This window comes from Pseudonaja textilis, chromosome 2 (assembly GCF_049901715.1).
Source record: "Pseudonaja textilis isolate UNSWEBS1 chromosome 2, rPseTex1.2, whole genome shotgun sequence".
Taxonomy (NCBI): Eukaryota; Metazoa; Chordata; class Lepidosauria; order Squamata; family Elapidae; genus Pseudonaja; species Pseudonaja textilis.
The window spans coordinates 13,207,797-13,317,818 of NC_141991.1; the positions used below are offsets into that span (position 1 = coordinate 13,207,797).

The following is a 110,022-nucleotide window of genomic DNA, read 5'->3' on the forward strand; positions in this document are numbered from 1 at the left end:
GGATTTCTTTAAAGTACCTGCAGATGCCTGGGGACCGCGCATGTGTGTGTACGTGTGTGTTCCAGAATTTCATTTATAAAACATTAAAGTTTATCTTCTTCTTTTTTAAAACTTTCTTCGCTGAGACGAATCAATCTCTGAATGCAAAACTTTATTGAGTCCATCGTTTCGGCACTGATTAGGGCAAAACCAGCTAATTCCCACGCAAACCCACATAATTAAAGTATAGGATTCTTCCCCCAGTGTTGCAGGTTATATTGTCCAATTGAGTTTCATTGTATTGTCATGAGAAAAAGTCATTGGCTTTGGCAAATACCTGCTGAAGTGTCCTTGGCTCTGACACTCCTCTTCATGATATCTGGAACTACATTGCATCTCCCCCTTCCTTCCCCCCTGGTTCGTTGGCAAGGCAAGAAGCGATAATGGTTGCAACAGCAAAAGCACGCTTCGAATCTTGGCACCAATGCTGGAGTGGTATCTATTACTGGGGGGAATGGGGGAAGCCAATGACATATGTGCACTGCACTGTCCTAATACCAATCCTGTAATTTAGAGACATGTGTCAGAGAAAGAAACTTAGGAAGGACCCGTCCTAATGGATCAAACAGTTAAAAAGTGACGACAGGAGATTTATACCTTCAGAATTGCAAGGTTCCATTCATATAGCCTTACAATAAAGTAGAATAACAGAGTCGTAGCAGATGCTATCGTATTTCTCCTCAGACCTTTTCTTCTTTGGGTTAAGCATGTCAGAATAACAAAACAACAGAGTTGGAAGGGACCTTGTAGGTCATCTAGTCCAACCCCCTGCTCAAGAAGGAGACCCTATACCATTTCTGACAAGTGGCTGGTCAGTTTCTTCTTAAAAGGCTCCAGTGATGAAACACCCACAACTTCTGAAGGCAAGCTGTTCCACTGGTTGATTGTTCTCACTGTCAGCTAATTTCTCCTTATTTCTAGGTTAAATCTCTCCATGATCAGTTTCCATCCATTGTTCCTTGTCTGGCCTTCGGGTACTTTGGAAAATGGTTTGACCCCCACTCCTCTCTGTGACAGCCCCTCAAATACTGGAACACTGATATCAAGTCATCCCTGGCCCTTCTCTTTACTAGAGTAGTCGTGCCCAATTCCTGCAACCATTCTTTGTATGTTTTAGCCTCCAGCCCCCTAATCATCGTGGTTACTCTTCTCTGCACTCTTCGTAGAGTCTCAACATCTTTTTTACAGTGTGGGAACCAAAATTGGATGTAGTAATGTAGGTGAGATATAGCTCAACTAATTGTATTGCCTGTCCAGTTTAATTAGATGGACTGACCTTTTTCCTTAAATTATGGACACCTTTTTTTAAAACTATCATACACGCAGCAAAGAATTGCAGAATGCTTAGTGGAAAAAAAGCTGCCCAGCATTTGTAAGATATAGCAGTATTTGAGATACCCAATTGAACATAAAATTACATTTTTATTTTTACCCAAGAAAAGATCTCCCTATTCTCCACCCTACCCCACCCCAAAATTGGAAAGACAAAGTCTTCAGCACTACAGCATGCCATTTAAATTGCTACCAGGACTGGTGGAAATATACATTTGACTCTCTTTTGGGAAATAATCAATAAAGTGCCCAGCTATGAGAAGAAAAACAAAGGAGATACCTTGATCCTGAAAACATTTATTTATTTATTTATTCATTCAGGTTCTATAGCCACCCATTTCAGTCAATGACACTGGGTGGCTTACAGTTGAAAAAAACGTGTTACAATCCAAATATTAAAACCTTTTAGTACTGAGCATTTAATACGTTTGTATATAAAATCATATTCCTCCTTAGTTTCTACGAGATTCATTCTTTCTGATAATGTGCTATTCTAGAAAACATGAGCTGAATCCTTATGCTTTATTTGTGGACTTCCTTGATATCATCTGTCATGGAAGAAAAGTTAGTAAGTAAGAAAGTAAGAAAAGTTGATTAAAAAAAACAAAGTTTAGGTGGGCATGAGGCAGAACGCCCAAATGAAATCACCCCCTCCTCATTTTGTCCGCACACAAACTAAATGGAGAAATTGTCATTCTAAAAGAAGCCAGAGAAGTAACGATAGGTGGTCCTTAACGTACAACCCCAATTGAGCCCAAAGTTTCTATTGCTAAGTGAGTTAAGTGAGTTTTACAACCTTTCAAGCCACAGTTGTTAAGTGAATCACTGCAGTTGTTAAGCTACTAATATGGTTGACTGCCCCATTGATTTTGGTCATCAGAAGGTCGCAAAAGGTAACCATGTGATCCCAGAACACTGCAACCATCATAAATATTAGCTAGTTGCCAAGCATCCAAGTTTTAATCAAGTGACCAAGGGAATGCTGCCATGGTCATAATGGCAAAAACTATCGTAAGTCACTGTTTCCCGTGTCATTGAAACTTTGAACAGTCACCAAATGAATGGTTTTGGACTCAATTATGGTCGTAAATTGAGGAGTACATGTAACTAAAAAACATTTGGGCCAATGGCAGTTCATGCTTTACCTGTACTGCAGGGGGCAGTGTACTTGGCTGTTGCAAATTCACCTGAAACACAAAAAAGGAAAGTTTGTCAGGGCTGAGGTGTCTCTCTCCTAGACTTTGATCTCCATCATATGGTTCATGGTACAGATTTTGCTCCAGGAGTACAAAGGGGTTGTCCTCTAATTTTACATGCAAATGTTGTGCGAGAGATAATTTTATCTCTCATTAAAAATCCTGAACTCTCCCCAAGAATCTGATGGATTTTCCCCACCAAGCAGTGCTTTAAGGTAGCAGTTCCCAACCTTTGCAGTGAGGGACGGGGGAACCAGGCCACGTAAGCAGTGGCTTGGCGCGCGCACACACAGGCAGGTAGCTCAACTTATGTGAGTTAAGACGCGTGCATGTGCGCTCATGCACCAATCCACCACTCACTTGAGCTACATGTGCATGCGTGCCAGCCTGCTTCTCACAGAACTCAGTTCTGAATAGCCCATTGGTTGGTACAGGGCCATGGCCAAGGGGTTGCGGATCCCTGCTGTAAGGGCCAAACACATGCCCACTTTCGGCAAAGCCGAAAGCCGTTAATTTTTCCCCTTTTTGAGCCCTAAACCTCCCAATGCAAAAGGAAGAAAAAAATTCCGAACAACCTCATGTTGAAAAATAATTAATTAAACAAGCTGATTGGAACTACCACCATTCAGTCCCTTCTCACCAGTTTCATAATAATCATAGACTTTGACGAAGGCAGGCTTCAGACCCTGGATGGGTGTCTCCTGCTCCACTGTAAAGGAGAAAGTCTGGCTTGTGTTGCGTACCTGCAGAGAAAAATGAGATTGTGAACAAGACGGAGAGGTTTCTGCAGGCAACACATTGTAGAGCCCTTTTTGTTCTCTGAGCTTGGTTGTTTCCGTTATACCTGACTCAGTATCATCATCAGTGCTGGTGAAGTTGAATTTGTTACCTGTTTATACCCAGTAGCTTGCTCTGCCTGTGTTGGTGGGATTTTTTCTCCTCGATAGTTTTTTACTTGATTGTTTTCTGCTTGATTGTTTATCTGGTATTAGCCTCTGCTTATCTAGGTGAAGGCTACTGGAGAGGATGTCTTCTGGTCATTTTGTTTCTTTTTTAGCTTTTTATTGTCTTTTCTGAATGGTGTGTCCTTCATTTCTGTGTCCGTTGAAGGCTGATTTATCTGAATGCTAAGCTTCCAGGAATCCCATAGCGCTTTTGGATTTAGCTTGGTCTGAGCTACATATGGTAGCTTGTCACGAGCTACATACATCTTTAAAACGTTGAACTATGTATATTCCCTTTTATTGGAGACCTCATGCTAGCAGAGATCCTAAAAAACCCTGGATGTATTTTGACATGGCTCCCATAGGGGTGAGAAATCAAGCACTACTACAGGATATTGTTCCGGGGTGGGGTGGGGGTGGGACCAGACCTAATAAAAGAGAAAGTGAAGTTGTGCTACATATATGAAATAGTTACGTCTCTCCAGAAATGCAGTGGAAGTCTCTATGTCCCTGGGAAGACCGCCAATCTCTTTCAACATTCTTGAGCTGAAAGGAAAAGGCCTAAAATATACTGTAAGTGGGACATTGTAAAATCCAATCTATCTGGAGCTTTCAAGCTTCCTTTTTCTTTGTGTCCTAAAACTGTTGGATCTCTTTTTCTCCCTAAATAGATTAAAGGCAAAACAATCCTGAAGCTAGAAGAGAGCTTTGAAGTCACCCAGCCCATCACCAGCTTACTACAGGAACCCAAATGAAAGTCATTGGAACATCCTTTGGCTAAGAAGATACTACTATTTAATATTGGGAGAATTCCAGTAGAAATATTCTCATGTTGTAGTGCAGGGGTGTCAAACTCGATTTCATTGAGGGCAGCACCAGGGTTGTGTTTGACCTCAGGGGGTAGGGTGGGTGTGGCCAGGGTTGGCATGGCCAGTTCGACATCACTCATGTTGGGAGCATCTGTGGTGGCCTGAGTGTTCTGCCAGTGAAAACGGGCATCCAAACTCCCTTTTTGGCTGTGACAGCCTCCTGCAACCCTCTGCCAACAAAAATGGAGCTTGGGAGGGATGTGTGCAGCCCTCCTGAGCTCTTGTTTTCGCAGGCAGAGGCACCATGGGTTGGTCCTTTGCTTTTTCCAGGGCGGCCCCGCAGGCCAGATCTAAGTACCCCGTGAGCTATATCTGAGCCTTGAGTTTGACCCCCTGTTATAGTGAACTAAACACCATCATGACGCATGAGAGAGATGCCGTAGGTTCACATAAAACAGAGTTTGTCAACCTTACTGGCTGAGAAATTGTGGGGTTTGAAGTCCATACAACTTGAAATCACCAAGGTTGACGAACATTGACTTAGGAAAATATACCTGCCCCAGAGCATACATCTTTGTGTAGAGACTAGACATTGTCATTGGCCAGAAGTAAGAAGAGTGGCACATTGTGTTGGCTACTTGAAAAAAACTCAGCCCCTAAATAAGCTTGTAACTCCTTGCTTCCAAGAAAAATAAGGACAAGGAGAAAAGAAGGGGTCCTGCCCTGGGTTTTATCCCCTTGATTGAATGATCATGTCCCCCGTTTGGGCTCCTTTCCTTATCCTTACTCACCTCATTCAAGTATAGCAGGACATGATTGATGTTCACTTCACTCTTCTGGATCTGACCTAGCCTTTCCAGCTTCAGGGTGAAAACATTTGAAAAATGGAAAGAGCTTTAGTAGCATTCATAGTCATACTGTTGAACTAGGTGGCCATAGAAACAGAGTTAGAAGTGATCTTGTAAGTCACCCAAGTTAAACCTCCCACTCAGTAAAGAATCCACCACAAAGTTGTGGCTAACTTTGGGTTGCATGTATAGGTGCAATATTTCATATCGGGACAAAGAATGGCAACTGCTATTTTCATTGGAGAAAATATCAATATTCATCACATCTGTTTTAGCATTATTAATCTCCATTTCTTATTACAGGTAGTTCTCAATGTACAATCAGTTGCTTAGGAACCATTCAACATTTTGACAGATCTCCTCAGGACACTCTACCTGATTGCCCTCCACCTATGGTCATGTGATTACATTTTAGGTGTTTCGCAACCACCTGCCTTTCTGGTTCTTTGAAGTATCCCACAGTTATGTGACCACGATTTTCAATGTTTTTTACCAGAAACCATCATTTACTTCCAATTTCCACCAAAACTCAAATTGCAGACAATAATGCACTAAATGCTCATCAGAAAAAAAAAGGTTGTTGAAAGATACATATTTATACATATACTGTACATATATACGCACATATATGTAAAAGGGGATAATTTACTTCTTTTTCTTCAGTGCCCAGCTAAAGTGGATCCTACATGTTAAATGTTAAATTTATTTGATCACTTTTTCATCTTTTTTTGTACACTATTTTGTTATTAGTGTTGAATGTGTGCTTCTGTTTTGGTTTGTTTACTTTTCTGTTTTGTATTTTATCTTTTTATGATAAAACAATAAATAATGTATATAAAAAAGAAAGAAAAATGGTTGTAAAATTAGATGCAGTCAAATGTTGTCCTGTTTAGTGACCAGCACAACTTGCGACCATAATTCCAAGGTTGATTGCAGTCATAGGTCGAGAATTACCTCCATAAAGAAATACAGCACTGAAGCTTTAGTGGAAAAGGCAACCTGGGCTAAAAAAATACCTTTTTTACACTGGATTTCACCGGGACGTATCCGGACAGCATCTTAATCTGGACAATTACCATATTGGAAACTAGACGTTGGCCAGTGTAACTGAGAAACCAAGAAAGGAGAGAAGACATGTGACTCTTTTTGAAGTAAGAAATACACAGCTTGAAGCAAAATGCTGCATGCAGGTTCATAAAAACTTGGCCGTGCCCTCAGGGCCTCCATCCAATGTTGCCATTAAATGGAGCTTCTGGAATGTGGAACCATGGCCTTTCAGAAAGTGGGGGAGCTGAGTAGCAGCCTTTGGGCCCTCATACAATGGTCCATCCCTGAAGGAGAAGGGCCTGTATCTGTTCAAGAAAGCAAGGCTCAACATCCATCCAAGAAAGAGATTACCTGACATTCATGGCAATGTCAAAAGTGACATGAGCTTGGTTTCCTGTGCAAGTCTCAGGAACGGTGTGCACATCCAGCCTAAATGGTGCATCTTCTTGCTCCAAAGGGACATTGTATTTCAAGGCAGTCTGGAATGGAAAGGCCATCATTTGGGAATGTTCAACACTCCCGTGACAGAGGAATTTGGAGATTTAAAACAAGTGGGATATGTAAAAGAGTGAGAAAAATCTGGATTCAAACAGACACACTGATCTAGAGGATTTAAAGATTAAAATACAATTGAGACCAGAGGCTTTTCTTTGAGGATTCGATGAACAAACAGTTGGGAAAAAAAGTCATGGAACTTTGTTGTTGTACATGGTAACTGCAGTGAGATTAATGTGTTATGTCCCACCTTCCAAAATAAACAGATAAGGCTGAAAGCAGCAGTCCTCGCAAATAAAGGCAGCAACCAGGAATCTTCACTGATAACAGCCGCAGCCAGCCTCCACAAGATAGTCCAAGTTAACAGTTCCAATAAATCCAAGTCCCAACAAGATATTTCAGATTTAAATCCTCCAAGCCAAAGTCTTCGGTTCTCCTTGCAAACAATTTGTTCCGGACAGAGTGCAGAGTCATCCCTCTTCCTTTTATAGAGCAGCAGCTAATTAGTCTAATTACTGATCTGCCCTCCTCCTGTGCTCCCGTTGGTTTCTTCTCGTAAGGAGACGCCTGCTTCTGACATCCACCCAGCGATTATCTAAATTATTACTTTCACCTGAAGACTCCATAAGTTCCTCATTATCAGCCGTTCCCGGCTGATAACCTGATTGAGAAGCCGAGGAGGTTGAAGGTTCAGGCGTCCTGCAAATCAAATGTGACCTCCCAGTAACATTCTCATTCAAAACTGCAAGCAAAACTGTTAGGACTCCTTTTGAAATTCAAACAGTCATTTCACAATCAAATCAAACTAAAGGGATAACGTTCTCATTCAAAACTTCAAGCAAAACTGTTAGGACTCCCTTTTGAAATTCAACAGTCATTTCACAATCAAATCAAACTAAAGGGAGTAACGTTCCCTGGTTCTGACGTCAATCCACGATCTAACAGTCATCAGATTCAAAGTTCCTAACAGGATTGGACCTTCCAATCACAACACTATCCCCCACCTCAGGGCCCGTCCCCCGAGTCTTACGTTCAGGATGTGGTTTTGAAGGGAATTCTGCATGATATCTCCGAACAAGGTCTGGGGCATGTACCTTGGCCACATCCTGCCAATAACGAATCTCCGTTTCATTTTCTACTCTTCCCACAAAGTACTGGAATCGTCCCTTTTCCATCGTGAATCATAAATTCCAACCACTGTAGTATCTGTAACAGGTTCAGTGCGGGGCCTAGATGTGAAGCGTACCAGACCTAAGGCCTCCTTAAGGTCAGGTCTACCCTGTTTTCCTGCGAGCCAAGAGTGGTTTCAGGTACGGGTCTGCGGTTCCCTCTCCGATTGCAGGAATTAACAAAATGTCCCAGACCCCCGCAATAAAGGCACAAGCCTTCCTGGAACCGTCTCGAACGTTCCCCGCTGTTAAGCGAGGCGGAGTGCTCCCAACTCCAACGGCTCCTCTGTCATAACTATGGGTTGGAAAACTCTCGGTGGCGTGGGTTGTGCACAGCGAAAAAGATGGTTCCATACTGAGCCGCTTTCGTCCACGTTGCTGTAAACGAGCTTCAATTGTAAGCACTGAACTATCAATGCATCCAAAGTTAAAGCCCTCTCTGCATGGACCAGCTCATCTTTGATGGCATCAGACAGGCCTTCCTGGAATGCAGCCATATGAGCCAGGTTCATTCCAGTTGGAGTCCAAACACAGCACTCCGAAATTCTGCAACGTATTCCTGAAGGGAACGCCTCTGAGTAATGTCCCGTGAATCACTATCCACAGTTTGTATCTTAATTGGGTTCTCAAACATAACCCTTTATTTGTTGTAAAAACCCTGAAAGTTATCCAATAATGGGCTATCTTGAATTAACAAGGGGGAGAGCCCATTTAGCAGCCTGCCCAGACAAAAGGCTGAGAATGAATCTTATCCTGGCCCGATCATTTGGAAAGTCTTCAGGCCTCAAGGACATAACACCTGACACTGCCCCAGAAATGCCGGAAACATGTCCATTTGCCCAGAAAATTCTCCGGCATGGATACTGGGCTTTTCCTCACAGGAGGGGCAGGGGGAACAGCAACAGGGCTTGGTAAGCTGGAAACATAATTCAGCAATTGTGTTACCTGATTCTGAAGCGTCACATTGCTTTGCAGGAGCTGATTTATTTGCTGTTGCTGCTGCTCGATCAAGTTCTGCAGCTTTTTTGTATCCATCTTGGTTTGATGATAGTTTGTTTTTAGGCTTGAAAACAAAAAATGTAATGTCTCACTTATAAGCTCAGATGAGCAGACGAAGTTTCAAAACTCAAAATATTCAAACGTACACAACACCGAATTCAAAGGAATAAATTAACACAGATGTCCCGTCTTTTGGCAGACTTCCCGGACTCTTATCAGGCAACAATTTTTTTTTTTTTCTGGTCTCACAAAGACGCTGCAAACATTTTCCTCTTCACCGGTCACACACCAGAGTTGATTTATAAGTCCATCTTACCTGAAAGATGGTTTGTTTTGGGTCCGGAACAATAATGTTATGTCCCACCTTCCAAAATAAACAGATAAGGCTGAAAGCAGCAGTCCACGCATAAATAAAGGCAGCAACCAGGAATCTTCACTGATAACAGCCGCAGCCAGCCTCCACAAGATAGTCCAAGTTAACAGTTCCAATAAATCCAAGTCCCAACAAGATATTTCAGATTTAAATCCTCCAAGCCAAAGTCTTCGGTTCTCCTTGCAAACAATTTGTTCCGGACAGAGTGCAGAGTCATCCCTCTTCCTTTTATAGAGCAGCAGCTAATTAGTCTAATTACTGATCTGCCCTCCTCCTGTGCTCCCGTTGGTTTCTTCTCGTAAGAGACGCCTGCTTCTGACATCCACCCAGCGATTATCTAAATTATTACTTTCACCTGAAGACTCCATAAGTTCCTCATTATCAGCCGTTCCCGGCTGATAACCTGATTGAGAAGCCGAGGAGGTTGAAGGTTCAGGCCGGTCCTGCAAATCAAATGTGACCTCCCCAGTAACATTCTCATTCAAAACTGCAAGCAAAACTGTTAGGACTCCCTTTTGAAATTCAAACAGTCATTTCACAATCAAATCAAACTAAAGGGAGTAACGTTCTCATTCAAAACTTCAAGCAAAACTGTTAGGACTCCCTTTTGAAATTCAACAGTCATTTCACAATCAAATCAAACTAAAGGGAGTAACGTTCCCTGGTTCTGACGTCAATCCACGATCTAACAGTCATCAGATTCAAAGTTCCTAACAGGATTGGACCTTCCAATCACAACATTAATGTATGCACAAAAATGGAAAGATTCAGCACCCCCACAATAGAGGAACAGTTGGTGAAAAAGAGGGAATTCACTGAGATGACCAAATTGACTTATCTGACAGAGAAAAGACAAATATCTATGTTTATTGCTGACCGGAAACTCCTAATGGACTCCTATTTATTTCTTTTATTATTTTATTTTATTTGTAAAGGTAAAGGTTTCCCCTTTCCAGTCGTGTTCAACTCTTGTGAGGGGGTGCTTATCTCCTTTTCCTAGCTAAGGGACTCAGAATTGTCCAGACACTTCGGTGGTCATGTGGCCAGCATGACTATACACAGAACACTGTTACATTCCCACCGAAATGGTACCTATTTATCTACTTGCATCTGCATGCTTTTGAACTTCTAGGTGGGCAGAAGCTGAGGCAAGAATGGGAACTCACCCCATCACGTTGCACTCAGTTCTTGAACCCAGGCCATCAGCTTTCCAGCTGACAAGCTCAACATCTTTAACCACTGAGCCATCATGCTCCTTTATTTGTATCCCCCCTTTATTATTTTACAAATAGGAGAAAAGGAACATAATTTATAGTGTTTTGATGTTTAGACACGATAGATGATAAAAAGGAGTTATGTTGTAACCATGGAGTAAGAGGTATATTTATGATTTTACTTTTAACTGCTGTAAAGAAGTTCACAAGCTACTACTTTCTATTTTTCTTCTATTTTTCTGTTACTTCTTTTTTCTTGCACTTTTAGCTTTCTCTTTGATTTATTTTCCTTTTTCTTCTTATTTTGTGTTACACTATTTTGTATAAATTATGTATTTAAATATTTCTATAATTGCCCATCTTCCATCAAACTACAAGCAGCTCCCAACCAACAATTAAAATGACAATGTAAAACAATATAATACACATACCTATTAAAACCATAAACATTACAAACCTAGCACCAGAGCTAAATTTCCAGTCAATTATTAATCCTTTTGTTTACCTCATTCTCTCCCAATGTTTTGGAGAAAACCCAGGTCTTCAGTGCTTTTCAGAAGGGTACAAGGGTAGAGGCCTGCCAATTTTCTGGGAGAAGAATGCTCCATTGGACAGAAACTGCCACAGAACAGACACACTTCCTAGACCCCATAAATTGGCAAAGTCTAAGAAAAGGGACTAGAAGCATGTTCATCTTATCTGACCTGGCAGGACAAGTAGATGTCCTTAGGGAGGTGAAGTCCCACAAGTGCCACGTAGAGATTTAAAGATAATAATCCTTTTCATCTTTTGAAATGTTTATAATGTTTTTCTATGATTTAAAATTTTTTATCCTAAATTATTCTGATGTTAATGTTTAATTTTATTGATTAAATTGTACTGAGGAGTATTCCTTGCTGCTCTCTGAGCTTGGTTTTTTTCTTGCAGACATTTCATTCCCCAAGCTAAATAAATCATCAGTGCTAGTAAGCAGTGGGGGTTTCTCTCAGTTTCTATTCACCCTGTCAGAGTGGAGTTGGGAGTTCTTTGGTTGGGCTGTTCACCGTTAACTTTTTTGGCAGTTCCTTGATTGGGATATTTACTTCTTGACTGTTGGGCTGATATTAATCTTGGGGTTCATTTATGCTCATCTGGGTGCTGTTTGCTTTTTGTTCCCTTTCTGGGAACAAAATTAAATTGCACATTGCCCAGAGCCTTCTCTGAGGAGAGGGGCAGTTAACTAATATCAAATATAAACAAACAAACAAACAGCACCTTAAATTCCACCCGGAAGGAGTGGAGAGTGAGTGAAGCTTCACAACAGAGATATTAAATGGGAAAATCTAAGAGCACCCATCACTGCATACACTGCGGCATTCTGGATAGTTGTAGCTTCCAAATGGTCCTCAAGGGCAGCCCCATGTAGAGCGTATTGCAGTACTCCAAATAGAAAAAGGAAATCTGGAACGAGTGCTTCATTTACAATTTAGTTGCTAGCAACTCCTCAAGGACCCTGGGTTCGGGGGTCTTGCTTGGCTAGTGTAAACCATTCCAACCTCGTCAGAAGATGGCGTCTCTAAAACACTCGTCTCTCACCATTTTTCTTCCCCAGTGCTTTCCTCCCTCCCTCCCTTCCTTATCAGGTCTCTTTATCTTGCATAAATGACCTATGGAATTCATTCCTTCATGAACTGAATGGCTTCTAAAGCAGGATTGGATGCATCCACAGAATACAGGTCTCTCAAGGTTCCATGTCCTTACTGAAATCAGGACAGCAGGTCCCTGTGTGTCAAGTTGTGGGAGAATTATGGGCTCTGCCTCCTGCTTCTCATGGCCGGCCACCATGAGAAGCAAAATGCTGGACTTAAATGGCCTAATCTGGTCTGGCTGCTCTTATGTTCTCAAAGACATTCTCCATCCCTTATTTAGCTGGCTGACTCTCTTGATGTCTTTTCTTCTCAACTTGCATTCCCATAAGGCCATTGGGAACCCAAAAGAGATCATCACTAGGCAGTGACACTGGTCTCTTCTCTCACTAGAGTGCTCACCTGCAAAAAAATGCAACCGGTCACCTCAGCCTTGTAGTTCCCTGGCACATGGGGCAGATCCTGGCACTGGAGCAGCAGAGAGTTTTTGCTCTCCACATGGAATTTTGTCAGGACAGCATCTCCTGAACTCAAGGTCACTGTGGCATAGATGCCATCCTTGGAATAAGTAAGTGTCTCGTATTGGGAGAGGGCCTGGAGAGCCACCACCGTAGCCTGCAAGAGAAAGCAAAAGAATGGAATGGATTGAATGAGATGAGATGAGATGCTGGAAGGGACCTTGGAGGTCTTTTAGTCCAGCCCCTGCTCAAGCAGGAGAACCTATATCATTTCGGAAAAGGGGCTGTCCAGTCTCTTCTTAAAAACCTCCAGTGAGGGAGCACCCACTGTTCCGTATTAGCAGGTTTGAAACCCTGCATTTCCATTGGTCCATTTGAACTGCTACCTGATTGGTCAGCCTGGATGGTTGTGATTGGCTCGCTAAGAATCTGCCGCGATTGGTTAAATCCAAGTGCGGGAGGCTCAAAGCAGCGTCATTGGCTGCCTAGCCTCAGCAAAGCTCTATAAAAGAGCCACTGGTGCTGCTATCTTGCTCAGTCTGATTTATCCTACTAATAAAGAGCTGTTGTTACTGAACCCAAGTCTCTCGTCTCTGAACGCCGTCCTCCCGAACTTAACACTGGCGACGAGGATGGGATTGTGAGACAACGAGACATCTAGCACGTGGCAAACAGCGCGAAAACGACCAGCAAGATGGCCAGCAATACCATGCCACCCGCACCCTTTAACCCAGCCACCAAAGACTGGGAGTCCTATATCGACTGATTTCAGATGTTTTTAGAATGCAGCAACCTGAAAGACGTGAACGGCAATTGGAAGCGGGCCGTGTTTCTAACACACTGCAGACCCGCCGTATTTAAAATGGCCAAGGCTTTAGTAAAACTGGCGGATGTTAAAGCAATGGACTGGGATGACCTCACACCCATCCTCCATAGCCACTACGCTCCAGCTGTGCCTACCCTCATTCACCGGCACGATTTTTACCGACGAGACCAGCACGAGGGCGAGAGCATCAGTGACTTCGTGGCTGACTTGAGGGACCTGGGAGGTCTGTGTGGATTCATGGACCTAGATGAGGCCATGCGAGATCGGTTCAACCTCGGCTTAAAGGACCCCGCACTACAAAGTAAGCTGATGACCAAGGGCAATATCTCCCTCGCTGACGCCATAGCAGAAGCAATGGCAGCCGAAGCCACCTGCAAATCAGTGGCCAGAATGCACCGATCAAATGGTACTGACCGCTATCCTGTCAATGAGGCAACTCCGACATAAGAAAAACACACCACCACCCATCACGGTAACATTGAATCCCTCTCTGATAGCGACTACGAGGAGGAAGAAATTCACCGACTCCAATCAGATTGCAAGTGGTGAGACCGGCAGGGTCGTAAGTCAAGTTTCCATTGTGCCGGTTGCGGAGGCGACCACCCCCATTCTGAATGCCGATTCCTTGATGCCATTTGTCGGCATTGTGAGAAACGGGGGCATATTGCAAAAGTATGCCGAAATAAACGTAACCAGAGTCCCCACCGCCGAGCAGGCAGCCCCAGAAGACGAGATGGCATGCCCCCCAAGCATCAGGAATGCCAGACTGACAGCTGTTGGAACTGAGACGGCCGAACCAAATGATTCAGTGAGCCAGCACAAAGAGAAGAGACACATCAAACAGTTGTCATCGGCCATTCTTCAACCATAGAAGCCTGAAAGATATGCATAGTTGTAAACATCGAAGACCAACCCTGCACCATGGAAGTAGACTCCGGCTCCTTCCTCTCCATGGTCTCCTGGCACACCATCAAGCACCTAATACCCAGCATACGCCGACACGAATTAAGTGACCAAAAGCTGATCCTCAGAGACTACTGGGGGAATCGCATTCCCGTAGCCGGCATCAGGCACTTCAAAATCACGTTCAAAGGCTGTACCAACATATTGCCACTCACCATTGTGGACAAAGACTGCCCCAGCTTGCTCGGGCTACAATGGTTCGAGCTGCTAGGAATAGAAATGGCTGGCATCCACCACACGAACGAGGAAGATTGGGAAGTGACACTTGCATGGGACTTCCAAGAGGTCTTCGACAACACCTTAGGCAAGTACAAGAGGTCCCCAATCTCGTTCAATCTTAGCCCAGATGTCGCCCCCATCCGCCTCAAACTGCGGCAAGTGCCATTTGCACTCAAGCCTAAAATAGACGAGCAACTAAATAAGCTCATCGCCCAAGGGGTATTGGAGCCCATTGACCACACCCATTGGGAAATGCCTATAGTCACCCCCATTAAACCGGATGGCTCCATAAGAATCTGTGGTGACTATAAGGCCACCCTCAACCATGGCCTGCAGCAAAGCGCCTACCCCGTGCCAGTAGTCCAGCACCTCCTGCACTCACTGGGGGGAGGCCGGGTATTTGCAAAACTAGACCTGGCACAAGCCTATCAACAGCTGCCAGTCAATGCAGAAACCGCCAAGGTTCAAACAATTGTAACACACCAAGGGGCATTTAAATGCAACCGCCTCAAATTCGGCGTCAGTGTAGCACCCGGGATCTTTCAAAGCCTCATGGAAAGGCTATTGCATGGAATTAAGGGAGTAGTGCTGTACTTTGATGATGTATTAGTGGCAGCGGCTAACAAAAACAACTAGAAAAACGCCTAAGGGCAGTACTCCAGAAATTTAAAGACTCTGGCCTGAAGGTTAAAAAGGAAAAATGCCAATTATGCACTGAGAGGGTCGAATTCTTGGGGTACCTTCTAGACAAACACGGAATTCACCCTACCGACAAAAAACTCAAAGCCATCAAGGAAGCCCCCAGACCAAAAAACAAGGTGGAACTTCAGGCGTTTTTAGGACTCATTAACTTTTATAATGTTTTCCTACCCCAAAAGGTGACCGTGGCAGAACCATTGCATAGCCTCTTGGACAAAACCACCTCCTAGATTTGGGGAAAATGAGAGGAAAACGACTTTCAACAAATATAAAACCTCTTAACCTCCGACGCAGTCCTCATCCAATATAGTGAAACGCTACCATTAACAATTACATGCGACGCATCACCTTATGGAGTGGGAACAATCCTCAGTCATACCTGACCGGATGGAAAAGAGGCACCCGTTGCTTTCTTTTCAAGAACCCTGTCCAAGCTGGAAAGAAACTACAGCCAGCTGGACAAGGAAGCCCTGGCAATCGTCTCCGGAGTGAAAAGGTTCCACGAATATATCTACGGTAGGACCTTTTCTATCATTACTGACCACAAACCCCTGCTAGGCATATTGGTGGGCAACAAGGCCTCCCCAAATATTCTGTCACCTCGCATGACTAGATGGTCCGAATTTTTGGCCGCCTACAATTACTGGCTCACACACCACCCCAGTAAGAACATTCCACACGCCGATGCCTTAAGCCGTTCGCCCCTCCCAGACGTGCATGACGACCCAGCACCCACCATACAAGTCCTTCAAGTCGAAACCTTACCCAGCCCACCCCTCACCACGCCAGACATTGCCTGCGAAACAAAAAAGGACAGGCAACTGGCGCGAGTATTGAGCTGGGTATAACGGGGGTGGTCAGAAAATGATAAGGACGAACATTTTAAACCCTTCAGAAACAGGTGAACTGAACTTTTTTCCCCAAAAAGGGTGCATACTTTGGGGAGATCGGGTGGTGATACGAGAAACTTTACAAAAAACTGTACTAGACATGCTGCGTGAAGGGCAGCCTGGCATCGTCCGAATGAAAGCCCTGGCATGAAGTTACGCTTGGTGGCCAGGCATGGACAAACAGATTGAAACTTGGGTTGCCGCATGCAACAGTTGTCAACAAACGTGATCCACCCCCCCTGCTGCACCACCCCTAGAATGGGAAACACTGAGAGGCCCCTGGTCACGAATCCATCTTGATTTTGCTGGCCCTACTCATGGACATACATTTCTGATTACCGTCAACGCATATTCAAATTGGTTGGAAGTTTGCACCATGAAAAAAACAACCACCGAAGCCGGCATAATGAAGCTTAACAAACTCTTTGCCACCCACGGTTTGCCAGATGTGATAGTGTCCGACAATGGGCCACAGTTCACGGCACTGGCATTCGAACAATACTTAGCTGCCCGTGGCATCAGACACGCTTTAACTTCACCCGCTCACCTGGCAGCGAATGGGCGGGCGGAGCGAATGGTTCAATTTACTAAAAAAACTATACAAAAAATCAAAGACGGCAACATCCAGGAAAAAATCAATAAAATGCTGCTGATACAACATATCATGCCTAACACTACCACTAACAAATGCCCAGCGGAACTACTTATGGACAGAAGACTCCGTTCACCACTAGACCGCTTACACCCCACCTATAACCCGGAGAAGCCCCCAGGCTCCACCAGCCGACATCGCACATTCAACATCGGCGACACCATCTTTGCCAAAAGCTTCACCGGGGACCCCCTTTGGGTACCTGCACAGATAACCCAAATAACCGGTCCCGGTCGTACCGCCTACAAACAACCGATGGGAGAAGCTGGAAGCGCCACATCGACCAGCTACGGTCAAGACTACCCAGCACAGACTTTAACAAAGAAACCGGTGGGGGGGGGGGAACTGCAAGCAGAACACCTCCCAAGCAGAAGCCAAATAAGTAACCAACCATACTCACCTGAAAACACAGAACCAGGGCAGATGGGTGCTTCACCTGGAAGGAGCAGCCGGACTAGCTCAACCAGCCCAGAGAGCCCAGGTGGGAGCAGCAGAGTGAATGACTCGACCAACCCGGGCGAACCAGGCGGGAGTCGCAGCTATAGGCCCGGCTCACCCTTCCAGGCGCTTCCATCGGGAAGCTTGAGAGCAACGCAAAGCCCATCCGAACCGGCCGACAACCAGAGACTGAATGAAGCACGCAGGTCAAGTAGGCAGGTGCGGAGACACACCTACTTACATGACTACGTCACCCCGTCCCTTGGACGATACCAAGAGGGGAGAGGTGTTCCGTATTAGGAGGCTTGAAACCCTGCATTCCCATTGGTCCATTTGAACTGCTACCTGATTGGTCAGCCTGGACGGTTGTGATTGGCTCGCTAAGAGTCTGCCGCGATTGGTTAAATCCAAGCGCGGGAGACTCAAAGCAGCGTCATTGGCTGCCTAGCCTTGGCAAAGCTCTATAAAAGAGCTGCCGGTGCTGCTATCTTGCTCAGTCTGATTTAGCCTACTAATAAAGAGCTGTTGTTACCGAACCCAAGTCTCTCGTCTCTGAACGCCGTCCTCCCGAACTTAACACCCACAACTTCTGAAGAGAAGCTGTTCCACTGCTTCAATGTCCTCACTGTTAGGAAATTATTTGTATTGAATGACACACCTCAGCTGGTCATCCTAGGAGCTGAGATTCAGCACATCTGGAGGCCATACCAAGGCATATCATATCACATCAGGTTTGTTTCCAATTGCTTCTTCCTACATCCTTTTGAGAATTTGTGAGGAGCAAACATACCTGTGTAGAAAAGTATCTTCCATTGGAATTCTGTTGTTTGGTCAACCATTTGACGATGGCAACTGCTGTCTTGAATTCTTCCGGGGACAGGGACGTGTTTTTGGTCAGCAAAGCAAGGAGCACGTAGGAAGTCAGCTCTACCTCAACAGAGGTACCACGCAAAGAATGTGGAAAATCAGACCTCTGCTTTCGCTTCCGGGACCTCTCCCAGTGGATGGAGCCATCCTCTTCAAAGAGACAAGGAAAAGTTAACTTTGGATTGCACACACAATCCATGCACCATCAGAGATATATCAAGTTTCAACCGGTATCTGTACAAAAACATTTGGCCTCCCTGGTATCAAGCCCTATGCAGCTGGGCAACAAGAGAAGCACATTCCAGGTGGACCTCAGTGCACAACTGGTTACTTGTTCAAAGTTATGATGGATCTCCCCAGAGCTAGTTATGACCTATTTTGGGAGTTACAATAGTCAACGTACGACCACAATTGAGCCCAAAATTTATGTTGCTAAGTGAGAAATTTGCTCAGTCAGTTTTGTCTCATTTTATCACTTTCCTTGCCACAATTGTTCACTGTATTACTGCAGCTGTTACATTAGTAACAGGGTTGTTAAGTGAATCTGGTTTCCCCATTGATTTTGCTGGTCAGAAGGTCGCAAAAGGGGATCCCATGACCCCAGGTCACTGCAACCATCATAAGCGTGAGTCAGCTGACCAGCATCCAAATGTAACTCACGTGCCCATGGGGATGTTGCAATGGTCATAAGTGTGAAAAATGTCCATAAGTCACTCTTTCCAGTGCTGTTGTAACTTCCAGTGGTCACCGAAAGCTAAAACATATAAAGAACGGTTGCTGGAATTGGGTATGTCCAGTTTAATGAAAAGAAGGACTAGGGGTGACATGATAGCAGTGTTCTAATATCTCAGGGGCTGCCCCAAAGTAGAGGAAGAGTCAAGCTATTCTCCAAAGCACCTGAGGGCAAGACAAGAAGCAAAGGATAGAAACTAATCAAGGAGAGAAGCAACCTAGAACTACGGAGAAGTGTCCTGACCATGAGAACAATTAATCAGTGGAACAACTTGCCTCCAGAAGTTGTGGCTTCCCCAACACTGGAAATTTTTAAAAAGAGATAGGACCACCATTTGTCTGAAATGGGGTAGGGTTTCCTGCCTAAGGAGGGGGTTGGACTAGACCCTTCCAATTTTGTTATTCTATTGTAGATACTAAGCAAACTGTTATAAGTCGAGGGCTACCTATTCCCCACTCACACCTCCATGGTCACCTGATCACATTTTGGGTGCTTGGCAACCGACTCATCTTTATGACAGTTTGCAGCATCCTGCAGTCATTTGAGAGCATGATTCATTATGGCTTTGGTTAGTTACTAGCATTTTTACTTCCAGTTGCTAGCAAAAACTGAAAAATTGATTCTCTTAACAACCGCCATGTTGACTGTCATAACAAAATGATCATAACTTTGAATCCAGTCACCTGATGCCTCAATGTGTGACTGCAATGACTTATAATCATGACTCTGGGCTCAATTGCAGTCATACATTGAGGCTACCTGTAAACAGATTTCAATGACCCTCAGGCCAATAAGCCACCCCATTACCATCATGATAAAGGGTTAGAAGATGCTGAATGTTAATACGATGATAATGTGATCGACAAATTTGTTCCATGATGGCCAGAAGGCATATCTTCTCTGGCTCACCTGCCCACTTATTTCTTTCCAGTGATCATTAATAAATTATTCATGGAATTATGCTTCCATCCTCATATAATGAGATGGGCAGCAAATATATTTAATCAATAAAATATAATCCTGTATGAAAAAAAACTTGGGGTTATAGGCAGGACTGGGGAGACCAGTGAACATTTTTCTTCGCATGCCAATAAAGTTTGTTGCACATTTCCAATTTCTTCGGTGGGTACCCGCTTTTCATAACAAAGAGCTCATTTCTCACCGTCCTCCACAGCTACTTTTAGAAGGGAGTCCAACAATTCTTGCCTCTTGTCCTCTTTCCCCGCCAAAGCAAAAGCATATGCTAACAGAGCCCGGAGATAAATGTGGATCTCTTTGGCTTCAGTCACCTTCTCCAGGCAAACTAAAGCATTTCGCACCACAGGATGCTGCAGAGGAGAAAACGTTTAATGGAAGTCAATATAGCAGTATAGAAAGCATATTTATCTCCACCCTATATTAACCAGGGTCCTGGTCATTTGTCATAAAGCATAAGCGAAAGTTAATCATCACGGAAATTAAACCTTTGAAGAAAGTGATCAGAAGGGATACAATTTAAAAAATGAGATCGCAAGAGAAAGAAATGGAATCGATCCAATGTTAAACTATATGCAAAAATAGCAAGTTAAGTGATCATTTAGAGAGAATGTCTTGAGATTCTATCTAAACCATAGAAGCATATACAAAAAGAGAAAGCCAAAGAATATGAGGCAGACTCTGAAGAAGATGGACAGCAACATCGAAGTCACACAACAATAGCATCAAATAACAGTGATTTAGGCCACCAAAAATGCAAGAACCAGAACTTTGTATCTCCTTTGACACTTGAAATGATGGAGGAGGAAGAGGAGGAGGAAGGTTCCTGAAGAGGAGATTGTGAAGAAGCTCAGGATCTTGGAAAAGCCCTCTGATCAAATTGGCTTTATTATTCATTTAAGTTGTTCAACAGTCTTCACAACAATACACCAACAAGCAAGCTGATGGTCTAACAGATGCAAGCCAGTTGTTATTTTCTTCCTCCAAGGAAAAGAAAGGACTCAGGAGCTCAGGATAAACGAAGAGCACAGAAATGTCAGCTCTTGGTCTTGGTATTTCTGCTGCCTGAGCCACTATCAGCTACTTGCTCTTCCTACATGCTCCTGTGTTTTTGGAACAAGGCTTAGCAATTCCTCCCTAGGTGAGGTCCAAGATGGGAATGCTGGTGGGTCAATTATGAGAGGAAGAGAAGCAGGGCAAATCAAGATTGACAATGGTGCTTCTGTTATTTGCAAAAAGAAGCTTCTTTCCAGTTCACATAAAAGTCCTTAGAAAGCAAGTCAAAAAGTCTTCACCTTAATTTGTTGAAAGACAACATGGTCCTAAAGTGAAAGCTGTTGATGTTGTCAACACCCTTTCCCTCTCCTTTCAATAAGTTTTGCTAAAGAAGACTGTGAACACCTTGCTTGGAAGAATTACTTTGGTGGAGTCAGCTGCCAAGAGTCAGAGAGCTGGCCATTAGAAGCCAAATCTGAAGAAACAAGTTAGGGGAGAATTGATTGTCTTATTGGCATTGTTACAGTAGCCAGGAGACCACAATATTATTGCAGAGTAGTAGTTTGACTTGCCAAGGTACAGCCCTGTTATAGGACACACTTGCGTGCTTCCCAAGGTGCACCACAGGAGGGTGAGCTGACTTCGCACCAAAGAGAAAGGTGAGTGGTTCTTCCTGCAGCATCACCCAAGGCCCCCTTCCTTCCCGGAGCTGCCTCGCAAATTGGCACCAAAACTGAAAAGGTTTAGAGCTATCAGGAATCTGATTGCCTGCACAGAGCACCAGTTTGCCTCCTCACCAAAGTAGTACCTATCTATTTACTTGTATAAAACATGCTTTTGAATTGTTAGGTGACAGAAGCTAAAGCAAGTGACAGGAGCTCATCCTGCCACATAGTGCCTCAGTTCAAACCACCGGAACTGAGACCATCTCTGACATTAAGCCACTGAGCCACTGTGCCTCTTAATTGATTGGAGAGAGAGAAAAGGACAGAATTGATTAGAGAAGAGGAGGGATAAGGAAGAGGTAATTCAGCTTGTACAATTACATTTTGGGTTCACCAGACTATGACTTTGCATGTGCCACGAAGCTGGTCAGATGTGGTCTATTTCATTAGACTAATGATTGTGAACTCCATGACCAAGTGGGAACTTGAACATGGGTTTCCTCACTGCTCGTTTACTGCAATCATGGTTGCACTTTGCACACTTACAGTGGGAGGTAGCGGCACTTCCAGCAAAGCAATGGTGATGTAAGTTGAAAGAATGGTCTTGTCATCAGCTCCCCGCTGCAGGAGAGAGAGATATATCAGCAGCACAATTATACAAAGAACTTCCACTATCTTCTATCATCCATCCACTCTTTTCAAATTTGTATTATATCTCCCTCACAAGAAAACATGGAGTTGTGGGAACTGAGCAATACAGTGGTGCTTTTTCAGAAGGCAACTAGACTTTCCTGTCTTTTCTTTTGAAGATGTTTCGCTTCTCATCCAAGAAGCTTCCTTGGCTCTGACTGGATGGTGGGGAATGGAAGGATTTATAGACAGCTGGTCATTTGAATTCTTTTAGTGAGTCCGGGGGTGGGCTGCTACTGATTCGCACGGGTTCAGGCAAACTGGTTGTTAATTTTATGGCCAGTTTGATGAACCGGCATATGCCACACCTGGTGGGCCCTACCTACTCCGCCCCTCCCTTCCCAGGAGTCCCCATGTGGTTCATTTTTAGATTGTACCGTGTTTCTCACAAAATAAGGCCAGCCCTTTTTTTTTTTTTTGAGCCCCGAAAAAACGGCTAGGACATATTTTGGGGGGTGAATTAATTTCTTCCACCCCCCACGCACCAGCGCTGTCTCCAACAACAGTATCTGAGTCAGTCCCCCATTCCCCCTTGTCCCGTAACAACAGGAAAAAAAACATTTTGAGGTACCTGGGAGCGCCGCGTGCTGCATTTTGGTTTAATCCTGAGCAGCTGGGTGAGCATGAGAAGAGACGAGTGAGCATCTCTGCTGCTGCTACCTTTGGTGCTCCAGCTTCGGGCTCTGCAAGTTTGCAAAAGTCCCGGTGCGCAGCCCGTTCCTGCATTCCAAGCGCCCAGGCCGAGCTGCAGCTGTCCCTCTCCTGCCACCGCCATCTCCAATAACAGTAGCAGCAGCGGCGGGAACCATGGAAGCGTTTCAGCCGCTTCTCAGGTGGGGGAGCTGCCTCTGTAATTTCCATGGTTCCCACTGCTGCTGCCACTGTTATTGGAGATGGCGCTGGCGAGAGAGGGACTGCTGCAGCTCGGCCTAGGCGCTTGGAATGCAGGAATGGGCTGCGCACTGGGACTTTTGCAAACTTGCAGAGCCTGAGGCTGGAGCACCAAGGGTAGCAGCAGCAGAGACGCTCGCTCGGCTCTTCTCATGCCCACCCAGCTGCTCGGGATTAAACCAAAATGCAGCGCACAGTGCTTCCAGGTACCTCAAAATCTTTTTTATTTTTCCTGTTGTTATGGGGACGGGGGAAAAGCGGAGGTGACTCAGATGCTATTGTTGGAGACAGTGCTGGCGAGAGAGGCGCCAGCACTGGTGGGAACTGTGGAAGCTATGGAGGACTGAGAAGCGGCTGAAACGCTGCTGGACATCCATGCTGATGCCGCCTGTTTGCTGACCCGGGTAAGGGAGGGGTAAGGGAGCCCTCCGTGCTCCACCATGATTGGCTGTTAGGAGCAGCTGATGGTGAGGTGTAGCTGCCCGCGGGGCACTCCTAATGGCAAGTTCCCCCCCCCCCCTCCTTCCCCTCCCAATTTCGCATGTTTTAAACTAGGCCTAAATGTGGGGGGAGGGGCTTAATTTCATTTTATGCCTAGAAAACATGCTGGGTCTTCCTATTGGGGGAGTGTATTGTTGGAGAAACATGGTAGTTAAGTGCAGGGACCATGTGGAGGCTCAGGGAGAGCAAAAAACGAACCTCGGAAGCCCGAGGAGGCCATTTTCGCCCTCCTGGAGGCTCGAGGAAAGCCTCCTGAGCCCGGGAAGGGTGGAAAAATGGGCCTCCTGGAACTTCCAGAAGGCCAGAAACAGGCCTCCAGAGCCCGTGGAGGGTGAAAATGCCCACCCCCATGGTCCGTTTTTGCTCTCAGATGTCAGTGTTCCAATGAAACTCCTTATTTCATAAGAATTTATTGAAGAAGTAAATATGGCTAAGTAAATATCTAAGTAAAATATGGCTTCCAAGGCAGACACCATGGTGGACATGCCCACCATGGACATGCCCACTCAGCAACTGGGCAGAGAAGCGGTTGTTAAATTAATGGAAGCCCATCCCTGAGTGAGTCATCGAGGCCACTAGGAGGTTTATCTGTGTCATCAGGGTCACCTGAATAGTACAAATGTGTATGGAGCTTTCTTAGCTGCAGGATGTTGTTTGCCCTGTGTTTCTTTTCTGCTGAAGGCAGGTGCAGGCTATTGAGGATGAGTCTGTGCTGTCTGCATCTCAAATTGAAGCACAAATGGTTCCTGTATTCTGCAATTTTTCTGGAAATCCGTTCATACTCCCACACTATTCGAAGGGTGTTCATCCCAAAATGCATAGCTAAATGTCTTTGTCTTCAAACAAAAAGAAGAAAGTTCAGTTGCCTCCTGAGAAAGCACCCTTGGGCACTTCTGAAGATACTGTGTCAGTTTTTCATGTAAAACGTTAAATCCTGACTGCTGAATATTCATGAGTCTTTCTGTTTTGTCAATGTTGTCCTTGTTCATTAACAGAAAGACAACACATATTTTCTTCCGGATTAGAAGTCCAGAGTAATTCCCAATCATTCTCTATGTGGCCAAACCAACTCAATCTGCCTGTATCTTCAATTCACATTCCTTCTTGAGCTCAATTTGTTTCATGACAGTCCAAAGTTACAACAGGCTTGGAATAAACCAGCTTTCAATACATCCTCAAAAGTATGACTCTCACACCACTCATGAACACAATTTGGGCACTTGGCAACTGGCTTGCATTTACGACAGTTGCATAGTCCTGTTGTGATCATAATCTGCAACCTTCCTGGCCAGTTTTGGACAAAAAAAGTGAATTGGGGAAACCAGATTCACTTAACAACCATGGTGATTCATTTAACAAGTGCCATAAAAACAGTCATAAAATCAGGTTGGCCACGTGATGACTTGCATAGCAACTATATCATTTACAGTCCCAAATTGTGACCCCAATTTTCATAAATCGAGGACTACCTATAATCCCAATATACCCTACTCTCATTTCCAAAGACACGTCTCCGTTTTCTTTCACCCCTCCTCTTGTACCTTGAGGTTATTGTTAAAAAGAGACCCAGTGCTCCGAAAGCATCCATCCTCCTCCTGCTGCCGTATCAGTGTGTTCTGAGCGTCGTTGATGTGCTTGTCTTCCACAAAGATTATGGATCTTGCCCGAGCAAAAGATTTCAGCACAAAAGCTGTCAGCCTATAAGACAGCACAGAGCACAGGAGAACTTCATTTTTCTTTTTCTAGTTCCCAAGTTCCTACGATCTCCAGCCATCTTGGGATTGAAGAACCCATCGAAAGAAGGTATCAACAAAGGAGGACAGCTATAACTGGGCAGTCAAAGCCCCCCTTTTCACCAGCAATGTGGTGGTTGCACAGGTATAGGCAATTATCTTCACCTTTTAAAAAACCATTCCCGAATATTTTCCCCCGCTTGATATGCTTATACCGTGTTTCTCTTCAATCCTGCACATGTGCTGGACCCTTGGTAAGGAGGAATAGTCCATTTCCCTGCTGTATAAATTGCATCCTCCCCTTTTTAAAAACATCCCTCAATAAATTGGGGAAGTGTCTCTTGGGGATCACATGAATATGCCTGTGTGATGTTCTTGGCAGCAATCTGGCACTGTCTTCCCATTTTCTTCTTCTGGGATGCTGTTTCAACATCCAAGTTTAGCCTAAAGCCATGGGATTTCCTAGTGGCTTCCCATCCAAACACTAAAGGGAACCAACCTTATACTTTGGTGACTTGTGGGTGTGGGTGGTCTTAAGAGATTCTTTGGTTGGGCTGTTTACTTATGGTTCTTTGACAGTTTATTGTCTGGGGTATTGTTTACTTGATTGTTGGTATGAGGTTGACTTTGGAGTTAATCTATGCTGATCTGAGTGCTGATTACTGGTGGAGAGTTGCTACCAAGCTTTGGGGCTGGTTGATTGTCTCTTTTGCATAATCTATAGATGTTGCTAATGTCTATGTGTCTGTTAATGGCTCATTTGTCAGAGTGCCAGGCTTCTAGAAATTCCCTGGTATTTTTGGACTTGGCCAAGTAAACAGCTCAACCAAAGAATCTCTAGGACCATCCCCACCCACACAGACAGGCAAGACACCAGAATATAAACGGACAGCAAACTGCACTCCTTACTAACACTGATGATATGACCTAGTTAGGGTAATGAAATGTCCGCAAGAAAACAGCCAAGCTCAGAGAGCACCAAGGACCCCTCATTTCAATCCCCAGCTACAAATGTTCTCCTTTATGGCTCCTGAATTGTTTGAATGTTGATTTGGTTAGTCCATCATTGTAGAAAGTTTGAGAAACGTGACCTTAAGAACAAAGAAATCTTACCAAGTGTTCTCTTCCTTACAGTAAGATTCTCCAAAAGTGCTGTAAGAACCATCACGATGCTTGTACTTCAGTTGCTCTTGATAGCCTGAAGTGGAAGAGTAAATTTAGAGGCGAGCTGAGCAGCAGGTGCATTTCCAAACCCAACTGAAATATTTACTTCAAGTTTGTGATTCAAGATACAGAAGGATCATGACAGACTTGGAACAGTGGGCGCTATCTAACAAAATGAAATTCAGTGGTGAAAAAAGTAAGGTTCTTCATTTAGGCAAGAAAAACAAAATGTACAGGTACAGTATACACAGTTCTAGGCTACATAAACAGGGATAGAATCAAGATCAAGGGTTAATATCATTTTATAATGCCTTGGTAAAGCCACACTTGGAATACTGCATTCAGTTTTGGTTGCCACAATATAAAAAATATGTTGAGACTCTAGAAAGCATGCAGAGAAGAGTAACAAAGATGATTAGGGGACTAGAGGCTAAAACATAGAAAGAATGATGGCTGAAACTTGGTATGTCTAGTTTAATGAAAAAAAGGACTAGGGTTGACATGATAGCAGTGTTTCGATATCTCAGGGGCTGCCACAAAGAAGAGGCAGTCAACCTATTCTCCAAAGCACCAAAAGGCAGGACAAGAAGCAATGGATGGAAATTAATCAAGGAGAGAAGCAACCTCGAACTAAAGAGAAATTTCCTGACATTTAGAATAATTAATCAGTGGAACAACTTGCCTCCAGAAGTTGTGAATTCTCCAACACTGGAAGTTTTTGAGAAGAGATTGGATGATGATTTGTCTGAAATGGTATAGGATTTCCTGCCTAAGCCGGGGGTTGGACTAGAAGACCTCCAAGTTCCCTCCAAGGACCACTATATTGCTACAGAAATGCATGAAACCAAAGATGAAAACCTCCTAGAATGCATATGGTCAATATAAAAGAAAAAAAGAATGACATGGCCATAGGTGTATGTTGTGGCTCCGGGCTTGGATTCAGCTCCTGTGACTGATATGAGTTCAAGTGAGGAGGTCATGGCAGAAAAATATGAGCCGGCATGGCTTAGTGATTGGACTGATAACCAGGATTAGGAGATGGACATGACAAAGGATGACAGACCTGATGTATTAGAATTGTCAGGACCTTTGACCTCCTCTGGTTCCTTATCTGATCAACAGCCAGGAATGGCTTACAGGGAAGTTTTGAGAGAGTCTTCTAGTGGAGATGAGAACTTGGAAAATTTGTGGTTAAATGTAAAAAATAGAAGACGGTTGAGAAGGTAAAATCAGCTGGAGCAAATGAGGAGAGTGAGTCAGTAAATTAGCACGTTGCCTCAATGAGTATAAAAGGACACAGCTGGACTGGTACATTTTGCCAGGAACAAAATGACTATTTGAGTGAGGACGTTACAGCAAGAAGCTCTGAGACTGGAGATTTATTGCCAGGACTGGTTTGCCGAACAGAGTAAAGATTTATGCTGTGGTTTCTGCCAGCTGTTATCTTTTAAGACTTCTTTCCGTTTGATTTAATTGTGAAACGGTTGCTTTCTGTTTTGTTCGTTTGAATTTTGAAGGGGAGTCATAACAGGTGTATATTATAGGCCACCCAATCAAGCAGAAAATATAAACGTCCTTTTTGCCAGCCAACTAACAAATATATGCAGGAAACACACAACAATAGTAATGGGAGACTTCAATTATCCTCATATCAATTGGAAAACTAATTCCTCAGCAAGTGAGAAATCAAATAAGTTCCTAACCAACCTAGCTGACAACTTTGTGGTCCAAAAGGTAGAGGGTGAAACTAGAGGGACAGCCATATTGGACTTAATTCTTACAAACAGAGAAGAAGTGATAGAGGGAGTTGAAACTGCAGGAACCTTGGGTGAGAGTGACCATGTCATACTAGAATTCAACATAACACAAACACAAGCAACAGAACATAATGACACCAGAGTCTTGGATTTTAAAAGAGCTGATTTCAATAAATCAGAGAGAACTTGGGAAAGATTCCATGGATGAAAATCCTAAAGGGGAAAACCACTCAAGAATCTTGGGAAACTCTAAAAAGTATGATCATAGGAGCCCAGACCAGCACAATACCACTGAGAAAGAAAAACAGGAAATCCAAGAAGAAACCAGTATGGCTACACAAAGATCTCTCTGGCAAATTGAAAGAAAAAAAGGACAAGTACAAAAAACGGAAAGAAGGACATACAACTAAGGCAGAATATCAGCAGATAGCCAGACTTTGCAAAGACGAAGTCAGGATAGCAAAGGCTCAGAACGAAGAAAGACTTGCAACAAAAGTCAAAGATAATAAAAAAAGTTTCTAACAAGAAAAAAATCAAGGAAACAGTCGGTCCACTAAAGAGAGAAGATGGCAAGGAAGTAACAGGCAACAGAGAGAAAGCAGAACTGCTTAACTCATTCTTTGCATCCGTCTTCACGCAAAAAGAAACTATAACTCAACCCACCAAAAACATAACTGTAAAAGACAGACCAGAAATAAAAGTTAAAATAAGAAAAAAAAAACAGTAAGAGAACACCTGTCTGATCTTGATGAAAATGAATCACCGGGGCCTGATGGATTACATCCTAGAGTTTTAAAGGAGCTGGCAGAGGTCATCTCAGAACCACTGCACCATATCTTTCAAAAATCCTGCAGCACCAGGGAACTAGCAGAGGACTGGAAAAGAGCTGATGTGGTTCCCATCTTCAAAAAAGGGAAAAAAAACAGACCCAGGAAACTATAGACCAATCAGCCTAATATTAATACCCGGGAAGATACTGGAAAAGATAATAAAAAAACAGATCTGCTAACATCTAGAAACAAGTAAAGTAATAACTAGCAGTCAGCATGGGTTTGTTAAAAACAGATCATGCCAAACCAATCTTATTTCATTCTTCAACACGGTGACTAAATTGGTAGACCAGCAAAATACTGTGGACATGATATATTTAGATTTCAGCAAGGCATTCGACAAAGTAGACCACAACCTACTTCTTAGTAAGCTAGAAAAAAGTGGAATAGATAGCACCACTACTAGATGGACTTGCAACTGACTGGCAAACTGTACTCAATGAGTAATCCTTAATGGATTTAAGTCTACATGGAGGGAAGTAAGCAATGGGGTGCCACAAGGTTCCATCTTAGGCCCAGTATTCCTCAATATCTTAATTAACAACTTAGATGAGGAAATAGAAGGGGAACTTACCAAATTTGCAGATTATATTAAGCTGGCAGGATAGTTAACACCCAAGAAGATAGACTCAAGATCCAGATGGATCTTGACAGACTAGAACACTGGGCCATATCTAACAAAATGAAATTCAATGTAGAGAAAAGTAAAGTCCTACACTTAGGCAAGAAAAACCAAAAGTACACATATAGACTGGGTGAAACCAGGCTCAATAGCAGTAACTGTGAGAGGGATCTTGGAGTCTTAGTGGACAACCAGCTAAATATGAGCCAGCAGTGTGCAGCAGCAGCCAAAAAACCTAATGCAATCCTAAATTGTATTAACAGAGGGATACAATCAAGATCAAGGGAAGTACTAATACCACTCTATAAAGCCTTAGTAAGACCACACCTAGAGTACTGCATCCAGTTTTGCTCACCACACTATAAAAAAGATGTTGAGACTCTAGAAAGAGTGCAGAGAAGAGCAACCAGGATGATTAGGGGACTGGAGGCTAAAACATTACAATGAATGGTTGCAGGAACTGGGCTTGGCTAGTCTAGTAAAGTGAAGGACCGGGGAGACATGATAGCGGCCTTCCAATATTTGAGGGGCTGCCTCAGAGTGGAAGGGGTCAAGCTATTTTCTAAAGCGCCTGTAGGCCAGACAAGGAATAATGGATGAAAACTAACCAAGAAGAGATTTAACCTGGAAATTAGGAGAAACTTTCCAACAGTGAGAACAATCAACCAATGGAACAGCTTGCCCTCAGAAGTTGTGGGAGCGCCATCACTTGAGACTTTCAAGAAAAGATTGGACTGCCATTGTCAGAAATGGTGTAGGGTCTCCTGCTTGGGAAAGGGGTTGGACTAGATGATCTACAAGTTCCCTTCCAACTCTGCTTATCTGTTAAACCTTCCAATTCTGTTATTCTATTCTATTCTCTGCTATTGCAGGCTAACTGGATTGTCCAGAACAGCAAGCCATTGAGCAACATTTTATTTTATTTATTAGATTGTAATCCCTCATTTGCTACCTTTTCATAAGAAATTCAAAAGGGAGAATGTGCATGCTATTCCTTCGTTTTATCTTCCCCAGAACACTTTTCTATTTTCCCCAACTAATCTTTTGAAGTGAGTTGAGTCAAGGTAGAGTGACTAATCCAAAACCACTCAGTCATTTTTTCATACTCAGGCAGTACTAGAACTTACAGTCTCCTCGTTTCTAGGTCAGTGTACACCAAACTGTTTCTCTATATTACTTAACATCTGGAAAGGTCCCAGGAATCTTAGTCAATCTTATCTGTTTAATTTACAACCTCCTCTATCAATACCAGTAACCAATCTGTTGATGGAGCCTTTGAAAGTTTCCCAACTGCAGTAGGGAAAGAATGAGAGGAGAATTCCTGTGGGGTGCTTCTCACCAGTCTCTAAGTATCCGATGGCCTTGGCTTTGATCTCCTGTGTCAGTTGTCCAGTCTTATTGAGATAGTCCAGGATGTAGATATTGGGGGCAAAGAGGTCCATGTTTGGCTCCCCATGGCCGTAGGGCGTTTTGAGAAGCCGATTGAGGTTCTTTATCGCTCCTCCTAAAATGTTTCCTGAGAAAGGGAAAGAAAAGGACATATGACAGACAGGATCTTGCCAACTTTGATTCCTCCCCCTCAAAAGATGCCACTGTTTGAATTTCCAGAGAAATCTACCCAATTTTCTCCCACCCTTAGTGTCAGGTCCCTGCCAGAATGCTGCCAATCCAAGGGGGAGGGAGTTGCCATCTGGGACAAGATACTTTGCATGCTTTCACTTTTGCTGTAACCATGTGAGATTTAGGGAGGAGGACCAAGTCAACATGATGGACTCCTTCCAGCCAGCTCTATCTAGCCTGTTACCAAAGTCACGGCATTCTGAGGATGAACCATTATTAACCTAACGCCTCGGAGTTCTCAAAACATCTTTGCTATGCTGTATTAGCTATTTTGGAATGAGGGCCATTGGGGTGGGGTTTGAATGGGAAGAATAAGATAAACTTTGTGTGGGAACTTCAGATTCTGCCTGTTCTCTCTGCAATCCCTTTCTCTCTGTAAAAGTTCCTTTTGAAATGCCAATAATGGTTCAAGAGTCATGCATTCTTGAAAAGGTAGCTGAGGCAGGTCCTTACATTTAACCCAATGCCCCAAAACTGCCAACTGCAGCGATTATCCAACATGCTTGAATACAAGTAATTTTATATAATTCAACCCAATGTTTCTGTTGCTGAGCAAGATAATTAAGTGACTTTCCTCCCATTTTATTACCTTACTTGCCACAATAGTTCAGTGAATCAGTGCCAGGGATTGACTTAGAAAGCACCCAGCCCAGGCTTAATGGAAAACCATCAACCATGGACCATACAGATAATCCTCAGCTTATGACCACAATTGAGCCCAAAATTTCCATTGCTATGGTGAGATAGTTGCTTGCCACAATTGTTAAGTTAATCACTGCAGTTGTTAAGTTAGTAACCAAGTTGTTAAGTGAATCTGGCTTCCCCATTGATTTTGCTGTCAGAAGGTCGCAAAAGATGACCACATGACCCCCGGAACACTGCAACCGTCATAAATATGAGTCAGTTGCCAAACATTTGAATTTTGATTATGTGACCACAGGGATGCTGTAACGGTAGTACAGTAAGTGTGAAAGGTGGTCATAACTCACTTTTTTCAGGGCCGTTGTAACTTCAAATGTCACTAAACAAACTGTGGCAAGTTAAGGACAACTTGTACATGGAATTGGAGTGGCTTCCAGATTGACCCAAGGACCTTATGTGGGAGTGTCCAAGAACAGAATTAATTTCTATAATGATTAAGACGGTATTTCACTTACCCAGCACACAAAATGAAGCCCTGGCTGAGCCTTCTACAACATTCTCCGGTAATGTCAGAGGAAAAGATTCGGACAAGGGTTCTGCTATAAAAGAGATGCAAAACTTTGATCATGGTGCAGGTGGCACTGCTGTTCTAACTGGTCTCTTGGTGCAAGTTCTGCTTAGAAGGCTGAGCTGCAGTAGTGATTTCAGCAGGAATCAAATTGTTCAAGAGACCATATCCAATGTTTATATCCTTTCTCCCCACTCTTTCCTCTCCTCTAGGCTTTCATGAATACCTGGGTGTGGGGGGTGGGTGATCTTCTTTGGAAGGAGGCACTTCAAAAAAGAGCTTTTAGAGTAAGTTAAGAACTGTGTCTACAGGGGCAACGTACCAGATGCACAGAGAGGAGAGTTGAACACCATTTCTTTCTCAATCCCTTCAGGCTTCACCGGAACAGAAAGGGAAGGAAAAAGGGAGAGGTGAACAGGAGTGTTAAGAGTCATGTAGTAAAATCGCTGTAGACATAATATGTGAGTTAAGTAGACGAGCACCAAGAAGAAATGTGGTTGTACCCAGAAGATTGTGGTTGGTGATTGAACTGCCCTTTGTCAGAAATGGTGTAGGGTCTCCTGCTTAGGCAGGGGGGTTTGGACTAGATGACCTACAAGGTCCCTTCCAACTCTGATTATCTGTTATCTGTTAGAATTCACATCACTGGATAGATCAACACAGAACTGCTTTGTGTTGTTTCCTAACAAGGTAATTTTTGAGTGTGAAGGTTCATTCTCCGAGCTTGTGGGTTGGTTTCCGAACTTTTCATTATTAGGCTAGGTAACGTCTTCAACAGAGTATGGGGATGTCAGTGTCATAACCCTTTTTATGTAAAACAAAAAACACACACACAAAAAAAACCCTTTTTATGTAAAGTCTTGACTAATCCCTTTTTCTATCATTTGCTGGCTTTCTAAAAAGATCCCCCTTTTGTTGTAGTAATTCATGCCTTATAGTAGCCATGTTTTGTATTATAAAATGTGTAATCCAAAGGAGAAGAAAGCGAAAATGGGGGAAAAAAAGATAACCGGGTCCACTAACAAGATCCCTTCAGATCTTGCCAGACTTCTCCCAAGGAACACTCCAAAGCTCAGATAGATGATCTCACAGCATTTTTCTTGACCTGGTAAACTCTACTAACTGGGATAAATTGCTGGCTGTTGGCATTTTCCTCAGAGTCATCTCTGACATTTAACACAAAATATCCACCATCGCTTTACTCAGACATCTGCGTCCTCTCCTTACCCAGCCTGGGTTTAAAGCACCCCACATACCTCAACTAATAACGACTTGATCACGACATCTTTGTTTCCAGTGGTGGGCACCTCCACGACTTCATTCCCACAGAGCTGATTTGAAGTCACGGCCTCTGCACTGGCTGTAAGGTTGATCTTCCCTGGAACAGAAATGGTTCACCTCATTACAATATGTCCCTTTACGTAGTAACGGTATGTGAGTAAGTGCAGTGGCCTGGAGGTAGAGCTCTCACCTCACAATCAGGAGGCGGTGAGTTTGAACCTAGGTAGAGGCAAATATTTCTCTCTCTAGGCACAGTGAGAATATATCTGCTGAAAAGAACTCTGCATTGGCAACAGGAAGGACATCCATCCAGTAAACACTTAGCTCCATTCAATTGCCCAGATTCCACCCCGCAAGCGATGATTGAAATCATTAAAAGATGAGGCCAATGTGGATTCAGCCTTCCATCCTTCCGAGATGGGTAAAATGAGGACCCCAAATTATTGGGGGCAACATGCTTACTCTGTAAAACACTTAGAGAGGGCTGTAAAGCACTATTGCTATGATGGTGATGATACAGTAATGAGATGTAGAAAGGACCAAGAAAAGGTTGGGCAAAGAGAACCTGCCAAGGGACATGGTCGGATAAGGGACAATAGACCCTGTGGCTGGATAGTGGGGAGATGCAAGAGGATCAGAAGATACTCTCTATAGCAGTAGTGGTCAACCTTTTCGGAACCAAGTGCCAAAACGGGAACACGTGCAAGCTGAAAATGGACCAAGTGCCAGCATACAGCCACACACATGTATGGGCGTGGGAAACTGGAAGCTCAGCTTCCTGGTGTGCACATGAGTGCTGGCCCCCTGGTCTTTCAGTTAGTAACACGCATGTGCACATGATAAGCTGCCGGCATTGTGTATGCATGCTACGGAGCTGCTCTTCCGGTTTCTGGCACTCCTGCACACAGGAAGATCAGCTGCCTGGCATACATGCATGTGCCAGAAGATCTTTCTTACATACATTACAGTCTTAGGAGGAAATGAAAACTCTGCTCCTTGATTTGCTTTACACATGGAGGGAAAAGGTCATCTTCTAAATAATGGCTCCACTATTAGAGTTATACACTTACCTAGAATTTTAGGGGTCATCATCCATGACACTGTTTTCCTTCCGTTTGCACAGATACAATAGGAATCTTCCTTCTCCTCCATAGGAGATGCCTCAAAGTCAGCAGAAGGCGTCAGAGATATTCTGACCTGTCCATTTGGAAAAAAAAAATAGTTCAAAGGGAAAGTTATACATCCCCACTGCAGTGCAGAGAAAAACTCACAATCATCATTTCCTATGAGGCTGAGCCTTTCAAAAGGCTCTCCAAAGATGGTGTCTACATCAACATTGGTGAACCCATGGGGAGCTTGCACAATGGTCATACTATGATTAGGTGAATGTTCCTCTCCCCCAATTTTGCTTTTATTGGTTGGTCAAGTTTTTAGCACCTGTGGTAGTGTTTGAATATTTGTTTGTTTATTGGATTGTTATGCCTCCATCTTCCCTATACACACACACACACACACTCACATATGAATGAATGAATGAATGAATGAATGAATGAATGAATGAATGAAAAGGATAATATACAGTCTGTTCAAAACTCTTTTATTCTCCTAGAAACTAGGCAATATGCTTTGAAAGGTTCCATCTTTACCTATATCTATATCTTTGTCAGGCTAAGCTCAAGAAAAATTCAGCCAGAGTTCAGATCTTTCTCTGCTTATGCACAATAGACAGAATCTTGCAAGCTCATTTGCAGTCTAGCAGGTATATCCTGGCAGATTCTAGGGAGTGGCTATCCAAAATCTCTGTCTCCTATCCCGCTCCAAGCTGTGGTGCCTCATCCCCCCCCTCACTTTCTAGAATGTGCCCCTCCTTCCTGGGAAACTGCTACTTCACTATAACTCACCTCCCTAACTCTCCCTCCGTATGCACCATCTCTCATAGTCTTTTCGAATAAATTATCCTTTGGAGCTGGTTGAATTAAAAGTTAATCATACTTCCATATTGTAGGCATGAATGTACGAGGAAGAAAATAGCCAGGCTGGTCCAAGTATTTTGTTGCAAAAGATAAAGAATGTAGCATTATGTCCCAAGTCTTGACATCATAGTAGATACAGAGCACAGTTATTCTAGTGCTTGAAGTAAGAATCCAATAAGCTTCTCTTTGCTATTCTTGGTAAAAATGAGCAATTAAAGAACACAAAAAGTGGGATCAACCCCATTCTTGCTAATGGTAAAACCAACCACAATCTTTTGGGTACAACCTACACTCCCTCTGTTAGTTCTAGTTCATTTCCCCCATACACTCATTACTTTCATGGATGCATTATTCAATAGAGAAGCATCTGCTAGAGTTGTGTTTTCAAACTCAGCAACTTTAAATTGAATGGACTTCAGTTTGCTGGCTGGGGAATTCTGGAAGTTGAAGTCCAAACCTCTTAAAATCACCAAGCTTGAAATAATGTACTGTAGGAAAAAAAGGTATTGAAAGCCAGTTCTCTAGCAAAAATGGGAGCGCAGGTATTGGGGTTTTTTGTTTGCAAATTGGGGCAGGATAATTTCAGGCAGTTTTGAGACCTTGAATGCAAACAATGAGCAGTTAAGAATTAAGTACCTGAAAGCAGAACAAGAAGTAATGGATGGAAACTTAAGGAGGGAAGCAATGCCTGAGAATGAGAACAATCAGTGGAATAGGCTGCCTCCAGAAATTGTGGGTGCTTCATCACTGGAGATTTTAAAGAAAAGATTGGATAGCCATTTGTCCAAAACGGGTGTCAAACTTCAGGCCCGCGGGTCGGATATGTCAGGTGCTGGCCCTGCCCCCATCTGGTTTAGTGAAGGAGAAAAATGTCCCAATACATCACGTGATGATGCTGTGATGACACGAGCTTGACACCCCTGGTCCAGAATGATATAGGTTCCTGCTAGAAGAGGGGGTGTAATGCCCCAGCATATAACTTTTATATACTATTGTTGCTCTTTAGCCCCATCTAGTGTCCAGAGAGACAATTACCAATTATATTGCTTGAAGCTGATCTAACCTCTTTACCCATCAGCCTGCACTCTTAAGGGCACACTATAAAGCCAGACTCCATTTCCTTTAGCATTTGGAGAAGGCAGAAGCACAAAGAAGAATCCATCTTAATCTGTGGCACATGGTCATCCAAGGACAAACCCACATCCCACACACCGAGCATTGTTGGTGAGATTTAAATTTATTGTTATTTTCAGCAGTAATTCAATATTCTCTATCTTGTATTTGGTTCTCATTGTATGTATTCCTATTTTCCCCGAGTTTCACCATATCCTGGTCTTTGAATAAAGCATTCAGATCTACGCACATGGTCTGTTTTATTGGCGGATAGGTGGGTTTAGCTGCATGTCTAGCTGCGTACAGACTAATGTGTATTGAGGACAGAACGGGGTGGGTGGGCCTAGAATACCACCAAGATCTCTTCCAGCTCTGTTATTTTGTTATTCTGAGTTGGAGCAAATGGACTCAGGCAGAGAAAGAGGACCAAGCAATTCCAAGAATACAGAGGGAAGGTCCCATAGTCAGCAGTAAAGTGCTTCTTACCCGGATGCAATAAGTCAGGTAGGAGAAGACGGTAGCCTTGAGTGGGAAGGCTTCTCCTCGCACCACGGAGTATGGCAAGGTGAGTTCAACGAAGAACGGCTGGAAGGCCGTCACAGAAGTGGGCTGGGCCAGGCCAAAGCCTGCGTCTGCTGAAAGACAGAAAGCTCCAGCTTTCCATTTGGTGATGGTGTCCGGGATGGTCATAGGAAGAGCAATCTCTTTGGATTCTTCAGATATATCACTCTTTCTACTGGAACTATGGAGTTGAGAATGGCTATTTCCTTGAGAACCACTGAAGGACACAAGAGAATAGAAAGTGAGTGAAGCAATCCACTACAGGTGTGTTGATTTCTGGCAGTTAGTTCTGGTCTCCAGCAAGCAAGCCCCATTGGGGAAAAAAGGATTTGCTTAACAACCATGGTATTTGTTTAATGACCATGGCAAAAAAAAAAAAATCAGGGCCAGGTCACCGTGCCTCAATTTACAACTGCAATGACTTATGCCCATAATTCCAGGCTCAACTAGGAATATAAATTTAGCACTAACCATACATTTTGAGGGGTGGGGGGAACAGCATAAAAGATAGCTTAGTCCCGGAGCAGTTGTGCAAAACACCCCAATGAATCAGATGTCTACACAATAATACAGGTGGTCCTCAACTTACAACAGTTCCCATAGTGACCGTTCAAAGTTACAAAGGCATGGAAAAAACCTGGCTTATGACCATTTCTCAAAGTTACAACCTTTGCAGCTTCCTCATTGTCATGTGGATGAAAATTCAGATGCAGCTTCCTTCTCCTGGTGCCTTCCAGATATGTTGGATTACGACTGCCTTCGTGCTCAGCCAAGCCAGCTCAAACTTGCCGTTGGGGATGGTGGGAGGGGGGAGCTATAGCCGTCCATACCTGGAAGCTCCCCTAGGTTGTAGTAATTGGTCTCCAGGGAAATCTCTAGGGCTGTGCTATCCACTTACTTTATAATAACCAGGTCCCATATCCACGTTTCAGGAAACAAGCGCCGAGGTGTCCTTTTAGGAGCAGCCTCAACCTGAGGTGTGGGAAGCCCCGGAAGAGAAGCATCAACACTAAAGGAACCTCCAGGGATTGGCACAGAGCCAATTCTTGGGGAACGGAAATGCTCAACAGCAACAGGGCGTCCAGGTTCTGGTAAACCTTCAGATTTCAATGCCATCACTGTAACACAGAGAGAAAGCCATTTGATGAGTTATACTCAAAGGATACTAATCTCTCCCCTCCCACATCCAGTTTTGATCTTTCTCCGCATAAATTCATAGTGGGTGACTGGAGGCTTCCAGACAGTTGGACAACAGGGGAACGATGTCTTAATTTCACCACTGGAAGCCTCCACCTTTCCACTTTCTTTGCTTCATGGATCTCTGTTCCAGAATCCAAACATCACCTGTTAGATTCCCCCATAAACTCCACCCTCTTTGTGATGGTTACTATCAACCCTTCAATTAAAACAGTGTTGTGCGAGGTCTAAGTATATTCACTCGTGTTGTATGGCTGTGGTATTATTATTAACCTTTTCATCTTTTCTACTGCCCGCTCTTATTGGCATCATATTGAGATTATTATGTAAATAAAGACTCAATTACCCAGGGCAAAAATATGTAAAAAGGTTAAATCATGGCAAACTGGACCAAAGTCCTACTCAATTACTCTTTGACTCTATGTGTAACCCAAAAGTTTTCTTTTGACAGAAGGGGTTAAACTTGAATGAGTAATGAAACATCTCAGTTTAGTAAACTTTGGTCCAGTTGCCCTAATTTAACCTTTTTACATATTATGATTAGTGTTGCTCTTGCTTTGCATGCACATTGAGAGCTTTTATACCGGAGACAAATTCCTTGTGTGTCTAATCATGCTTGGCCAAATGAAGTGTTCTGTTCTGTTCTGTTCTGTTCTGTTCTAGTCCATCCCATTCCATTTAATATCAACCCCTCAATTCCTTCCCCCACTTAACCTCAACATCTCATGTGATGCGAGGGGTGGTGGGAGGAACTAAGTTTCTTACAAGATGGTGGCTCCAATTGGTTGATCAAAGTCACGCCTCTTTATATTGACAGGCATAAAAAAGGGACAGGCTTCACACACACAGGTCTGGCTGTCATCCTGACTTTAAAAAAAAAGAAACTTTTCCTCAAATATCTTTTTACTGGAGGGGACGGTGTTTTAACATTAACCGTGTGAATTATGCTTTGCTTAGGGGTGGGCTTTTGTAGCCTATTGATGCTTCAATGGGAGGAGAATCTACTGCTTCATGGTTTGGTTTCTGTCGCTTGTACATGTCTCTGTACAAGTCAGGATTTGAGTCCTCAACAAGTCAGGAATAGCAATAGCACTTACTTATATACCCCTTTACAGTGCTTTACAGTCCTCTCTAAGCAGTTTACAGAGTCAGCGTATCGCCCCCATCAATCTGGGTCCTCATTTTACCAACCTTGGAAGGATGGAAGGCTGAGTCAACCTTGAGCCTGGTGACATTCGAACTGCTGGCAGTCGGCAAGACTGCATTCTAACCACTGCACCACCACGGCTCTTCTCAATTGCTTAAGAGAGTTCAGGTCAAGGATTTTGGGGGCATTGCCCACGTGGTGACCTTATTTGTAACAATGACATGGTGCAGATCATATGGATTCTAGGGTACAGAACAATGAAACAACAGAGCTGGAAGAGACCTTGGAGGTCTTCTACCGGCTGTTTGAGCAGAATATCCTATACCATTTGAGACAAGTGGTTGGCCAATCTCTTCTTAAAAGTCTCCAGTGATGGAGAACCCACAACTTCAGAAGGCAAGCGGTTCCACTGGTGAGTTGTTCTAACTGTTGGGCAAGGGCTCCTTATTTATAGGTTGGTCCTCTCTTTGATTAGGTTTCAACCATTGATTCTTGTCCTGGCCTCAAATGCTTTGGAGAATAGGATGACCCCTCCGCCCTTTTCTTTGGCCACCCTTCAAATATTGAAAGACTGCTATCATGTCGACCCGAGTTCTTCTTTTCATTAAACTAGACATACCCAATTTCTGCAGCAAAGGAACTCCCTCAGCCACTGTGGAACACAGGAATTTGGGATCAAATCTCAGCTATCAGGGTCTCCATCCATGAAAGAGTTCCAGCACTCAATCCTGGAAGTAGCTCGATTATAAAAGATACTTTTCCTTACCACTTTTTCCACATTCCAGTTCTTACCGTTATCAGAGCAGTGACGTGGGATGTATAGCTTGGTATTGGTAAAAATGTTCACGCCGAAGTCCTACCAGATAAAGCAAAGAGCTTTAAAAGGAACAGGCCTTTCTGCTCATAAAAACTAATGATCAATGTTTATTCTCAGTACGTGCTAATATACCCAACCATAAGGAATGTATTATTGAAGACACTATCTCCAGTAAAAATAAATAAATCATAATGCTGTATCCTTTGTACATATCGCAGCCCATTTGGGTGGCACTTAAAGGGACAGAGAAGCAACAGATGGAAATTGGCATCTTCTATATCCATCTTCATTTATTTGATTTATTTGATTTGTCAATCGCTTACAAGATAATAGGTATAAGTATAAACATGAGTAAGAATACAGGAAATAGGTACAAATAAATGAGGACAATAGGACAGGGACAGGAGGCACAATGGTGCACTTATGCACGCTCCTTAGATATAGCCAGAAAGCCAATCCCTTGATGGGTCTATGGCAGAGAAGCAGTGGGAGAGAAGTCTTTGTTCACGGGTGTCAAACTCAATTGTGTCACGTGGCATCTCGAAATGTATCGCAATGTTATTTTTCCTTTGCAGAGCTGGGGTAGGCATGGCCTGTGTGTGATGCATCCGGCCTGCAGGCCCTCAGTTTGACAGGTCTTTCTTAGCAGATGGCCGCTCTTGGCTGATAGCAATAGTACTTATATACTGCTTCACCGTGCTTTACAGCCTTCTCTGAGAGGTTTACAGAGTCAGCCTTTTGCTCCCAACAATCTGGATCCTCATTTTACCGATCTCAGAAGGATTTGGAAACTGAGTCAACCTTGAGCTGCTCAGAATTGAACTCCTGGAGTAAACAGTGAGTTAGCCTGCATTACTGCATTCTAACCACTGTGCCACTAGGACTTTTAACTCTTGGTGCAATGATCCACTCAACAACTGTGGCAAGAAAAGTCATAAAATGGGGCAAAGCTCACTTAACAAATGTCTCACTTAGCAACAGAATTTGGGGGCTCAATTATGGTCATAAATTGAGGACCAGCTGTAAGGTTAGATTAAATCCCAGGGCAGATGGTTAGAAAAGACAAACCATTAAGAAAATAAGGAAAGCATATCATGAATTAAGGCAAATATATGTGTCCCAGGATAATGTTCCAGGACCAATCTCAGTCAGTCACAGGGACAAGGGATTTTGTCTTCCGAGTTTTGGGATCACGCTAGAGCTCATCTTCAGGGAACATCTCTCTACCAGAATGCGTGCTAGTTTCCTGAGGATGGGCTCCAGCATGAGACTGAAAACGTGGAAGACAAAACCTCTGGTCTCGGTGACTGACTCAGATTGGATCCTGCAAGGAAACTATATCTCTATGGATCTGCCCAGGAAGATACCAGAAGTCTACTTCAGCTCAGCAGAGAACCAACTATGCGCTTCTCCTTGCCTAATGAGAGCATCTCCCCTGTGGGGAATCAGAGCTTTGATGCTTACCCTGAATATGCGGTAAGAATCCCCATCTTCAGGAATAAAATGCACTGGGGAGCCAATTCTTTGACCCCTGGATGGTTTTGTTGCAGGACAGGGATAAATATTGAATGAATCCTTAAAGAGGTCAACAGAGAAGATGTGATCCTTCTTGGGAAGGAAGTTGTAAACCTGAAACCAGAAAGGATGCAACTGAGGATGGAGATTTCAGCTAGAGGAACTTCCTGCCCATCAAGTTGCCAATGAAATGCCAATGAAACAGACTGTGAAATAGCAATAGCACTTAGGATTATATACCACTTCCTAGCATTTTACAGTCCTCTCTAAGTGTTTTACAGAGTCAGCCTACTGCCCCCAATAATCTAGGTCCTCATTTTACCGACCTCGGAAGGATGGAAGGCTGAGCCAACCTTGAGCCAGTCAGAATTGAACACCTGCAGTGAGCAATGAGTTAGCCTGCAGCACCTCTACTCTAACCACTGCGCCGCCACGGCTCTTGATAGAATGGGAGAATGACCTTGGGAGATGAGAAAAGGGAGAGAGATCAGATAAAAGAGGGACAAACCTAAAGCTGAGTAATGGACAGGTAAAAAGAGACAGCAGGTGAATTGTACTTTCAAACCTGCAAGATTAGTATCAGCCTCTCACGTACAGTAGACCAAACAATCAACACAATAAGATTAGTTGATTGTAAGGCCGCATTAATAGTCTTGCAATCTGAAAGCACAGTTATCCTGCCACATCTGTTCAGCAGTTGATCAATTAGGGCAGATCCCTTCCACATTTCTTTCTCTGCTCATTACTTCATTTTGGGCTCCTTAGGCGCCATCTCTTCTGTCTGTCTTCCAAGGTCATTCTCACGTTCCATTATAGGCCACCACATGAAATGGTGAGTTCTCTTTTACTGGAAATCTCAAAGGAGAGGCCACCTTGGTCTTCTGGCCAAGATGATCCAGATGATTCTACATTGAGACACCTCTGAGACAGGCTGGGTTAAGAATTCAGGAGTGATCCAAGCAAGCATCTATGTTTGATGGAGAACCAGAATTTGGCTTCTTGGTCTGTGACCTTCCCCAGTACTCCACACTGGCTCTAGGACTCTGTGTCAACTTCAAAGGGAGATTTTGCTGATTGCAGCCATTGCCACTCTTCAGCTGCCACAGAGTCAGTGGGGGAGGGATGTCATTTCCAGAGAGCAACAAGAAATCGTCCCAAGGGAACCAAGGTTGTCTAACCAGATGTTCTACTAAGACTTGGACAGTTTTCCATAACAATACCTGGACATTTAATTGGACAATGTGGCCTGCACTTATGAGAAGGGAGGGAGATTCTATTCTTTAATTATGTGAAAACTGTGGGAACTAGTTAGAGTTGGTTTTGCTTCAATCGGTGCCGACATGATGTACTCAATAAAGTTTAGCATAAAGAGATTGGATCGCCTCAAGCTTGCTTGCTTGCTTGGGTTTGTCAGTTGGAACCTTGACACTCTGAGAATGGGACTGACTCAAAGTTCCTCAGGAATTTTATTCCTAATCCATTACTTTCACCACTATAACACACTACTTTGCATTATGGCAAAATCTCTGGACTGTGATAGTGGGCTGCCCTCAGTCTACATGCTTTGTCCTTCTATTTTTCCTACATTTTCTTCCCCTAAAATTAATTTATGGACAATTTTCTTTACTTCTCCTTCTCTGCAATCCTCCCCTAACTTCTTAAATTTAGTTGTGACCACTATCTTCTGGTGTAAATTGTAAATAAATGGCTGCAAGCGATCGTATTTGAAGTACATCTCAATGGACAAGTAAATCTTGGGATGAAACCAGCATCAGCCAGGACATATCTAGACCCCAAATGAAATGCATTCGGAACTTACCTTCTCAGAGGAGAGCTCGGCTTCAGGTTTGAAGAGAAAGACACTCTGGTCAACGGCATGGATGGCACAGAGAGAACCGGGGAAGGCTGAAAGATGGAGTTGGGCTTTCTGGCCAGGCAGACCTTCTTGATCCGAGAACCACAGTTTGGCCTGTAAACATAAACTGGGTCTTTGAAAAGGACACTTCCACTTGGTGTGGAATGAATGGAAGGAGAATGAATGGAATGAAGTCATCCTTGTTGTCATGCATATTGTAACATTGAGTTGCCCTCTGTGACTAACCTGAAGCCACAGCTTGATAGGCTCAATGGAACTACTGGCTGATCCCCCACCCCAAATAGGCTTAAGTTGACTTCCGGTTTGGCATCATTGTGACACAATTGTAGGAACTGGGGCTCAGCCAACCTAGGCTGAACTCTCTTCGTTGGGGGACCCTTAAAGGGCTAAAGTCACCTTGGAGAGGTGACGAAGAAAGGAGGGACGCCTCATAGATCGCAGAGAGTCACAACTCTCCTGCTTGATCTGAGGCTTATCCTCCTTTCCAGCAACGAAGAAGGGATATTTATGATATTGTTTTAATTGAAATATTAAAATGGAGAAGAGAGGAAGGCTAGAAATAGAGTATCTACCAATATAAGGTATGTGATATTAAGATATAGAATAGAGGTAGAAATTAGAAAGGCGGGGGAGATAATTATGCATATTTCTATACAATATGTTACAATTAGTGGGTAAATGAAAGGACCAGAAGTTGAAAGATGGGTGTATTATGTACAATGTTATTATAATAATGTGAGTAGGATTAATGTAATTAAGGCTATCAAAATTGTTAAAAAGAAAAAAGGCTTAAGTTTAGCTGATGTTTCGGGTTTTCTTTCCATTGCCATTTGGTTATGACCCACTGAGATACCGGCATTCAAGGGAACAGGTCTGGCCAGGATATAACTGATTCAGTGGTGGGATTCAAAAATTTTTATTACCAGTTCTGTGGGTGTGACTTGGTGGGCATGGCAGGGGAAGGATACTGTAAAATCTCCAGTCAGAGGTAGTATTTGCCAGTTCTCCGAACTACTAAAAATTGTCCACTACCGGTTCTCCAGAACTGGTCAGAACCTGCTGAATACCCACCTCTGAACTGATTACATCAGCCTGGACAAGCAGATAGCAAAAGGGTAACTCAAGAGCTATTTCTGAAAGGATCAGAAGCAAACAAGGCTTTGTGGATATTAGCGCCAGTAGAGTTGAGGAGCAGCAGCTTAGAGAAGACCTGTTCTGGATCATTAAGATTCTGCCTTTCTTTAACAGCACAACACAAAATGTACAACTTTACCTTGTGGGAGAAGCACGGTTCTACGGTGAAGTCTCTCAAGCCAGCAACGAGTTCTCCACTGGGCAAAATGGTGTAGAGGAGCAAGTGGATCTTGGGAGCAGTGTCGACATCCACCAAGAGATTCAAAAGGAAGTCCCCTTTGGTTTCTAAAGGATGAAAATCCCAGGTGGAGGAAAGAGAGAGATCAAAAGAGACATATAAATTTTGATAGATGGATGGATGGATGGAATAAGTTCCAGTTGGAATACATCAGACTTCACCAGGGTGATCCCAACAGGCTGGGAAATGTGAGTCAAAAATGGATCATTGAAGAATCAGGAGCAGAAGGACTTTAGCTGCTGTTTTCTTTTCAGATGTGAGGGTTTGCCTTCTCCTCCACAAGAACTTTTAGGTTTGTGGTCGGAATGATCAAATTAGTGGTCTCTCTTGTTTCAGGGATCCATGAAACAGCAGGTGAGCCTACCTGCAGTAACCTCTCCCACTGCACAGGAGAGCAATGGACATAAAACAGGCCCTGTGGCACACACCAGAGTCCTTCAACCCTTTGCCATCCTAAAAAACCCAAACGCTGCCTCAGACCCAGGAGTCAGTGCTGTTAGTAGTGCCTTCCCATGGCTCTCCAAGGTTTCTGGAAACCCTGGATTGATCTTGGGGTCTTCTGTGTACCAGGTGATTGGGAACTCAATCCCATTCTCTATCCTTCATTCTTCCATTTTGCATGTTTTTTTTTTAATCCCTGAAAACAAAGTCACACCCAACATGCCATCCTGCTGACTACAAGAGACTGAGCCCCTAATCCTCTGTGGGACTCTAAGAAGGGCCTGTCCCAGAGGAAAAAGCATAGGCATCTGGGCAGCCTTCTACTGTAGTTGCAAAGAGACATCACTGGGATGCCCAGCAAAAAACTCAGGATGAAGGAAGTGACTGCAGAGATTTGGGAGAAATGGCCTGTTCCTACCGCTTGAGTGCATCCCTTTCCTCTGCCCAATGGCATGGCTGGCTGTGGGTGTGCCCAGCTTCCATGCCCTGCCAGTGTGAAATCAGATATAGTGAACCCAGCTGTGAATGGGAAAAGGTTTTGGTGAATGGGAGAGGTTTTTCAGACATACAAGGGGTACTCAGCATTCGGCAAGAGAGAACTAGATCCCCATAGATGGAGACACCCCTGGAACATCTGGGAAGCTTTTTGCCAAGCAGGAAGGGGGGAGTGTAATTTGCAGGGAGAACATTTACCTGTTCCCTGTTCCACTGGCTGCCTGTGTGTCCCTGTTCGGATGATGTCCCCCTTAGCCTTGACCTGCAGGGAAAGAAGAAATTCCTGCTAGATGTGCTAGGGCTTGGAGAAATCGATTCATTAATTGATTGATTGATTGATTGATTGATTGATTTGCAACTCTGAGCACTGGCTGTCATGTTAGATATATGGACCCCTAGAATTGTGAATTGTCTAGTTTGACCTTTAGATTGAAACAATAATAATAATTCACCCATGGCGTTAATCAGGAATCTGGTGAATTTGATGATTGTCTGAAGGGAACATATTTTGAGATGGCAAGGCTAAAATTCAGGCCCAATGGAGGCCTTCGTGGCCTTGGAAAATCCCAAAGGAAAAGACTAACTAGCCTGTGGATTAAGCATGTGACCCAAACCACAGAAGGCGTGCTTGACTATTTTTATTATTTCTATATCTTTTCTATTGTATGCAAGCTTCCCCTTATGTAACCAAGCAAAAGCAAAGAAATGTATAAATATCTGCCTCACACTGTGTTTGGGATTCCTCCACCGTTAGGGAGCACCATCTTTATTTAGCTGAATAAACATGTTTGCCTTATCAAGACTAATCCGGATTCTGTCTTTTATTTTTTACCGAGTCACACCTGCAATCCTGCATAACAATGGAATTGCAGTATGTTAGTTAGCAGGTACAAGATGTGGCTAAAGCAATTGTTCTGAAGTATGCAACTCGGGACAGTGCCAAAGGAATTGAGAAGCTGAAATGTTACATCTAGACAACGTTGAAAAACCACCATACAATCTAAAACCATCTCCATCAATTGGACCGGACGGAATATGTGTCTCCTTCTTAAAAAAACCTATCCACTGCCATAGCCGAACCTCTAAGCATAATCTTTGAAACATCTTTCAGGACCAGCTACTTGCCAAAACTATGGTCTCAAGCCACGGTCATCCCACCTTCAAAAAGTGAGACCTAGCTTAGTTGATATTTACAGACAAATCTCTTTATGCTGCTTCACCTTTAAAGTCATGGAATCAGTTATTAACCAATCCATTATCCTCCACTTAGAGACAAACAACCTACTCTCTAATGAACAATTTGATTTCAGAAAAGACTATCCTGCAATCTGCAACTCTTACACTGCAGAAATATATGGACTACACAACTCGATCAGGGCAAAGCAATAGATGCAATCTACATGGACTTCTGTAAAGCCTTTGATTCAGTGGTACACGACAAACTACTCCTAAAACTAAAATCTTATGGTATCTCTGGACACCTGCATAACTGGATAAAAGGATTCCTTCAAACAGACAACAAATGGTTAAAATTGGGAGCGTCTTATCAAATTCTGCACCTGTCAACAGTGGTGTCCCTCAAGGCAGTGTTCTAGGACCAACTCTCTTCATACTCTACATAAATGACCTCTGTAATCATATTAAGAGCAACTGCGTTCTCTTCGCTGATGATGTAAAGCTATTCAACACCACAGATAATACTGCTACTCTTCAAAAAGACCTCGACTATGTATCAGAATGGTCAAACAAATGGCAACTTCAAATCTCAACAAATAAATGCTCTGTCTTACATATTGGCAAAAAAAAAATCCGAAAATAAAATACGAGCTAAATAGTCAAGACCTTGTTGATGATCCAAACTCTGTCAGGACCTTGGAGTTCTGATCTCTAATGATCTAAGTGCTAGAGCCCATGTAACTACATAGCCAAAAAGGCATTAAGCGTTGTTAACCTAATCCTATGTAGCTTTTTCTCTGGTAATATCACACTACTAACTAGAGCATACAAAACATTTGCTAGACCAATACTTCAATACAGCTCATCAGTCTGGAACCCTCATTACGTATCTGATATTAACACAGTTGAGAGAGTCCAGAAAAATTTCACAAGAAGAGTTCTCCTCTACTTGTTGCAGAATACCTTATGCCACCAAACTTGAAATTCTAGACCTAGAAAACCTAGAATTACGACCCCTTCAGTACAATCTAAGTATAGTACATAAAATTATACATTGCAATGTCCTACCTGTCAATGAATACTTCAGCTTCAACCATAACAACACAAAAGCACACAATAGATACAAACTCAAGGTAAACCACACCAAACTTGATTGCAGGAAATACGACTTCAGCAACAGAGTGGTCAATGTCTGGAATACTCTACCTGACTCTGTGGTTTCTTCCCCAAACCCCCAAAACTTTAACCTTAGACTGTCTACTATTGACCTCACTCACCCCTTTCCTAAGAGGTCTCTAGGGAGCGTGCATAAGCGCACCAATGTGCCTACCGTCTCTGTCCTATTGTTTCTTTTTTGTTTCTTTTTATTTTTTTATATGTATCCATTTCATGTATCCATAACTATGTTTATACTTATTATACCTGTTATCTTATAATTGCTTGACAAAATAAATAAATAAATAAATAAATAAATAAATAAATAAATAAATAAATAAATCTCGTAGTATAAGGGGCTTGTTAACACAAGTTCCCCATTTCTGGGAAAAGGACTCCATCTTAGAAAAACTCTGGCTTTACCAATGCCCTGAAAATTCCCACCAGATGCTGCCGTAGCATTCCAGATACTTCATTATGTTTGTGCAAGATAAACTATAAGCAGGGGGTTCCCAGATTACACGTAGTCCTCAATTTATGACTACAATTGAGCCCAAAATTTCTGTAGCTTAAGTAAAACAATTGTGATGTGAGATTTCCGCATTTTACAACTTTTCTTGCTATGATTGTTAAGTGAATCACTGCAGTTGTTAAGTTAGTAACACGGTTGTTAAGTACATATGGCTCCCCCATTGACTTTGCATGTCAGAAGTTCACAAAGATCCCCAGGACATTGCAACTGTCATAAATATGAATCGGTTGCAAGGATCTGAATTTTAATCACGTGAACTTAACTGCAATGGTCAGAAGAAAAATGGTAATGTCACTTTTTTCAGTGCAGCTATAATTTCGAATGGCCACTTTAAAAATTGTTTTAATTCAGGGATTATCTGTACAATATATACTTCAATTAGCAAATGAATCGGTTTTCTGGAATTGAATATTACAGAAATTATCCATATCTTAGCATGGGGGTTCCTAACCCCGGACGGCAGCCCACTATTATTGGGCCTTGAACTATTCGGAACCAGGCCATGGAAATGGCAGGTGAGCACGTGCATGCCTGCCTCCACACTCACATGGAAATATCCCCTCTACCCCCTCCCACCAGTCCACAAAGCCAGAAAATTTGGAGAAGCCTGTCTTAGTATCGTAAGACATACACACACATATGCATTAATCCTGATTAGTATTTTCTGTGAATACAGCTTTTGGATCTCTGGGCCTTTCCTAAGTAGAAATGCATGCACGCCATTCTTGAGTTTTCTGAAAACTAACTTGGTGTGAATCTGCTCTTCTCAGTGGGCATCCTGTCTCTGTGGCTTTTATTTCAGCTCATTACAATCACCTTCCAAAATCATGGAAAACCCGACTTCCGGTTTGAGTTCCTTTGGTGACAGACAGAAATCTGCAATCGTGCACGGTTTCGGTCTAAGCTCGCCACTGGAGTGCCCCGAGCTGGCTGGTTTCGGGGTTAAGCCACCCCGTAGAATTTCTTCTAACAACCAGTTCTCCAAACTGTTTAGAATGTTAACAACCGGTTTTAGCAAATAGGTGTGAACTGGTAGACTCCCACCCCTGGGTATAGGATCTGCTGTTTGAACAGGGGGTTAGACTAGAAGTCCTCCAAAGTCCCTTCCATTGATTAATGGCTGTTTAACAAAGCGAAGCAAACATGCTGACACATGTGACACTTGTGAATGCAGCCTTCGCCTGAAGACTCACCATGTAATAGAAGATAATCTCGTCCTCCTTCTCATCACCTTGGTTAAGGATGTAATGCACCCGAACCGGCTCACGGTGGCCACAGCTTAAAGTCTTTGACACAGGCTCAACATGTACATAACTTTTGCTTGGAGAATAAAACATGTACGCCGTGTGAAATGCATTACCATGGCGGGGTGTAATCCAGTGGTCGCTATTACACCAAGGTTTGTTTTGATACATAGCCTGAAAGGAAAAGCATAGATTTAGAGAAATTAGGTGGGAGGCTGGCTGAGAACATTTTGCTGGCAAGGGCGAGAGAGATGGGCAGCTCAAAAATGTGACAGATCGATAGATGATAGCTAGATATTGATATACAGGAGATATTCAGTAGATATACAAATAGATAATGGATGGGTGGGTGGGTGGAAGAAACAGAAAGATGAGAGAGAAGATATATATATATAGATAATGGATGGGTGGATAGAGAGAAGGAGAGGTGATATATAGATATATAGTAGATATAGATAGATAATGGATGTGTGTGTACATCCATACGTACATCCATCCATCCATCCATAAATACATACATACGAGAGGCAACCAAAAGTCAAGAGGGGGGCTGTGACTGTGCTCTGGAAGCCACACTCCATTTGTTTTACCATCTCTCTCTCTCTCTCTCTCTCTCTCTCTCTCACACACACACACACACACACACACACACACAGAGAGAGAGAGAGAGAGAGAGAGAGAAAGAAAAAAAGGGAGGAGCCCTAAGTCCTTTTAACTAACTAACTAGGATAACTTCTAACTTTATTGTGACTTTAAATCTACATAATCAGCATACATTAAAATGAAATTTCAGTGCACAAAGCTCTTAAAGGGTCACCATCTCCAAAATACACTACACAAACATGACAAAGATATAAGTAAATAAAAAAAAAAAAATGTGCATATACCCTCATATATGGCACAGAGAAACAGCACAGTCTACTTTGGAATGTACATGGCGAGAAAAACGAATCTTGCGAGTTTCCCAGACAGATGGCATAGGGAACAAAGCTGTTACAAAATCTGCTAGTCCTGCGAGAAATACTTCGAAACCTCCTCCCAGAAGGAAGCAACAGAAACAAACCATCAAGTGGGAATGTCATAAAATACAGCCATTGCACATTGAGAAGACTAACCGTAAAAGACAAAACGTCACTTCTGATATTACTGGTTTCTATGGAGAATTCAGCTCTCCCCTCAGCATCCGTCACTTGATAGAGCTGCTGGTGAGTTGCCATCAACAAAATCTCCACTGTTCCATTGCTGATCGGAACCTCGTTGCTGTCTACCAGCTTCACCTGTGCACGAAAAAAACACCACACTGATCCAACTGGTTGCAGCCAAATATTTCAGCATTTACCAATGCAGTTTCTATTCTGCCTTTCCTTCAGGGATGCCAAGCTTTCCTGTCAAGCCATCCTAGTTTTTTTCCCCATCACTACAACTCTGTGGAAAAGGGGAGACTAGCAGCAGGGACTTGAGCCTCGAAATAGGTTTGGGGGCTGTAGCTGAGGAAGAAAGGGGACAATTTCTAAGCCCAAGCAAGGAGCTGTTGAGAGAGGATGTTACAGTTGGTTTGATAAATGGACTCTTCATGAAGGAAAAAGGGCTTTGGGAGCTTCAAAGCAGAGCGTCCACAGGGGATGATAGGATTAGCAATAGCACTTCTATACTGTCCCATAGTGCTTTACATACCCTCTGGACAGTTTACAATGTCGGCATTTTTGCCCCCAATCATCTGGGTCCTCAGCTGCAGGCTAACTCACTGCTCACTACCAGCAGTTCGATGTCCTTAGTGCCTCGACATTGACTCAGCCTTCCATCTTTCCAAAGTCAGTAAAATGAGGACCAGATGATTGGGGGCAATAGGCCAACTCTGTAAACCACTTAGAGAGAGCTGCAAAAGCACCATGAAGCAGTATACAAGGCATGATTGGGACTTTGTGGTGGCTGCCATCTTGATTTTTGAGGGCTACCACCATCATTTCCATGGATACCCCTGCTTAATAATCCTACTAATGAACAAAGGCTGAAAAGTTCCTATTGTAGACTCCAGCTTGCTTGCTTGCTTGCTTCTTCCTTTCCCCGTATCTCTCTCTCCCTCTCTCTCTCTCTCTCTCTCTCTCTCTCTCTCTCTCTCTCTATCTATCTATCTATCTATCATAATCTATCATATCTCCCTCCCTCCCTCTCTGTTTCATTCTGGGACTATTAACAAAAGCGGGGGCTGCTTTCCAGGAGCATGTTTCTCCTTTATGGAAATATAATATTCTGCCTTTTTAATATTTCCTAGAATATGTCATTCTTCTAGGAGATGAGTGGGTGCTAACTTTCTACGCATCTATCTATCATTTGTCTACCTACTTCCTCCGTCCATCCGTCCGTCTGTCCCTCCCTCCTTTGATTGAAATAGTATAAGATCTGCTTGAGCAGGGGATTGAACTAGAACAGCGGCCCCCAACCAGGGCTGGGATTCTACCAGTTTGCACATATTCACTAGAACCGGTTGTTAACATTCTAAGCAGTTCGGAGAACTGGTTGTTAGAAGAAATTATTGGCCTAATCCTGTAAGGAAGGCAGGAGGGAAACATTCTGGTGTTGCTTACAGAAACTGCCTCTCCATTAATACTTATTAGATTCTTGACAGGACTAGACTTCCTTTCGCTGGAACCTCTCTGGAGTTTTTTTTCCTCCTTTGCTGGTACTTTGCTTGTGTGGAGTGACCATTCAAAGTTTCAATGGCACTGAAAAAAGTGACTTATGACCCTTTTTCATGCTTACGACTGTTGCAGCATCCCCACAGTCATGAGAGGCCAGGCGAGGAGATGCATGCCTCAATGTGAGTGATATTGAGTTGGCCACACCCAGCCAATAACATGACCACCAAGCCACATCCACCCAGTCACATGACCACCAAGCCACACCCACCAACTAAGCCACACCCACCGAACCAGTTGTTAAAAAATTTGAATCCCACCCCTGCCCCCAACCTTTTGGGCATCAGAGACCCATTCCAAGGAGAGAGGTTTTTCCACGGATTAGAGAGGGTGTGATTTCACATGCTGCCTGCATCCTACAAATAGGGCTTTGCTTGTTTGTGCAGCGCTTTTTCTGGTATGCCCCTGCCCGCTACTGGGCCATGGACCAGGGGGTGGGGATCCCTGAACTACAAGACCTCCAAGGTCTCTTCCAAGTTGTGATTCTGTATTTCTTAATGCTTTTACACTGCTTTTGATCATTCTAGCTCAGAGCAGCTGGACAGCAGCTGTTAGGGTAAAGAAATGGCATTGGAACAGACTGGAGGCATCGGCTGGGCTGATATGGCTTAAATCTAGCTTTGCAGAGAAACCACAGCTCCCATCTTACCTGCACGACATAAGGCATGCCGGGTTTATAGTAAAGGTCTACGTGTTCAAAGATAATTTCGCTCAATGTAGACGTGACCTCAATGGATTCTGTGGCAGTCACCTCCACGCCTGTTGAAGAAAAGTGTCATCTGCAAAAGGCTGGACAAGGGGTTGGAATAGATGATCTCTAGGGCCCTCCCATGTGCAAATTTCTCTGATATGTCTATGAAGATTCTCAGTCATCCAAGTCATGGTTGTCCCAAAGGTGCTTTTTCAAGATGGAACTGGACATTCTGGTTTTTCTCTGAAGATTCGCTTTACAATCCAAGAAAGTCCTTCAAAGAACTGAAGAAGCTTCTTGGATGAGAAGTGAAATATCTTCAAATAAAAACAAGGAAGTCCAGTTGCCTCTTGAAAAGCACATTTGGGATTACTCTGACATACTAATTCCCTCTGTTAGTTTGAATTTGCCACTCAGTAGCCCTTTAAACATTTCCCCTGTCCAGTTGAGACTGGCTCAAAGGGGTAATGTGCATCTCCAATTCTCAGCCTGGGGAATTTCTTGTCTGAGAGACACTTACATCATCAGGTGGCCAGCACAAAAGTATGGAGCGTGGTAACCTTTCCTGCTGAAGAGATATCTATTTTTCTACCTACATTTGCATGCTTTCAAACTGCTAGGTTGGCAGGAGCTGGGGCGAGAATGGGAACTCACCCAATCCTGCAATGCTTGGGATTCGAACCTGAGCTGTCAGCTTTCTTAACCACTTAGCCACCATGTTTTTCATGGGATATCAAATTTGATTAGTATGTCTCAGACTGCTTGGAACCAGCTGATTTCCCACCCCCCCCCACACACAAAATCTCATCACTTCACATTCTGGGAAATGTTGGAGGAGAGAATAGTTTTCTCAATTATAACTCAGATGCCCTACTCTCTTAGACTTAGACACAGGGTGTGTTTTTCTATCAAGGTTAACTCAGCCTTCCATCTTTCTGAGATGGGTAAAAAGACGACTCAAATTGTTGGAGACAATAGGCTGACTCTGTAAACCACTTAGAGAGGGCTGAAATAGCAATAGCCCTTAGACTTATATACCACTTCACAGTGCTTTACAGCCAGAGGTGGTATTTAGCCGGTTAGGACCAGTTTGAGTGAACTGGTATCAGAAATTTTCCTGTTCTAAATTCCCTTGTTTTTTAGCTCAGCTGATTCACACAGCAAAGTGGATTGCTGCATCTCAGCTGAGCTAAAAAAACAGCTCACTTCACCAGTGCTGATACCGAGGGCGGCCTTTGAGAGCTGTGCTGCACAAAGCGCGCTCTCGTAGAACCAATCGCACCACTGTCTGGTCCTGCCCATCCCACCCACTCCGCCCCACCTTGTCCTATATATCTTGCCTTTGTCACACGGCCCAGCTAATCTCTGCGCCTCGCCTGCTCTGCTCACCAAAGGTAAGCATGCCACCTGCTTGCCCTTCACCTCGGCCAGGTCAGGGAACACACCATTCCTTGGCTCTGGAGAGAAATAGCAATAGGCTGCTGAGAGAAACAGCAATAGGCTGCTGCTTCTCTTTGCTGCAGCGCTTTCCAGATCGGACTTAGAGGACCCAAAGCGGCGGCTCACAGCTGCTCTCATTCTCCAAGCAAGAGCAACAGTGGAGAGAAGCAGGCGCTGCCCTGGACAGCAAAGATGGAGGGCAACAGGCTCCAAAAGGCTGTACGGTCGACCTTCACACCATGGCTTTTGCACATACACAGAAGCCATGTGCCGTGCTCATACGCGGAAGCCCTGCACATGCACTCACATTTTCCGCAAACCAGTGGTGGGATCATTTGAATCTCACCACTGTTTACAACCCCCTCTAAGTGGTTTACACAGTCAGCCTATTGCCCCCAACAATCTGGGTTTTCATTTTACCCGCATTGGAAGGATGAAGGCTGAGGCAACCTTGAGCCTGGTGAGATTTGAACTGCCAAATTGCAGTCAGCAGGCATTCAGCAGAAGTAGCCTGCAGTACTGCATTCTAACCACTATGCCACCAAGAACTGTGAAATTGTATATAAGTCTAAGTGCTATTGCTATTGTTATCTCCCAAACTTTCCTAGTAGGAAACAGGAGCTTTAGGTCTGATTCTGGGCCATTCTGTCAGCCCGTTGGTGCTCTTTTGTTTCTTGAAGGTTACCTGTTCCTTCCTCTGTGATTTTGCCTTCTACGGTGATGGCCATCGAAAAGCCTCGCCACCTCAGGTGGAACTCCTCCATGTTCACCCCCTTGGAGAAGCAGCCATCTCCATCTGCCTGCATGCCACAACAACCAAGAAACAGCAGCCTGTGATCGCTTTGTAAATACCTTGCGTTCGTTATTTTCCAGCAACAGAACCTTTTCAACCTGATACCTTCTAGGTGGGTTGGAAGCAACAGCAGAGCCAAGCCAAAGAGATGGAACCCTTGTAGGAAAGTGATTCAGCAGAACTTCCCTTCTGAAAACCTGTCTAAACTTACTCCTTAGCTCTTGCCCGCTTTTTAAGTGACAATTTAAATAGAGTCTGAAACTCGATTTGTTCTTTACGTCGTCATTACTTTTACTCCAGTAGTCCTCGACTTTTGACCATAATTTAGCCCAATATCTCTGTTGCTTAGTGAGACATTTGTTAAATGGTTTTTCCCTATTTTACAACTTTTTTTTGTCACCATTGGTAAATGGATCACTGCAATTGTTAAGTTAATAACATGGTTGCTAAGTGGATCTGGTTTCCCCATTGACTTTGCTTGTCAAAATGTCACAAAAGGTGGTCCCATGACCTCTGGAACACCGCAACCATCATAAATATGAGTCAGTTGCCAAGGGTCGAAATTTTGATCCCATGGCCATGAGGATGGCGCAGTGGTCATGCGTGTGAAAAACCCATTTTCGTTGTTGTACCATCCTTTGTCGAGAAGGTATGAGGCCCCATGATCATGATACACCTCCCTCCCTTGTAGGTAAATATTCTCGGCTGTGCAAATCTTCCTTGTGAAACATTGTGAGAACTTTAGCCACCCAGCACCTTTATCACCTGTTTTCTCATTCATCTAATCAAAATGTGTAAGAATTAATACATTTTATCTCGGAGGTCAATAATTTCCCAAAATTTGTAGACCACTGTTAATTGATTATGTGCCATCTAGCCAATTTTGACTCCAAGTTACCACATAGATAGATTTGCCCTATGAGAATATCTATCTACAACTTGTTCTTTTGACGGTGCCCCCATCACTGTAACCAAGACCCTCCACCTTCCTGCTGGACATCCTCTTCTTCTCTTTCTGTATACCTTTCCCAACATTAGAGCTTCTTTATTTCTTTTTCATTAGACCTTCTGAATGCTTTTCTGAATATCATGCTCACCTTGATATAGCAGTCCTTGACTTATAACCACAATTGGGACAGGAACTTCCATCTCTAAGCAAGGTTGTTGTTAAATGGGGCCTTGGGCTCTCTGAACTTGGTTGTTTTCTTGCAGATGTTTCATTACCCAGCTAGGTAATACCAACAATGCTAGTAAGGGAGTGGGGTTTTCTCTCAGTATATATTCTAGTGTAGGGGTCTTCAAACTTGACAGTTTTGAGACTTGTAGACTTCCTCCTCCAGTCATGTTAGCTCAAGAATTCTGGGAATTGAAGTCTACAAGTCTTAAACTTGCCAAGTTTGAAGATCCTTGTTCTAGTGGCTTGCGTGTCAGTGCTGATGGGAGTGGTCTTGTTGGTTCTTTGGTTGTGTTAGGGTTAGGGTTGGGCTATTTACTATTAGCTTCTTTGGCAGTTCCTTGATTGGGGTATTGTTTACTTCTAGATTGTTGATCTGATGTTAATCTTTATGTTAATTTATGCTCATCCGGGTGATTTGAACTTGTGACTGTGGGAATCTTGTGACAGTCATAAGTGCAAAGATATGAATCACATTGTTATCCCCATCATATTTTTGAATGATTGCCAAACGAATGGTTGTAAGTCAAGGACTATCTCTGCTTACCTCTTCACTGCATGACCTTTCTTCAAATAATATTGGCCCACAACAACCTTCAGCCAGAAATGGAGATCTCTTCTATTTGAAGATGTCCCTTCTCGCCAAATGGTGTTTGTGCTAATATTGTTGGATGGTTTAAATCCCGTATGAAAAAAAATATTTCAGAGGAAATAGTAAACCGGAATAAGGGAAGAAGATGAGGAAGCTGCACAAAGAGATGACAAGGAAGAATTACAGAATTCCGCAGAAGTGCACAGAGTTACACTGAAGTGGAAGAGGCTGTGGATGAAAATAAACTTTAAAAAATGCTTGGTGGAAACCATGAGGAATCCGATCATTAGCCATCCTCACGGCATACCCAAGCCAGGGTAAACGTCACTGTTTCAATAGTATATACATACTAGAAATTCTAGCATGTTCAAAGACTGCGCTACTTGGAACTTTGTCATGCCAGGTGATGCCAAGAATAAGTTGGAGACAGCGCATATGAAAGGTGTTCAACTTTCTCTCCTCCCATGCATAAAGGGTCCAAGACTCGCTGCAGTATAAGAGTGTGCCCAAGATACAGGTTCTATAGACCTGAATCTTTGTATGTTCCATTAGCTTCTTATTAAGACATACTCTCTTTGTAAGTCTGGAAAATGTGGTGGACACTTTACCAATATGTTTATTCAGCTCAGTGTCTAAAGAGAGAATGTCGAAGATAGTTGAGCCAAAGTACACAAAGTCATGGATGATGTGAGGTTCTTGTGCAGAGATTGTAATTCAGGGAGGTGAATCCACATCCTGACCCATGACTTGTGTTTTTTTCAGGCTGATTTTTAATCCAAAATCTTGGCAGGCCTTGCTAAAATGATCCAGAACTTGTTGACAGTCTTCAGCAGTGAGCAGTAACTGCAGCATTGTCAGCGAAGAGAAAATCCTGCAAGTATGTCATTTGGTCTTTGCTCTTTGCTCTCAATCTAGAGAAATTACAGAGTTTCCCATCTGATCTGGTCCAGAGATAAATACCATCTGCTGCAATTCCAAAAGCATGTTTCAGCATGTCAGCAAAAAAGATCCCAAATAGAGCTGGCATAAGGACACAGCCCTGCTTCACTCCACTTTGAATATCAAAGGAATCTGATGTTAAGCCATCAAAAACTACTCTGCCCTTCATTTCCTCATGAAAGAACCTGCGGATGTTGAGGAGCTGAGGTGGACATTCAATCTTGGGGAGGATTTTATAAAGGCCATCCCTACTAACCAAGTCAAAAGCCTTTCATAAGATCTATGAAGGCTACAAAATGTGGCTGTCTTTGTTCCCTGCACTTCTGCAACTGTCTAAGGGAAAATACCGTATCAGTAATGGACCTGTTGACTCAGAATCCGCACTGTGATTCTGGATAGACTCTCTCTGCAAGCACCTGGAGCCTCTTCAGTATGACACTGGCAAGCAGCTTCCCTACAACACTAAGAAAGATGCTGCTGTAATTGCTACTGTTAAGTTTGGGAAAAGAGAGGCTGAACCAGAGCATGAGTGCAACAATACTTTATTATAGCAATAAAGGGCTGACCGTGCTTGCCAAGCCTGGAACTGGCTCGCAGCAATCAGCGACTGGTTGGACCCCGCAGCCTCCTTTTATAGCTGGCTGCTGGGGAGAACCAACCAATGAGTGAAGGGGAAGAATGCCCCCGCAAAGTGAATGGACCTGAGTGAGAACTCCTAGGGTTCTCAGGACATAACAACCCTTCCCCCCAGATGCGAACACGCATAGTCTTTGAGGTAGGCAGGAGGTTTATGTTGGCGCCTGAACGGCGCAGCTCTGGAACGCTGTCTGTCCGTTCAGGGTCTGTCTGGGAAGGCAGAGCCGGTAAAGTGTCACCAACGTGCCCCTCGGTTCGGGCAGGCCCGGGACTCGTAGGGTTGGTCACTGGGGACGTGCTCCCGTAGACTGGATCGGACTGGTCAGCCGTCTGGGCGCTGCTGTCTGTGTTCGGGCTTTCTGGAATGGCTGCTGGTGTAAACTGGTCGCCGGGAAGGATGTGGATGTGGGGTTGATGCTGAGGCCTCCCTTCGTTTTGTAATTCTGGGTCCCTGCTAGCGAGGGTGCTGAGACACCTACGCAGCTGGTCCAGGTGCCTTCTCCAGACACGGCCGTCCTCCAGTCTGACTCTATACGACCTGGGTCCGGTGATGGCCACGATCTCGCCCGGGATCCACAGGGGGTCTCCAGCGAAGTTCCTCACGAATACTGGCTCCTGTAAGATAAAATGTCTAACCCCGATGTGGAAGCGAGGGAGAGTCAGGGCAGTATTGTGGGTGCAGTCTGTCCAATACAGTCCTCAGGCGCCTGCCCATCAGGAGCTCAGCTGGGGACTTATTGGTGACTGAACATGGAGTTGAGTGCTGGCTCATCAGGAAACGCGCGAGTTTGTGGTGCCAATCATCCTTGCTGAACCTCACCAGGGCTTCTTTAGTGGTCCTGACGGCCCTTTCAGCCAATCCGTTACTGGCAGGATGAAATGGGGCTGTAAAAATGTGGCGGATACCCAGGTTGGCAGTGAAACGGCTGAACTCAGTTGATGCGACCTGTGGGCCATTGTCGGAGACAATGGAGTCGGGTAGCCCGTGTGTTACAAACAGGCGAGTTAATACTTTGGTAATTGCTTGTGTGGTGGTCGTGGATAGCTGTGCTACGTCAATCCATTTAGAATAGGAGTCCACGACCACTAGGAACATTTTCCCATGCACAGGGCCGGCCAGGTCGATGTGAATTCTGGACCACGGAGCGCTGGCGCTCTCCCATTTAGTAGGGGTGGCAATAGGAGGAGCTGGACGGGATTCCTGGCAGGGGTTGCAGGAGCTTACCCATCTCGCGATGTCCTCGCCGAGGCCCGGCCACCATACGTAGCTGCGTGCTAATGCCTTCATTCTAACGATGCCCGGTGTCCCTCGGTGCAACGCTCCAGAACTCGGGTACGCAGTGAGGTCGGGATGACCACTCGAGTGCCCCACAGTAGACAGCCCTGCAAACTGGATAATTCCTGCATGCGGGTCTTGAAAGGTGTGAATTTGTTTTCAACATTACCACCCGGCCACCCCCTCCTCACCCAGTCCAGCACCTGGGCGAGCGTTTTGTCTGCCTTGGTTTTAGCAGCAATGTCAAGGGCAGTGATGGGGAGGTCCAATTGGGTGACCTCAAAAATAGCGTGGACAGGAGCAGGGTCTTCAGCTGGAGCCGGCAATGGACAGCGGCTGAGAGCGTCAGCGTGGGACAATGTTTTACCTGGGCGGTGTATGAGTCTGTAGGAGTAGGCTGCTAGGAAGAGGGTCCATCTGGCCATTCTAGGAGAAAGGACTTGAGGGGTCTGTTTGTCCCCAGCTAGTAGGCCCAGGAGGGGCTTGTGGTCCGTGACCAGCTCGAAAAAATGGCCAAAGAGAAACTCGTGAAATTTTTCACTGCTGCAACAGCTGCTAGAGCTTCCTTATCGATCTGGCTGTAATTGCGCTCTGTTGCAGAGAGCGTCCTGGAGAAAAAGCAATGGGAGCCTCGGCGCCATTGGGAAGCCTGTGACTTAATACTGCCCTGATTCCAAAGGGAGATGCGTCTGCTGCCAGCACTAATGGAAGGTTGGGGTCGAATTGAATAAGTACCGCTCTGACGTGAGTAGTGATTTGACGGCGTGAAAAGCAGCGTCTTCTTTGTGTCCCCAGTGCCAAGGTGATTTTTTATCCAGTAATCTGTGTAGGGTTCAGCTACTGATGCTTTATGGGGCAAGAAGGACACGTAAAGTTCAATAGCCCCAAGAAGGCCTGTAGTTCAGTTTTGGAGGTTGGAGTGGGTGCCTCGTGAATTGCCTTAACCTTGGACTCCAGGGGGTGAATGCCTGAGGCGTCAATTTTATAACCCAGAAAGTCCACCTGTCTAGTGGCAATGGCGCATTTTTTCTTTTTTTCAATTTGAGGCCATGCTGTCTGAACCTCTCTAACACTGCTCGAACTCTCTGGAAGAGTTGGGGTCTGTCCCTGGCCAAGACTAAGATGTCGTCAAAGTAGGGTACTACACCAGGAGGCCCTGCAAAATCCAGCTCCATGAGGGATTGAAAAATACCTGGGGCAACACTTACGCATAAATTGGAGACGCTTGCATCGGAAAGCACCCCTGTGAGTGACAATGGTCTGGAGTTCCGCTGTTTGGTTGTCAACAGGAACTGTTGATACGCTTGAGACATGTCCAATTTGGCAAAAATGCTGCCGGGTTCAAAAGTGTGTAATAAATGCTGAATGACGGGCACTGGGTAAGCGCTAACTTGTAGAAACTTATTGATTGTGGTCTTGTAGTCCGAGCAAATTCTCAGGCTACTGTCTTTTTTGAGGGTGTGACAATGGGCGTCTCCCATTTGGCGAAATCTGTTGGCTCAATGACCCTTGTTTTAACAGTTTATCCAATTCCGCATCTAGTTTTGGCCGAATAGCGAATGGGACCCTACGCGGTTTTAGCCTGATTGGGACTGCCTGGGGTCGACTGAGAATGAGATAGGGGTACCGTTATAACACCCCAGCTCATCGCTGAATACATCTGAGTAATCAGCGAATAAGGAGTCAGTGTCAGAGGTTGAGACAGCATGGACTCCTGTTAGCCCTAGGCCGAGATGGGGAAACCAATCGAGCCCCAATAAAGTAGGAGATTGCCGTTAACTACCACTAGAGGTAGGTGACCTTTAAAAGCTCTAAAATTGACAAGGAATTTGCCTCTGCCGATTACAGGAATGGACTTCCCCTGGTAGTCCTTCAGGCTAAACTGGCACTTCTGGAGCCGGCTAGTTGATAGGCTGGGCTGGAGCCTCTTGAGGGTGTTCCACGAGATAATTGAGAGCGCTGACCCTGTGTCAAACCTCCATGCGGCACGGTTTACCTTCTAAGGAAACGGAGAGAGAGATTTTACTAACAGTGTGGCAAGTGTGCTTGGCATGGTGGTGAGTGCGACAGTTCAATACTTGCCTCTGCGGTCCCGAGTGTGAGAAGGGGGTACCTTTGTGCTGAGTTTTGAGGGGCTTGGCAGACTCTCGCGATGTGCCCCCTTTTATGGCAGTTATTGCAGGTGGCTCCTTTGAACTTGCAGGTGGCCCTCAGATGAGATCCACCACAGGCTAGGCACAGGGTGATGTGCTTGGGCAGACCGATGTTTTCTTGTTTGGCTCCTACCTGAGGCCGACTGGCATTGGAGAGGCAGTGGACGTCGTTTTCATCACAAAGGGCTTCCTCTGCTACCACCTCCTCGGAGTGGACTGGAGCTGTCGTTAGCTTGGCAGTCGGGCCATGGATCTCGGTGGCTGAGTGTGCTGCCAGTTCTGCTGCCAAGGCCTCCTTGACGGCTTGTGCTAGGTTGAGGTCCTTCTTAGCGAGAAGGCGCCTCTGAAGGTGGAGGTCCTTGACCCTGCAGACTAGTTGATCGAGGAGCATGTCCTCCAGGTAGGTTCCAAACCCACAATGCAGTGCTGCTGTTCTGAGGGTGGCCATGTACTGATTGATGGTCTCCTTGTCTGATTGCTTCCTCATACGGAAGGTGAATCTCCTGGCAATCTGTGAGGGCCTGGGAGAATAGTGGTTAGTGAGGATTTCAAGTAGTTCAGACCAAGGAACGTTTTTCAACTCACGTGGAGCCACGAGGGCTGTGGCAGTATCGAAAACGATGGCTCCACAGTAGATCAGGAAATACGATTTTTTCCGATGCTCCCCAGCATCAGCCAGCCCAATTGCATCGATATAATGGTTAAAGCGGTTCTTGTATGATTCCCACTTCTCCTCATCCGGTTTGAACGCTGGGAAGACTGGATTGGAATTCATGGTGATGGGACCGGTAGAACAACCTGTGGACAAAATCTCTCTGGGGCAGCAGCAAAGGTTCTAGTGCCTGTGGCAGGCAAGTGATTTCAGCTCTGGAGAGGCTTTTCGCAATCCCTCTCTCTCTCTCTGGGTTAGCAGACGGTTTGGCTGTCAGCCGTTGGCAGCGTTTGAATTCGCGCCTGTGTGGGCGTCAGTGACTTGACTACAGCACCGTGCTGTACCTTTTAGGTTTGAAATTCAAATGACAGCCGTTTGAATTTCGCGCCTAAACATCGAGCGGCTGCGGCTCGCAGCGCTTCACTTTTCCTGTAGCTGGGCTAACAAGCGGCTACAGATGCTTCTAACTTTCGATTCTGACCGCTCTCTCTGGCTGCGGATCAGTGTTCGCTTCGATTGCTTGCTGACCGCTTTCTCTGTCAGCGGATCAGCGTTTGCTCTTTCTGTTTGCTGAACCGCTCTATCTGGCTGCGGATCAGCGTTGCTCTTATCGCCGGCCGATCGCTCTCTCTGGCTGCGGATCGGCGGCTAGTGACTCAGCGGTTGCATGGTGCTTCTGGTAGCCATCCCATCCTCGTCGCCAGTGTTAAGTTTGGGAAAAGAGAGGCTGAACCAGAGCATGAGTGCAACAATACTTTATTATAGCAATAAAGGGCTGACCGTGCTTGCCAAGCCTGGAACTGGCTTGCAGCAATCAGCGACTGGTTGGACCCCGCAGCCTCCTTTTATAGCTGGCTGCTGGGGAGAACCAACCAATGAGTGAAGGGGAAGAACGCCCCCGCAAAGTGAATGGACCTGAGTGAGAACTCCTAGGGTTCTCAGGACATAACAGCTACAGTCACCCCTGTTGCCTTTGTTCTTATACAGTGTGATGATATTTACATCCTTCATGTCCTGCGGCACTCCACCTTCCCTCCAGCAAAGACAGAGGATTTCACGCAGTTCAGTGGGGATGATCACTTTGCAGCACTTCAGAACTTCAGCAGGGATGTCATCCTTCCCAGGTGCCCTGCCAGAGACAAGGGAATCCAGGGCCCCATTGAGTTCTTCTAAAGTTAGTTCACTGTCAAGCTCCTCCAAAACAGGAAGGTACTCAATGTTATTTAATTCTTCAGTTACAACATGTTCTCTGGGATACAGCTCAGAGTAGTGCTGCACCCAGCGTACCATCTGTTGTGCTCGGCCCTGGATGACCTCGCCTGTAGCCAACTTCAGGGGGGCAGATTTCTTCTGCATTGGACCTAAGGCCTGCTTGATGCCATCATACATCCCCTTGATGTTGCTTGTGTCAGCTGCTCTCTGGATCTGAGAGCAAAGCTGCAGCCAGTAATCATTAGCACATTTCCTGGTGGTCTGTTTACTACAAGCAGCTCGCAGAACCTGTAGGTTACACTCACTGGAACAGGCTTTATATGCAATTAAAGCTCTCCTCTTTTCCTCGTTGGCTGGCATAAGCTCCTCCAAATGCGCTTCAAACCAATCTGCTCTCTTTCTGGTCTTCTTACCAAACACTGATGAGGCCATGTTATAAACAGCATTCTTGAAATTTTCCCATTGTTCAGATGCATTTGTTTCAGGTGGGCCTGGGAGAGTTTCCTTGGGTGCTTGAGCAAGTTCCTCCACACTGTCCTGATTGCGAGTCTTGCCGATGTCGATCTGTGCTCTTCCTTCCTTCTTCAAGTGATGCAATCTCTTTGTTTGCAGTTTTATTCTGCTGTGCACCAAGGAGTGGTCGGCATCACAATCAGCAACCTGTTAGCTGTGTGCAATCGTAATACTGCGAAGGCTGGGGCACCTGGTGAGAATTAAGTCGAGCTGGTGCCAATGCTTCTATCTTGGATGTCTCCAGGAAACATTGTGTTGAGGCTTTGTACGAAAGAATGTATTGTTAATGCAAAAACTGTAATAGCAGCAAAACTCCAGCAGGCGTTGACCATTTTCGTTCATCTTCCCAACACCAAACTGACCTAAATAAGTGGGCCAAGAACTATGGTCAGCTCCAATTCTGGCACTGAAATCGCAAAGGATAAACAGTGGTTCTTTCTCGGGGATTTTCTTAATAGCGGCAGCCAGATCATCGTAGAATTCATCTTTAGATTCTACTGAAGATGATAATGTCAGTGCATATGCACTAATAAGAGTAACCAGCCCTGCTGGTTACAGGATACTGCAGGGACAGGATACTTTCACTTCCTGCAGCAGGTGGAGTAATGAGTCCTAATAGGGTGTTTCTGACCGCGAAGCCAACTCTGTATTCCCTAGTCTCATTTGATGGTTTTTCCTGCCTGATCAACAAGAAATTTCTCTCCTATAACAGATCCCGAGTCTGACAGCCTTGTCTCTTGAAGGGCAACAATGTCTATCTGCAGTCTGCTCAGCTCCATGTCGATGACAGCTGTCTTACGTGCATCATCTATTTCCTGCAGATCGTCAGAAAGCCCGGGGGTCATTGTCTGAACATTCCAAGTGCCCAACTTTAGAGATGAACCATAAAGACGAGAGAAAGATACTATGTGGTATGTATATAGAGCAAAAGGTGATTGCAAAGCATATATATTGAGGTAATTCCCTGTTAGGAGAATGAGCGCATAAAGGGAGATGTATAGAGAGTAGTGTTTGAATAATACACACACAGCACACAGATACACTGTACAGTAAATGTAGGGTTTTACTTTCAATAAAGCTTTAAGCAAAGTTCAAAATAAGCAGTCCAAAGTCATTCACAGGTAAGATCAGTCAGCTTTCAATCCAGTGATAATCCAGTAACAAAGTCCAGTGTCAAAAACAGTTCAGTATCAGACTTACAGCAAATCCAAGAATATCAGTCAATTAGGAAAAATGGAGGAACGGCAATACTTTCCAACAGAAGGAAACAGAGATTCACTGAGACACACTCTCTTCTGAGACTAAGACTAAGACAAACCAGGTTTCTGGCTCCATCTTATGGCAGTTTGAGAAACCACACCGAATTACAGTTTTGCATTTTCTTAAAGATATAGTTTTAAAATGTTTATCCTGGTTTATATATTTCTAAACCAAATACCTGTTAGGTGACTTATATTCCTAACAACATAATCAAAGAGAACATGGAATGGTTAAGATGAAAAGAAATAGGGCAAATGCAGCAATTGGATATGTTGGTGGAATTGGGAATGCTTAGTTTAAGGAAAAAGACTAGGCGGGTAACATGATAGCAGTGTTCCAATATCTCAGGGGTTGCCACAAAGAAGAGGAGTCAAGTTAAGCATATGAGCAATGTGTGGAAACAAATCAAGGAGAGAAGCAATCTAGAACTAAGGAGAAATTTCCTGACAGTGAGAACAATTAACCAGTGGAACCACTTGCCTCCAGAAGTTGTGAATGCTCCAACACTGGAAGTGTTTAAGAAGGGATTGGATAACCATTTGTCTGAAATGGTGTAGGGATTCCTGCCTAAGCAGGCAGTTGGGTTGAAGATCTCCAAGCTTCCAACTCTGTTATTCTATTTTATTCTGTTCAGCTTCATTCTACTCCACTCCACTCCACTCTACTCTTATTTCAATGCAGAGCAATTTAATTGAAAGAAACATGTTTGAAAATGAGGGGATAATGATGTCTCTTTTTGCTATTTTTTTCCATACAGTAATGTTGGGTATATGGATACACCAACTAGGTTTGGGTGAATAAATATATAAACCTAGGTTTAAGTGTTTGTAGCTTTCAGCACCAAACTGCAATGTAATTGGATAATTAAGGGTGCGGTTGCAAGCAGCAATAAAAGGCAGTGAGATAAACGTAACCCTGCAATACAAGTGTAATGATTTAAATTGAGATTAAATAAATAAAGTAGAATTAAGAGAGTGAAAAGAGGGGAGAAGATATATGTAAAATGTAGAATTTTAAATAAGATATGAAATAGTATATAAGCTGAGCATGAATTTAATTTACGTCTGTACCGAAAGTTATAACCCGGGGTTAAGCTGCTTTCTAAAAAGAAGTTTTATATTTTTTATGTTATGTGTTTGTTAGTCTACATTTGTCTATTGAGGAGTAATGTTGGATAAGAACATATGAAATAGTAACAATATGAAATATAGTAATATGAAATATATGAAAGTATAAGTTTAATGAATAAAATTGAATAGAAATAAAGGAAGAAATAGTAAGAAGGTGGAAAACAGTAATAAGATATGAAGTTGAATATATAAGATGCATATTAAGTTGTGTGTGGAAATGTGATAATTTAGAACTATATTGTACTTAAATGAGATGTCTTATTTGTTTTGTTAAGTAGCTGTTAGAAAAGATGTTTTATGTTCTTATGTCTTATGTTTTGTTTGTGTATTCTTTTTGAAAGTTAATAAAATTTTATTAAAAAAAATAGTATATACATACTAGAAATTCTAACATGTTCAAAGACTGCGCTACTTGGAACTTTGTCATGCCAGGTGATGCCAAGAATACGTTGGAGACAGCGCATATGAAAGGTGTTCAACTTTCTCTCCTGCCATGCATAAAGGGTCCAAGACTCGCTGCAGTATAAGAGTGTGCCCAAGATACAGGTTCTATAGACCTGAATCTTTGTATGTTCCATCAGCTTCTTATTAAGCCATACTCTCTTTGTAAGTCTGGAAAATGTGGTGGCCACTTTACCAATATGTTTATTCAGCTCAGTGTCTAAAGAGATAATGTCGAAGATAGTTGAGCCAAGGTACACAAAGTCATGGATGACCTCAGGTTCTTGTGCAGAGATTGTAATTCAGGGAGGTGAATCCACATCCTGACCCATGACTTGTGTTTTTTTCAGGCTGATTTTTAATCCAAAATCTTGGCAGGCCTTGCTAAAATGATCCAGAACTTGTTGACAGTCTTCAGCAGTGAGCAGTAACTGCAGCATTGTCAGCGAAGAGAAAATCCTGCAAGTATGTCATCTGGTCTTTGCTCTTTGCTCTCAATCTAGAGAAATTACAGAGTTTCCCGTCTGATTTGGTCCAGAAATAAATACCCTCTGTTGCAATTCCAAAAGCATGTTTTAGCATGTCAGCAAAAAAGATCCCAAATAGAGCTGGCATAAGGACACAGCCCTGCTTCACTCCACTTTGAATATCAAAGGAATCTGATGTTAAGCCATCAAAAACTACTCTGCCCTTCATTTCCTCATGAAAGAACCTGCGGATGTTGAGGAGCTGAGGTGGACATTCAATCTTGGGGAGGATTTTATAAAGGCCATCCCTACTAACCAAGTCAAAAGCCTTTCATAAGATCTATGAAGGCTACAAAAAGTGGCTGTCTTTGTTCCCTGCACTTCTGCAACTGTCTAAGGGAAAATACCGTATCAGTAATGGACCTGTTGACTCAGAATCCGCACTGTGATTCTGGATAGACTCTCTCTGCAAGCACCTAGAGCCTCTTCAGTATGACTCAAGGTCCATCCCACCCCTAAAAGGACCTAATGGTAAAGACTGCAATGACGATACCATTTAAGCCAACTACATTAACGCATTCTTTGGCTCAGTGTCTGTAAGCAGCAATGGATCATGCCCAGTATTTCCTAATCAAACCACAGACAACTACAATGATCTAATACATATCGATTTTACAGAAGACAGTGTTGAAAAAGCACTACACAATCTAAAACCATCTCTATCGGACTGGACGGAATATGTGCCTACTTTTTAAAAAAGCTATCCACTGCCATAGCCAAACCTCTAAGCATAATCTTTGAAAAATCTTTCAGGACCAGCTCCTTGCCAACACTATGGTCACAAGCCATGGTTATCCCCACCTTCAAAAAAGGAGACTCCAGCCTAGTTGAAAATTACAGACCGATCTCCTTATGCTGCATCACCTGTAAAGTCATGGAATCAATTATTAACCAATCCATTATCCTCCACCTAGAGACAAACAACCTTCTCTCTAATAAACAATTTGGTTTCAGAAAAAAACTATCCTGTAATCTGCAATTCTTACACTACAAAAATATATGGACTACACCAGCGGTTGCCAACTGGTGGGCCGTGAGAAAATTTTGGTGGGCTGCAGAGAAATCTCACCCCCAGAGCACCTCCACAAAGCAATCCAGGCTGCGCAGAAACACAAGGCTGCGCTGCCCACATGGCCGAGGAACCCTCCCCGTCCACTCACTCCTTACCCAATAAACTTGCCTGCTAAATTGCTATTTTTCCTTTTTCTGACCATAATATTTACATACAAACCATGCCCAGCCAGTCACATGACCACCAAGCCACACCCATAAATTAGACCATGCCCACAGAACCGGTTAGTGGTCCCTGGGATCTAAAATTATGAGTTTGGTGGTCCCTGAGGTCCAAAAGGTTGGTGACCCCTGGGCTGCACAACTCAATCAGAGCAAAACAATAGACGCAATCTACATAGACTTCTCTAAAGCCTTTGATTCAGTGGTACACAACAAACTACTCCTAAAACTAAAATCTTATGTTATAATGGACCTGTTGGCTTGGAATCCGCACTGTGATTCTGGATAGACTCTCTCTGCAAGCACCTGGAACCTCTTCAGTATGACACTGGCAAGCAGCTTCCCTACAACACTAAGAAAGATGCTGCTGTAGTTGCTACAGTCACCCCTGTTGCCTTTGTTCTTATACAGTGTGATGATATTTACATCCTTCATTTCCTGCGGCACTCCACCTTCCCTCCAACAAAGACAGAGGATTTCACGCAGTTCAGTGGGGATGATCACTTTGCAGCACTTCAGAACTTCAGCAGGGATGTCATCCTTCCCAGGTGCCCTGCCAGAGACAAGGGAATCCAGGGCCCCATTGAGTTCTTCTAAAGTTAGTTCACTGTCAAGCTCCTCCAAAACAGGAAGGTACTCAATGTTATTTAATTCTTCAGTTACAACATGTTCTCTGGGATACAACCCAGAGTAGTGCTGCACCCAGCGTACCATCTGTTGTGCTCGGCCCTGGATGACCTCGCCTGTAGCCAACTTCAGGGGGGCAGATTTCTTCTGCATTGGACCTAAGGCCTGCTTGATGCCATCATACATCCCCTTGATGTTGCTTGTGGCAGCTGCTCTCTGGATCTGAGAGCAAAGCTGCAGCCAGTAATCATTAGCACATTTCCTGGGGGTCTGTTTACTACAAGCAGCTCGCAGAACCTGTAGGTTACACTCACTGGAACAGGCTTTATATGCAATTAAAGCTCTCCTCTTTTCCTCGTTGGCTGGCATAAGCTCCTCCAAATGGGCTTCAAACCAATCTGCTCTCTTTCTGGTCTTCTTACCAAACACTGACGAGGCGGTGTTATAAACAGCATTCTTGAAAGGTTCCCATTGTTCAGATGCATTTGTTTCAGCTGGGCCTGGGAGAGTTTCCTTGGGTGCTTGAGCAAGTTCCTCCACTCTGTCCTGATTCCGAGTCTTGCTGATGTCGATCTGTGGTCTTCCTTCCTTCTTCAAGTGATGCAATCTCTTTGTTTGCAGTTTTATTCTGCTGTGCACCAAGGAGTGGTCTGCATCACAATCAGCAACCTGTTAGCTGTGTGCAATCGTAATACTGCGAAGGCTGGGGCACCTGGTGAGAATTAAGTCGAGCTGGTGCCAATGCTTCTATCTTGGATGTCTCCAGGAAACTCTGTGTTGAGGCTTTGTACGAAAGAATGTATTGTTAATGCAAAAACCGTAATAGCAGCAAAATTCCAGCAGGCGTTGACCATTTTCGTTCATCTTCCCAACACCGAACTGACCTAAATAAGTCAGCCAAGAACTATGGTCAGCTCCAATTCTGGCACTGAAATCGCCAAGGATAAACAGTGGTTCTTTCTCAGGGATTTTCTTAATAGCGGCAGCCAGATCATTGTAGAATTCATCTTTAGATTCTACTGAAGATGATAATGTCAGTGCATATGCACTAATAAGAGTAACCAGCCCTGCTGGTTACAGGATACTGCAGGGACAGGATACTTTCACTTCCTGCAGCAGGTGGAGTAATGAGTCCTAATAGGGTGTTTCTGACCGCCAAGCCAACTCCGTATTCCCTAGTCTCATTTGATGGTTTTCCCTGCCTGATCAACAAGAAGTTTCTCTCCTATAACAGATCCCGAGTCTGACAGCCTTGTCTCTTGAAGGGCAACAATGTCTATCTGCAGTCTGCTCAGGGTTTTACTTTCAATAAAGCTTTAAGCAAAGTTCAAAATAAGCAGTCCAAAGTCATTCACAGGTAAGATCAGTCAGTTTTCAATCCAGTGATAATCCAGTAACAAAGTCCAGTGTCAAAAACAGTTCAGTATCAGACTTACATCAAATCCAAGAATATCAGTCAATTAGGAAAAATGGAGGAACGGCAATACTTTCCAACAGAAGGAAACAGAGATTCACTGAGACACACTCTCTTCTGAGACTAAGACTAAGACAAACCAGGTTTCTGGCTCCATCTTATGGCAGTTTGAGAAACCACACCGAATTACAGTTTTGCATTTTCTTAAAGATATAGTTTTAAAATGTTTATCCTGGTTTATATATTTCTAACCCAAATACCTGTTAGGTGACTTATATTCCTAACAACATAATCAAAGAGAACATGGAATGGTTAAGATGAAAAGAAATGGGGCAAATGCAGCAATTGGATATGTTGGTGGAATTGGGAATGTTTAGTTTAAGGAAAAAGACTAGGGGGGGTAACATGATGGCAGTGTTCCAATATCTCAGGGGTTGCCACAAAGAAGAGGGAGTCAAGTTAAGCATATGAGCAATGGGTAGAAACAAATCAAGGAGAGAAGCAATCTAGAACTAAGGAGAAATTTCCTGACAGTGAGAACAATTAACCAGTGGAACCACTTGCCTCCAGAAGTTGTGAATGCTCCAACACTGGAAGTGTTTAAGAAGGGATTGGATAACCATTTGTCTGAAATGGTGTAGGGATTCCTGCCTAAGCAGGCAGTTGGGTTGAAGATCTCCAAGCTTCCAACTCTGTTATTCTATTTTATTCTGTTCAGCTTCATTCTACTCCACTCCACTCCACTCTACTCTTATTTCAATGCAGAGCAATTTAATTGAAAGAAACATGTTTGAAAATGAGGGGATAATGATGTCTCTTTTTGCTATTTTTTTCCATACAGTTTCAATAAAGCAAGCATTGAATATTTTCAATTGTCTGAATTATTTTCAATTGTCTCAACAATCGTCTGAATATGACCCTCCCTACTATTTGCCAGAATGAATCAAGAAAATATAATCCCCATTTTAAAAAAACAACAACAGCAAAGAAATAGGTTTAAAATAGGTCTATAAAGATATCCCAGCTGTGGAAACTCAATGTCCCTCCTTACCTTGCCTTCAAATTCTTTACACAGACTTTCATCAGTATTACACTGGAAAGGCACTTTTGGGGGATGCCGGCAGAGGCTCAGTTTCATCAGGCCAGGCACCGGTTTCCCATGGGTGTACCTGGAATCAGAACCCACCAATATGGACAAAAACACAGAGAGGGAGATGGTTTGCATAGAGAAAGAAGATCAACGGAACCTACAGGTTTCAAAGGAAGCCATGTGGTTATTTTTTTTCAGGATTCAAAGGAAGCCATGTGGTTTGTTTGTTTTTTTACAGGATCCAATTCGAGTTAGTCACCTGGACCATAGATTTAGTCTTCCAAGTTTTCGGTGATGGGTTGGAGATCATCCTCGGGGAAACTTTCTCTCCCTCCCTTTCTCCCTCTCTGTATTTCTCCCTCTCTCTTTCTCTCTCTCCTTCCCTCTTTCTCTCTCCCTCCCTCCCTCTCCCTTTTTTCTTTCTCTCCCTCCCTCTCTCTTTTTCTCCCTCTCTCTCTCCCTCTTTTCCTCTCCCTCTTTCTCCCCCCTCTCTTTCTCATTCCCTCCCTTCCCCCCCCCCACTCCAGAATGTGGTCACTGAGCTGTTCTATGTGTACTATTTATACGGTGCTCAGTTATGTGTGGCTTTTAGTTGTTAATTGGCATATTGATGGCCAGATATTACATTATTGTTTCCAAACAAGAACCAACCAGGGAAATAATAACCAATGACTTAATAGCCAGAGAAACAATAACCAACAATCTAATAGCTGGCCATCAACACCCTAATTCACAACAAAAAGCCATACACACAATTCGGCATTACATAAATATTTCGCATAGAGCAGCCTGTTGCACACATTCTTGCACAGAGAGAGAGTAGTTCCCTGAGGATGGACCCCAGCATGACTCCAAAACTCAGAAGACTGAGCCTCTGGTCCTGGTGACGACTCAGATTGGATCCTACAACATTCTCCTGGGACACATATATTTACTTGTATTCATATTTTTTAAAATTTATAATTTTAATTTATATGGCTCATATATATTTAAGTCTGGCTGATTTGGATTGCTTTAACCTTCTGTGTTGTTATGTACTGCATTTCTTATTTTTCTTTCATAATTATCTTTTTTTTTTATTACGTCAGGTTATCATTGATTTTATATTATATTGTTCCTTTTGCCATTTATCCATCATCTCAGACCAGAATGACTCGGGAAATTTTCCGATACTATTAAAGAGCAAATCTTGCAGCCAGAATTTTTTTTCCTTTCTGCTTGTTTATACTGTCTTTGTTTGAACAACCCTTGTTTACCCAACCTTTCACAATAACAACCTGACTAGGACTGGGCTGCCTTAAAGGGAACTCTGCTTATTACTGTTATATATCTTATCTCACCAGCTTTATCAATATTTATCTATTAGGTTTATTGCCACTAGAACCTCCAGGTATATTCATTTATACCTGTGGGTTATTTTATCTTGTTATGTCTTATAAAAGATGTTTTTTTATTATTATTATGCTCCGGTTTCCTTCAGAAGGTAGTAAATTACCACCATCATCATCACCTTCATCACTATTGTGCCTTTATATCTATACCCCACAAGAGGGCAATGCAAAGCCAACCTTGAGCAGCTTACGGCCTGTTCGGTATTTGGACAGGAGGCCACCAGGAGATCCCAGGCCGGGATATTGAATATGACATTCTCAGAAGAAAACAACATCAAACCACTTCCGTATTTCTGTCAAGAAACCTATATGGGCATGAAATCACCAAGAAGTGAACAAAACCCGAACAGGAGTAGATTTTCCATCCTCCCTTTCTTCTGCTGTTGTGACCTGTCAGCTGCCAGCAGAGCTAGTAGCAGAGTCAGATGAGGAGGAGGTTGAGGGAGGGCCTGGGCCAACTTCAGAGCCTTTGGAAGGCTCTGATAAGGAAACAGCACCAGAGACAGAGGCAAGGCCTTCCATCCACCCCCAGGTGGAGAGGCAGCTGTTTTGGGGACCTGAGCTGAGTGAGGAGGAGGAACAGATGGGGTTCATCCCAGATATGTGTATGCGTAGAGAGGAAAGGAGAGCAAAGGAAAGCAATAAGCTGGCTCTCAGGGAAAAGAAGACGTAGACCCTAGCTAGCCCCTCCCAGGCTGAGAAATAAACAGGAGGGATTTGGGAGTGGCCTGTTGTCACCGACAACCATTCGTTCATATACAGCAAACAGTTCGGATTTGTTGGCCAGAACCAGGTTTGTTGGGACTAATTACAGTTGGTTTTTGTTACTGTTGTTCCTACCCTGTTTTGAAAAGGGGGTTGTTTTACTCATGAGTAAGCAGCCTATCATTATTTGCAAAGGCTGGGTCAGAACACACACCAGGAAAATCTTGCACCTTCTGCTCACAATGGGAAAAGGAGAGTAGTTGAGCATCACGTACCTGCCACACACACTGACTTCTATTTTCTTAGTCACAATTGTGATGAGTTTTGGGGCCTTCACCAAAAGCTCAAATTTGGGCAGAACTAAAAGGAGGAAAGGGAAGGGATGAAAATCATGAGATGAACCTTGTGGAAGCACAACTGTCCAGTTCTCTCCTGTGACCTCCTTTGAGGACTAAGGAGAGGGGAGAAATTGGCCAGACAATTGAGGTCTGAAAGGAAAAGTCAGTTGTAAGTAAGACAAATTCAGTTTTGGTCGTCATGATGTAAAAAAGATGTTGAGAGTCTCTAGAACGAATACAGAAAAGATCAACAAAGATGATTAGGGGACTGGAGGCTAAAACATGAAGAACGGTTGTAGGAACTGGGTATGTCTAGTTTAATGAAAAGAAGGACTAGGGGAGACATGATAGCAGTCTTCCAATATCTCAGGGGCTTCCCCAAAGAAGAGGGAGTCAAGCTATTCTCCAAAGCACCTGAAGGCAGGACAAGAAGCAATGGGTGGAAACTAATCAAGGAGACAAGCAACTTACATCTAAGGAAAAATTTCCTGACAAAACAATTAATCAGTGGAACAATTTGTCGCCAGAAGTTGTAAGTGCTCCAACAACTGGAAGTTTTTTAAAAGATATTGGATAGTCATTTATCTGAAGTGGTGTAGGGCAGGGGTGAAATTCAAAAGTTTTCCCTACCGGCTCTGTGGGTGTGGCTTGGTATAGTAATAGCAAGCAGAGGTGATTGGGGCTATTTTTTACCAATTCAAATCATCCCTACCACCTCTCCTGAGGTGGGCCAAGGTGGTTGAATTTCACCCCTGGTGTAGGCTTTCTTGCCTAAGCAGGGGGTTGGAGGTCCCTTCCAACTCTGTTATTCTATTCTAAATTAAACCTTGCATTAAGAAAGCAGTAAACATTATGCGAGAATGAATTTAACAATTCCATTTGGACAAACTTCTAAAATGTTTGGCTTCAATCTTAGGTAATATGTTCTTGTTTTGGTGGCTTATGTTTTGTAGAAGTTCAACCCGTTGAATTAGTTTCACCTGGGGGCAGGGATTGGGGGGAGGGGGGGGTTGAGTGAACCTTCAATCCCACTGTCCCAACCACTATCTTAAATTTCTGGCCCAGAGACTCCATATTCCTATGTGATCTGTATATGATTAGCTGGTAAATCATTATCTCTAATCTCAGAAAATGGGTTAATTTAGCTGAGTAACCATATCAATGTGAAATTTGTTGGAGAAATTGAGCCTTAGAATTAAACTGAATAAACAGAATTGTAAGGTCTCTGGCCTGCTAAATCCCTCATTGCCAAATGTTTGTTTGTTTGCTTGCTTACTTACTTATCCATCCATTCATTTCCTCCTTCCTTCTTTTCTTTCTTCCCCTTCCCTCCCTCCTTCCTTTCCTCCTTCCTTTCTTCCTCCCTCCTTCCCTCCCTCCTTCCTTCCCTCCCTCTGTCCCACTCTCCTTCCTTCCTTCCTTCCTTCCTTCATTCTTTCCCCCTTTTTCTTTCTTTTCTTCCCTCCCTTCCTCCTTTTCTTTCTTCCCCTCCTTCCCTCCTACCTTCCTTCCTTCCATTTCCATCCTGCTTTTTCCATCCTTTAAAAAAAATCCTAAATATAAATATTCTAGCAGTAATGATTTTTTTTAAATCTACCAGCTCAACATGAAGAGGCATTTAAATTTTCAAACTTCAGTGTGTAGATTAAGCTGCTACAACTTTCTTGGGACAAATAAACCTTAATTCATTAAGACAGTATTATCTGGACTGTCCAAAAGAAAAGGAAGGAAGGAAAGAAGGAAAAAAGGATGGAAGAGGAAGGAAGAAAAGGAGAGAGGGAGGAAAGGAAGGACGGTTGGGGGAAGAAAGAAAAGAAGGGTAAATTGGATCTCCCCTTCTTACCATATTCGTCTACCTCAAAGCTGTAATCTGCAACTTTCTCAGAGTCTTTCTCTACCACCACTTTGTAGGTGCCCAAGCGGGGATTAGAAGACAGAGAATAGGAAAGCTGGATTATGCCCAATGGAGTCTCCACATCTCTCCACTGGAACACCCGGTTGTTTTTGGGATCCTGGAAAGAACAAGATAACAAGTTCAAAAGGTTGACCATAACCGACCATTGTTCTAGAATCAGTGGTTCATGACCCAGACAACGCAATCCTACAATCCCATTCTCCGAGTGCTATTAGCAATGTATTTAGATATGACAGCCTTCCAGAAGCCCACATATATATTAGGATTAAACTCTGCAACATCTGCACCCAGCAAGGACAATTGCTGTGCTGGGCTGGAAATTCGGGGAGTTATGCTCCCTAATTTTCTGAAGGCCCCAAGTTCAAGATGGTGGCTATAGGTCTTAGAGCCGTGGTGGCACAGTGGTTAGAATGCAGTACTACAGGCTACTTCTGCTGACTGCCAGCTGCCTGCAATTTGGCAGTTCAAACCTCACTAGGCTCAAGGATGACTCAGCCTTCCATCCTTCTGAGGTCAATAAAATGAAGACCCAGATCATTGGGGGCAATATGCTGACTCTAAACTGCTTAGAGAGGGGGGTAAAGCTCTGTGAAGCAGTATATAAGTCTAAGTGCTATTGCTATTAGCAAGAAGGCCCTACCATTGGACAAAGGGATGTTCGAGCTCAGATTGTACAAGCCGAGGGAGTCTGCGACATATTTCCCTGAACACTTTCACAACTTTAGAGCAACTAATTTAAGAAAGAAGGGAGCAAAACAAAACAAGCTTCTCGGCCGGTTGCCAGATCAGCACTGCATTACTTCAGAGGACCACTAGATGGAAGGGATGTATTCACCGAGTAGCTCACCATTCTGCTGCCATCTTGAGGAATTGCAGCTCAGAAATGGTAGCACTAAATAACCTGTGAACTACTTTATGCAGGAAGTTGATTCATGTTTTTAGTTGATTTCCTTGATCGATGTTACTGTTTCTGTGATCAAATGCAAGGAGAGGGCTCTCATTCAGCCCAATTCCTAGTAAAGAAGATAGGAATGGACCTGTCAACGACAAAGTATCCCTCGTTTTGCTACTTTTGAGACTGGGTGAAATAGCCCCATTCTTAACTAAGTGAAATGGGACTCAGTATTAGCTACTTAAAAATTTTCTCTCCCTCATCAAGAAGAGATATCCTTGAATCCTTTTCTGGGCAACAATCTGGAAATGGTTTGGCATTTTGATTTCCCAAGAGCCTGCATCCCTCAGATTTCCTGGTGGCCTCCCATCCAGAGATTCATGAGGTCCAATCAGCCATGGAGCTGGCACTGCTATGGCCTTTCAGCACATACCTGGATGTACACAACTGGAAACTATGGAGACAAAAAAAAAAAAGCACAAGAAAATCAGAGATACCAAGGAATAAAAATGAGGATAAAGAAAAAAAGTAGAAAAAAGGGACATGGGAGATTCTTTTATGTCGCATTATGGTTTGTATGTGTATTTATTTGTATCTTGCCTTACCTCATGGGACTACTCTTGGAATTCCCACATACATACCCATAACAACCACCTTGTGAGGTTGGTTGGTTGACAGTGCCTAGCCACAAGGTCACCCAGCCGGTTTTCACGACTAAGAGTAGATTTAAGCTCAGCACTAAGCCTTCAATTACTCCATGAGTCTTCACTTAGGAGTATCTCCACACACACTTAGTTCAATGTTATATGTGAGGAGGGAGGGGTCCGTACAATTCCCCTGAAGGGGAATTGACTCCGGGGAGAGCATGAATTGAAGGTTTTCTCACGGAGATGCCATTCATCTCTGTCTGTCTTAATACCCCCCCACACCCCCAAATTTACCTCCTCCTTCATGGGATGTAAATCTTTATCCATAGAGACGATGCGAAACTTAACTGCAAAAGACAGAGGGAGAATATGTGGGAAAAGTAGCCACTGAATATAGAAACATTAAAATATAGAAGGGATCTTGGAGATCATTTACTGTAGTCCAGTGTTTTCTCGTACTTGAGAATTTAAAGATGTGTGGACTTCTGCTCCCAGAATTCCCCGGCCAGCCATAGGGTCTTTCCAGAAGATTCCATGCTGGCTGTTGAATTCTGGGAACTGAAGTCTAAAGATCTTCAAGCTGCTCCAGTTGAAAAACACTAATTTGATCCCTGCCCAGGGCAGTAATACACTGTTGCAGCATTCCTGATTGGTTTTGTTTTGTTTAAATTCTTCCATTAATCCTTCCTCCTGGGTAGTCAATCCCATCCAGCTCCATTAAGACTTTTTTTTCTGATGCACAATCATAATGTACCTTTCTGACATTTAAACCATTGTTTTGTGTCTCCTAGAAAGACACCCCCACCCCCAAATTGAGCAGCTAAGAGATACATGATGACCGCTGTCAGACCTCCACATAGTCTTCTCTACACTGAGGTACGAGCATACTCACTATCTCCAGTCATTTATCATAGATCTTTTTATCCCCCTTCCCTTTGGTTGCCCTCCTCTGGAGACATTCTGGTTAGTCTGTTTTCACTGATGAAATGCAGGGTCCAGTCAACTGGGGAAGAACAACGAGGACTCCTGACATCGAAGAAGTCACGTGGTTATGCTTATCCTGCTTCTATTCCACTCAGTAGATGGTGTTGGAAAATGATTACAGGTCATCTCCAGATTACATATAGGTAGTCCTCAACTTACGATCACAATTGAGCCCAAAATTTATGTTGAGTGAGATGTTTGTTAAGTGACATTTGCCCCATTTTACAACCTTTCTTTCCTAGGTTGTTAAATGAACCACTGCAATTGATAAGTTAGGGTTAGGGTTGGTTGTTAAGTGAATCTGACTCTTCCCGATTGACTTCGCTCTTCAGAAAGTCTCAAGAAATGATCACATCCCTTTGGGACACAAAGTGCAATTTTCATAAATATGAGTCAGTTATCAAGCATCTAAATTTTGATTATGTGACTTCCAGTGGCATCTTCTTCGCTGATGGACCGAAGACTGCGATTGTGTGTGGCTTCGATATGTGCTCTCTTGTTGGAGGGCTCTGAACATCTGTTTTGGGGGGACAAAATCACCCTGTAGGGGTCTTGAAGAAAGGGGAGACCGCCAGCTGGGTCGAGGGGAGCTGCATTTCCCCTCCCTGGCTAGGCATACTCCCCTCTGAAGAGGGTCTGTAGCAGTGGTCAAATATGGCCACCCTGAAGAAGAAGAGCTAACCAGGACAAAGATTGTGATGGAGCAGTGAAGAAGAGGACAGCGTGAAAACCGGGCTAATCAGGCACAACTTCTGGAAATAAAGGTACCCTGGAATTAAGATCTTAAGAAATTTCTAAGAAAGATAGTAAAAGCGACGACCAGTAGAAAATGAAAAAAAAAAAAATTGACGGCTGAAAGTGGCTTTGAACTTTGAAAGGAGGAAGTCAAAAAAAAAAGATTTGTTTAAACTGGATAATATATGATTTTGTCACTAAATAGGCTTAATCAAAGCTGAACTTGGATGTGCCAAAAAAAAAAGGAAACAATAACAGTAACTGATATTTGGATTTTTGGAATCTAAAAGCCCTAAATAGAGAAGAGAAAGTGGGGGAAAAGGGCGGAATTCAGACATAGCAGAGAGTGTCATCTAGTGGTAAAGGAAAAATTTAGTGACTCTTTGAAAAAGGAAAAAAAACACCTGGTTCTTTTAAAAGAGGAATTTGATACAAAATAAGAGAAACTTTATTAGAATAAGATAGAAACCCTGAAAAGTGGAAAGTGGAAATACAGAATATTAAAATAAAGAAGTGTGAAGAAATTACTCTGGAATTGTTTAGTGATCTTGACATAAACTTAAATTTATGGATATTGGACTATTTGATCAACCTGGGAAAAACTTAAAGAGGAATTAATAAGAGCTGGTCATTGGAAATAAATATCAAAGACGCTGGTCGAATTAAACTACTGGATAATTAACCTAAAGACTAAAGAAAGAGATAAAGAAAATATAAGAGAAGTGTTTAAAAATGGTAGAACTTTTTTGGGGGTTAAAATTGGAACTAAGAAATGTAAAAAGAAATGCTACATGAAAGAGGTGAGTCGTGCTGTCTTGCCTTACAATCATTAGAAATGACAATCCTGGAGTATGAAGAACAACAAGGAGTGCCAGAAGGGGAGGAGCTGATCAAAGAAGGGGACAGCTCTAATGAACAATTGGAGAATGAACATCAAAGTGAAGGAGGGAAAAATGGGAATTAAAACTTGGAGATCTGAGGAGGCTATTAAAAAGAGGAATGTTTTGAAAACCAAAAAGGACCAGGAAGAGGGCGTCGCTGGCATCGCGATGATACGGCATGCAATCTCGGAGGTCTGAGATGGCAGCCGATATCTTTGCCCCTGGATGGTCCAAATGGATCTAAACCATCCCGAAGAGACGGCGATAGTGAAGAGCGCATCCTGTAGATCCCAGGGATACTGCAAAGTCCCTGGTTGATCCAGGAGAAGCTCTACTTGCAAGCGGCAGAGAGGCAGCCATTAAAGCTGCTGAAGTTGGGACAGCTCCGAAACGGAAGAGAGCAGAAAGAGAAAGTGTGCCGGTTTGGTGAGAACACCTTGCGACTCGCTTAACAATCACCTGGCTTAGCGATGGAAATTCTAAAATTTATTTTAAAAAATCTGTAAAAATTGTAACAATAAAGTTTTGGAAGGGTTAGAAAAACAAGAATTTTAGGAGCTCCCCCACAGCCTCCCCCAAAAAACACACTTTTTAAAAGAACCTTAATCTTAAAACGGAGCCATGTGTAAAGTGAGGGCTTGGGAAGCAGAGCCAGTGATCCTGGAGCCAGCCTTTTCAAAATGCTAGTCCTCAGTGTCCATCTGTCAACAGAACCTTATTTTAATGGCGTATGGATGCAAGTATGTTTTGGGCATAGTATGTATCCCAGCCTTCTTGCAGTGACTTCAGGATTGGAGTCACTCTTTACCTTCTTGTCCTGCTCTGTAGATTGTTTTGTCTGCCTGGATGAAAACCAGATGCTTTGGTTTCTCGATTTGCACTCTTTTGCGGTTCTCGAAACTCTGGGTCAAGCCATTTCCAGTCAACTCAAGAATGGCTTCTGATGGAGGAGAAATGTTGCTCCGCCTGGGAATCTGCAGGATGAAAAGAGACAAAATCAAATGGTTTGAGAGGTATTGTTGTCATGATGATCTATTGCTTTGTGTTTGCATTATGCTGAATGCAACAACCTAAGGGGGAGAGGGAGGGAGAGCAAGAAAGAGACTTACCTGGAAAGGAATACATTGAAATACATCTTTTTCTTTGACCGTCACTTGATTCAGGACCTCGGAGTCCAACAAGAGGGTCAAGTTGAGTGTTTCGTTCAGATTGTTTATCTGGACACAGAAGTTCTCAGTGGTCTCCATGTAGATTATGCTGGGTACTACTGCCACATATCGCCTTGAAAAGAGGGGCAGGGGCTCATATTAGGAAATATGCAGAGCAAATACAAAAGGGTTTCCTGAGATTTGGCTCTTTGTGGGTGGAGATAAATCTGTGTCAAAAGGTTGAATCATGGACACTGGACCATCTTTGTTAATCTGAAGCATTTTGCTGCTCATCCAAGCAACTTTATCAGTCAGGGCAAAATTAGTCAGGAAGAGTCAGAGTTGTTGTATTTGTACCAATTTTTGCCACACTAACTTCAGGGGTTTCTTCCCAAAATTGGCTGCAATCTGGGGAGAAGCCCTTGGAGTTGGTGTGGTGAGAGTTGGTACCTTCCAATGACTTTCTGACTCTGCCTAGCTAATTTTGCTCTGACTGATGAAGTTGCCTAACTCTAACCCTTTGGCCTGGAATAGTGAGTCTTCATCAATACAAATCTATAAAGCAACCTTGGCATCTTTAAGGTGGATGAATTTCATCTCCCATGCTCACTGGGGAATCACAGCATAACAGAATTGGAAGGGACCTTGGAGATCATCTAGTCCAACCCGCTGCTCAAGCAGGAGACCTATACCATTTATGACAGGTGGCTGTCCAGTCTCTTGAAAGCTTCCAGCGATGAAGCTCCCACAACTTCTGAAAGCAAGCTGTTCCATTGGTTGATTGTTCTCACTGTCAGAAAGTTTCTCCTTATTTCCAGGCTAAATCTCTCCTTGTTCAGTTTCCATCCGTTATTCCTTGTCTGGCCTTCAGGCGCTTTAGAAAATAGCTTGACCCCCTCCTCCCTGTGGCAGCCCCTCAAATATTGGAAGACCGCTATCATGTCTGCCCTGGTCCTTCTCTTTACTAGACTAGCCAGGCCCAGTTCCTGCAACCGTTCGTTCTATGTTTTAGCCTCCAGTCCCCTAATCATCTTTCTTGTTCTTCTCTGCACTCTTTCTGGAGTCTCAATATATTTTTATAGTGTGGTGACCAAATCTGGAGGCAGGATTCTAGGTGTGGTCTTACTAAGGCTTTATAGAGTGGTATTAGTACTTCATCCTGATCAGTGGTGGGATTCAAAATTTTTACTACTGGTTCTGTGAACGTGGCTTGGTGGGTGTGGCAGGGGAGGGACACTGTAAAATCTCCAGTCAGAGGTGGTATTTGCCGGTTCTATGAACTACTCAAAATTTCCGCTACCGGTTCTCCAGAACTGGTCAGAACCTGCTGAATACCACCTCTGATCCTGATTCAGTCTCTCTGTTAATGCAATTTAGGATTGCATTGGCTTTTTTTGGCTGTTGCCACACACTACTAGCTCAATATTTAGAATAGAATAGAATGGCAGAGTTGGAAGGGACCTTGGAGATCTTCTAGTCCAACCCCCTTCCTAGACAGGAAACCTTACATCATTTCAGACAAATGGTTATCAACCATCTTTTTAATTTATTTGATTGTCCACTAAGACTCCAATCCCATGCACAGTTACTGCTACTAAGCCAGGTTTCACCTAATTTGTATGTGTACTTTTGGTTTTTCCTGCCTAACTTAAGACTTTACCTTTCTCTACAATGAATTTCATTTTGTTAGATAGGACCCAGTATTCAAGTCTGTCGAGATTCATCTGGCTCCTTAGTCTATCAAACAGGATGTTAACTATTTCTGGCAGCTTACTATCATCTGCAAATTTGATGAGTTCTATTCTTCTATTCCTTCATCTAAGTCATTTATGAAGATATTGAAGAGTACTGGCCCTAAGATGGAACCTTATGGTACAATACTGCTTACTTCCCTCCATGTAGACGTCGTACCATTAAGGACTACATATATGCAAGCTATATACAGTGTGTGCGTATGTGTGTAATGTGTATATGTGCGTTATGTATGTGTATCAGAAATATATATACTTTCTTTTGAGGGCTGGCAACAGAATTTCATTTTTAATGTGGGCCAGTGTGCTCACAAACATGAGTGTGTGTGTTTTTGTGTATGTATGTGTACCTGTGTTTCCCTGAAAATAAGATCGGATCTTATATTAATTTTTGCTCCAAAAGACACATTAGGGCTTATTTTCTGGTTATGGTGTATTTTCGGGAAAATGTGGTACTAAATGTGTCAGTCTGGCTAATTAACTTAACTAGGGCATTCCAACGGCTGGCTGGCTCCAGGAGGAGGAGAAAGTTGTTACCAGGCAACCAGCTAGTATCCAGATTGGACAATATGATTTATTGTTTTGAGAAGACTGGAAAGTTTTTCTTTTAAGGTTGTGAAAAGCCTAGGAAGATTCAGAACTGGCTATTCACCAGTTTGTACCAGGATGGTATTTCAAAAAAAAATTGTTCTTTGAGGAATTGAATTGCTCAGAGTTCTGATTTGCGATGGCTATAATTCCTGGAATGCTGACACTCACACTGTCAGTGAAAAAAAGGATTTGAGCATTGCAAAAAGTAATGGCAGAAGGAGATAGGCCAGCCTGATCCAGGCCAAAGCAATCTCTTGCATAGATCAGGAAGGAAAACAAAAGGAGAGACAGTTTGAACTAGTTAGGATTAATTCCTGGGTCAAAATGGTTATTGAAATTGTTAATTGCAACCACACTATGAAGATCACAAGTCAATCCAAGAACTTGGGAGAAGTCTAGGATTATTTTATGTTATTTTTACTTATTTATCTTTCACATTTCTGAACCACCCATCTCCCTCAAAGAGTATATCCTGTACATTACGCTCCAAAGTTGCATTGCATTTGATGGGGTCCCTTCTCAGTTAAATAAGGTGGGTATCCCTCCACTTCCTAATGCCATCTCAGTGTTCAAAGCCAAAATAAAAACTAATCTCTCAGATGTCCCAAAGGTGCTCTCTCTCTCTATATATATATCTGAGAAGCACAGAGCTGAAGACACAAGTCTGAAGATGATGAATGAGACTTCATCGAAACGTTGCCTAGATACTTCCAATCTTACATGGGAGAAAACCCGAATAACCAAAGATAGATAGATAGATAGATAGATAGATAGATAGATAGATAGATAGATAGATAGATGGTATTCAGGTTTTCTCCCGCGTAAGATTGGAAGTATCTAGGCAACGTTTCGATGAAGTCTCATCCATCATCTTCAGGCTTGTGTCTTCGGCTCTGTGCTTCTCAGAGTGAAGCACAGAGAACTTTGAGCACTCTGAGAAGCACAGAGCCGAAGACACAAGCCTGAAGATGATGAATGAGACTTCATCAAAACGTTGCCTAGATACTTCCAATCTTACGCGGGAGAAAACCCGAATAACCAAAAATAGATAGATAGATAGATAGATAGATAGATAGATAGATAGATAGATAGTATTCAGCTTTGTTCGGATATTTTCCCACGTCATTATAGTTGTGCTTTTAAAGTTGTAGCAATGTTTCGGCAGAATCTCATCTGTTTTCTCATCAGAAAACAAACAAACAAACAAACAAACAAACAAACATACATACATACATACATACATATATATATATATATATTATTTCTTTGATTTGTCAATTGTTTACAAGATAATAAGTATAAGTGCATACATAGTTATGAATACATGAAATGGGTACATATAAGAAAAATAAAAGAAACAATAGGACAGGGACGGGAAGCACGTTGGTGTGCTTATGCAAAACCCCTAGAGACCTCTTAGGAAAGGGGTGAGGTCAATAGTAGACAGTCTAAGGTTTTGGCTATGTAGTTACAGTGGGCTCTAGCACTTAGATCATTAGAGATGAGTATTCCAAGGTCCTTTACAGAGCTTGGATCATCAACAAGATCTTGACTATTCAGCTTTATTTTTTTTTTTTGCCAATATGTAAGACACAGCATTTATTTGTTGAGATTTGAAGTTGCCATTTGTTTGACCATTCCGATACATAGTCAAGGTCTTTTTGAAGGGTAGCAGTATTGTCTGTGGTATTGAACAGCTTTACATCATCAGCGAAAAGAACGCAGTTGCTCTTAATATGATCACAGAGGTCATTTATGTAGAGTATGAAGAGAGTTGGTCCTAGAACACTGCCTTGGGGGACACCACTATTGCTGTCTCCCCCCCACCTACCCCTCTCCCCGGTCCCACCACCAAATATCTCTGAAGCATCACTGCTCCTTAAGTTTCCCTTTGAAAATCCTGGACTGAGAGATGCTTAGTTTAAAAATAAAACAGAGCAGAGTTTCAAGCCTAAATCTTTCCCAGCCAAAGAAGACAGAAAGAGAAGTAGCCAGCAGAAAGCAACTTACAGTTGTGGGGTGGTAGCAGCCACATTGATCCTGAGAAGGACGGACAGTAGAAGGAGAAGGAAGAGGTTTTTTCCACATTGGCAGCTTTCCCCCATAATATTGAGGAAGAGGCTGGCTGCGGAGCTGAGCTGAAAAGTATGAGCTGTTCCCTCTTCAGGTCTGGTTGCTGACTGCCTCTCTGCAAACAGTCTGTGTGGAAGAAGAGGTAAAACCCAGAAATGGGGTCAGTTTTTATTTCCAGCCCAACAGTGGATCCTTGCCAGCGTTCAAGGCCAAAGGGGTGGAGGCGGAAACAACACAATAAGTAAAATGTAGTCCTTCACTTAACGCAGTTCGTTTAGTAGAGTACAATAACAGAGTTGGAAGGGACCTTAGAGGTCTTCTAGTCCAACCTCCTGCTCAGATAGGAAACCCCATGCCACTTCAGACAAATTATTGTACAATCTCTTCTGAAAAACTTCCAGTGTTGGAGCATTCACAACTTCTGGAGGGAAGCTATTCCACTGAATAATGAATTTTTCTAACTACCAAGAAATTCTCCCTGACTTCTAGGTTGCTTCTGTCCTTGATTTGTTTCCATCCATTGCTGCTTCTCCTGCCTTCAGGTGCTTTGGAGAATAGGTTGACCCCCTCTCCTATTGGTGACAACCCCGAGATATTGGAAGAGTGCTATCATGTCACCCTGAGTCCTTCTTTTCATCAGACTACACTTACCCAATTCCAGCAACTCTTCTTTTTATGTTTCAGCCTCCAGTCTCCTAATCATCTTTGTTGCTCTTCTCTGCACTCTTTCTAGAATCTTGACATCTTTTTTTACATCATGGCAACCAAATCTGGATGCATATTCCAAGTGTGGTCTTACCAAAGCATTACAAAGTGGTATTAACACTTAACATGATCTTGATTCTATCCCTCTGTTAATGCAGCCTAGGACTGTGTTGGCTTTTTTGGCAGTTGTCACATACTGCTGGCTCATATTTAATGAATGTCCACTAGGACTAAATTATTCCACTAGGACTAAATCCATAGTTTCCTTAGCCATTCATCTAAAGATTTAGCCTCCAGATCCCTTATCATCTTTGTTGATGTTCTCTGCACGCTTTGTAGGGCCTCCGCCCCTATTTTGTATCGCGGTGATGAAAACTCGATGCAGTATTCCAAGAGTGGTCTCACTAGGGTCTCACTTTAAAGCAATGCTATCACTTCTTGCAATCTTGATATTATCTCTCTGTTAATGCAGTCTAGGACTGTGTTGGCTTTTTTTGGCAGCTGCAGCACACTGCTGGCTCATATTTAAGTGACTGTCCACTAGGGCTCCAAGATCGCTCTCACAATTCCTACTAGTGATCGTTCAAAATTACAAGGGCACTGACTTACGACCATTTTTCGCATCTACACCATTGCTGCATCCTGATGGTCACGTGATCAAAATCCAGACGCTTTGCAACTGGTTCATATTTATGATGGTTTCAGTGTCCTGGGATCATGTGATCAACTTTTGCAACCTTCTGACAAGCAAAGTCAATGGCTATGTTGGCTCTTTCTAAAATCTACAATGATTTCCTTTGTTTTATTAAGATTTAGAACCAGGTAAGATACTTAGAAGACTTGCAACTTTGCAATTTTACCTTGTCCTACATGCCTTGTTCTTATGTGATTTAGCAAACTGGTTAACATGCAGCATTTTCTTTGTCTGAATGTCGATTGTTCCCCGTTTTTCCTTCTCATGTTAACCCACTCTTTTAATTATTATACACTTATTTATAGGGACTTCTATAGTCTTTGATTAAAGGTCATTTAAATCAACGATTGTGGAAACTCAAACTCAGAGGAACAGCTGCAATTATAACATTCTTGAAATGGGTTTAGAGCATCCCAGAACTAGATTTTTAGACAAGCAGTGGCCACAACAAGTTTCCAAAGCACCTGAAGACAGAACAAGAAGCAATGGATGGAAACTTATCAAGGAGAGTTCCAACCTAGAACTAAGATGAAATTCGGTGATGGTTAGAGCAATGAATCATCATCTCCAGAAGTTGTGGGTGTTCCAACACTTGAGGTTTTGAAGAAGAGATTGGACAACTGTTTGTCCGGAATATTCTCCTGCTTGAAAAGGGGGATGTACTAGAAGACCTCCAAAGTCCCTTACTTGTTATTCGGTTATTCTACAGAGTAGAATATATATTCAGACTTCCAAGATACTTTAATATAGCCTTACAATAAAGTAGAATTAGTTCATCTAGTTGTGTTTCCAGTCTTCTTTACTCGGGATTGTGGGAAGAAATATCAACCTGGTTCTGTTCCAACCTGGTTCTGTTGTTTTTATTGTTATTTTGTGTTTTAAATAATTAAGCAGTTCTGTTTTCTTCCTGCCGTCACCGTCTTGCCATCTCCTCCCATTGGTGAATCTATCCTTTCCTTGACTTTCTTCTTATTCCTTAAAGTCTAAAAGAAACATTTTTTTTTTCTTGCATTTCTTGCACTCTGAACCTTAGCCTTTCTGACTTCATCCTTGCAGATTTGGGATATTTGCTGATATTTTATTTGAGTTTATATGCCCTTCTTTCTTTTTTTCATCCTTGTCCTTTTTGTTTCTCAATTAGTCAGAAAGCTCTTTGTGCAGCAATGCTGGTCTTGTCTTGCGGTCTCTTGTTTATCTTTTTCTATGCTGTTGGTTTTTTTGGTGGGGAAACCAACAGATTTATCCTTGGCTTTACATTCTGGCCCAGGAAACTTTGGCTCTTGTGAAAGACCGGGAGTTTTTGGAATGTAATTAATCATTTGGGTGTTTCATCAACCTTCCTCCGGATGGATCAGATAAAAGAAAAGATAACTGCTATGGCAAAGGAACAAAGTGTTTCAGGGGGAGTAGGTAAATAGCTATGATTCCTTAAAATAATATTTAGATTACATGGACTTTCAGCCAAAGGTTGGGCAGCTGTTGGCATCCTTCCTTTTTTTTTTTTTTTGCATATTTTTATTTTATTCTATAACATATAAAAATTCAATTTTTGGTTAAACAGTGTGTTGTCTGGGTACAAATAGTTTTAAGAAATAATCATCAAAGTGTTTATAACAATATTCATTGTACCGATATTCATTCTATCATAATAATCATAATAATGATATTTGCTTATGCATTTTAACAAGCCTCCCTTTTTTCATTATTCCTTTTCTTATGGTTCCATGTTTCTAATTTCTGTTTGCCTGGTTGTCCACTAAGACTCCACTAAGACTGCTATTAAGCCTGGTTTCACCCGGGTGTACTTTTGTTTTTATTTTCTTAAGTGTAGGACTTTACCTTTTTCTATATTTTATTAGATAGGGCCCAGTGTTCAAGTCTGTCAAGGTCCATCTGGATCTTGAGCCTTTCTTCTAGGATGTTAGCTATTCCTGCCAGCTTAGTATCATCTGAAAATTTGGTAAATTTATTTATTTATTTTGCCAAGTGATTATTAGATAACAGGTATAAGTATAAACATGTTTATGAATACATGAAAAGGATACGAATAAGAAAAAAAGAAACAATAGGACAGGGACGGTAGGCACGTTGGTGCGCTTATGCACTCCCCCTACAGACCTCTTAGGAAAGGGGTGAGGTCAATAGTAGACAACCTAAGGTTATAGGTTTTGGGTTTGGGGGAGAAACCACAGAGTCAGGTAGAGTATTCCAGACATTGACCACTCTGTTGCTGAACAGTTACCCTTCCATTCCCTCATCTAAATTGTTTATGAAGATATTGAAGAGTACTAGGACTAAGATGGAAGTTTTTGGTACCCCACTGCTTACTTTCCTTTATGTAGACATAGTACCATTAAGGACTACTTGTTGAGTACAGTTTGTCAGCCAGTTGCAACTCCATCTGGTGGGGAAGCTATCTATCCCACTTTTTTCTAGCTTATGAAGGAATAGATTGTGATCTACTTCAGCGGTTGCCAACCGGTGGGCCGCAAGAAAATTTTGGTGGGCCGCAGAGAAATCTCACCCTCAGAGCACCCCCCCAGAGCAATTAATCCAGGCTGCGCAGAAACAGAAGGCTGCGCTGCCCACATGGCCCACGGGAACCTTCCCCACCCACTCATTGCTTACCCAGCAAACTTGCCTGCTAAATTGCTATTTTTCCTTTTTCCAACCCTCAGCTGTTCTGCTGTGCCGGGAGTTTTAAATTAGCTAGGAAGCAGGAAATGGTTGGATTTCTTGCTTTCTAGCTAGCCTTTAGTTCTTCGGCTCTGCTTTTAAGCACAGCCAAACCTCCCTTAAGACTGAAGGTTCTATTTTGGTTGCAAGCAAATTTTGCATGACAGACTGAGCTAGCCGATGGCAGATAGATAGATTTCTGAATGAATCTGTGATTCTGTGAGTAACTCAATCTGCCTGCCTGTTTTGCCTGATTTTGGGTAAAAGTTGCTCTTTTTCAATAAAACAAATCAATATGTATATAAATATTTATAATATTTACATACAAGCCATGCCCAGCCAGTCACATGACCACCAAACCACACCCACAAATTAGGCCACACCCACAGAACTGTTTAGTGGTCCCTGGGATTTAAAACTATGAGTTTGGTGGTCCCTGAGGTCCAAAAGGTTGGCGACCCCTGGTCTACTTTGTCAAATGCCTTGCTGAAGTCTAAGTATATTACATCCACACTATTTTACTGGTCTACTAATTTAGTCACTATGTTCAATAATGAAATAAGATTGGTTTGGCATGATCTGTTTTTAACAAACACATGCTGACTTCTAGTTATTACTTTACTCATCTCTAGATATTGGAAGATCTGTTTGTTATGTCAGAGTATATTCATGAACTGGAATAGAGCATGGTAACAAGGTCAGCCAATGAATAGGCATAACAACTGAGTCAGTCAATGAGGACTGTTTGGAACCTGAAACTAGAAGTAGCCTAGGCTACTTCTATATTAAGCTCTGCAGCTCTGAAGCTACGTTAAGCTCTGAGTTATTGAAAATGAAACTTGCTTGCCTGCTGAACTAAAGTGAAACTGATGCCTGTTTCTGAGCTCCTGAGTTGCTGCTCTGCTCTGAACCTGTAACGTGTCTGCTTCTCTTTGAGTTTGCTCCATGTTTGAGAAATTTGCAACTGGTATTGAAAAATTTACTTTGTGTTTATAAAGAAATTAAATGAAGCCTCAGTCATCTATGTTTACCTTTCTGGTGCTGAATTTATGCTGCAATACTCTGATCATTTTATTTTATTTTCCAGTATCTTCCCAAGTATTGATGTTAGTCTGTGGTTTCCTATATCTGTTTTTTCCCTTTTTTAAAGATGGGAACCACATTAGCTCCTTTCCAGTCTTCTGATAGTTCCCCCGTGCTCCAGGACTTGTGAAAGATGTGGTACAGTGGTTCTGACATGACATCTGCCAGATCCTTTAGAACTCTAGGATGTAATCTGTAAGATCCCGGTGATTTGTATTCATCAAGATCAGACAGGTGTTTTCTGACCATTTTTTTGTTTATTTTAACTTTTATTTCTAGTCTGTCTTTTACAGTTATGTTTTTGGTGGATTGAGCTATAGTTTCTTCTTGCATGAAAACCGATGCAAAGAATGAGTTAAACAGCTCTGCTTTCTCTCTGTTGCCATTACTTCCTTGCTGTCTTCTCTCTTTAGTGGACTGACTGTTTCCTTGATTTTTTTTTCTTGTTATTTATATGTTGAAAGAAACTTTTATTAGCTTTGTCTCTTGTTGCGAGTCTTTGTTCATTCTGAGCCTTTGCTTTCCTGACTTTGTCTTTACATATTCTGGTTATCTGCTGATATTCTGCCTTAGTTGCGTGTCACTCTTTCCATTTTTTGTACTTGTCCTTTTTGTCTTTCAATTTGTCAGGGAGATTTTTGTGGAGCCATGCTGGTTTCTTCTTGGATATTTTTGTTTTTCCTTCTCAGTGGTATTGCGTTGGTCTGGACTTTTATGATCACACTTTTCAGAATTTCCCAAGATTGTTTTCCCCTTTAGAATTTTCATCCAAGGAATCTTTTGAATTTTCTCTGAGTTTATTAAAATCATGTCTTTTAAAATCTAAGACTCTGGTATCAGGTTTTATTGCAGGGGTGTAAAACTCAAGGCCCACGGATGTGGCTTGATCTAGCCCACAGGCTGTCCTGGAAAATTTAAGGGGCTGGCCAGTGTTGCTTTAGGTTTTCCTGGACCACCCCAACCCAGTGGGAGCGCACGCACTTGCGCATGTACATGCGCTTGCTAAAACAAAGCACTGGGCCTACGTGTCATTGGCCCAGCCTACCTCATCCCAGTAGGTGCACATGCAAAAGTGAAGCATTGGGCGAGGCTGAGCACTGAGGCGAGAGGCCTGGTGAAGAGGCTTCACATGCATAGGCTAGGCAAAGAGGCTGGGCAGGCTGAGGCCAACAAGCTGCAGCTGTTGCCAGGCAGACTTGTTCGGCCCTGTCCAGCCACTCTGCCTAGCCTACGCCCGCACAGCCTCTTCACCGGACCTCTCGCCTCAGTCCTCAGCCTCATGTCTTCGACGTCTGGCCTGCTCTCTGTGGCATCCAGCATTGTCTCTCCACCTGGCCTTGCTCCATGGTGCTACCAGCAGTAGTCTTGAGGTAAGTGAATGTCCCTTTGGGGAAGCAAACCTGGCCTGGCCTGTGGGATTCCGATGCTCGAGGACTGGACTGGATGCTTGAGCCTTCCACTTTGTACTTTTACTCCAGAGCCCTGGGCAGCTGAGGCAATGGTGGAATTCAGCCAGCTTGCACCTGGTCGGGAGAACCAGTAACTAATTTTTTGTGGAGTTTGGCAAGCCAGCTGAAACCACACCCAGCCCTGCCTCTCCCAGTCTTGTGCTTGCACTAGTGACTAATTGGTGGCTAATTGGTGGCTAGGACAATCCTCGCCAAGCCAAACCTCCACCTTGCCTGGGACATGATTACCTCCCCCTCTTTGCTGGCTCCGTCCTCCCAATATTGTAAGCCTGATGTGGTCCTCCATGAAATTGAGTTTGACACCCCTGTTCTATTGCTTGTGTTTGCATTATGTTGAATTCTAGTATGATGTGGTCACTCTCACCCAAGATCCCTGTGGTTTCAACTCCCTCTATCACTTCTCTGTAAGAATTAAGTCCAGTATGGCTGTCCCTCTAGTTCCCTCTCCTCTACCTTTTGGACAACAAAGTTGTCAGCCAGGTTGGTTAAGAACCTATTTGATTTCATACTTGGTGCAGAATTAGTTTTCCAATTGATAGCAGGGAAGCCTGCCAATTGGGAGTGGGGGGAACCAACAGACTTACCCTTGGCAAAAAGAAAAAGAAAACCCAGAAATTAGAAGAATAGTTTAACTTGGAAAAATGCAACCTTTTCATCCACTTTCGCTTATGTGTGCAGAACAGCACAAAGATCTAACTAATCCAAGAGCTACCCTATGCATGAGGAGTTCTAATAGAGCAGAAGTCATCTTATTCTGGCTCTTAATGGTCAGTAGTAAAATAACCGCTTTATATTTATTTATATACTGATATACTCCAGTGGTGGGATTCAATTTTTTTTACTACCGGTTCTTTGGCCATGGCTTGTTGGGTGTGGCAGGGGAAGGATACTGTAAAATCTCCAGTCAGAGGTGGTGTTTGCTGGTTCTCTGAACTACTCAAAATTTCCACTACCGGTTCTCCAGAACTGGTCCGAACCTGCTGAATACCACCTCTGGTATACTCATTTTTAGATTGTGCACATGGATACATGTGTGGAAGGTAGCAAAATCCCATCCACTTGTGTATTCTGTCCATATGTAAGCTTTATAGGTAGTAACCAACATCTTGAGTTGTACCAGGAAGCAAACTGGCAGCCAGTGCAGTTCATGTAAGAGAAGTTACATAGGTCATCCTAAGGTTCCCAGAAGTATCCATGCAGCCACATTCTAGGCCAGCTCTACTTTCCAAATACTCTTCGAGGGAAGCCCCATGTAGTGTACATTGCAGTAGTCCAAACAACTGATGACCAGGGCTTGAGTGACTGAATGCAGGAAGTCCCAAAGCAAGAAAGGCTCACAACAGGAAGTTGTGCAAAAGCTCTACTAGTCACGACTGCCACCTAAAGGACTTTCTTTAAAAAAAACCTGACACAGTGTTTTTAAACTTCCTGCTGTGGAACATTGTGACTCATCTGATTAGGATGCTGGATTAACAATTTGCAAGCCCATGTTTGAGACCTGAATGCTGCTGAGTGTCAGGATGAGCTCCCGTTATTCGCTCCAGCGCCTGCCGACCGAATAGTTCAAAAGTGCAAACATGAGTAGATAAATAGATACCATGTTGATGGGTTCATTAATGGGCACATGAAAGAAGCCCCCAACTGGGCATCCCCCAGGGAATGGTGGTGTAACTGACTAATCCTTTCATCACGGAAGTGTCTTAGAGCTTCTGACCCAGGAGTACAGTATAACTTCTTTTTTAAAAAAAAAAAACACAAATTTTATTAATTTTTAAAGACATACAAAGACACAAGACATAAAAACATAAAAAACCTCTTTTCTGAAGGTTGCTTAGTCCCGGGTTAAAAATCTTCGTACAGACACAAAATCAAATTCATATTCATTTTATATACCATTCCATATCTTATTAACATTTTCAATTTTCTATATAGCTTCTCCTCTCTTTTAAATTTTCTTAATTTTATTTTATTTGTTTATCTCATCTCAATTCGAATCATAATATTATTCTTGGTCTGTTCTACTTCCAACTATCTTTAAAGAAACAGTATAACTTTAAAGTACAGTATAACTTATTGTTCTGCAGCTGGCAAGCCATATTGGTCATCCTCGGAGTCAGGGAAGCTATTTTTCTTTACTTTTTTCTTTTAAAAATATCCTTCTGAATGAGGAGGCTTTTTTTCTGCTATGCTTTGAAGAGTGGCTATCTAGATCAAATGGTTGGTCTAGGTCACCTGCTGCATTTCATTTCATGGTAAGCAAAGATCCTTAACCCATTTGGCTCCTGTGCTTCATTCCTTCCGCTTCATGATGGGTTTTTTTTCTGCACATGCACCGATGGAGCAATGAAAGGATGGACTTCCGGTTTTTTGGTGGTTTTTTTTTTTTTTTAAGCCTCTCATGAAAAGAAGACACTACGCAAAGTTGTCTTGGGATGAGAGCGCAGAGAGAACTCCGAAACCCTCTTTTATTAGAAGCAATCTTTGTTAACGTAGCAATTTTGTTAACGTCCTATCACAAACACATTACATCACGCAACATGCACTGATCATTCGCATAAAGCATACAAGGCTGCAGAGTTTAAGTTTGCTACAGTTCTGGTTAAGAAATGGCAACAATTTGTCCTTGCTCCTTGCTCCGTGTCCCAGCCAACTACCAGAAGGCTCCGTTGTCCTAGCACGTACACAAAGAACAAAGAATCATAGTTCCCACATCTCCCCTGTTTTTCCTTTTTAAGAGACAGGGAGTGTTTTAGTCCCAATAACAGTCTTTGTCAGGTGTGTAGGCAAGAGTGCTGTGCATGCTGATGTTATCCACGGCGTTCGTGACTTCTTCAACCATCACAAACATCTTGTCCTCGTCTGGGTCGTCACAGGTTGCCTCTCCTATCTCATCTTCGGATGGCAGTGGTTCATATGTGTTAGTTATTTGTTGATTCCAGAGAGCCATTACCTGCACAGTGGCTTTTTTCTCAGCCAAGAGGAATAAACTGTTAGAAATAGCGCGTACAAAGATGGGTAATACACAAGGCAATACAACACATCCCGCAGCAATCATACCAATGAGTGCTACAATAGCTTGCAAACCAGGCAATTTTGGGAACCAAGATCCAAACATGTCTCTAAAATCAAGACCTAAAAAACGATATTGTACCCCCTTAGATTCAGGTAAGTGAGTGTACAAGCAAATGGGATTACATTTGTCAGTGATACATGAAGTAGAGCTTGATTTAACAGTGATATTAATATTTTGAGGGCCTCTTACTTGAGCAGAATCAATAGGTGGGGTGTACCAGTAGTTGTAAACAGTGGTGGCCCCCACGTTAGTCCCGGACACCTTTTGAAAGAGATATTTCTTTTCCTGTAGATAAGATCTCTGCCAGCTGTGTGAGCCGCAGGTAACTCCTGCAGCATCGTTAGGACCTTGACCTTTGCTGATGGCAAGGCAAGCATCAAAACATACTGAGGTGTTGGTACCCCCCCCCGAGTGACATTATGGGTTATGTACATTTTTTGTTTGACTGGTAGAGAACATTCCTGCAAGATCAAAACTGGAGCCACCTTTGTATGCATAGACATATAGGGATGCTGTAATGGGTCCTACTCATAGCACTGAATGCCTTCGGCAGTGTAACATTGCGCATATTGAGTGTTGTTATGCAGACAAGGGGAGACCATCATAGAGTTGCACTCAGGCTTCAAGGTATGATAGATCAGGGTGGGTTGGGTTTTCGTTCCACTGCGAGTAGTTTTGATGCAGGTGTCGCAGGAGGATGTGGTGGCTGTTGTATCGGCAGGAACGATGTGGAAACCCAGGAGGCAAATGATGAATTCAGCGGGCAGCTTCATGATGCTGATGTAAGCAAGGCTGGTTTGGGTAGAAAAGGCCTCACTTGTCGTCCAAGGACCCAAGTGGTGGCGTTGTTGTAGGAAACAGCTGCGTACCCTCGTCCCCAGGTTGTAAGTTCAGCTGGCCCGTGCCATGTGGGATCTGGCAACTGTCTAAAGTAGACTGGAGGTCTAGGAGCATCCTTGGATGGAGAGCAAAAGTGTCGAGAGGCGGCAGAAGAAGCAGGTGTGCCAGACTCATTCAGGAAATTCAGTGTAAATAAGCACAAGTTAAGCTTGTTTTGCAGCGTGGGTAGCCCTGGGTGAGTTTCCCCATCGAGTTTTGAACTTTGTCAAGAGCATTCTTTAGGGTCAGATTGGCTCTTTCTACTATGGCCTGCCCTTGAGAATTGTATGGAATGCCAAATTTGTGCAAAATGCCCCATTGTTTACAAAAGGTAGCAAAGTTGGTACTAGTATAGGCGGGGCCATTATCAGTTTTTAATTCTGAGGGCTTTCCCAGGCACGCAAATGACTGGATGCAGTGGTTAATGACATGTTTTGTGGTCTCTCCTCTTTGCGGGGAGGCCATGATGAACCCTGAGTATGTGTCCACTGAAGCGTGGATATATTTCCATGGTGCAAAAGGTGCATACTGGGTTACATCCATTTGCCAAATTTGGCAGGCTTTTAAGCCTCTGGGATTTACTCCCATTGGCAGGGCAGGGGCTTGCTTGCTGCAAGTAGGGCATTGTTGAATAATTGCAGCAGCCTCTTGGGCGGTGATTTGGAATTCCTCCATAAGAGCCCTTTTATTTTGATGAAAATAGTTAAGACTGTCCAAAGGGGTTAGGGGAGAAAGAGAGAAAGCGGATAGAATAGTAGCAGCGGATGCGGCTGAGTAACTTTGGTGCGCCATTGCCCTTCTGAAAATCAGGCACAGGCACCATATTGCTTCCCTCCATCTTCATATATAGTGATCGCAGAGGGAATGGGGGCTGTGGATTCTATTAATTGCCAATTAAAAGGAACCAGCTTAAGTAAATTAAGCCAGTCATCCGCAGGGAGATGGCAGGAAATAGTCACCGGCCATTCTCCCATTACAATTTGTAATGACTCTGAATTCAATAGCATTACCTCCCAATCGGACAATGACATAGGGACATATAGTACAGAGGGTTCAATAGCCATTAGGGCTTTACAGCGTTGATGCCCTTTGTGAATAAGTATAGAGAAGAGCAAAGGTTTGGGGTTAATGGATTTACGAGGGGTATGAGGCAGATGTATCCATTCTAGGATGAGAAGTAGAGAGAGTTCGAGGAAGAATTGCAGTAGGTAGGCACAGAAGGGAGAGCAAGAGAAGAAGAAGAGGGATTGGGTGGGGGGTCAGGAGAAGGGGGAGGTTTACCGACCTCATTTGCCTCCAGGGGGCAGTCGGTTTAAGAGACACAGTCGCCACAGCGGGGGCAAGAGTTGTACAGCAGGATTCACAAAGGGAGGGGGTCCAGAAAGGGGGCCAAGTAGGGGTTGCTCTAGAGAGGAGAGAGCCTCAAAAACCACCCTCCAAGCAATTAATATAGACGAAGGGGCCCTAGGACTTGCATGAAGGTATTTTCCAATGTCCTTCCATACTGTAGTTTTGATACTGCCTTTAGCCGGATAAGAAGGGCAGTGTTGCCAAATGTATTCTAGGAGTTCCTCAATAGAGGTTTTTGGGAGGGGGGCATGAAGGGAGCCCCACTTTTTAAAGGTAAAAAAATTTCATTTGGTCAATTCTCTGATTTCCTGAATGTGAGCTGCGTGCTCCTTAGAGAATCTACCACCCATACTCACGAGGGATCCGTTGTCGCCAGCGATTCAAGCGGATGAGGTGCACCAGGTCTATTCCAGACGATGAGAATGGGTGTGCCAAAGACGTATCTCTTTTGAGTGGATCACGTCGGGGTCACCAGTTGTGGTGGTCTCTCATGAAAAGAAGACACTACGCAAAGTTGTCTTGGGATGAGAGCGCAGAGAGAACTCCGAAACCCTCTTTTATTAGAAGCAATCTTTGTTAACGTAGCAATTTTGTTAACGTCCTATCACAAACGCATTACATCACGCAACATGCACTGATCATTCGCATAAAGCATACAAGGCTGCAGAGTTTAAGTTTGCTACAGTTCTGGTTAAGAAACGGCAACAATTTGTCCTTGCTCCTTGCTCCATGTTCCAGCCAACTACCAGAAGGCTCCGTTGTCCTAGCACGTACACAAAGAACAAAGAATCATAGTTCCCATACCAGCTGGCAGTTTCCCGACAGCACTTGTGTGTCAGTCAAAGAACTTGGGGAGAATTTATTTTTTCCGGGCTTGCACCTGCACACCTGTTACACACAACTGCATGCCATATGCATGCAACTGGGGCATCACTATGGTATCTAGAGATTCAAGGGCTCTTTGCTTTCCAAGCCTGAATTCATTCTTTCAATAGGGATTCCTCTATGTTACTTTATGAATCTCATTACATAGGATCCAAACCACCCAGTGGGGAGGCTAGTACAGGCATATTTTTCACATTCCCTATACAAACCCTCTGGGGCAGTCCAATCTCTATGATTTACTTCATGATTCTTACAGTAACACCCTTCAGGACTAGTCACATTTTCATTAGAACTTCGCTCAGTCCAGTCCCATTGGAAAAACACATATAGCCACCCACAATCCAGATTTGTTGGATTCCCATTAATCTCCCATATTTGATTCCACACACATACACAAGAGCACACAAATGTACTTATGCAAAGGTATGCAATTCTGATTCTTTCTCAGAGGAGTTGGAGTCGGAAGAGCAAAGAACTTCCTTTTTCCTGTTGCACGGCATTAAGGTTCTTTCAACACCTAGCTGACTTGCAGTAAGTTATATATATCTTCAAAAAAAAAATTCTGTAATAAATTGCATAGAGAGCTTATATTTCTATTAGTTATATTTTAAGCTAAGCATGTTTCCTAAATTTGTATCTTTTGCTTTACAAATTAATAGTTTCATCTCCCAACTCTTTGGCTATTGATGCTGGAGTTAGCTTTTCCCATTTATTAGGGGATAGTGACAATCACATTTTTGGTTTTGGTGGTGGTCATGTTGCTTTGTCAAGGTTTCTAAATTGTTCACGTGTTCTTAGGCCACTGTGGTCCCATAAAACTTTAATACAAAGTTTCTCTCCTTTCTTTCTATTGTGAAAGTCCTCACTCAGTGTAATTTCCCAATTCTCACCATCCATACATTCAGTATTTACACCAGTCTCAAGACAATTATAAGACCAGCACATCAGGTAAATTTAGCAGTGGGATCTGATTTTTGGTTGTTATTTTAAGTTGGGGAAATAACATCAGCAACCACTCAGTCCTAAATAGAAAAGAAATGAACCACTATAAGGATATCGCACACCAGTTCATTTAGCCTTTTTTTCTTTTGGTTAGAAGGTCTCATCCTCCAGGTTTGGAAATGATTACACAGAGACACATTCTCACACACACAACATTTCCAGACCTGGGGAGGTTTTGTCTCTTTAAATTTCCACTTTTTCTTTCTTTAGCAACCTGTAGTTTGTTCTCAGAGCAGTGAGATAACTCGAGGAGTGGTTCCAGTCAAGAATGTGATTGTGGTCCCCGAGCACTGCCTACCAGCTTCCCACAGCTCTAAGTCCAATCCAAAAATGCCAACTTAATTCTCTGACTGGCCAGACATGTCACATAATTTGGATGTTTTTTAGATGTAAGGACTTTTTATAGGAGATAGCAACACCACCTCCTCTATGAATTTCACGATCTGATCGGTAAATATGATAGTCTCTTACTGTGGTAATGGAGTCAGGGAGAGATGCGTTGAGCCATGTTTCACAGACAAATATGATGTCGAATTTATTCGTATTTAGTAACAGGAGAAATTCAAGTATTTCATTCACAAGGCTTCTTGCATTGAGTAGCTTGCATTTAAGGCCAGCAGTAGTTGGAATTGAGGTAGTTAGGGGCATGCGTGCCTAGTCTTGGGTGATGGTGGATTGGTTGAGGTAGGGTTCTGGTTTAAGGTTAAAGCTGAGTTGCGGGTTGTGTGACTTACTTTTGATACAGTCAGCATGGTACTCAATGTACAGGTCCTTCTCTCCATTGTCGAGACGTTTTTTGAGTTCAGTGAGGAGTACCACTCCTCTTTTCTTAGATTTTGTGAAAGAAGTAAATATTTTCCCTAATTTTGGCTGTATCAGCAATTGTTCATGTTGCTTTTTAATATGTACTTCCTGTAGGCAGATTATATCGATTTTAATTTCTCTAATTTATGGAAAGTTTTCCTTCTTTTAACAGCTGAATTAAGTCCATTTATGTTAATTGTAATCAGTTTTTTCTCTTCCATGGTTATATTTTGCAGTTAGGTTTAGCAGCTCTCGTAGATCTTGGTTCACGTTGTTCTTTGACTTCCACCTTTCTGCCTATTGCACCTTCTTCTTTTTCAGTCGCTATTTGGCAGTCCTCTTGGAATTCAATTAGTGACATTTCTTTTTTTGCCTCCTCCTCTTCCCCCCAAAATATTCTGTATAAAATAATTCAGCTTTCTCAATTGAGTCAATTCTATGTCTCTTGCCATGTGAACATTAAACCTTCTGGAATCAGCCATCTATAATTCACCTCTTTTTTAAGTAGAATTTTAGTCAGAAATCGGTATTCTCTTCTCATCTCTCTCACTCTTCTGGGTACTTGTTTCAGAACCACAATCTCCTTGTCTTTATATTTCAATATTTTCTCTCTTGTCATTTGCAATATTTGCGTTTTAATGGCTTTCTTTGTAAATCTGATATGAACTTCTCTTGGTAAACTATTTCTCATTGCATATCTTGTGAAGACTCGATAAACCTCATCTATTCCATCCATCATCTTCTCTTTAATTATTTCCAAAGCTTTAGCCAAAATTTCTATCATTATCTCAGCTAGGTTTTCTCCCTTTTCTTCCTCTATGTTTTGGAATCTGAGATAAAATTCTGATCTGTCCATCTCCCATCTCAACATCCCACTTTATCTTGTTCAACCACAGTTAGTCTGCTATCAATATCTCCAATCTTCTTATCTCTTTGTTTATCTTCTTCAATTTTTTGGAATCTCTCATCATACTTCATCATCATTTGTTGAATGTTCTCCACCTTTTCATCAGTTTTTCCTATTCTTTGTTCAATGTTCTCTGTTCTCTTTTCAGTATTCTCTGTTCTTATTTGTATATTTTGAATTCCTTGCATAATCATCTGCAGTGTCACTTTTTCCTGTTCTTGTTCTTTTTCCTGTTCTTTTTCTTGTTCTTTTCCTGTTCTATTGTCTGTATTGAACGTTGTCCTCCAGATGGTGAAAAGGAAGAAGTAGAAGTTGAGGAACCAGGGGCTGTTAGTTTCCTACTCATTTCAAACAATTCAAAATCTTCAGGTTCTTCTAGACCTTAATCCACTTGTGAGATAATCAATTGTAATTCCAAGTAAAAATAGTGGGAAAAAAAGATGCCAAATAATAACAATAACAATAATAAAAGAAAAAATTCTTCAGGTTCTTGTATACCTTAATCCAATTGATTGGTTAGATAGCAGTGAAAAACTCAAAAAAGGAAGAAAAGACCATAAATCCTGAAAAAAGTGGAAAGATAAAAAATAAAAAACTAAAGAAGAGAAAAGAAAAGTTCTTCAGGTTCTTCAACACCTTAATCCAATTAAAAAGTCTCAGGTATAAAAGAATGTGTAACAAAAGAAAGAAAGACACAAAAAAGAACCCAATATGGAAGGTAAATAGGAAAAAAAAAGTATATAAGGAGGGAGAGAGAAAAAAGAGAAAAGACTACTCCCTTAAGAAAAAAGAAAAAGGAGAGAAATCACTATTAAAGCTTGTCCTTTAAAATAAAATGCAAATGTAAAAATTAGACTTCAAAAACAAAAAGAAAGACAAAACAAGTTCCAAAAGGCCCTGCAATAATACTCTCCCATGCTCTTCCCTCTATCTTATCAAACAGGCAATGTCCTTGAAAAGAAGTCAGTTCCTTCTCAGCTTTGTCTGGTCAAGAAAAAAAAGAGTTAGAATATTTCCAAGCCTCTAGTTGGCAGCATTACAAAGTTTCTTCTGCTTTCACTTTCCCCCTCCTTTTCCAAACAAAATATAATAAAAATTAATTAAAAAGGGGAAAAGTTATTTAAAAAGATGACTAAAAGGGAGTCTCTAGCCTAAAACATTATCAAGTCAAAAAGGAGAGAAAGAATAGGTGGGGGAAAAAAAAAAAGACCAGTCCAGTTTCAAAATATAAAATCAGGCAAGTCTGCTGGGTAAACAAGGAGTGGGTGGGGAAGGTTCCCGTGGGCTATGTGGGCAGCGCAGCCTTCTGTTTCTGCGCAGCCTGGATTAATTGCTCTGGGGGGGGGGTGCTCTGAGGGTGAGATTTCTCTGCGGCCCACCAAAATTTTCTTGCGCCCCACCAGTTAGCAACTGCTGAAGTAGATCACAATCTATTCCTTCATAAGCTAGAAAAAAAGTGGGATAGATAGCTTCCCCACCAGATGGAGTTGCAACTGGCTGACAAACTGTGCTCAACAAGTAGTCCTTAATGGTACTATGTCTACATAAAGGAAAGTAAGCAGTGGGGTACCAAAAATTTCCATCTTAGGCCTAGTACTCTTCAATATCTTCATAAACAATTTAGATGAGGGAATGGAAGGGCAACTATTCAGCAACAGAGTGGTCAATGTCTGGAATATACCTGACTCTGTGGTTTCTTCCCCAAACCCCAAATACTTTAACCTTAGACTGTCTACTATTGACCTCACCCCTTTCCTAAGAGGTCTGTAGGGGGAGTGCATAAGCGTACCAACGTGCCTACCATCCCTGTCCTATTGTTTCTTTTTTTTTTATTCGTATCCTTTTCATGTATTCATAAAGATGCTTATACTTATACCTGTTATCTAATAATCACTTGGCAAAATAAATAAAAAAATTTACCAAATTTTCAGATGATACTAAGCTGGCAGGAATAGCTAGCATCCTAGAAGAAAGGCTCAAGATCCAGATGGACCTTGACAGACTTGAACACTGGGCCCTATCTAATAAAATATAGAAAAAGGTAAAGTCCTACACTTAAGAAAATAAAAACAAAAGTACACCCGGGTGAAACCAGGCTTAATAGCAGTCTTAGTGGAGTCTTAGTAGACAACCAGGCAAACAGAAATTAGAAACATGGAACCATAAGAAAAGGAATAATGAAAAAAGAGAGGCTTGTTAAAATGTATAAGCAAATATCATTATTATGATTATTATGATAGAATGAATATCAGTGCAATGAATATTGTTATAAACACTTTGATGATTATTTCTTAAAACTATTTGTACCCAGACGACACACTGTTTAACCAAAAATTGAATTTTTATATGTTATAAAATAAAATAAAAATATGCAAAAAAAACCCGGAAGGATGCCAACAGCTGCCCAACCTTTGGCTGAAAGTCCATGTAAATATTATTTTAAGGAATCATGGCTGTTTACCTACTACCCCTGAAACACTTTGTTCTTTTGCCATAGCACAGTTATCTTTTCTTTTATCTGATCCATCCGGAGGAAGGCTGATGAAACAACCAAACAATTAATTACATTCCAAAAACTCCCGGTCTTTCACAAGAGCCAAAGTTTCCTTGGCCAGAATGCAAAGCCAAGGAGAAATCTTTAGGTTTCCCCACCCAAAAAAACCAACAGCCTAGAAAAAGATAAACAAGAGACCGCAAGACAAGACCAGCATGGCTGCACAAAGAGCTTTCTGACTCATTGAGAAACAAAAAGGACAAGGATGAAAAAAAAAACAAAGAGGGGCATATAAACTCAAATAAAATATCAGTTCTGTTTTCTTCCTGCTGCCCATCACTGTCTTGCCATCTTCTCCCATTGGTAGAAGATGATGGTACTTCTGGTAGACAATACCATCAGCAGATGGATTTGCAGTTGGCTGACTAACTGCGCTCAATATGTAGCCCTACATCTGTGTGGAGAGGAGCGTCAGTGGGGTACCTTAAGTATTCTTCAACCTCTTCATAAATGATCTAGATGAGCAGATAGAAGGGGAACTCATCACATTTGCAAATGACCCCAAGCTGGGGGAAATTTATTTGTTTATTTATTTGATTTATATTGCCACCTATTCGCCCATAGTGACTCAAGGCGGCTTACACAATGTAAAATCGTATTTAAAACAAAAAAATAACAATAAGAACCATAAGAACTAACAAAAAGAATCAAATAAATTAGTAAAGTACAATAGAACAAATTTTGGGCGGGGAAAAGAAATGGCTAACATCTTGGGAGATAAACTCAAAAGTGTTGAGCCTCTCCAATAAGATGGAATTCAGTGGTGAGAAAAGTACACCCCTGTGCTTAGGAAGGAAAAAATTGGATGCACAGGTACAAAAGAAGCAGTACTTGGGAGGGATCTGGGTGTCCTAGATCTTCCACCTGTGTTCTAGGTGGAACACAAGTTAGGAGTCAACAGTGTGCTGCAGCTTCCCAAAAAGCCAATGCGGTCAGGCTGCTCAACAGAGGGAAAGTATCAAGATCACAAGGAAGGATAGTGCGACTTTATACTGCTCTAGTGAGACTACACTTTGAACACTGCGTCACATTCTATCTGACTCCGTTGTTACAGCCTCAGCCCCTCACAGCGTCAACCTCAAACTGTCTACCATGAACCTCACCCCATTCCTAAGAGGTCTGTAAAGGGGGCACGTGTAAGCACACCAGTGTGCCTACCATCCCTGTCTTACTGTCCCCATTTAGCTGAACTTACTTCCTTTGTCCATGTTTATGTTCATACCTCTACTTGCTATCTTGTACATGTTTGACAAACAAACAAAATAAAGTTTTGCTCACCACGATACAAGAATGAATAAATAAATAAATAAATAAATAAATAAATGTCGAGGCCCTACAAAGTGTGCAGAGTAGAGTTAGAGATAATGGGTCTGGAGGCTAAATCATTTGATGAATGGCTAAGGGAACTAGGGAGATTTAGCCTAATGAAGCTGGTGGTCGCGCATTGATTAGAATACAGTATTGCAGGTAACTTCTGCTGACTCCACTGCCAGCAGTTTAGCAGTTCAAATCTTATTGGCTCAAGGTTGACTCAGCCTTCCATCCTTCCGAGGTTGGTAAAATGAGGACCCAGATTGTTGGGGGCAAGAGGCTGACTGTGAGCCACTTAGAGAGGGTTATAAAGCACGGTGAAGCAGTATATAAGTCTAAGCGCTATTGCTCATGAAGGCTTAGGCTTAGAGGGAAACATGATAGCTGTCTTCCAATCCTTAAAGGGCTCCAACAGAGAAGAGGGTTAATTTTTTATCCACAGCACCTGAAAGCAGGACAAAAAGGAAGAGGTGGAAGTTTGCTAAAGGGACATTCATTGCGGAACTAAGAAGGAATTTCTTGACAGTGAGAATGATTAATCAATGACACAGTTTGTATCCTGGAGTGGTGGGTGTCCATTGCTGGAGATTTTCCAGAAAAGTTTGAACAACAAATTGTCTGAGATAGTATAAGGATTTTTGCCCTGGGCAACAAGAAGACTTTCAAGATACTGACTTTTCAGGTTCTTCCAGATCGTTCCTTCCTATTGTTAATCTGCTTTTGGCTGCTTCTCAAGAATGGGTTATTTAATGGTTATGATTCCTGTGGGAAGGCCCCTCCTCCCAGAAGAATGAAACATTTTGGGAAATATTAAGAAGCAGAATATTATATTTTCCTAAATGAAAAATGGAGAAATATGTTTTTAGAGGCAGAAAGCAGTCCCTATATTTTCTTAATAGCGCACAGCAGATGTCAGCACTTAAGAGATCAAGAGCTTACTGAAAGAAGGCAAGTATCTAGATAGCTCTATTCATAAGCAAATACCCTCACCCAATAGCCAAAACAGGACAAAAGCCATTAAGCCACAATAGGAATGGCCCAAGACCCTTTCAGAACACAAGCCCATTCATTGCACCATTCCAGAGCAGTCCAAACTTCACCTGGGAGCTCAGAGAAACAATAAGCCAGAGGCTGACAAGCACCCAGGATTTGTATTTTCTCTTTGCCTATAGAGCCAGTTATGACCCCTATATAACCCCTACATGACCCCATAGGAATCTGACAACAGCGAATAGAATGCATGTTCTTGCACAGGAACAGGAAGCTCAAGTACAAAGCCCAAAGAAGCTATTACTCCCACTACTCTTAACTCCATTTTGTCAGCTGCCCAGAATCACATGTGGTTCTGCTTCCTTATTAAATCATCTTTCCAATCAGCCTCCATGTTTCTAGTGTCTTTCTCTCAACTTGGAACAGAACCAGGTTGATATTTCTTCCCACAATCCTGAGTAAAGAAAACTGGAAACACAACTAGATGAACTAATTCTACTTTATTGTAAGGCTATATTAAAGTATCTTGGAAGTCTGAATATATATTCTACTCTGTAGAATAACCGAATAACAGAATTGTAAGGGACTTTGGAGGTCTTCTAGTCCATCCCCCTTTTCAAGCAGGAGAACATTCCGGACAAACAGGCACTGAGCCTCCTGGTCCTCGCCTTCCAGTCCTGCCGCATCCAGCCGGGCCATTTGCAGGAGGAGAGGTAGACATGAGGCGGGCGAGCTTTCTTCCCCCCCACCCGCCGTTCCTTTCTCCCTGGTTGACTATTTTTTATGATATCTTATGAAAAAAATGTTTTCTATGGTTTTTTTTGGATGATCAGGTATTGTTACTGTTATTTTATCTTATGTGCGGCCCAAACCAAATTTTCATCTTCTAATGTGGCCCTGGGAAGGTGAAAGGTTGGACAAGCCTGCTCTAAACCCATTTCAAGAATGTTATAATTGCAGCTGTTCCTCTGAGTTTGAGTTTCCACAATCATTGATTTAAATGACCTTTAATCAAAGACTATAGAAGTCCCTACAAATAAGTGTATAATAATTAAAAGAGTGGGTTAACATGAGAAGGAAAAACTGGGAACAATCGACATTCAGACAAAGAAAATTCTGCATGTTAACCAGTTTGCTAAATTACATAAGAACAAGGCATGTAGGACAAGGTAAAATTGCAAAGTTGCAAGTCTTCTAAGTATCTTACCTGGTTCTAAATCTTAATAAAACAAAGGAAATCATTGTAGATTTTAGAAAGAGCCAACATAGCCATTGACTTTGCTTGTCAGAAGGTTGCAAAAGTTGATCACATGATCCCAGGACACTGAAACCATCATAAATAGGAACCAGTTGCAAAGCGTCTGGATTTTGATCACGTGACCATCGGGATGCAGCAATGGTGTAGGTGCGAACAAATGGTCGTAAGTCAGTGCCCTTGTAATTTTGAACGATCACTAGTAGGAATTGTGAGAGCGATCTTGGAGCCCTAGTGGACAGTCACTTAAATATGAGCCAGCAGTGTGCTGCAGCTGCCAAAAAAAGCCAACATAGTCCTAGACTGTATTAACAGAGAGATAGTATCAAGATCGCAAGAAGTGATAGCATTGCTTTAAAGTGAGACCGTAGTGAGACCACTCTTGGAATACTGCATCGAGTTTTCATCACCGCGATACAAAATAGGGGCGGAGGCCCTACAAAGTTTCCAGAGAACATCAACAAAGATGATAAGGGATCTGGAGGCTAAATCTTTAGATGAATGGCTAAGGAAACTATGGATTTAGTCCTAGTGGAATAATTTAGTCCTAGTGGACATTCATTAAATATGAGCCAGCAGTATGTGACAACTGCCAAAAAAGCCAACACAGTCCTAGGCTGCATTAACAGAGGGATAGAATCAAGATCATGTTAAGCGTTAATACCACTTTGTAATGCCTTGGTAAGACCACACTTGGAATATGCATCCAGATTTGGTTGCCATGATGTAAAAAAAGATGTCGAGATTCTAGAAAGAGTGCAGAGAAGAGCAACAAAGATGATTAGGAGACTGGAGGCTGAAACATAAAAAGAAGAGTTTGCTGGAATTGGGTAAGTCTGGTCTGATGAAAAGAAGGACTCAGGGTGACATGATAGCACTCTTCCAATATCTCGGGGTTGTCACCAATAGGAGAGGGGGTCAACCTATTCTCCAAAGCACCTGAAGGCAGGAGAAGCAGCAATGGATGGAAACAAATCAAGGACAGAAGCAACCTAGAAGTCAGGGAGAATTTCTTGGCAGTCGGAACAATTCATTATTCAGTGGAATAGCTTCCCTCCAGAAGTTGTGAATGCTCCAACACTGGAAGTTTTTCAGAAGAGATTGTACAATAATTTGTCTGAAGTGGCATGAGGTTTCCTATCTGAGCAGGAGGTTGGACTAGAAGACCTCCAAGGTCCCTTCCAACTCTGTTATTGTACTTAACTGCGTTAAGCGAAGGACTACATTTTACTTATTGTGTTGTTTCTGCCTCCACCCTTTTGGCCTTGAACGCTGGCAAGGATCCACTGTTGGGCTGGAAATAAAAACTGACCCCATTTCTGGGTTTTACCTCTTCTTCCACACAGACTGGTTGCAGAGAGGCAGTCAGCAACCAGACCTGAAGAGGGAACAGCTCGTACTTTTCAGCTCAGCTCCGCAGCCAGCCTCTTCCTCAATATTATGGGGGAAAGCTACCAATGT

At 42.9% G+C, this 110,022-nt stretch overlaps 1 protein-coding gene across 2 annotated transcripts; it reads right to left on the minus strand.

The window, feature by feature from the left end:
• Positions 1-1,652: 1,652 nt before the first annotated feature.
• Positions 1,653-87,573, minus strand: LOC113451614 (alpha-2-macroglobulin-like). 2 transcript variants are annotated; one of them, XM_087928495.1, is made up of 36 exons: positions 86,862-87,573; positions 82,471-82,642; positions 82,170-82,335; positions 79,056-79,108; positions 78,548-78,568; positions 77,151-77,319; positions 75,245-75,329; positions 72,835-72,952; positions 55,897-56,011; positions 53,730-53,839; positions 51,500-51,661; positions 50,334-50,558; positions 46,476-46,539; positions 45,243-45,388; positions 43,913-44,062; positions 42,043-42,207; positions 40,554-40,617; positions 38,316-38,535; positions 37,343-37,634; positions 34,841-34,967; positions 33,746-33,867; positions 32,812-32,863; positions 32,437-32,520; positions 30,999-31,175; positions 26,400-26,484; positions 25,095-25,251; positions 22,018-22,092; positions 19,998-20,163; positions 18,026-18,252; positions 12,493-12,705; positions 6,567-6,694; positions 6,185-6,275; positions 5,112-5,180; positions 3,208-3,310; positions 2,517-2,558; positions 1,653-1,919 (listed from the first exon to the last, which is right to left on the minus strand). In XM_087928495.1, exons 1-36 carry the CDS (start codon positions 86,954-86,956, stop codon positions 1,894-1,896), a joined length of 4,536 nt encoding a protein of 1,511 aa, XP_087784621.1. In that variant the 5' UTR covers positions 86,957-87,573; the 3' UTR covers positions 1,653-1,893. The 2 variants fall into 2 exon arrangements, with proteins under 2 accessions (XP_087784621.1, XP_087784622.1); XM_087928496.1 differs by having other exon boundaries at positions 32,437-32,517; positions 86,862-87,169.
• Positions 87,574-110,022: the final 22,449 nt, after the last annotated feature.

Excerpts from the sequence above, each read along its gene's own strand:
- LOC113451614 (XM_087928495.1), bottom strand. The coding sequence starts at position 86,956 with ATGGGGGAAAGCTGCCAATGTGGAAAAAACCTCTTCCTTCTCCTTCTA. Across the intron at positions 40,618-42,042 it reads ATTCTTACCGCATATTCAGG|GACTTCGGCGTGAACATTTT; the intron begins GTAAGCATCAAA and ends TTTATCTGGTAG. Across the intron at positions 5,181-6,184 it reads TGAAATCCAGTGTAAAAAAG|CTGGAAAGGCTAGGTCAGAT; the intron begins GTATTTTTTTAG and ends TTCACCCTGAAG.